The sequence below is a fragment of the Bemisia tabaci genome, chromosome 2, assembly GCF_918797505.1.
Source record: "Bemisia tabaci chromosome 2, PGI_BMITA_v3".
In the NCBI taxonomy this organism is placed as follows: Eukaryota; Metazoa; Arthropoda; class Insecta; order Hemiptera; family Aleyrodidae; genus Bemisia; species Bemisia tabaci.
Window position 1 is genome coordinate 74,107,446 of NC_092794.1, and position 106,485 is coordinate 74,213,930.

At 39.0% G+C, this 106,485-nt stretch overlaps 2 protein-coding genes across 3 annotated transcripts; both read left to right on the forward strand.

The window, feature by feature from the left end:
• The first annotated feature begins 1,379 nt into the window (after positions 1-1,379).
• On the forward strand, positions 1,380-81,721 carry LOC109039702 (Insulator su(Hw) mRNA adaptor). 2 transcript variants are annotated; one of them, XM_019055309.2, is made up of 21 exons: positions 1,380-2,475; positions 3,408-3,536; positions 3,853-4,014; positions 7,530-7,710; positions 9,426-9,505; positions 18,284-18,402; positions 25,205-25,373; positions 31,018-31,223; positions 33,954-34,228; positions 36,043-36,251; positions 40,150-40,321; positions 44,621-44,956; positions 46,129-46,260; positions 49,632-49,775; positions 52,165-52,261; positions 53,823-54,259; positions 56,732-56,951; positions 59,733-59,938; positions 66,912-67,268; positions 76,924-76,986; positions 77,377-81,721. In XM_019055309.2, exons 1-21 carry the CDS (start codon positions 2,446-2,448, stop codon positions 78,369-78,371), a joined length of 4,719 nt encoding a protein of 1,572 aa, XP_018910854.1. In that variant the 5' UTR covers positions 1,380-2,445; the 3' UTR covers positions 78,372-81,721. The 2 variants fall into 2 exon arrangements, with proteins under 2 accessions (XP_018910854.1, XP_018910855.1); XM_019055310.2 differs by having other exon boundaries at positions 31,042-31,223.
• Positions 81,722-81,874: 153 nt separating this feature from the next.
• On the forward strand, positions 81,875-102,291 carry LOC140223873 (uncharacterized). The gene has a single exon (XM_072296231.1). It carries the CDS (start codon positions 90,298-90,300, stop codon positions 99,949-99,951), a length of 9,654 nt encoding a protein of 3,217 aa, XP_072152332.1. The 5' UTR covers positions 81,875-90,297; the 3' UTR covers positions 99,952-102,291.
• Positions 102,292-106,485: the final 4,194 nt, after the last annotated feature.

Here is a 106,485-nt window from a genome sequence, read left to right on the forward strand (position 1 = left end):
TTCTGGGCATTTCTAAAGTTCCCTTTCACAGTTTACCACGTGCATACAAATGAACTTAAGGAGATTCATAAGTTTCAAGGGTTTAATCCTGAATTCTGCTTGTTAAATGAAATTTCTTTTTATAATCTTTCATGAAATTTCTTAACTCTGGCCCTCCATGAAGCGATCTGTCCATACTCTCACTATACAGGTACTCTAGTGGAGACAAGGCCTAGTGAAGATTACCAAACACGGCCGAAGGCACCCGAAGGCCTACTCGCCGCTCAAGATGCGCGTCTAACTCGCAGGTGTATATCGGCCCCTTGAAGTGAAGTTCTTCCTCTTTCCCCGACCACGGTCTCCGGCCATCTCCGGCATAGAGAAAATACAGAGGGTGGTGGCAAGGCAGCCATCTTGAAGATTGGCTATGGCTATGACGTACAGAGACGGAAAATTTCATGAAATTTATACGAGTGAAATTTCACGAAATTTCATGAAATTTATTGAAACTTTTGGGGATACACTCAGGAAGCTAAGGAACGCTAAAAACAGTGATTCTAAATTTTGAAATTTTTTACCGCAAGCCTAAAACATTCGCACGTTGCAAATGTTTTCGTTTAGTTTAGAGGTTAGGTTGGGGGTTTTGCTCTCTAAACTTCCCTTTTGGCCCCCTCTTTGTGTTTGGCACCTTCAGTATAGTAGCATAATACCGCGGCATCAACAGAAAGACCATCTGAAACGCTCTCAGACCTCCAAAGGTTTAATCAATAATTCTAAAAAAAGTTAATAACACTGGCGCACTGTATTAAAAAAAAAAAAAAAAAAAAAAAAAAAAAAAGGAGTACATTTCATCCTGCCTAAAGACCCACATCACCACTGAATGTAACATTGAAAGTCATATAATTGAACATTAGTTACCATGACCCTCCAATTCCTGTTTTTTTGACGTACAGAACGTACGTAATCTAATATGGTTATGCCTTCAAAACGGGACGAGTCGAGATAAAAGTTGTTAAGATATGAAATATACATTTTTAACTCACAAATTATTTTCAGTTATAGTCAAACGTTGATAGAAAAATATATTGAAACATAAAAAGTAATAGTAACGAGTTTTTAGAGCCAAAATAAGTGGAAACCTCACAACCTTTCCCGTTCCTTTTAAAATTTCAAAGAGGTCTCGGTTTTCCCGCGATACCATTAACCAATTAGAGGGGCGGCTTCATTTTTAGCTGTGACGTAGAAAAGTACATTTCTCCGCTTGCCACCACCGTCTGTATAATCTCCATCTCTTTGGGGTCTCCGGTATGCGTCGACCACAGCGCTGAGTAGAGAAATTTGACACTACAAATCATCTACACAATTGTTTTCCTTTTCCCTGTAAACTTGAAAATCTCAGGCCATAGAGTACAATAGAGTCGCAAAGTACTGGATCGCCGATGAAGTCACTTTTCGAGGCTGTTTTGTCCAGTTCTCCGGAGACTAGTGTGCGGCGACTAGCGATGACGCATACGCAGAGACTCGCGCTCAGCGCTCCCCACTCCCGACAGTCCCGACTCGGCTCCGTTCGTCGGCTAGACACACACTGAACCAGCTAAAATAAGTAGGCCGGTAATAAGTCTGAAATTGAGTCCATATATGAATATTATCTCGGAGTAACATACATTAATGGATTCATTATGGCTTTGAATATCTATTTCAAGCAAAATTTGCACAAATTAATACCGATGGAATTAAAAAAAGTCGAAAAAAACACAAGCAGTCGCTGATTTCTCCATAAGCCACCGTGTAAAAAAATGCCGGTTGGTTCACACTTGGTATAAGTCAGAAATTAAATTCCTATATGAATTTTATCCAGGAGTAATATACATCAATGGATTCATTATGACTTTGACTATCTAATTATAGCAAAATTTGCACAAATTAATATCGATGAAATTAAAAAATGTCGAAAAAACACGGACAGTCGTTGCTTTTCCCGTAAGCCGCCGTGATAAGAAATGCCGGTTGGTTCACACTTGGTATAAGTCAGAAATTAAATCCCAATATGAATATTATCCAGGAGTAATATACATCAATGGATTCATTATGGCTTTGACTACCTTTAAATAGCAAAATTTGCAAAAATTAATGCTGATTGAATTATGAAATACCTAAAAAACACAAGCAGTTCTTGATTTCTCCATAAGCCGCCGTGTTACAAAATGCCGTTGGGTTCGCAAATGGTTCACTATTTTCGGAGCACACGCGGCTCGGAAACGCCTGTTCATGGATTGGCTTCATCGCCGCTCCAGTACTTTGCGACTCTATTGTACTCTATGTCTCAGGCAGGCAATGCCGTGAATTAGTTCCAGACTATGTGTAATTTGTGGTAATTATAGGTTAATTTGAGTGTGTGCGCGTTCTGAAATGATAAGCTTCAAAGATTGGTGATTTGCGGAACTTAAACATCGCAACAGCCCTAAAATGGAAGCTGTCAAGCAGTTCAATTCGGAGGTACACAAGCTGTGAATAACCTATGGCCTGACTAGATACCCTATCAAACTCCATCGGTTTCCCTGATTTCGCTCTTTAAGTTGAATTTCCTAATTCCTGGTCTGAACACTCACAATCTTTAAGCCACCATTGGTTTCACCTTAGGGAAGGAGCTGCATCGTTGACCTGGAGGATGTGTTTCTCTTTTGACGATCAATGGTCGCTGAGTTACACACTTCTTCTTTACCTTTTTCCCGTTGCAGTTTTTCAAGTCTTTTACAACCGAAACTTGCATTTAAAGCTCTTCATAATTATTCTCGATTGATCCCCGATCTATTTACTTTGAAGCTTTGATGTAACTGATGCATCCCAAGTACCACGATAGTCCTAACCTAAAAATGGTTTCAAGTTGCCTACTTGTCTCATAAATCATTCCTAAACCATTCTTTCAGATTCATCTACTCTCTCAGTTCTCTTTCTATGATTTCACGAACTGCTAGAATAGTCAACTAGCTAGAGATGCAGGAATTTCTTTGTCTTCCCATCTCTCAAATTGGTCATCTTGTTGTTAAGACCCCTTTTTCCTCAGGAATTTCCTAGTGATGACTTATTTGGCTTTGAACAAACAAATTTCCATGATTTTACTTAAATTATCTGATTTCTTCCTTGCTTTTGCAGTAAAACATGTTTTTATGGCCTACCCCCTCCGACGGCCTTTCTATTTCTGCACAGGATCAAGTGTGACCTACCCGCTTGCGCTGTGAAGAAGTGCTTGCACCCTTGCAACTAGCCATTGTTTTGATTGTTACAATATATTATCATCAGTTAAAAGTTGTCACATACCTCCAAGATGAATAAATTGGAGACTTAGTTCCAAGAGTTCTTAGTGACTCGTTACTGAATGATTCAATTCTTTGGTATGACTATAATGATTGCTGCCCTTCTTGTTACAGCTACAATCTCTCTATGAGACGAAGCCTCCGATCTCTAAGGCGAAGATGACCTCAATCACAAAGACGGCCATTAAAGCAATAAAATTTTACAAACATGTGGTGCAGAGTGTTGAAAAATTTATCCAGAGGGTTTGTTCTTTGAATTTCTTACTTTGTATACTTGCCGATTACTCGTTCTTTCTTGATATTGCATGTGCCATCTGCTCTCCAACCATTATTTAACTTCATATTTGAATGAAGTTCATCCTCGACAAACGTTCAACCTTATCTGAAGAAAAAAGTCTAAGTAGTCCCTCTGTAAATTATCCTTGGTCTTGGGGGTATTTTATGTTGAGTTAATTTTCTTGCCAAAAGCTTCTTTACCTACAAATAATCTTTGAGTCACAAAGAAGCACCATCTAAATCATTGTACGCTGTAAAAGTGAAGCCTGTTTTATGTTTACAGTGCAAACCAGAGTACAAAGTTCCTGGACTTTATGTCATTGATTCAATTGTGAGGCAGTCAAGACATCAGTTTGGTTCGGAGAAGGATGTGTTTGCACCACGATTTGCCAGGAACATTGTGCAAACTTTCGTCCATTTATTCAACTGCCCTGTTGAAGATAAAGTAAGTGAAATTCTTGATGAAGGTGTCTGAAGGATAGAAGCTTCTTCAACTCAAATAGTAGAATTTTGGTACCTTTTAAAATTGTCAAAAAGTTCTGGTCAAGGGGACTCAAATAGTCCATAGCTCGTCTGAGTAGGCCTCTCAAGCAGATTTAGGAAGTTCCTTAAAGGTCCAGGAGTAAGTTTCCCAATGGAACTCTTGCATGTGTCAGGAATTTGCGATTTAAGTACTGATTCCAAAGTAAAATTTTGCAAGAAACTCAATGGTGCCACTGGTTTTCTCTGAAATCAACTTCAAAAGCCTAATAAAGCTCTCAAAATTGAGGCTGTAATGGAGGGGATATCTGACGCTATCCTGAGAGTCCACTTCTATGTCAAGACAAACTCTATGCGTAGATAAGCTTTGGTTCTGATGGCCACCGCCCTGCGATTTTTCCGTGCGGCAAATTCGCGAGTGATTCCTTTGCCACATTAAAAAAGTCTGTTTCGTCGCCTCCGTGGCTCAGTGAGAATTGTTTCTCAACAGATGAACCAGTACAAAAATAGTTGTTGAAGTGGAAACCAGGTAGGCGCTCAGCTCTATTTTGTAGTATGAATTTAGTGTTTTTTTCTTTTCACCAAAAATATAAGGGCGGATAACAAAAGTAGAAAATTGATCTTGTTACTTCAAAATTCCCCTAAATGGAAAAGACTGTTGTTGCTTCTCTCAGTAGAAAAATTTGGAAAAGGCGGGAAACCTTTCAAAGCACGGATGATCGAGGGTGCGTTTGAAATTCCTGTTAATCGTCGTCTAAATGCAGATGATGCCAGCTTTTAAGAGTAAAAGTACCCACGAGGTCTTGACAGGGACTGGGGCAAATCATAACTTTGCTTCAGCCATGCGGTTTCTTCGCGTGACTTCTATTTCCGGGCCGTGTTCCAACTCCACGAGCGCCATGTCGCCAAATGCTCCTAAAAAATCGGCTATGGCCCCTAAAAAATGAAGACCCTGCGCCAAACGTGGCCCCTAAAAAATTATCGCAGTCCTAAATTACGGTTTGATGATTTCAAGATTTTTGTCAGTCAGCCTGGACTGAACGTGCAAAGCAAGCAATTGCGCGCGGAGCTTCGTCGCGGCCGCGGCTCTGCAGATTGAGAATCGTCGTAGACTGTAGATAGCGTGGGGGGGGGGGGGGGGATAGTGCGCGTTCGCAGAAATCCATCTATTGCCGCAATCACACGCTGAATTTAGCAGCTGAATGAGGAAGTCAACAGTCATCGCCCAACGGCTGAAATCTAGCAAATTTGAGTTATTTTCATCCAGATGTGTATCAAATCTACTCGAATAGTTCAAACAAATTCAAAATTGGTTCGATGGTTGCTGAGGATCGTTGCTGAATTTTGCGCGTCACGCGCAAAATTCAGGCATCGGGCCGATGACTTCCACATTCAAGCCATATTCAGCTCCCACATTCAGCGTGTGATTGCGGCATCACTCCGCCGAGTCTCGGGAGTTCTGCCTTCGGCCGATCGCCGATATATATGTTAACTGTTAAGTTTCTTTTTGATTCATCATCAGCTTTTTAGCTTCTTCAATAAACGAATCATTTCGTTAAAAAATCCAATTTTTGTTTACTGTCTTTTCACTATTTTCTTTCGTAACACATGGGCACTGTTTACCTCTCTTAAAAATAAAATTAGGGACTCATAGTTTGACTCACATTTTTTTCTCTCAAGATAACACATTGATCATCTTTCATAATAACATCAGTTATAATATTCTTTTCTTTTATTTTAACTTTTCAGACTTCTCACTAAACAGGATAAGAGCAAATAAAATGTATTCAAAATTCAAAGCAAGAGCAAGAGGTGCCTTCAGCTCAAAGTTACATCTGTGAGGGTTATAAAAATAAATGAAAAAAAAAGAAGTGAAGTGTGTACTTTTGTAAAAGCACCTCTCATTTTATTTTCATCGAGCCAATAGTATTTTATTCACCCGTGAGATCCTTAGAACCAAAAAAAGTAGGCAAGTACAATCTTTGGAACAAAAGGGGGAGGTATTTCAACTTTAAAAAAAAGCTACTCAACTTGTGGAACGATAAACGTCATACGATTTTTTCATGTCTTAAGATCATATACAATTTTGAAGCTTGAACTCGTTTTCTCCAAATCAGAAAATGAATACTTAACTTATCTGATAACTCCTTTTGTTTTTAAGGACCTCAAATAAGGTACTTCTACATAGTTCTACTACTTTTCATAATAGGAAGTCAGAAAAAGTATTATTTAATTGAACAAACTTTAAGTAAACTAAAAGCTCCTTGTTTTAAATCGGAATATCATTCCTTTGACCTTTCCCTATCCCAAGTAATGGCTGCGAGCTGCGACTTGCAAGTCCTGTAATTGTACATCTTGCGTATAACTTTTCACTAAATGTGCCGTGATATATAGGCAAAAATTCAATTTGGCCGCTAAAAAATCTTCAATGGCCCCTAAAAATTGAACTTGACGGGCCAAACGGCTCCTAAAACTTGGAGGTGAAGTTGGAACACTGTTTCCGGGGTATTCAGGATCTCGTCACCTGGCGACCAGTGCCAGTCGCCAGACGATAGAATTCCGCACCCGAACCAAGCCTTGTTCGAAACGCTTATCAGCGGTCCCGCGACATTGCTGCGCAGCATCTTTGCACGCGAAAATGACGCTGCGCGACCGCCACCGGAATCGAAGCTATAGGGAGCAATTACATTAGCAGGGTTGCTACTTTATTTGGGGACTCAAAAACTGGAAGCTCGACAACTTCGTTAATGTATTTGCTCCTTATATTTACATGGAGAGTTGGACTGGACGTAGGGGTGGACTTTCAGGGTAGCGTGGGACATCCCCTCCATTACAGCCTCAACTTTGAGAGCTTTTTTGAGCTATAGGGATGTTTTCAGAGGAAACCAGTGGCACCATCATGTTTCTCGCAAACTTTTACGAAAGTGAAATTACTTAAATCGCAAATCCCTCATGCATGCATGAGCTTTATTCTAAATGACACCCTTGAAATCAAATTTAGAATAATCAATAACACTCCTCTTTTAGGTCTTTAGAAAGATAAATTGTGAGAATTGTAGGGAAGAGTGTGGATTCGATCACCAAATTTTTCCATTAAAATCAAAGTTGCAAAGTCCTCTGAAAAATGTTTTACAAAACCTGAAGTTAAAGTTAAAATTGTCAGGTTAAAGTTTCAGGCAAAGTTTATGTTAAGCATTCTGACATACACATAGGAAAGAAGCGACTAACGCCTTTTGTGGTGAGAAAATTAAACTAAAACTGTGCCTAGCTCGCTCTCAAGGCTTCAGGAGAGCGTTTCCTGTTGAGGACTCAAAATTGCCTATTTTCCCTAGATTCGACTCTCCTAGAAAATTTTGCTCGAGGAAGATGAAGTCCCTTCTCACAGATCCTGTCACAACTGAACAAACTTCATTTGAAGACAAGTCATCCATATCATTCACTTGAGCTAGGAATTGAATATGATTTTATCATCTCTTGTAGAGCAAAGTTATCCGAGTATTGAATTTGTGGCAAAAGAATGCTGTTTTCGGGCCAGATGTCATTCAGCCACTCTTTGATCTAGCTGACCCAAACCATCCGATGCACAAAGAACAAGCCGCAGCTGCTGCAAGCAATGGTGTAACTGCATCTTTAAAGACTCCACCCTCTGCATCCAAATCAGGTGATTCATACAAGCAGCTCTTCTCTTCAAGTCCCTCAGCAGGCTGATTGTTGAAATTGACAGACAAAGCGACAGACAAAGAAGTCACAGTGAGAATGGAGCTATCCTATTGGTTGAAATGGGTAGCTCCTATAGACTAAGGGAGAAAATGATGGACTAACTATCGGGTCTCTCGCGGGTTGCCATTAGTTAGTCTATTACCTATCACCTTTGTCCATTGCAACCACCCGCTTCCACCAATAGGATCCCTCCATATCTCTTTTATCTTCTTTGTCTATATCTTTGTCGATCAATTTCAATAATCGGCCTGCTGCAGGCTGATTATTGAAATTGATAGACGAAGCGGTAGACAAATAGAAATTGGAGTGATCCTATTGGTAGTTGCAATAGACAAAGGAGCTAAGCAATGGGCAACCACCCAGCAACCTAGGAGAGACCCTATAGTTAGTCCATCATTTCCTCCGTTTGTCAATAACAACCACCTGCTAAGTTCCCTCCATTGTCCCTTTATGTATCATTTGTCCATCAATTTCAGCCCCCCCTAAAATATGAATCAGCCCTCTGCCCAACTTCACACATTTCGTGCATTTTGTCTTGTTCGTTATTATTTCTTTGAGCTCCATTTTCTAGCTGAAAATATGGATTCTGTCAATGAGATTCGAGTAAGGTTATTGAAAAGGTGTTACTGTCATAGCAAAAAAGATGGACCACCACTGAAAGCTCATAATTAGTTTTTAAAAGCTTAAAATAGAATGTATTATAAATTTAAAAAGCAGAATCATGTCAGTTACAGAGCATTCAAAATCCTAAAGTCTCATGCATGAACCAAACTTTGAGCTTTGAATTGAGTTAAGTATTAACATTTCAATTAGATGCATACTCAATGTTGAAAATACATGTGTTTAATAATTGTCATTGTTTTCAGTGTCATCTTTTAATGACAGTTTTGTGTGAAATACTTATAATTAAATAGTCTTCCCGAAATCTGTTGAAAAAAGAAAAGAAGAAATTACAGAATAGATAGTACCTCTCAAAAAAGGATGTACCTGGAAAAAATTGTCTTCCTTTTATGGAAATTACTCAAAAGGGTGAACATGGAAATTATATTTTCCTCGTGTCTTTTAAATGTTTTTTAGTTTCCATTCCTTCTAACCAAAACTTGGAAATTTCTTCATTATCTGAACTCTTGATTTGAGACCTCTGAATGGAAATGATCAGGGAAAAGTGTTACAAGCGCTAAGTTCCACAACAGCAAGAAGCTTGTTGGCGGCTTCCTATGCTTTTTTTGGTTACTCTGCACTAAAGTGGTACAAATAATGACCCTCTTTATCTCAGCTTAAATTCATGAGAGAAGAAAGTAACTTTGTCATCCTTAGCCAAGGGCAATCATAAGTCAAGGCATTCAAAGAAGGGTGATAGCTCTAGTACATCTGTGTACCTTTTTGTTGTGTAAGGAATTATCAGTCAATGATCAAGAATTCTTAGAAAAACTCATGCCAAAGGAATCGAATATGTTAAGCTGAAGCATTCTAGGCAAGTAGCCCCTGATTAATAGGTTGTTCTCTTCAAAGCAAAGTGCCAACAGTTTAATGCCATACATTTCTCATAACTTCTGCTGTGTGTACTCATAAGATAATCTGACATATTGATACTCTGTAGCTGACTCACTATTTCATTGTATATTTTTCGTTAATGTTTTTGATTTTTCTTTCTAGGGAGTCAAAACAAACCATCACCTATAAAAAATGACACAAGTTTGTGGGTGCACGAAACGACTAATACACTTTCCAAACAGGTATGAATGGCTGTTATTCAGTTGAGACATAAGGTTGTTAGAAATGAAGGTCCCTCCGTGAAAAAGCAAATACTTAAGGCTCTCCATGTTGCAGACTCAATTTTTGTGTGCTTTTTACAGCTAACAAAGTGAAGTTCCTGCAAGAGTCAGGCATTGTCAATTTAACTAACTAATGGAAGGTAAAATTTGAAAGAAAACACAGCAGTGCTGCTGGTCATACCTCTAGTGGACTTCCATGTTCAAAAACAGTTCTTAGAATTAGCATCATAATGGGACCGGCCCTTGTTAGTAAGGGAGAGTTTATTTTACCAAAATTGATAACTGTCTAAATTTGGAGAGTGACATTTTGCCTGAAGTGTGGAAAGCCCTTGATCATTATTTTTTTCCCGTAAGATTCTGTGGAAAATTGAAATACTTCTGTAGTCAATTTTGCATGGTCCTCACCCTTTGGCACAAAGTGTCGTAGACTCTGCATATTCAAACAAGGACGACTCCAGCAGTATCCAGGTACATATGCAGACGTCAGTTTGGTTTAGTTGGTCGGCTCGACTTCAGTCCCCTGATCATCCCTTTGCCGACACTCCTGATCAAAGATTATTCTAAATAGAGCCAAACCAACATAAGACAGCTTAACTCTCTAAACGACCACTTAGGCGAAACCCATTCCATATTGGGATGGTTGCGTAAAACGAGTGAAAATCTAAACCCCCAGATTTTGGATTGTGCCAAAAATTTCAACCTATTGAAACACCGAGAAATCCGAAATCAAGAGAATCTTAAATGGTTAAATTTATGAGCTCAGGACCAACCCTGTTGCCCATCAGGAGGGGATACCGAACTGTCAATTATGAACTCCTTGGCATCCTTTACCCGTGAGAACATTTTTTTCCGAGCCTGTACCATGGATCAAGAGAATAAATAAGGACCCCCGACTTCCTATTTAAACCTGTGTTAAAAACTATTACTGTGCGACTGCAGCAAACCTGGCAGAGGGTGCGGTGAATTAACGCCACAGCGGTCCTAGATCATAATGTCTACAGTAGGTAGTGTTCCATACAATGTTCATTGTAAATTCTATGATCTATTTATTTAGATAATTTAATACGTTTTACTTTATCAAACTAATGAAATAGTATGGATACATACTTTCTGCAGTGGTCAATGAGGAAGACTTTGATTTGAGGTATCTTATGAAAACACAAGCAAATATGATGATTCAGTCAACTTTTGACGCAGAATCAAAGAGACTTGCTAATAATCAAATTAAAGGTAATGCTTGAAGTGAAGTTCATATCTTTGATTTTGTGACACTGAGTTGATTTTTATCAGTACAACACTATTTCTTTCTAAAAAGATTCAACTTTAACACAGATACGCCTTTGGCTAGAAGTACAATCCTGCTGCACAAGTGCACACTCCATACGCACTTCCTTCTGCTTTCTCAAAAGCAGTTGCTACTGAGTAAAAAGGATAGAAAAGACACTTCACATTATTACCAGTTTATGTACCCGAAGACTTATGAAGATCGAAATTAAAATGGAAAATTTTTCACATTAAACTCTTCAGAACTTCAGAATGACCATGAGGATCTAAATCTAAAAATTTCCATTAGCCCTGTGTGATAAGCCTGAATAGGTAGTGCATGGAAACATGAGACTGGAGAACCCAATGGTTGGTTTTGCTCACTATACCCTCTGCCAGGCACCGCTAGTGTTGCTGCCAACTGGAGTCGGGGGTCCTTATTTATTCTCTTGGTCCGTGCCTGTACTTCAATGAGCTTGTTCAGTATTTTGTAATTCATGCATTTTTAAACCTAGATAGTGCACATAGTTCACAGAAATTTTCCCCGATTTTTTTTAGCAATATTAACCTACGAAATACGAGTTCAAAATTCCGTATTTTGAGCTCCCATTTAAACGGCGCACCGCTCGGGCTATCCAAAATGGCGGCCCATTCTATCCGTCCGGAGATGGCCACACTTTTGACCTCGCGTGCCGGCCGTCCTCTGCTAAGGTACCTCTGCCATAGAATGCTGCACTGCAAAACATCGGGGTTGTAAACAAAAGAAGATTGATAACACAAAGGATCCTAACAACTAGAAATTTCTTGATTTTAATTAATTAAAATCCAATTTTGACTTTAACCAAGCATTTAAAAATAATATTCATCGTATTTTACAACCTGGAGCTACGGCTTATCGGCTCATTTTAAAGTGCATTCTGAAAATCAGTTTAACAAGTCCAATGTCTAAACCCTGGCATTCTTCTTTTTGACCATTCTCTTTTCATTTTCGCCTCAAATCAAATGTTTTGCAGTTTCTTTATCTTAAGTATGTGATCCTGAATTCATTCAATAGTTAGAAGTTTAATATTTATTTAGTATTACAGCCTTTTGACCTCTCAAACTGCAGCAATATGATCCCATGCAGTCCAAGGTTTCTTTGGCCCAAACCAAGTGATTACTCATCTGAGGTGTGTATCATGGCTCTTCAAATTCGCAGTTCAAAACTAAATTAGGGATTACAGTTACTTAATCCAGTTCTGCTCTCTTGCTCAATGTTTGTCATAAGTGTTTGTTCGTGTCTGTTCTTTGTAAGTGATCAACTGACCACTTTAGTGCATACACAGTTACGCTATCGGTACAGGTATTATTTCTTTTTTCTACAGTCAGAACTTTCTCTTAAGTGCAATAATTTACCAAAGAAATTCCCCTAGTTGCGTAAATAATTTGGTGTTACTAATTCAGTTACTATCTCCTTGCTGTGATGCAAAGATTCTGAGATCTGTCCTAAGTGGGTTTTGCATTTGGACGGTCACTCTTGTCTGATAAAATTACTGCTCTAGCAGGTTCTTTACAAAGGTAAGCATGCTTACATAAACTGTTCCACAAATGCGAATGTAACCTTGTGATACCTAAGTAACTTTAGATATCTTACCTGTTACACTACCAGCGGCCCTATTATTGAAACCATGTCAGCCCGACATGAAAAGACATAGCCCTATCTTAACCATGCAATATATCGGAATTTGTTGTCTTGTTGGGCTGCTTTAAACTTTCAATAATTTTGCAAAATATTTCAACTTCGTGACAGATGCTCATGTCTTGGTTGACACTTTCAAAAGTTGAGTTGTGATGTCGATTCAGCCGCAGCACACACCAGAAAATTCCTTCTTGGATCCGACCTTCGATGATTCATTTTTGAAATAGCTTTGAACTGATTACAGATAAATGACACCATAAGTGTCATTTATAGATGAATCAGAGACCGAAGTATAAATTTGAAGCTGCTAGAGCAGTAATTTTATCAGACAAGAGTGACCGTCCAAATGCAAAACCCACTTAGGACAGATCTCAGAATCTTTGCATCACAGCAAGGAGATAGTAACTGAATTAGTAACACCAAATTATTTACGCAACTAGGGGAATTTCTTTGGTAAATTATTGCACTTAAGAGAAAGTTCTGACTGTAGAAAAAAGAAATAATACCTGTACCGATAGCGTAAATGTGTATGCACTAAAGTGGTCAGTTGGTCACTTACAAAGAACAGACACGAACAAACACTTATGACAAACATTGAGCAAGAGAGCAGAACTGGATTAAGTAACTGTAATCCCTAATTTAGTTTTGAACTGCGAATTTGAAGAGCCATGATACACACCTCAGATGTGTAATCACTTGGTTCGGGGCAAAGAAACCTTGGACTGTATGGGATCACTAGGGGGCTACGCGGCCCAACCTCCTGAAGGCGCTCAGCGCCATCAAGGGGCCGCAAGCGGCGCGGCCCATTTTTGTACCTGCACCGTTAATGAAATTCATATTTTCATAATATTTGTTCAACACATCTCGGCAAAACTTAAATGACGGAAGTAGTAAAAACCCAATGGACCAATTCAAATGCAATGTCGCAAAATTTCATCTAGAAAAGCAATATAAAGCTTTATAAATTATATTACGCAATGACAGTCGCAAATTTTTTTAATGAAATTCGTTCTGATATTTTGTGTTGCTTTATTATTTATTTATTTACTATTATTTCATATTATTATTTCATTTATTTTCTTTTTAAATTTTTCGTTTCCGATTTTTATCGTTGCGTTTTTCTCTTTTAGCTTCTTAATAATGTTGGTTTTAATTCTCCCCTAAAAAATTACGACATGAGGTATATTTTACTTTTTAGAATGAAATGATTTTTCTTTTTGATAAATAAGAGGAAAAAAATGAGAAGGCAAAAGGATGCGATTCTCAATGATTTATTAATGCTCCATTGCAGTAAAACAACGGATTGAGATGAACAGGTATTTTCGAAATGATACCTCTGTGGGAATCGAACCCCCATTATGGCATCGGCCGGCTCATCTGCCGCCTTAGACAACTCGGCCACTGCCCAGTGCAAGAAGTGTGAGGTGAATCTTGTGTACATAAGGATAGAGCTGATGCGCAGGCTACACAGCCACTGCGCAACCTCTTCGACCACTGCGCATCCTCCCGCGCCTAGCGGTAGCAGTCCCGGAGCATTCTGTAAATCCACTCACTTTTATAACATGATTTTAAAAAAACCTGGGTCGCACTTCCAAAATCTGATTAGAGTGGGCTCATATAGGGCCCATCACCTGTCGATTTACGCAAAAATCATTAAAATCGGCCCGGTAGAACGCTCAAACGAACTATGACAAAAAGTATAAATTTACAATGTTTAAATGGGAGAATTCGCAACTTTACCACGTAGTATAAAAAAACCTGGGTCATATTTTGAAAAACTGAATAGAATGGGCTTATCTAGAGACAATTGCCCGTCAATAGCCGCAAAAATCATGATAATCGGCCGGGTAGAACGCTGGAACTAAGTGTTACCAGTTTCGCAAAATTAGGAGGTCTGGAGGTCTCGGAGCTTATAGTATACAGGGTGTCTCACGAAAAACGAGCCACCTTGAATATCTGGCGAACGGGTTGGAATTTCGAAAAACGGTAAAAGACATGTTCGTTTATATCGAGGGGGACACCTTCAGGCGTATTTGACATTTTCTCAAACCGCGGGGGGGGGGTGCCCCCCCTCCCCCCCCGTAAATCGAAATTTTCAAACGGCACCCCTACTTTTTTACTTCAGGAATCAATTCTACGCAAAAAAACAAGCCACCCTGTCCTAACCGGATGTAGATCGGGCAATTTTTCAGCGATTGGCAGAGGTTGAAACATTTTTTTCATGCTCTTTTCAAAAATGCCCTACGCTCAATGGAACTGCCGTATCAAACCAAACTCTCCGCCAAAAAAATTCTTAAACATTGCACTTTCAATAAAAAAAAAGAAAAGGAAAGGAAACCCCCCCCCCCAAAAAAAAAAAAAAAAAAAAAAAAAAAAATATCTGTACTCGAAAACTTGAGCACGCGGAGCCCTTTTTTGCAACATTGAAATGCGTTTGACCGAACATGGACGAAAATCGCATCACTGCGAACATCATTGAAACTCACCGAAAAAAGGTAATTCATTTGTGTTTCTACTTAGCTGTTTCTTCACGGACATGGTTTCTTATGCTTCAGAAACAAAAATAATAATTCGTGTCAAACACTTACCACTCCCTCCCGATGAGCGCTCCTCGGATATGTTCGGTCAAACGCATTTCAATATCGCCAAAAAGGGCTCCACGTGCTCAAGTTTTTGAGTACAGATTTTTTTTTTTGGGGTTGAACCCCCCCCCCCCCCCAAAAAAAAATCTGTACTCGAAAACTTGAGCATGTGGAGCCCTTTTTGGCGATATTGAAATGCGTTTGACCGAACATATCCGAGGAGCGCTCATCGGGAGGGAGTGGTAAGTGTTTGACACGAATTATTATTTTTGTTTCTGAAGCATAAGAAACCATGTCCGTGAAGAAACAGCTAAGTAGAAACACAAATGAATTACCTTTTTTCGGTGAGTTTCAATGATGTTCGCAGTGATGCGATTTTCGTCCATGTTCGGTCAAACGCATTTCAATGTTGCAAAAAAGGGCTCCGCGTGCTCAAGTTTTCGAGTACAGATATTTTTTTTTTTTTTTTTTTTTTTTTTTTTTGGGGGGGGGGTTTCCTTTCCTTTTCTTTTTTTTATTGAAAGTGCAATGTTTAAGAATTTTTTTGGCGGAGAGTTTGGTTTGATACGGCAGTTCCATTGAGCGTAGGGCATTTTTGAAAAGAGCATGAAAAAAATGTTTCAACCTCTGCCAATCGCTGAAAAATTGCCCGATCTACATCTGGTTAGGACAGGGTGGCTTGTTTTTTTGCGTAGAATTGATTCCTGAAGTAAAAAAGTAGGGGTGCCGTTTGAAAATTTCGAATTACGGGGGGGGAGGGGGGGCACACCCCCCCCCCCCCCCGCGGTTTGAGAAAATGTCAAATACGCCTGAAGGTGTCCCCCTCGATATAAACGAACATGTCTTTTACCGTTTTTCGAAATTCCAACCCGTTCGCCAGATATTCAAGGTGGCTCGTTTTTCGTGAGACACCCTGTAGGTATCGCTGAAGTTTGAGAGGTCAAAAGGCTGTAATACTAAATAAATATTGAACTTCTAACTATTGAATGAATTCAGGATCACATACTTAAGATAAAGAAACTGCAAAACATTTGATTTGAGGCGAAAATGAAAAGAGAATGGTCAAAAAGAAGAATGCCAGGGTTTGGACATTGGACTTGTTAAACTGATTTTCAGAATGCACTTTAAAATGAGCCAATAAGCTGTAGCTCTAGGTTGTAAAATACGATGAATATTATTTTCAAATGCTTGGTTAAAGTCAAAATTGGATTTTAATTAATTAAAATCAAGAAATTTCTAGTTGTTCGGATCCTTTGTGTTATCAATCTTCTTTTGTTTACAACCTCGATGTTTTGCAGTGCAGCATTCTATGGCAGAGGTACCTTGCCGGCACGCGAGGTCAAAAGTGTGGCCATCGCAGGACGGATAGAATGGGCCGCCATTTTGGGTAGCCCGAGCGGCGCGTCGTTTAATTGGGAGCTCAAAATACGGAATTTTGAACTCGTATTTCGTAGGTTAATATTGCTAAAAAAAACGGGGAAAATTTCTGTGAACTATGTGCACTCTCTAGGTTTAAAAATGCAAGAATTACAAAATACTGAACAAGCTCATTTAGTAAACTAGTATATTATTAATGAGGGCTCTGATCCCCACCTTTAGGGGTCGGCATTTCGTACTCAGCTGGGCCAACTTCGGATTTCTTGGTGGTCTGGTAGGTTAAAATTCCCTGCATGCCCTGGTTTTTGATGGAATGTTTTCAAAATTTTGATTTTAATCCTAACTTTTAAAGTGAGCACACCCCTCCTATCTACCAGGGAGACTCTTGGGTGATGAAATTTGGATTCCTTGAGGTTGATTTCCATCCATCTCTGCTGTCTCCGACTGTTTCACCTAAAACAACTGGGAAAAATGGTTGGGACGGCTGGTTTAGGATATCCTATATGCATCTATTTGTAGTTGCATAAATATGAGCATGCAAATGTGCTGCATTGCCATGATTATGGGTTTATTAGAATGAACCAGAGTTGGGCCGGGTATCCGGCGATTATCTGGATATCTGGCTCCAGCCGAAAACGATTTTCGTGGTTATCCGTATCCGGTTTTGGACCCACTGGATAGTGCTTTTACGGCCGTGAAAATTTCGATAAGTTTTTGGTGATACTTTGCAATTTTTCGGCGCACTTTGAATAGCCATTGTAATTGTTCAACTTTTCGAAACTTGTTATCATCGGAATTAAGGACATTTCCCGCACATTTACACGATTGCAACTTGATCCTCAATTCCGAAAGTCCACGTTTTTCAATTTCAAAGACGAAGATGCAGGTGGAAGATGAAGAAAAAACAATGCCACCAACATGTGCATAAGCTTAAGGGTAACGGTTTTAGTCCGAGTGTAACTCCGCAATTATTGTAATGTCACAGTACGCAGCTTGTTATTGCAGCATCAAAGCGCTGTTTTCCACTTTTGTTTTGTTTAGGCACACTTATAATAATATCTCTCTCCCTGCACATCAAATTCATCTAGCCCATTACACCATGAAGCCAATGAAAGCCATGCTGCTTATCTGCCTGGTCTTTGTTTTTAGTTTTCGTTTTAGCAGACCGACTCATAGCGTATCATTGGAAAATATGGAGGTTGCTGAAGTGAAGGCACATACATCGTGGATGACGGTCTTGATGGTGTAATGCTCAGTGTGCCTCTTGTCCCAAGCGCGAAATCGGGAGATCTTTCTCATGCGTAGCACTATCTATAAGCACTATCCGGATCCGGTATTATCCGGTTCCGGCCGGATTCCTTGGCAAATTATCCGGTATCCGACTCCGGCCGGATGGAGCCGGATACAAAAAATCGATATCTGGATCCGGTGACGCGGAAAATCCATTTCGGGCCAACTTCGGGGCCTGGAATGAACCTTCTGTAAGTCCCAAATATATGGATGCTACCAGGAATTTGAGTTATTGTGGCTCAAATGCAGATGTTAAGGCACTCCTCAAAACTTCTTTGAAAGAAGCTCATGAAGATTTTTCAAGAGAAACTCCCAAGAATGTCATAAGATATGTTCTTATTTACCTTAAAACAGGCTCAGAGCAAGTTTTTTATAAGAAAATGGTAAGTGAAGGTAATTTCAAGTAATGAAATCTGATTCTGGCTTCCTATTTATTAATTTTTTTTCTTTTTTTCTGAAACCCCTTGTTTGTATGAATATATGCTCTCCTCTCTGTACTTAATAATTTGCAGGGGACACTTAGATGGTTTTTGTCCTTGTTTTTTGCAGATTCAATTTGACAAAAAACTTTTAGATTTCGACTATGGAGAAGAAGAAGATGATGGAGGAAATACATCGAGTAATCAACAATCGGCAGCACCGGGGGCAGTCGTTGATTCATTGGGCAGGTTTGTAAAGTCTCCTGTATTTTCTTAGTTAAATAGTGGAGCCTGGAGGAATGAGAGACGCCTCCTGATCCACCTACCATTGGGCACGCTCTGTCGGGGTTAAGGGATCCTGTAAGGGTTACATGATTTCCTTCGACTTTATTCTGTCAGTGGGCCATCAACAAGGCACAAATCTGAGCATTTTGATGTATGAAGCTATTTACGTATGAACAGGGGATGTCGAGTTCTTAAGTTTTGAGAAAATTATATTCAAAGTTTTCAAAGTAGTGCATTTCGTTGTCAAGCAGCAAGGAGCAAGAGCAAGTAGGGTTTGGTCAAGAAAGAGCGACGCCAAAAACGACCGTTTTTTGGCACAATTTGGGCCAGAAGGGATTTTTCTGAAACCGGGCCCAAACGATACCTTATGATACCCTAAAACTCTGGTGAAAATTTTAGCTTGAGTATACGCACGGTTTTTGAGAAATGAGGGGGCAAAGTTGCCAAATCGCCATCATTCTGGACAGCATTTCTACAGCAAAAAGACGGGAAAAATGGACAAAAAAGTTACACCTTTGATGGGTTTCGGCTGTAAATGTTCTCATTGGGCCCCCAAGCATTTAACTTTGTTCAGTTTCAAAAATTTTGGTCGCACAATGGTCCAAAATGGGGGGAAATCGTCGAAAAATCAGGATTCTTCGTCAAATTTTTAGAAATGGAAGTAAAATTGTCGGTCTGCTGCAGTTTTCATGGCTAACAATGTTCGTATCGGTCATCAATGTATGAAATTGTGTTCAGCTTCACAAATTTACATCGCACAGTGGTCAAAAATGGGGGAATTAGTGGACAAATTAAGATCCTCTATCAAACTTTTTAAAAATGAAGTGAAACTGTTGGTCCCCGGTAGAGTTTAGATCCCGGAAAAATTCTTTAAATTATTTTTTTGACTATTTAAATCTTTTTTTAATTTTTTCTCTCCATTTTTCCTTCTTTTTTTTAAATTTCTGAAAGTTTGCATATTTTATTGAGATAATGCTACAAAGTCTATTCTATAACAATGTTCTATAAACAATACGGTCTGACATGTAGTAATAATTAAAAAAATTAAAAACATGAATTTTTCCGGGATCTAAACTCTACTGGGGACCAACAGTTTCACTTCATTTTTAAAAAGTTTGACAGAGGATCTTAATTTGTCCATTAATTCCCCCATTTTTGACCACTGTGCGATGTAAATTTGTGAAGCTGAACACAATTTCATGCATTGATGACCGATACGAACATTGTTAGCCATGAAAACTGCAGCAGACCGACAATTTTACATCCATTTCTAAAAATTTGACGAAGAATCCTGATTTTTCGACGATTTCCCCCCATTTTGGACCACTGTGCGACCAAAATTTTTGAAACTGAACAAAGTCAAATGCTTGGGGGCCCAATGAGAACATTTACAGCCGAAACCCATCAAAGGTGTAACTTTTTTGTCCATTTTTCCCGTCTTTTTGCTGTAGAAATGCTGTCCAGAATGATGGCGATTTGGCAACTTTGCCCCCTCATTTCTCAAAAACCGTGCGTATACTCAAGCTAAAATTTTCACCAGAGTTTTAGGGTATCATAAGGTATCGTTTGGGCCCGGTTTCAGAAAAATCCCTTCTGGCCCAAATTGTGCCATTCTTGGCATCGCTCTTTGTTATAAAGAAAATACTACTCTAAAATATGAGTTTTAGAAATTTAAATTTGAAGCAAATGTCAATTAAGGTAGGTACTTTATTTTTAATTGAAGATCACATTTGCTGGTTTTACCAAGAATTTTGCTTTCTTTCTTTTTCATAAAATGAATTACTTAGTTAGCATGAAGAAAACAGAGTGATTGATATGAAAGAAGTTATGATTACTGTTGAGTTTTTTAATGATACAATAGAACCTCGCTAAGTCAGAATGCATTGGGACAAACGAATCGTTCCAACTTAGCAGGATAGCAGGGTTTCCAAGTCAAAAGGACTATTTGTCCTGAACACGTCCTGTAGGGGTTACAGGATCCCCCAAGGGTTGCATGAACTCCTTTGAATTTATTCTGTTAGTCGGCCACTGTGCAAAGTACAAATCTGAGTATTCTTTCGTTCGGCAATTTTGAATTTCGCGCCATAATTGCTCCACGTCGTAACAACACGATGGGCGCCCACCGGAACCAAGGAATGAAAGGCTCTACGCGCTGAAAAGGGCAACTGAAGGTAGTATTTCAGTCATTCTTCTAGCCTTAAGGCCTCTTGAAACTGTAAGGAATACATTGGTTAAATGGGCTTAAATTGCGGGATAGCGCGTGGCAACCGGCAACCACCAATCCTAGGAAAACGCGACATGAATTCACACTTCGCAGCAGCGATCCTTATCTTGCGCGGTAGCCGATGGACGAAACGAGTGCGAGCGAAGCGAATGATTCATGACTTCTCAGGACAGAAGGTGCGTTGGCTAAGGTCGGAGGCAGTATCATACTCGGAGCGGCATCGCCGTGCGAGGCAGGTATCCGGCGCGGACTTTCATGCCACATCGAACAGCGCGCTAGAACAGCGCATCTGCCCGTGAGCCGACTTAGGTAGCGATGCCGACACCTGGCATAGCTAGATGATGCTGCCTCACTTGCAAAGCCGTCACCGAGCATCGTTAGGTATGCTGCCTCACTTTGTGATGCCCGCTCCTCGGCTCTCAGGGCGAGCGGCATCATTTAGAGAGGTCGGACGCCAGCGCCCGACGGCGCCCGGCACGGCGAGGCGTGGGCCGCCGCGCGGACGGGAACCGAAGACAAAGGGGTATTCCGCGAATTCATTGCCAAGTCTAAGGGTCGCACACCCCGGCAGTCTTCTGGGAGAGCCCCGTAGGTAAGGAGGTTCGGGCTTGGAGAGCGATGCCGCATCAGACCGACAACCGAGCTCCCAGCATCACAAGATGAATTGCTTCTTGGTCACTTTCGTAGCATCAAACCTCAGCATCAGGGCGAGATGCCTACCCGGGCGGCACTAGGGTGCGTCAAAAAAAATGAAAGTCTGAAATGTTCCGCTCCCCAGGCGGCAATCGATGACGTTTGGTAAAAAAACATGTTTGCCAAAATTTGGGCCAATTTCAACCATTTTAAATGGTGCCAAAGGTCAATTTTGTGATGAAATTATGATATTTTGGTTTAGACCTCGATTTCGTACAAAAAACTCGATTTTACGCTGAAATCGTGCGTTTACGAGAAAAATGCCAAAGAACTCGACTTATAGAGGATGAAATTTTACACTAGGGGAACGTCTTTGTAACCGATAAAAATCAAATTGAACTAGAAAAACTCAACTCGGTATTTATTTTTTTGGTCCTCAGAATTTCCGAGGTCTTACAAAGTAGAGGTTTAAAAGACTAATTTTTCACGAAAATGAGTCGAAAGAGGGTCTAAGTGAACTGTAGGCAAGTGTTGAGGATGCAAATGTCATCAGAACTTCCTCAGTTTCAAAAAAAGTTCCAACAATTTTGCACAATCCTCCAAAAAGTGTACGGCTCGAGAAGGAGGATCGTGCTATAATAGTAAGGGGAAAGTGCGGTTTGACCGGGAAAAATTGCGTAACAAACTTTCCCTATGTAATCGTCATCAATAGGTCCCCCTGAACAACTTCCTAAAAGTTAAAAATGGCCCGACCCCGGAACAGTCCTCAAAAAAGTTAAAATTGTAAATGGCGGCCGTAATAAGAGGGTCCGGGAAATCGGTATTTTAAAATGCTCATTCTGTCTCATCATGTTAGGTATCATTTCCTATGTAATTTTGGTCGTAAATTTCATTAAGGAATTCCACAAGGTCCTCCGGCCAAAGAAGGCGCTCCAAATCAAAGATGGCGGCCAAATGTGAAAGGCAGGAGGTTGCATTGTTTTAAATATTCACCGAAGGAACAAGGAATGTGAAGTGTCATTATTTTCATGTATTTATGGCCAAGAAACTTAAATTTGATGTTATAAACGTATTTAATAAAGGAAATTAAAGGAAACATACAACTACCGAGAGAGACGTAAGTTCAGAAGGGGCCTTGCGTAATTCATTTATGAAATCTACGACCAAAATTACATAGGAAATGATACCTAACATGATGAGACAGAATGAGCATTTTAAAATACCGATTTCCCGGACCCTCTTATTACGGCCGCCATTTTCAATTTTAACTTTTTTGAGGACTGTTCCGGGGTCGGGCCATTTTTAACTTTTAGGAAGTTGTTCAGGGGGACCTACTGATGACGATTACATAGGGAAAGTTTGTTACGCAATTTTTCCCGGTCAAACCGCACTTTCCCCTTACTATTATAGCACGATCCTCCTTCTCGAGCCGTACACTTTTTGAAGGATTGTGCAAAATTGTTGGAACTTTTTTTGAAACTGAGGAAGTTCTGATGACATTTGCATCCTCAACACTTGCCTACAGTTCACTTAGACCCTCTTTCGACTAATTTTCGTGAAAAATTAGTCTTTTAAACCTCTACTTTGTAAGACCTCGGAAATTCTGAGGACCAAAAAAATAAATACCGAGTTGAGTTTTTCTAGTTCAATTTGATTTTTATCGGTTACAAAGACGTCTTCCTAGTGTAGAATTTCATCCTCTACATGTCGAGTTCTTTGGCATTTTTCTCGTAAACGCACGATTTCAGCGTAAAATCGAGTTTTTTGTACGAAATCGAGGTCTAAACCAAAATATCATAATTTCATCACAAAATTGACCTTTGGCACCATTTAAAATGGTTGAAATTGGCCCAAATTTTGGCAAACATGTTTTTTTACCAAACGTCATCGATTGCCGCCTGGGGAGCGGAACATTTCAGACTTTCATTTTTTTTGACGCACCCTAGGGCGGCACGTCAGCATCAGGCATCGGCGCTCGAGGTCGGCGCCGGCGGGTTGCGCGCATCAGGCTCGAAGCCTTATGCCCGCAGGGCCGCTACCTGGGCATACAGCATCGCCGCTGATGCTGCGAGCCGAGGCGCCTCAAATCCCTAGCGCTGATGTCACGGAGTGGAGGGGGGACGCCAGAGGCATCCGGTTCATTTGAGTTTGACAGCAGCTAAGGCAGCACTGTGCTGCGGCGCGGCGCCGTCACTTAGCTCCCACTTTTAGCGCGGTGAAACGAATTTTCGGATGGGTATGAGAATAAAGAAGATGACAGACTGATGAGGAAAGTCCCGAGTTAACCGAACTTTTTATGGGATCTTTTCAAGTTTGGAACTAAAACATTTGACCGAGTTCGAGGATTTTCCATGTTAGCCGGACATTTTAGCATTGCGTAAATAGGCGAAAAAACGAGACGCAGCCATGATTACCGAGTTAGCGGGGTTTCTGGCTAAAGCGGGTTCCAAGTTAGCAAGGCTCTACTGTATTTCGAAAAAAATAAACATCCGGTAACTTCCAAACATAAAATAAGGAACAAATTATATGATTAGTCTTCTATGATAGAGAAAAAATTGAAAAAGATTCTTTTTTCCAAAGACCTACATGATTTAGATGTTTTTACCTTGTATTACTATTGTAATGTGTTCAATGTACACAATCTCTAAGTAGATTAATGAGTTTCAGCAAATTCTGTCATCAGCTGTTTTTAGATATAACACGGTTTTTTTTCTTCATATCTTAACGGAAAATTATGCCAGACGTCTGAAACTCGATACCAACACTGTAGAAGAATTGTGGATTCTGAAAATCCCTAAAATGCTCGATAACCGCTGTTCATATAGATATGGCTTCATATGTCCCCTTTCCAAATTGTCACATAAATCACAATTCGTGCAGTTGATATAACTTCAAGTAACTCTTAATCAAAATATCAACATTTTCATTTAGCATTGGTTACAAAACAATTGAATTTCCCGCTCTAAAGAAAAACAAGGCTACTTGAGTCAAATCCCACTTTACAACAGTTTTGGCAGGTCTCTCCATCAAGCAGTGTTTCCGCCCCAGCCCATGGTGCTCAAAGTGTAAACAAGTCAAACTGCAATAGTGGAGCCAAAGCGCTGAGATTGAAGCTATGATATTTTTTTACTGCAAATACTGCTACAGTAACGTTTAGTGTGCGATTTAACTCAAGTAAATAATCATATTTTCTATGAGTGGGAAGTTTGAGTCGCTGCATTAAAAAACGTCAATATCTCTGTCAATAATTTTCTTGTCACAAAAAGTGTTCTACGTGAAATTTTGATGAGAAAACACATGTTGTAAGTAATGCGTAACTTTGCACTTTGTCTAGTGGTCCATTATGAAAATCCCCTTATAGCAATTGTTGGTCTAGGGTAGCCATTTTTTTTAGAATTCGTTCTGAATGCATTTGTGTGTTCATTTAAGGTGATTCGATGGACGCCATATTTTGTGTCAGAACGGCATGAGATATATCGCATCAATTGGTTCCATTTTTTCAGCTACTCGTCATTTTTCTCCAATTTTGAGATCGCAATTCTGTTGTCAGGAGACTAAAGCACTCACCAATTTTAACGAAGAAATTCAACATAATAAAGGCGTGGTTTTTTTAGAGAGAAAATATCGCATTCGAGTGCAGTTTCGATATCAGTATCGAATGCGATGTTTTCTCTCTAAAAAAACCACGCCTTTATTACGTTGAATTTCTTTGTTAAAATTGGTAAGTGAGTGCTTTAGTCTGCTGACAACAGAATTGCGATCTCAAAATTGGAGAAAAATGACGAGTAGCTGAAAAAATGGAACCAATCGATGCGATACATCGCTTGCCATTCTGACACAAAAAATGGCGTCCATCGAATCACCTTAATGAATTTACCTCAACTGATTTGTTCTCCTTTGATTTTTCAGCATTTTATCAAATCCTGAAGTTCTACGTCAACTCCAAAATTTGCAAGCTCATCTCTCGCAAGCTCAGTTACAGAAAGATCAAGTTGATGTTGAAGAAAAAATGCGAAGGCTGCAAGAAATGAAACAACAAGAAGAAGAGTTTGACCGACACCTTGCTCAGACAGTGCCGGTAATGTATTAAATATCTTCATCATAGGCTGGATTTCACCAATGAGCTTGTTAACTTGTTCCTAATTCTTGCATATTCAGAAACTACGTTTTCTCCTGATCAAGCAGAATTTTTCAGATTTTTTCGAGCCGTTTTCCCCTCCAAATACGACTGTTGAAGTTTGAATTTTTAAACATCGTGTTTGCACGCGCTTTAGCGGCAGTCCAATATGGCATCAAAATTAGCCTCCCGATTTCTTGCCACACATTTGACCTTGCGTCGTCAGCAGTATTTCTACGCATTCGAATATCGAGGCTAAGCAAAACAAGCAACCGGCTGATATGACACATTTTGACACGGATTTCATTCGTTTTCGGCTTATTTTATAAAATGTTATTCGTTCAACTAAAATACATAACCCTGCTTTACAAATACCTCGACCTGCAATCTTCTTGGAACGTTGGGAAATCCAGGAATATCTTCCAAAAATGTGTTAGTTATATGTGTGAGGGTGTGTTAGTGTGTGTGTGTGCTTATCACTTATCTGGAGGTGTTAGTTTTTCAATTTATGTGTGAGGGTGTGTTAGTGTGTGTGTGCCTATCACTTATCTGAAGGTGTTTGTTTTTCAATTGAAATCGTCTCGTTTTCAGTGTTAGGGTTATCATTGCACATGATTTTTACAATGTTTGTGTTCATCAAAATATTATTATGTAAAGTGTTAGTTATATGTGTGAGGGTGTGTTAGTGTGTGTGTGTGCTTATCACTTATCTGGAGGTGTTAGTTTTTCAATTTATGTGTGAGGGTGTGTTAGTGTGTGTGTGCCTATCACTTATCTGAAGGTGTTTGTTTTTCAATTGAAATCGTCTCGTTTTCAGTGTTAGGGTTATCATTGCACATGATTTTTACAATGTTTGTGTTCATCAAAATATTATTATGTAAAATACTATTATTCAAAATATTATTAATTATTCTTCTAATGATACATTTTCTTTGGTCATACATAGAGTCTTGCACTTGCAACCATTCAGTATTTCAGCATTCTTGGCATTGGACGGGCATTTTGCTACTAGAAGAATATCTGTTACGGAGCACTGACTTTAAGATTTTTCCTCCCTTCTAGAGTGGTGAAGTCAATAATCTGCATATTTGCTTATTTACCTCTACTTAAATATCCACATATGCTGTGGCATGCTGTTGTGAATATCTCCTCATGACCAACTTCCTTTGAAGTCTGCTGGTGTAGTAAATCATGCTACAGTTTTCTTAGCATTTATTTACTAAAAATAAGTTCAAAGGTATTTTCTTTGACATGGATCTACATTCTACCCTGGAACTGTCTGTGCCAGCACCAACAGACCCATCGGGAAAATCCATTAAATTCTGATATTGAAAGGTACCTACCAATATTGTTCAAACTATCATGGTAGTTTGCTCCAACATGCACTAAACTTGTTTTGAATTCTTTGGAACATACGTGGTTTTCTCTCAAAAATGTTTGTAGTGTGCAACAAGTGTAACATCCAGTAATTGAAAATCACAAAAAATGTAGCAAATGCCAATTCGAAGGCACACTAATGTATTATCTTATCTCTGGATTGACATGAAAACCTGAGGTCTCCATCTCTCAGCAGAAATGTCCAGGTACTAATCAAAATTTAAGTCGAAGAAAATCTGTCTGGATTTTCCTTCAATGCACCCATGAAAACCCTTAAAATCAATTATGCAGGTGGATGCGCCAGACTCCATCCAACAAATTCATGTAATTTCAACATTTTGAAGTGGAGGCCTGGAGTTGGCAAATTTTCTCACCTCATTTCCTGTCACCATTATCTTTTCTAGTCTCAGTCATTATACTCACAATCAGTTGTTTCTCCATAGCGATTTTCCACTGATAAAAAGCCTTATGTATTTCATTTCAATGAATAGTTTGCAAGAAAGAGGGAAGAACAATTATTATTCGCCATTGGAAACGTTTTAATTGAAATCGAGAAGGAAACTGACAAAGTAGATAGCTTCTCACCTTTCATCTTCAGGATTTTAAACAACATTCATTTATTTAGAGTCAGAGCATGCATCTTCACAAAATTTGTGTATAGTTCCATGTCAATGAATGTCAATTTGAGCTGACCTCCTGGTAAAACGCTCAGCATACTGAGACATTATTTACCAAAAAAAATCAGGTTAAAAGTGAACCGAAGTCTTGGGGAGGATGTCATCAATTACATAGAAAATAAATGGATGGGAAATGGAGTCTAAATCACTGATGTTATAGCTTGCATTGAGACAAACTATCAAAGAATGGCGCACACTAGCAATTGACGGGATACCTGTCAATAATTATGGGACTTTGAATAGTTAAATAAGTTTATGGTTGCAGAATAGAAAATCGTGGAAGGACAGTTAAGCTTTGGTGGCTTCCCTAGAGTTAACTTGTGATACATGTTATATATTGAGGATATATCTTTAAAGAGAGGCATAAAGGGAAGGAGATTCAACTACTGATTCTATTTAGATCGCCGTAATGGAGAAGTTTTCTCCAAAATATTTACAAATTGAAATAAATCACAAGGCTTCATGAAGCTTTGGCATGGTAAGTATCAGTTTCAGAATTTAAGGTAAGATAAGATAAGATCAGATATTTATTCAAAATGTAAAACATTAAATAAAAAACAACATTAATCTGCCCGGCAAATTGGGATACCCAATTATCCTGCCAGATCAGACCTAAAATTAAATTCAACTGATAATAATACAAGAAAAAAAAGTAATAACTTAAATACATTGGCATGAATTAAAACTAGAAAAAGACGCAATCATAATAAACATTAATTCAGTACAAAAAATGAGAAAGAAAAAAAACAAACAAACAAACAAAAGTAAGAACAAATATAGAAATACATATAATGGAGAGAAATTTAAAAAAAGAAAATGAGAATAAATCAGTGAAGAAGGAAGGAAAAAAGGAAGCATAAACAAAAAAGAAATAATAACACTAATATAAAAAATAAGTATAAAAATAAAAAAACAAACAAAAAAAGATAGAGTAAATGATGGCAAAAAAAAATATATATAGAATCAAGAACTAAAATATTGAATAAAGTAGTTTTGATGATGATAAAAAAAAAAAAAAAAAAAAAAAAAAAAAAAAAAAAAAAAAAAATTGGAAAAACAAGTTTCAACAACAGCTCTCAATAAACAACTCGACAACTTGATAAGAAAATATAGGAAAAATAAGTTTCGACAAAACTTTGCATAAACAACTTGACAACTTTTACAGGCCAACATTTTATGACTTATACAAAAAACAAGTTTCAACAACAATTTTGAATTAATAACTTTACAACTTGATAGTAAAACATAGGAAAAACAAATTTCAACAACAACTTTGAATAAACAATTTGACAATTTTTACAACTTTCATTTTCATGTATGGTAGGGAAACATTTTAAGTGGGGCAAGAGGAAAGTTATCCAAAATTAAAGCACTGCCTACCATACTCATCCAACCACTCTGACTCCGCTAAAACTCTCTCTAGCTCCTTCTTAACCGTGACAGTGCTCATTTTTGGATACTCCCGAAAAGCAATTGGTAAACTTTTTAATAGCGATGGTATCTGTACCTGAATAGTTCTGTCACCGTAATTGTTGTTGGTTCTTTGCACCTTGAATAAAAGGGAGTTTGCACAGGACGTTGTCCTACTTCTAGGAACCAATTCTTCAAAATAAAATGACTATTCGTAATTTAAAATTACTAACTTATATGTAAGCAACAAATCCACAGGGTAGGCTTCCAACAATTTATATCCTTCCTCTCTTTGCATTGGATCTGTCATATCTTTCTCTGTTACCACACTCACTGCTCGATCTTGTACTTTTACCTAACACCCCTAACACCCTGCTAAAACCCTGCCAATTAGGCGCAAATTTAGGCCAATAGGCTAATTTCACCGCGCAATCTGAGGTAGTGAAAAGGTTTTAAGTCTTCCCCTAATATCGTATTCATACGATAATGTATGAGTAAAAAGGTATTTTACTAATGAAATTAGCTTTCTTGGAAAAAAATTCCCCAATTTTAGGATTTTGGACATGAAAGATTCTTCAAGTGGCAGCTGTGCATTTCACCTTTCACAAGATTGTTTCCAAAAGAAAATTGACTTTAAAAAAGAAAAATTACAAGTGTAATCAAAAATACCGCAAAAACAGATGCATTCTACATTTTCAAGAGGAATTAGTCACAAATTCACTTCTCTACCATGGAAATGGAGTATCTGAGTGGGCTGAAATGACTGAGTAAACTAGCTTGCACAAATTTGGGCGATATTCTCGGATTTCCCAACGTTCCAAGAAGATTGCAAGTCAAGGTATTTGTAAAGTAGGGTTATATATTTTAGTTGAACGAATAACATTTCAGAAAATAAAGCAAAAACGAGCGAAATCTGTGTCAAAAGGTGTCATAACAGCCACTTGCTTGTTTTGATTAGCCTCCATATTCGAACGTGTAGGAATACCGCTGATGGCGAACGGTCAAATGTGTGGAAAGAAATCGGAGGGGTAATTTTGACGCCATATTGGATTGTCGCTAGAGCAGGGGCAAACGTGATGTTTTAAAATTTCAAACTTCAACAGTCGTATTTGGAGGGGAAAACGGCTCGAAAAAATCTGAAAAATTCTGCTTGATCAGGAGAAAACGTAGTTTCTGAATATGCAAGAATTAGGAACAGGTCAACAAGCTCATTAACGTAATCTATACATTTTTTTAAAAGAAAAGCCAGTTTGTAGATAAATGTAGTCAATGATTTCAGCTACGTTTTCTTCACTTGCCATGGAAAAAATTAACTGTCATCAGTGCTATGCTAGACCATCTAGGTATTTGTCATTTTGCCTCGTTTAAATGGAACAGTTTGCACACCCAGCATTTTAAGCTATGCTATCTACCAGATATGGCATTAACAAATTTTCAACTTGGCAATGCTGTAAAGCGGGGAATAATTTTATCCTGACGTGTACTTTGTATTAGAACAACCTAAAAGTTTCCGAACAAGATCAAAAGGAAAAAGGGGGGGGGGGCGGCGTTTTCGAAGAACTCTCTTCAAAAAAATTGTCTGCTTCTGCCTGGTATCTACAATGATACTGTCCTCTTACTCCTCTGTTAATCGATTTTTATTTCATAGTGGATTATCGCACAAACCTCTCAGAAACCTAGAAGTTCCTCAATCTGATGAAAAGAGCTTATAGTAAAAATAGGTAGAAGTAATCACGGACGTAAACGTTTCATTTGATGCTGCCTTCAATAAAAACATTTTACGAATATTCATTATCTTTCAGGAGGAGGGAATGCTACAATAAAACGAAAATTAATATCTCAGCTGCAGCCATAGAACTCGTAAAAGTTTTTACTCAGTATTATTTAGGTGTGCTGTGTATATATTGTTCAAAAGTAGTCTGGTCCGAACTGTAACTTTCTCCCCTTACTTCCCATAAGCTATTCAAACTTTTTCTTTGGTAATCTATGACTAAAAATGCCTGTCGCCATTTCTTTGTCTCTTCGCACATACCCTTTGGTCTAATATTGTTAACCAGTTTTGCTTCTTAAATAAATAGTGTGATTTTTACTGGCTTACTAACCCCTTTTGACTATTATATGCCTCTGTTTCTTCTCTGTAGGGAAATTTTTCTGATTCTTTACAGAAATTGCCTTTCGCAGCCGAGTGTGATTTCAAACCAGGCGCTGGAGAAGCAGCAACAGCTGCCATGCAACAGCTGTTACTACAACAGCAGCAACAGCAAGCCGCTATGTCAGCTTTTCTGGATGGTCAGTCAAGTGCGACTGTTGCCAACGACCAGAACGATCGAGATGAAAGAAGAATATTGTAAGTACTCGGCCTCTCTGGTTTAGAAATTCTGGAATACACTTGATTAAAGTAAATTTTCCTCTTCTTCATTTTTGACCAAGGCCGTAGTCCTGTTTGTCCAGCCTCTACTGTCACGAGTCAGTGATCTTCTGGGGATGAAAGGCAGCTCTGTGCTCATTTTATAAGCGGTCTCCCAGGTTGCCTCTGGCCTTGAGGTTGTCTGATTGTACAAAGTTCAATCAGCCTTACTCCATCCACCTTCTCGAGATGCACAGACCGCATTTTATGAAGCATAGATTATTCAACAAAAATTAAACTTATCTTGTTGTCTTTACTCGCATTCATAATGGATTTTGTGAAAATAGCAATTTTTGTGAAAGGTTTCACTTTCATCACCCTTTTCAAGTGAGGGAAGGAGAAACTAAAATATATGATGTGATTATGTTTTATAGAGCTTTACGATGAGGAATTTTTTACTTCGATTAAAGTAAAATTACTTTAGTTAAATCAATTGCAGTATAGTCAAGATTTGATCAGAATTGGGAGAAAAATAAAATTAATTAGCAAATTTTTTTCATTTCAATTGTTTTGCGGTGTTTGCAACGAAAACATACATACATGGTTGGAATCTCTGGAAAGAAATTTCAAGAGACTTGAAAAATCGGTAATTTTATTCTGATCCCTCCATTCTTTTTGTTTTTAATTTATTTTTATTTTTTTTGAAGAGTTCATTTGATTTTGTTCAACAAGTTTTTTTTTCCCCCAAAATAAATTGAATTTTTCAAACTTCTTTGGTTAGAAAGAGAAGAGGAGACCTGTCAAGAAGGGATTAAAATAAAACCCAATTTGACTCAAGTACTTTAAAAACAAGAAAATCAGAACGTTGACGAAGCCGTCTTTAAGCGGCGCAACATTTTATGAGTGGCTTATGACTCGTACCTTGCGGATAAAGTCTCCTGAAAAATTTCTTTTTAAGGGTAGTCGTCGGTCTTCGGACTTGAAGTAAAGGAAATTCACATGAAGATATGAAAATATGTTGCTATCCTCACTACTATTCAAATTGGCACATGGCGTTTCTTCGAATGTAGCTAACCTGTGTGGGTAGAATATTCCTCCCAACGCATGACAAATTGCTCTGAATGTGATGGGTTACCTCCTGGAACATCATTATCAAAGACATTGAATCATGTAGACCGTGCATCCGACTCGGTTCAGTGCAGGCGAGGCATGACAAGTTGCTCAGAACTCCGTGATGGGCAGGCAGGGAAGGGGAGAGACCGTGTGTCCCAAGTACTCCAAGAGACTGCAGAGAAGCAATTCAGAGTAAATTGGTTTTTCGCGAATAATTCGTTTTGAGTTCATTTTGAGACAAAACTCCCAAGAATAATAGTTGTAGAACATATAATCTTACAACCGAATTGCAAAGTTTCACCTCTCCGAACTAATTACCAACCGAGAAAAAAGCCTCAGAATCCCACAAAAAATCACTTGGGGCTGGGACTGTGCATGCCTCGGGGACACACGAACTTACTAATGCATTATCGGCGCTCTGCTCTCATTGGTCGGTGCGCCATGCGAATTTTAAAAGTTGTCATGCCTTCTGTAACACAGGATGCACGGTCTACAGGGTTGCTACTGTCAGGGAATACTGAGAAATGTCAGAGAATTTTAAAAAGTCAGGGTGAACCTGGAAATATGAGGGAAAATGACGGAAATGTCCGGGAAAAATCATCGAATCACCCTCATTTGTTTTCTCGAGTGGGATTGACGTTGTGAAAAACAAATTTTGCCTGAAAACCATTTCTAACTTTGCCTCTTAAAAAATCTGGTATTTCTTCAATTGTCAAGGAATCTCACCAAGATACGTCAGGGAAATGTCAGAGGATTTAATTTTCCAAATTTTGTGGCAACCCTGGGTCTACATGATTCAATGTTTTTGATCAACATCTACAAAGGTTTAAAAGTGAGAAGTGAATGTGATGAACCAGTGAAAACCAATATGACTTTCAATGTGGATGATTAGACAAGAAGGTGATGCCATGGCCAATCATCATATACCATGATCCTTGGAGCCATTGTCAGATGTAAGTCTAGTTAGTACAAGAATGACTGATTGCTGGGAGATAAGCTTAGAAAAGAAAAGCTTAGAAAGATAAGCTTAAAAAGATGTAAAGTAAAAAAAATCGATTTATTCCTAATGACTGCTTGGAAATTGAGGTAGAAAAAGAAAACTGAGGTCACAAGGGGATTCAGCGCCCAAGACAATAATTTTGTTATCATTCGATGTGATGTTCTTTAAATCTCTGGAAGACAATTAGCTCAAAATTAAAATTTTCATCTGCCGTTATTGACAGTGAATTCATGGCCATTCTCACACGCATCTATTTATGGAAATGTGGGATTGTCACCATGTGTTAGTGAACAATCATTCAGAGGAATTCAAAGCTCTTAATCTGTCTCAAAACATTGGATAATCCCGATCACCAATTAGACGTTGCAACATTGTTACCAGATATATTATGTGTAAAAATGCTGAAAAATGTACTCCTCAAAATGTTTTTCTCTAAAGTAGCATTTGAAAAGTTCAATTTTTAATGCTTATCCAGCTCTGGAGGTCAGGAAAATCACCGTATCTAAAAGTAATGCAATTTCGACAATGCAGAATCTCATGGTTTTCTATGCAGGGCCCTCTGATCTATAGCATGCCTCCAATTGACATTCATGACTTGTTTACTTTCATTTTTTCAGCCAAAACCCTGTTGAAATAATTGACTTAGAAAAAAGTGAATCTCCTCATGAGTCTCACGATAGTCGATCGCGGCGACGAAGACGAAGCAGGAGCAGATCTCGGAACCGTAGCGGTGCCCGAAGTCGGTCCCGATCTCATTCTAGATCAAAACGGCGGCGGTCCAGGTCTCACGACAGAGACCGAGATTGGCGAGAAGATAAAGAATATGACAGGGAAAAGGAACGAGAAAGGAAGAAAAAAGGCCTTCCTTCAATCAGGAAAAATCATTTGTCAGGTAATTGATTGATACTGAAAATTTTGCAGTATCGCGGCTGCGTAAATCAGTTCAGTCTGTGTTTTGGAACCTTTATATTTCACCACTAGGCTTTTAGTTCTAGGTATCATTTTTCTAACGGAGAAATTGCATTAAAAATTGTATTTCTCCATCTGAGAGTGCTTAATGAGCTAAGTATGCAGTTTTTTTCATAATTTTTTTCTGATACTGAAAGTGTTACGCCCTTTGGCCCCTATGCAGCCCAACCCCCAAGAGCGCTTTGTGTCCTCTGAGATCCGTTTTGCGGACCTCTTCAAGGTTTATCTAAATAGAGCAGGCTCATTAGGGATTGCATCCTATCAATAGCTGCCAAAATGCCTGGTAGATCTTTATGAAAAATTTTAATACAAATTTACATTGTTTAAATGAGAGTATTCTTAACTTTATCACGTAACATATCAAAGCCTATGTTATATTTCCAAAATCTGAATAGATTGGGCTCATCTGGGGAATAGCAGCTAAAACCTTGAAAATCAGTCCAATTGAATGGTAAAACAAACTGTGACAGTAAATGAAAATTTAGGGGGTCAGAAAATTCATAGTACTGATAAAAAATAAATAATAGGACCAAATTGAGAAGGCCCTGGATCTATCCCGACCCGAAAGAAAATAAAAATAAATAAATGATAAGAATTGTTAAAATACTAAATTGATAATAATAAAGAGAGGAATAAAGAATAAGTGAAAAAATGCTGGATAGGAAGTAAACAGGGAAGAGCACTACGTAGTACGAAAGTCTGTTTCACAAAGACACAGAGGAAACTGGCTTGAAATGGTCTTTTGACTGTGAATGATCGGAAGAGGAAATGGCAAAAAGGCGGAAAGGAAAGTGAAGGTGGAGCAAGAGCTCGTATGAGAAGGGGTAGCGGATTGAGTAGGCGCAGAATGCGCATGGAGATGAGATGCAGTGGAAGGGGTAGCAAACATGCCCAGCATTAGATGTTACGCGTTACACTTATGATTTTATGAGTATAATTGGGCTGTGTGAAAGAAAAATATATTAAAGTGAGAAAGTTCACCGCCTTATGATGGCATCAAGCAGCATCTTTCATCTACACACATGGACTTTGTTCGACACCTAGTTTATAATTTTCCTGCCAAAAATGTTTGGACTTTGAAGAGCTTTTTTGGAGTGTGTGAGGGTGTGGGTGTGTGAGGGAGGGTGTGTGTGCGGGTGTGTGTGTGTGTGTGGGATTGTACGATCAATGGTTATGGGGTCCGTACACACGCTTCTGTCCCACCTTGTGGGGACTCCCTATCCTTGTGGGGTCATTTTCCGTGGCCCCATTACCAAAATTGTGACAGAAAATGGCATTTATCGGCTAAAAAAAAAGCCCGATAGGTCAGATTAGGTTAGGTTAGGTAAGGTTAGGTTAGGTTAGGTTAGGTTAGGTTAGGTTAAGTTAAATTAGGTTAAATTAGGTTAGAAGAAATTAGGCTGTTTCGGCCAAAATATCGTTAGGTTAGGTTAGGTTAAGTTAGGTTAAGTTAGGTTAGGTTAGTTTAGGTTAGGTTAGGTTAGGTTAGGTTAGTTTTACAACAACACACAAATCCAGTGGCCCCACAACTATTGTCGTACAAGACTGTGTGTGTGTGTGTGTGTTTGTCAGGGGGGGGGGGGTGTCAAAAATTTCCAGGGGAAAAACTGTGCTCAGAACGATGCATACAATTAATTTTCAAAAATGGTTACAACATACTCATTAAGTCAATTAATTCCATGTCAATATTATTTGCTACTGTTCTCTCTTATTGCTCCATTTATATTTATTTTACAGTATGCAGTACCACCCTATGGATAGGTCATCTTTCAAAATTGGTGCAGCAAGAAGACCTATCAGACACTTTCGGAGAGTTTGGTGACATCGTTTCAATCGACCTCATTCCTCCAAGAGGCTGTGCTTTTATTTGTATGAATCGACGGCAAGATGCAAACAAAGCTCTAATCGAGTTGAAGTATCATAAACTTCATGGAAAAACAATAACCGTAAGTATGAACTGTCAAAATCAGTCTCTTATCACGAAAGTGGAAAAATTCCAAGTTCTGAATAAATAATTTTGATAGTTTCAATTCGTATTACGATGTGTCAAGCTCCATTCTAGCCTCCCTATCAGTTTTAAGTGAAAACAGTCAATAATGTACAGTTGGAAGTTCATGAATTTTGAAATTTGCGGTCCATTTCTTGGGAATTGAAGTTTCCAGGTGAGCTCAACCTGCCCTCTCATACCGATTTCATTGCCTGCCTCCTACACCCAGTTTTACACATTGATTAGGCTAAAATCATGTAGGTTGTTTGATGACAGTCCGAAGACTCATTTAATGATGCTGAAAATTGAGCTACTGAGGATAGTAATACACTCTGCCAGGAAACAATATCCAAAAAAAGCTATTTAAGGAACAAATACCTGGCTTTAATTATTTATCTTTTATTATGACTTTACTTCTAATTTTCTCTTTGCACATTGCATTAGTGATGCCTGCAAAATGAGCGGCCCTTCATATCCATCAATAATGCCCCTTTAAAAAATTGTCAAATAATAATCATTACTTATGGGTGACAATTACAAAATTGGAACAAGTGACTTTGACTTGGAACAGTGTTTTGAAGTCTCAGCCATTCTAAGTCATTCTCAGTCATTAAAATGACATGAAGATTACCTAATGTCCAATCTTTGGCGTTGTACTTTTGCCTGACTTTCAAGAGCTTGATGCAAAAACGGCTTTTTTCGCCCCCCCCCCCCCCCCCCGGAATATCTTCAAACTTTGTCTATTGATTTCTGAGCGCTTCTTTTTCCATATTTTCAGACCCCTAAAAAATTTTGGGGGGCACTAGGGGGGTCGGAAGTCAAAACCTGTGAACCTCAATATCTCTCAAACAAACAGAAATATCGAGGTCCGGTTTGAACGAAAAATCGTCTAAAATTGCATACTTTAAGATTCTAAAGGTCAAAATTCCTAAATCACATTTTCAAGTTAACATATGTGCTTTTTTCAGTTTTTGGTTTGAGAAAATTTCATTTAAACAAAGAATTTACAAAAACTCAATTTTTTATTTGAACCAAAACCAGTTTTTTCCATATCCAACGTGTGGTCCATTAAGCTGGGGAACCGAAGGTTTCGAGAGTTGTAGACGATTAGAGTTTCCGCTCAACGCGCGCCGACCGATTTTCGCGCGCCAAAATATGGTTCTAAAGCCCATTTAGGTGTTAATAAATCAGTTTAAGTAAGTAAGTAAGGGCTGGGCTGACCAGTGAGGCGCTCTCAAGGGGCCCAGGCAAGTGGCAGGAACCCTGCCGTCGTGCACCCCAAAGTTGGACCGTGCTCCTTAGCTTCGCACAATTGACACATTGTGTATACTCTATGTTCCCGCAAGGCTCAGCGGCCGTCTAATAGCCAATGGTAGGTCTTATCAAAGACTGTGCCAGACGCTGCAAAGCACGGATTTTCGGAGCACGGCCATGCCTCCACCGAGTTGGACTGTGTTGTTGCAATCTCCACAGATAGGTAGCGCTGGCGCACACCACGAGTGATCACCGATTGTTTTACAACCCAGTCGAACAGTGCAGACAGATTACTTATTGGGTGACTATGTCCCTCCCACACCATGTTACCTCGAAGGGTCAGGGTATTTGAATGACATAGTCATCCACGGTCACTATGACTGATAATTGAGTGTCCTCAAATATCAGTCACCTCCGAGGATTGAACCCATAGGACGTCAGTGGAACTGCCTTAATAAATCAGATTAAATGTTCAAACCGTGCAAAATGCATTTTTAAGGATTCTTGAAGGTCGCTGAGTTCAAAAATTACAGATACCTCCTTCCAATAACTCACTTTTTTCCCCTACATTATTCATTCCCAGACCCACCGAGTACCGACCGACCGGCTGCTCAGTGGGGGATAAAGCTAATTTTTGGAAGTATCTGTGATTCCTGATCTCAGAGGCCCTGAAGAATCCCTAAAAATTTATTTTGCACGGTTTGAATATTCAATCTGATTTAATAACAGTCAAATCCGACTTTTTGGCGCGCAAAAATCGGTCGGCGCACGTTGAGCGGAAACTTCAATCGATCATAACTCTGGAACCGTTTGGTACCTCAGCTCAATGGACCACTTGTTGGATGCAGAAAAAGACCAACAATTTAAAAAACTGGTTTTGATTCAAATAAAAAATGAGTTTTTGTAAATTCTTTGTTTAAAAAAAATTTTCTCGACTCCAAAACTGAAAAAAGCACATTTGTGAACTTGAAAATGTGATTTAGGGATTTCGACCTTTAGAATCTGAAAGTATGCAATTCTAGACGATTTTTCATCCAAACCGGACTTCAATATTCTGTATGTTCGAGAGATATTGAGGTTCACAGGTTTTGACTTTCGACCCCCCCTACCCGAGTAGCAGTGATCGCGATAAATAGCGACTTTATCGGTTGAATATCGCGATTATATCGGTGGCAATTTATCGCAATATTATCGAATAAAAAATTGCGATTTATGGCGATTAAATCGCTATACATCGCAATTTTTTGTTCAATAAAATCGCGATCAATTTCCGTCGATAAAATCGAGATTAAACCGCCATATATCTCGATTTTTGTTGCGATGATATCGCGATAAATTGCCGGGCGATAAAATTGCGATTTTATTGCAACAAGATCGAGGATAATCGCTCAGATGTTGATGATCTTAGCGATTTTATCGCCGACAAAATCGCAACAAATCGCGATTTTTCCGTTGAAAAATGCTACTTGGGTAGTGCTCCCCCCCCCCCCCCCCCAAAAAAAAAAAATTTTTGTAGGTCTGAAAATTTGGAAAAAGAAGCGCTTGAGTATGAGTAATCAGACAAAGTTTGAAGAAATTCCGGGGGGGGGGGGGGCAAAAAATGCCGTTTTTGCATCAAGCTTCTTCAGGAAAGTTAAAATATGCCTGCAGATGAGAACAAACTTCACATCAATTCAATTTTTTTGTTTCCATGGTCTTTCTTTCCTAACACGGCTGTATGACTAATGACAGCTTGTTGCATTGAAAGACGACCACATTTTAAAAAAAAATTAACAAAACTAGTAAATAAATTTCCTACATGTCAGCAGGCGAAATGTAAAACAAATTCATTTCTTTGCTATAAGCAGTTCTCTTTGAAGAATAATCAAAGTCTCGACTATCTTATTAAAAAATTCTGTAATTAAAAAAATATTTAACTTTCAGCAAATCCACAGGTTCCCTTCATCAACCACTTTCAGATAGCTAAATGTTCTTAATGGTACTAGTTTTCTTTCTCTGTCAATTATTTTATCTCTCATGATATCGAATTGCACACCCACATTAATGAAAGAACTTTCTAATCTGCGTATGTGTGCCCCAACATTCTTATGATATCAAACTGCACCCTAATGTGGATAATTACCGGCTACCTCCATTAAACTGTGTCATGTTCCTGCTAATAAAGCTCCAGACGAAAAATACTGAAAAAACTTAACGTAGTTTCATAGATCTGCAAATAATTAATGTAATTCCAGACAATACAAACCATTGCTTTAGGCTCTTCCCACTGCAGCAGCTTTTATTATTTCCTTCTTTATTTGTATAACTTTTTAGAATCAAACTGCATTAGAAATTAGTGACAAAGCCTCTGTCAATCCAATTTATGGCCCAGCAAACTAGTAGATACTTGTATTGTTAAGCTTGTCCGTAATTTGGTAGGATTTCCTCAAAAAGGGCCCTGATGTTCGGTCTGTATGGAATCGGGGAACGCAAAGAATGTAAAGGTCTCCGTTTTCCATTAAAATTTTGTAACTGTTCAAAACATAATTTGTATCATTTGTGTGGTTTTTTATTTTAATTTTTCATGTAGATAACTTATTTTATGACTTCTCTTTGTTTAAAAGTTGGCTTGGGCTCCCGGAAAGGGAATGAAAGGCAAAGAGTGGAAGGATTTCTGGGAGGTAGAGCTAGGAGTGTCTTACATCCCGTGGAATAAGTTGTCAGCGGATACTGATTTCGAGCTGCTAGAAGAAGGAGGCATGTTTGATGAAGAGACCATGCCCCTGTGGATGAAAGGTAATCATTTTCTACCTGCTTATTTCATAATTTACAGTCTATGGTACATTATAGCAACTTGGAATGTTTATTTTTTCAATTTTTATTTTTCTTTGCTTTGTGATTTACTCACTTAGAGTTTTGTGAAAGATTGATGCAGCCCCCTAATGCACTGTATTTAGGTTGCTGTTAAATGAATTTTGGTCAAATCTTTTCTTATCAGTAAGTGCACTCTTAGAGAATACACTCTCTTGAAAATTTTTACATTTTACCTCTTAATTCTTCTAAGTTGTAAGAGGACAAAGAATTTTCAAAATTGTTTAGTTTGATAACGTTTTGAAAAAAAGTATATTCAAAATAAATCAAACAGCAACCCAAATACGGCACTTTTGAAGGCTGCATCAGTTGTCCAGGGCACCAGAACAGGTCCCCCGCGTTTTGCATCATAGTGCATCTCCTAAATTGCGCTCCATGAGTTTTTTCTGTACCTGACAAAAATGGTTGTGGTATCAAATAGATGGTCAGACAATTCTACGCCTCCCTCAAAGAAGGCAAAATAGCAATTTTCATGATGGCCTAAAAGATACTCAACCTCAAGATTTCCAAAAGTTTGAAAATTTTTAAATATATTTTTCAATTTCATAAAAACTATTGGTTAAACAAAAACATTCACGGGAAGCAAACTTATTCTTCTGGGACATACCTTTCATTGATAAAAAAGTGGATCAAAATCCGATTTATAGTAACTGAGGGATAGCACTTTAGAAAAACCTAAATGGTAGACTTTGTTGGCAGCCTTCCTGCTCCAGACCTGGATCTGAAAAGTGTTGGCCTTTCCAAAATTCTTCCTGAAGACACCACCAATGAGCCCTGGAAGCTACATATTCCAATCGACAAGTGCAGGATTTTTTCTTGTGCAGGCAGCTGAGACTGCTGTGTACTCTTATCTTCCATTGAAGCAATGAAACAAACAGGAAGAAAGAGCTTTCTCAAATAGTCTTAGCAGTAAATTTTACACAATTTTTTAAGCTTCGTTTTGTTCTTTGAAATATGGAGACTAGTGCAGTGAAACCTCAATAGCTCGGTTTCCATCGGGACCGAGGAAATTTACCGAGTTAAGCGGGTTACCGACTTACGCCAACTGCCACTTTTCCGCCGCGCTTTTTCAAATTTAGCGCCCGAAATTGGACAAACGCAAACGTGCGTGTAGAGTGACGTACAGGAGTGTTTTGGAGAGCCATTTGATCGAAGAAAATGGTACTAAATGGTAATATTTCATGAAATGCACTTGAAATTGCGTGTTGAAAGTGTCAGGGCATCATGAAGTCATCGGGTCAATCGTTTGTTGGGGTGCCATCGCGTATCACCCCCCGCGCATGCCGCGCGGTGATGCGCCGCGGCCGCTCGCTATGACGGGTCCTTGCACTGAAAATGCAACGTATCAATACTCGCTAAAATCCTCGAAAAACTCTGCAGAAGATTCCTGAGGGGAGCGGGGAAGGGCAATGCAAGATTGTAGGGGGAGAGGGGCTGGTGCCGACTGGACCTGTCAATTTATTGATGCGTGAAATTGCTTAATTATGCATGCGTGTTTTCACACGCGCGATAAGATAAACACGCGGTATCAGATATCCTATTCTCTACTGTTCTCATCTTTCGAGTTGTTATCGAGTGTTTTTGATTCCTTATCTCTCTATTTCCGATGTCGTATCTCGCACTGCGCTGCTTTCGCGGCGTAACTTGACCCGACGCGCGCGTAAACACTACCTACGCTTGATCTTGGGTGACGATCGAAGAAAAACTGGTCGAGATGGAAAAAGAGGTTGTTCAAAAAACGCCGATTTTGGCCCCCCCCCCCCCTGGATTTGGCCCAAACTTTGCTCAGATGTTGTACTAAGTGTCCCCGATGCTTTGGCAAAATTTAAGCCCTCTCGGATAATTAGGGGGGAGGGGGCAGGGGGGCAAAGTTGCAATTTTTTTAAAACTTTAAAAATCGATATCTCGCGAACAGTTTGAGCGTAAGTGTTGCGGTTTGCGCTAAAAAACGTTAAAAAATATTTTCTACAAGAATATTAATGCTGTTTGCAAGGTTGCGTAATTTATCGCGGTCATAAATCGATTTTTTCAATTTTGACGTTTCGCCTTTTTTTAGTTTTTCGTCTCTCCTCTCTTTGGATTCGTTGCTACGTGAATGAAAACCTGTCGAGGTGATTCTCCATAAAATTCTGCATCTACCACACTTTGTTTGACCTTGCGGAAACGATTCGTTCGTGAGTTACAGCGATTTTTCTGCGCGTTACCGGTTACGCGCGGGCGGCATATCGGCGCGGCGGCGCTCCATCCCGCGCGTGCAAGGCAGAGGTTGTTTCACCGCTAGGGCCTTATATTCATGCTGCAGGCTGTAATTATCGATATTTTCTCCTCCCCCACCCTTCCCCCCCAATAAATATTTTTTCAATACTTCGTTGCACAGGGTATGCCAGACCACCCGTAACAGGTCTATTTCTCGGTTGGTTTAGAAAGTACGAAGTGGGGGACCGCGGGGTTGAATAGGGAATGGACCCCAAGGAATCCGAATTTCAGGGCCCCGAAACCCCCCATGCCCCCATTGGGAGGTAAAGAGGGGGGTCACGATCCAAAAAGTCGGGAGACATTGTGCCTCCCCCTCTTAACCCCCCCCCCCCCTAGGGTGGCTAGGGGGGCCTTGGGACCATGAAAATCGGATTCCTTGGGGTCAATTACCCGGGAAATCAGCTTTTTCCGGAGAATCTACGTCAATTTGCGCCCAAAAGTTTTGTCTTCAAGACGGGGACATCGGCCCCCTCCATAATTTCCCTTTGGTCAAAAATTGACGTAGATTCTCCGGAAAAAGATGATTTCCCGGGTAATTGACCCCAAGGAATCCGATTTTCATGGTCCCAAGGCCCCCCTAGCCACCCTAGGGGGGGGGGGGGGTTAAGAGGGGGAGGCACAATGTCTCCCGACTTTTTGGATCGTGACCCCCCTCTTTACCTCCCAATGGGGGCATGGGGGGTTTCGGGGCCCTGAAATTCGGATTCCTTGGGGTCCATTCCCTATTCAACCCCGCGGTCCCCCACTTCGTACTTTCTAAACCAACCGAGAAATAGACCTGTTACGGGTGGTCTGGCATACCCTGTGCAACGAAGTATTGAAAAAATATTTATTGGGGGGGAAGGGTGGGGGAGGAGAAAATATCGATAATTACAGCCTGCAGCATGAATATAAGGCCCTAGCGGTGAAACAACCTCTGCCTTGCACGCGCGGGATGGAGCGCCGCCGCGCCGATATGCCGCCCGCGCGTAACCGGTAACGCGCAGAAAAATCGCTGTAACTCACGAACGAATCGTTTCCGTAAGGTCAAACAAAGTGTGGTAGATGCAGAATTTTATGGAGAATCACCTCGACAGGTTTTCATTCACGTAGCAACGAATCCAAAGAGAGGAGAGACGAAAAACTAAAAAAAGTCGAAACGTCAAAATTGAAAAAATCGATTTATGACCGCGATAAATTACGCAACCTTGCAAACAGCATTAATATTCTTGTAGAAAATATTTTTTAACGTTTTTTAGCGCAAACCGCAACACTTACACTCAAACTGTTCGCGAGATATCGATTTTTAAAGTTTTAAAAAAATTGCAACTTTGCCCCCCTGCCCCCTGCCCCCTCCCCCCTAATTATCCGAGAGGGCTTAAATTTTGCCAAAGCATCGGGGACACTTAGTACAACATCTGAGCAAAGTTTTGGCCAAATCCAGGGGGGGGGGCCAAAATCGGCGTTTTTTGAACAACCTCTTTTTCCATCTCGACCAGTTTTTCTTCGATCGTCACCCAAGATCAAGCGTAGGTAGTGTTTACGCGCGCGTCGGGTCAAGTTACGCCGCGAAAGCAGCGCAGTGCGAGATACGACATCGGAAATAGAGAGGGCTTAAATTTTGCCAAAGCATCGGGGACACCTAGTACAACATCTGAGCAAAGTTTGGGCCAAATCCAGGGGGGGGGGAGGGGGGGGCCAAAATCGGCGTTTTTGGAACAACCTCTTTCACCGAGTTAAGCGGTTTCAGAATCTGACCAAACCGAGCTATCCCGACTTATTTAGCATTGTGTTATATGGGTGATAAACGGGACCAGGCGATTCTACCGACTAAAGCGGGTTACCGGCTTATCCGGGAACCGAGTTATTGAGGTTTCACTGTAAATCACTAATGTTTGATGTTGATGTCGTCCTGTTAAACAAAATGTTCTCATCAGAGTTGATGCATAAATTTGCTATCTCTTATCTATTGGTATTTTCCTCTTCCAGATAAATTAGCTGAGCTGAACGAAGCCAAAAAGAAAGAAAAAAATCAAAACGGTCAGAAAGGTACAATTCTAGATCATCTTTCGCAAGAAGCGTCAATGGAAGACATGATGAATGTCACACCTTCAGAAATCCCGATTCCAGGTCCTACCCACCCAGGCTTCATCCCTTTACCGGAAGCGTTGCCTCCTACCTCAAACATTGGAGACATAAAACCACCCATGTCCGTTGGACTCCAGATGCCACCTGGTCCAGTTGTGTCACAGTCAGAAAGCGGCATTCAACAGATTCCCACGCACATGACTCCGATGGGTATCATGTCACCTTTTGGCATGCCTCGTAAGTCATTCACAAAATCTCAATGTGTCGTATTGTTTCATCTAAAAAATATGGAAATGAAAACTTCAGGCAATTCAAGTTATATCACGTGACAGGCTGTTTTTGTGTGTGAAACAGACAGCTGTATTATTTTTATTAATTGAACGCTGTGTGATTAGACTGTATCAGCAATTTACAGAATAATGGTTTATCTCCCTCTAATGTGTCTCTGACATGTAGGAGATACAGCTGTTTGAACAGACTGTGTAACGATAAAATGGAATGAATATCAGGAGGGTTTTATCCAACAAACCTGCAATCCACTCCTTCTCGTGCAATTTGTGTTGTTTGGAACACACTTTTTCAAATTTTATGTGCCTGAAAGGCATGATCGTTGACACCATGCAACGTTACCGAGCAAACGGGCAATTTTAGGCGACCTCAGTTCTTGTCATAAATGCTGAAAGTTGCCGTTTTGTTGTTGTTGTTGTTGTTCAAGTGTTTTGTTTACAAGCAGAACGGCATCTTTGATAGTGATCCATGCCTTGAGTTGTTACGTCTGTATTTATCGATCAGCAGGTTATGTTAATAAATATTGTGTTTAAAATTTTCAGTTTTTGTGAACCGCAAGTTACCAAAAATTCTTGCTGCTTGTTTTGAAACGCGGTGACTAGAAATTTCCTCCAGCTGTGAGGAAAAATGTGATCCAAACTACGCAAATTGTGCAGTGAAGAGTGGAATTCAGAATTTTTCAATGTGACTATTGTGATTTTCATGCCATTTTACCTTATGACAGTCTTTTCTCACAGCTGTATCTCTTGCCCTCAACAGACCCGTTCAGAGTGATGAAAATTGCACAGTCTCTCCCCCCCTGGAGTAGATCATGTAAATTTCACTTAATCAGTTTTTTAGATAATGGTCCCAAATAAGATGCTGTAATTCTTATTGATACATTGAATTTCAGGATCTATCAGGAATAAGTTTTTAAAAATACTGAGCAGAATTCTGTCGCCAACCACGTGTATAAGTATTGAAAAATAAGAACTTGAATGATTGAAAAATTCACATTTTAAGACACCCGCCTCAGCAGTTGTCAATGCTTATAATTTTAACCCCTGGTGTTATTCATTCATTATGTCCAATTTCTAAATTATGCAATGATAAATTTCTCAGAATAGTCCCTCGCTTAACAGGACTTCTAGGTATGATGGGACCCGGCATGCTGGGTAATGTTCCCTTGGGAGTTCCTCCTCCTGGTATCTTGGGGTCACCTATGATGCTCAATAGAATGCCACAACCTGTTGGTACTTCTTTCAACCCACAAAGTAAGTATTTTTAAGTTTTTATTAAATTCTGAATTGATGACTGTTGTCCGAATTAATCCGTATGACCCTAACTTTAGTAAAATTGATGCTAGTTTTATTTGTGATTTTCTCTCTCACATGTCATAGAGAGAAGGATATATAAAGGGTATTACAATAGACTGAATAAAATTGTACAAAAGCGCTTGAGCACCTTTCGGAATGGAAAATTTGAAAAGTTCATTTCAAGTCTGAGCCCACAAGAGAATGATGAGTATACTCAGTAGAAAGCTACTAAGTCATTTAAAAGACCAGAGCAAGTAAGTTTCCCTACAAAAAGAGGCAATGACACCTGGGCAACCACTAATGAAGAAAAGGCAGATATTGATGGCTTTTTATCTTGAAAAATTGTTTCAACCTCATCCCGTTAAGCATAGTAAAATTAACAAAAATGAGGATATTTATAACTTAAAATTTTTACGAGATACTAAGATCAGTCTTATCTCTTAGGATGAAATTTTCTAAGAGATTAAACATCAAATTAAGTTACGCAAAGCTCCTGGGCTTATCATATTTAAGCGGCTCCCTACCAAAGTCATGCAAAAACTTGTCAAAATTTTCAACGCTGTAATTATACTAAAACATGTTCTCTCACAGTGGAAAAAGGCAGAAATTTTATTAATCCTTAAGGCTGGTAAACTAGCATCAGATTCCTCTTCGTATCGACCCATATCTTTAGTACATACTGTAGGCAAGTTATTTGAAAAATTGAGACTTTAAATGACTATTGAAAATATTAGACAAGATTGAAGCATCTAATAATTAATGAGCAGTTTGAATTTCGGAGCAAACCTAGCCCATTGGAACAACTTCACCGTATCATAAACTTTATAGAAAAAGCACTGGAAAAAGTAGAATTTTGCAATGCTGTCTTTCTTGATGTGGCTCAAGCGTTCGACAGGGTCTGGCATGAAAAGTCAAAATTTAAGCTTTCCAAAATTCTCCCTGGAAATCAGGCCAAACTTCTCTTTTCATACAATGATAATATATTCTTCCGTGTTAGATTTAACGATGCGTGCTCATCTTTCAAACCAATTAAAGCCAGGGTTCCTCAAGGATCCCTGCTTTCGCCCCTCTATTTTAGTTTATTTACATCAGATATTCCCAAACCGACAGGAAATTCCAAAATGGGTGACTATGCATATGACACTACAGTGCTCTCAGCTGCCCCTACGTATAAAGAAACAGTAAACAACTTTCAGAATTTGCTAAAGGACATTGAAGACTGAACCAATGGAGATGGAAGTGTTCTGAATGCTTCAAAATTGGAGACCGTAGTTTTTATTAATGAAAAATCTGTGTTTGAACTTTTAATTTTAAGCAACACACCTATCCTCTTTGCCACACCAGCAAAATATCTTAGACCTACTCTTCACTCTCAATTAAGATTTAAGCAACATATTCTCAATGAAAGAAAACAAATTGAAATCAAGGTATGCAAAATGTTATGGCTATTCGGACGCCGCTCCAAATTAAAATGCAAAACAAAATTCTTCGCTACAAAACAATGATAAGACCAATATGGTCTTATGCATGCCAAATCTGGGCCTGTGCAGCCAACTCAAATATAAGACAAGTAGAAATTGTTCAAAATTTAACACTAAGGCAAATTTTAAATGCTCCATGCATCTCAGTAACGAAGCTTTCCATTTGGACCTGGGAATCGGGAAAGTCAAAGTCTGCATTAGTAGTAGACTTTACAACCGATACGAAGTGCGCCTATCCGCCCACCCCAATCCGGAAGCCTTTGCGCTCATTGATTGAGCGGGGATCTGCGCTGTTTAAAGAGAAGAAAACCTCAAGATTTTGTCACCCCGGACTTTCTTAAAATTAAATTACTCCCACGTGTGGTACCTACCTTTGTTGGCGGCAATATCGGCATGCATCTTAAAATCAAAGTTCCTATTAGCAGTAGGAGTCTTACATCATTATTAATAGTTAGCTTTTGCCACTATTGCACTCTTTTTCTTTTCTGGACTGTTAGTGTTTCGTCTTGTTTATTTCGTTTTGTTTTTAGTTTGCTTTTTATTTCTCCTTCTAACCATCTTTTTTTATCTGATCAAAGTGGTTCATTATTGTAATATTGTCTGTTACGTAGTAAGCAAAAAAATTTAAAGAGCCTTAAGGTCTAAAACTATGATGTAATAATATAATGATACTTCTATCACGATTAAATGTAATGGAATTTTTCTTCTATTATAAATAAATAAATTTAAAAAAAGAAAAAAAGAAGCTTCTGGGTGAAAATGTTGACACCTATTAAAAAAATCTTTGTTAAAATCTCTATGGCATTGCAAAATCCTAGAGGTGAAAGTGACTCTAGTCATATTAATAACAGTAGCAATAGTTCCAAAAATAATCCAAAAGAATTCTGCCCCGTTTGCGGTTATAGGTGAGGTATGGAATTGGATTCAAAACCTGTCCGCAACGGTCCCGCTTTGATAAGGGTTTCAGGGTCTGTAGTTGTGGGACAAATAAAAATCATGAATGGTTGTATTTGAGCTATAACTCCAGGAACTTTAAACTAAAGCTCCTAGAAACTCAGCAGACAGCCTTGAAACAAAAAAAAAAAAAAAAACCACTTCTCACAAAACGCATACTACACAGTGCGAGAGTTTTTAAATGTGTAATTCTTTGTTTTGTAATTTTTTCTAATTTGACTTGCATTAAGCTGTTTTATCATTCAGGTTAATGTACCAATTTCTAATAAGTAAAAAAAATAAATGAAAAAAGTTGCAGGTATGGAACCCACTTCGCTCATAAATCTGAACAAGCTACAGAGAGGTTATTTCTACAAAAAAAAATGATCTCTCTAGTAAAAAGTTGGCTAAGGAAGAATCAAACTCTAGAGAGAAACACATTCTCAGTACCTTGCCAAGTGAAAACTCTCATAATAAAACTAACTCATCTTAATTCTGCTTATAAAAAGACCATTGCGAACCACTACTGAGCAGCATAGTCATCAAACACCGGTTTTTGAATCATGAGAAAAATATATTTGAAAATTTTCGAATTTTGTGACTTAAATATCCTCATTATTCACCGCTTATCACAAGCCATTTCTTAGTCAATCAAAACTAATCCGCCGAGTGTATTCTCCAAATTTTATGATGATTAGTCATTTGCATCAGAGTTTATTAAATTGAACATTGTGTTATAAGTAGGTGTGTTGTTGGTCAATTTTTGTGTAGATTGTTCCCTTAAATTTTCAACATTGAACTCAATTATTTAACAAATAGAAGAGATCAAAATTTATTCCCCTGATCTCCTAATTGAATGTGAAATTTTACTGGTCAACTTGTTGACTCTTTTTTTTTTTCTTCTTTTTTTTTCAGCTGGTGTCTTGTCTCAAATACCATTACCATCCGCTGCAGATAAGCAGAAAGCATCCCTAGCTCCACCGGGTGGAACTGATGGATTTGGCGATGGACTGTTACAACTGCCTTTCGGATTGCCGCCACATTTACGAATGCAACAAGGTAAGGTATCTTCAAAAGTCAGCCTGCTGTCAATCTCCTGTCAAATCTGGAAAAAGTTGTTTTTTTACTATTTTTTCTCCACATTTTTTAAATTTTTTTTTATATAGAATATCTTATAGAAGAATAATCAAGTAAATCACACTTGGAATTTCTTGCTGGTTTATATGATTAGCAATGAATTCCACAAAAGAGTGATTTTTATCACTAGCTATCTCTTTATTTTTTATTTTGAACTCTGCTACCCTTTGCCAGTGATATACCATGTCTTTCACTGTTCTGCTCAATAAAAGATCTGCAGAGCTGCTGCAGTTAAGGAAGAACTGGACACATTAAGATATTCTGCTAGAAACACCTAAAAATTAGGTTAAAACTGATATATGAACTTTTTAATGCCTTGCTGAAAAAGTTACGTACCATATGACCTTTGTAGTGAAACTGTAGTAACTCAGTATCTGGACAAGTTTGGAACCCAGTAACCCACCTGAGTTTGTAGAATCGCTTGGTCCTGCTCATCATATTGCGTATAACGCAATGCCAGGACTGTCCCAATAACTGGGTATCACCAAACTTGGAACCCGCTTACCTTGGTACAATTTTCCCATCTCGACTCAAAAAAAAAAAAATCATTTATCTCCTTTGAATTTCATTTTTCTGAACCATTTTTTTATCGTCAACTGTGATGAAGAGTGGCGCATACCGTACTCTTCTAAATTTACTATGAGGCAAGAGTGAGAGGAGATGTCAGTTCCCTCTCTCCTCCATGACGAATAATATTCGCAGAAGCGGACAGCTGAAGAAGGAACGGCAGTCCTCATCTTTCCCTTTCATTCATATTGGCAATTGGATGTATTTCTGCCAAACAGAACTATGTGCATTATGACGTGAGCCCTATTATGCATATATTCTTAAGGGTCTCAGGGCTCATGTCTCAATGCACATTGTATTGTTTGGCAGAAATACGTCCAATTGTTCTTGGCAAAGTTCTTGCAGTGCGTCAAGTACAACTATTTTCCATTACTGAATATTATTTTAGAAAGGCTATCAGTATAAAAAAGTAAAAAGTAAATTAGGTATTAGTGATCTTAATTAATTTAATTAAATGAAAGGCTTTTTTGAGCAGAGGCAAACATTTCTCTTCCTCCAGGAATTTAAGAAAACTACTTCAAACTAATGCACTCATAAGCACTTCTAATAAAAGTAATTACTCATCATGATCAGGGAGCAAAACTTGAAAACGGCCATTGGAAAATCAGGCAACTTGTGTAAGTCTGTAACCTCCATAATTTGCTACATCTCCCCAGTCCTGATGCAAACCGAGTGATGGCTGTTCTACCTTAATAACGCTCACCCTTTTTATTTTCTCTCTTGCCCTATGGAAATGATCTGGAATTTTCTTAGAGTTGATCCAAAAAGAGAAATCCACATTCTGATTGCTGTTGTAACTTAGATCAAAATGAATCTACGGAAAGCACTGATCGAATTGGGATGTATAACTTTACACTTTTATTAGCCGTTCTGGGCGCGCAAGCGCGCCCGGCACGTCTGGCCGGGGGGCTATGCCCCCAGGACCCCCAGTCACTCGCACGCGAGTGACATTCAGTGCGCTTCGCGAGCCGATTTTGTAGTAGCTGCAAATGTTTTATCACTTTATTATGAAAATTTCATAGAAAACATTATAAGATAAGATATTAAAGAATATGAAAAGAAATATCAGAGCAGAAAGGAAAAGAAAAGACAGACAAACGCAGAAGAGATTCAAGAAAAACACAGTATAACAGAGAAGAAAATACAGAAAAATAACAAAGAAAACGACTCCACTTAAGTAATATAAACTTAGCTGCGTGTGCGCATGAGCAAGACAAAATACAAACACCAAGGAGATTTCAGAAAAACACAGCAGAGAACCAAGGAAAACACAGTAAAACAGAGAAAAAAATACTGTCGAATAAATAAAGAAAACTACTATCGAAGAAATTCTAATCATTTGGAAAGTAATTCGCTGGCGCAATCTATGCGTAGCTGCGTGGGAGTATGACTGCTTCGGCAGCATGAGCTTTGCATGAGCATCATCAACTGACTGCTGGCTAGATACCTGGGCGGGTGAGCAACAATACGCAAGAGCATGATTCAATTGATAGTGGAGTGGGGAATGGTCAGACGTAGGGGAAAGGTTCAGACTGAACCGTTCAGCGCAGCGTCAGTCACCGAGTGGGGAAGAGAGGCGAAGATGGGACACTTCCCCTGGAGTGAAATAGATTAAGGTGGAATCGCTGAAAGTCTGAATCCTTCGAAGTTTATATTAACGATGATGATGTCATTTAACTTATGATATTAAACTTTCATTTTTATTTTTTTGGAATTGTCTTCAAATCTCTACGTTTTTTTTTAGGCTCCATGGATTCCTCCCTGTTAGGGCCTCCAATTTCAGGGTCCATGGAGATTAAGGTTGATAAACCTGAAGAGAAGCCTAACTCCGAACAAAATAAGTAAGTTAATTTTATTTTCCTCGCAACATCAGAGCTTCCATTTATTTGACGTTAATGGAATGTGCTCCTTGAATTGATGAAAAAATTTTCTTTCCTGGGAAAAACCCTATCTTTTTAATGTTAATTAAATTTTGCTTTAAAATCATTCAATGCTAAAGGCATAGGTCTTGACTGGGCTGTTCTATCCTGTTCAAATCTGCAGCCAAGCAAAGAATAATATCACGGATCATTATGCAAAATTTCTATTACAGAGATCACGTTTCTTTGTTTAACATAGAAAATGATGCCATTCATCATGTTCGCTCATACCATGGCTCCTTACACCTGAACCTACTCATCGGTAACAACACATAGCCATGTCAATGTCGCTAAAATCGTGCATATTTCCAACTTGAATGTTGTGATAATTTAATATAATTAAATTTAAAAATTATAAATTAATTAAAGAAACTTTTGCACCATATATAAATAAAAAATGTATTACTTTAACACATAGGCGTTATGAATTTCATAAGTTCCTACACAAAAAAAACATCTCTAACTGTTTAGCTGCTAGAGAGCTACAGGTTTGCTCTGAAATTTGTCTCTTATTTTCTCTCTTTATTCTTAATATTTTAGCAGAAAAATGTACAATGTAAAAGATTTTGGATGCTTGTAAAAAAAGAGAGTTGCTCAATCTTAGTGATGTTGACCTAGGTTAATGCTATCTAGTCAGAAAGGTCCTCATTTGCATCACTGTCACAACCATAATCAATGAAACCGGACCGTTGGATGGATGACCATTTTAATGATGAACTACTTAATCTGGTGAAATTCTGCAAGAAAAGAAAAATTTTAAAACTCCCCCCCCCCCCCGCCCTGTTTCTGAGGGCCGGCGGCTCTATCATCTCTGATGGGACTGCTGGTTACATTTGACAACAGGATTAACACAAAAGTAGTGTTTTGTCACCTCTTGTTACCTCAAACTCCTGATAAAAATTAGGGTGACAGAGGGGAAAATTGGAAAATATTTAACATGTACCTTGACTACCTATCAAATATTTTAAGCAGACGTTTTTAAATCCTGGTCTCTGATAGGTTAAGGTTGCAGTCCACCGCAAAAGTTAGTCCATCAATTCCTTATTTTTCTCAAGATCCTGTCGAAAATTGTTTATGACGTATCGCATCATCTGGCGTAGTTGGTTTGCAACTGACTTTTGCATGGATAAAATTGAAGTTTTAGAAGTGATGCGTCCACAGTTGGCAAAATTTCGTCACTATGTTTTTCGAAACAATAGTAAAATCTTAACTAGAGAATCAATATAACTGAAAGGAGGTGATAGAACGGTTTTTTTTTTTTTTTTTTTTTTTGACAAGAGGACACAAGTTTATCCTCTGGTTACATAGCAAGCAGATTTGACCAGAGGTGATGGAACCTACCCTACATATTGCAACTTCATTTCCAACTATTAAAAAAAATATTCAACGAAAAGAAAAACATGATAAAACATAACAAGGATAACCTTGATATGCATCGATGGTTCTCAGTGTTGTGCTTATTAATTATGATTGATTTTTCTAGGCCACTCTTGCACAATTTCGATATCCCTCCTCCGAATATGGGAGGATTATTCTCAACGGACTTATCAGTGCCTCCTCCTCTGGTAAATAATCTAATGCCAAGTGGAGATAGTGACCAGAGGATTCCATCTGATGGTGGAGAGTTTGAAAACAAAGACAAAGATAACCGCAAGCAAGATAAAGAAAAGGATGACGGGAAAGACGGCGACCGACGGAAAGACAGAGACCACCGCAACTCGAGCCGTGACAAGGAAAACAAGGACAAGGACTACAGAGATAGGAGGGAAAGAGATTACCGCAGTAGAGATCGTGACTACCGGGAAAAAGATCGAGAGTACCGAGGCCGTGACAGAGATCGGGAGCATGATCGCGATCGAGATCGTGATTTCCGCTTCAGGGACGGCAGAAATGATCGTGGCATCGATCGAGATACAAGAGGTGAAAATATCCTTGTCTATTTCTTTTTTCAAGGTTTAATAATATTCCAGGAGAATTAATTGGGGCGAATGTCTGGAAAACTAATCAAATGAGACTGATAGATATAGCTAAATGATTAACATGGGTAAAATCCAAGTCGCGATATGCAGCACGGTGGAGTAGCTTCATGGGTTCAGAAGAACGGATAGCACATCACTGTACTTGTTGTTGTTCAAAAATTTCAAGTAAAATCTGAATATAAAGGTATATAGGTTGAGACTCCATAGATTCCCTGACTTTTCTAATGTTATCTATGATCCTATACAGGGTTGCAGTTTTTCATGAAAAATAAAATCTTGAAATTTTATGTTAAAAATTTCATGATTTAGACAAATATGAAAGATGTTGAAAAAGATTTTTTGAAATTAAATGCAAGATCAAATGAAAGGCAAATGGTTTTTACTTTTTGGTGTTTTCTAGTGAATGTTCCATATCCAGCCCTTAAAATATGTTTCATATTTTTCACAACTTTGAAAGGACCCTGCACACCTCTTATGGAAAAGTGCACCATGACTGTCCTTAATTTTTTTATTGCATTTGATATTCCTCAAAATGCTGATCAAAAGTTATTATTGAGCCAATTTTCTACGATGCACCATTTTCACAAAAAAACGAGGCCGAGAAGATTCAATTATTTGGCAACAATGAATCAAAAAGAACATAGCATTCGATTTAGAGACATGGAAAAGAGGTGAATAGAGCAGGAGAGAGAGAAACTGATTTGGATGGTCGAGCAAAACTGTGTGCGGAATTCGAAATAAGACTGCCGCTTGGTGCTGGAGTTCCCCTGATTTCCTTGTTGAAACACAGCCAACCATTCACTCGAGTGCTATAATGAGGAATCTTTTTGGCTCTTCATTGCCAAATAATTGAATCTTTTCGGTCGTTTTTTGCGAAAACGGTGCATCGTAGAAAGATGACGCAATAATAACTTTGATCAGCATCTTAAGGAGAATCGAGTGCAATAAGAAAATTAAGGATCCGTCATGGTGCTTTTTTCCATAAGAGATGTGCGGGGTCTTTTCATGAAATATTTCATAGAAATTTTCAATCTTCCATGTTTTCCAGTTCATTTGTACAACTCTGATCCCAAATTGTAGCATTCAAAACTTTCTGAAGTGAAAACTTTTGATGTAATGTTATTTTTTTCGTGCTTAAAAATCTCTCTAAAAAAGGTTAAAATACTAGCATAAAGAAGAAGAGACAAATAGACAATCAAGTCAAAATCAATTTAGTTGTATAACATTTAAAATCTGAGTAATGTCATCTTGTTTCAAAGGTTATTGTAATAAAAATGCTTATTATGTATATGTTAGCGTTAAAGTATGTAATTCAGTTAATGTATACATTAACTAGTGAAAGCATACATTAATTGAAGCAGCCACTTAAAGTGTGTAATTAGATTTTTATTACACACTTTAACTAGTTAATTCATAGATTAACTGGGACGTGTGAGTTAAAGTATAAAAAATATGTTTCTTTTCTAATTCTTTTTTTACCTTTATTTTGTTGAAAAAGTCGAACAATTTCTATGGCACACAATTAAAAAATTAATTCAAATAAAAGGAATTTGAACTCTCGTCTAGAAACTACCTGAAAGTCATGTCATTATCATTATTTATTTTTACAAGAGGAGGAGGAATGACACTTGGAGTTACATAGTAAGCCTTTTTTCAAACACGCGCATCGTTTCGTGGTACAATTTTTTTTGCATGAACATCGTACAAATCATTCGATTTGTAGGACGCCGTAGTGTTTTGATATCGAATAATCCTTTGGATCCCTCTTTCCGCCACTTTTCGCTTTTTTCACTGATTGAACGAGGTTTAGGTACTTTTCAGAAGTCAAAACAAAACAATTAGCTTTACTCGCGATTTGATCCGAATGCTCATAAATTTTCACGTGCCTCGGGTCGAGATTCTTTCACCAAATTTTGAGCGGAATTTTCACTTTCCATTCTCAGAAGAATAAAACCAATAGTCCATGAGTAATAGTACAAACAGTCCGAAAACACATCACCTCTTTCATGTCCTTGCGAGATACTGACAAGAAGTTGGGATGTGAGACGAGTCCCACCGGCGAATGTATATCAGAACAAGAGTTTTTTTTTTTTTTTTTGCATATCTGAACTTTGACCACCCAAACATTCCAATGTTGCGAAAGCCGACAACGTCGAGAGACATCATGAATAGCCGTTTGTTTTGTTTTGATAATTTGACTTGATTCAATTGTGACTTTCACACTTTACCTGCGAGCCGCCCGTTATTCTATAGAATAACTAGTTATAGTGTGCAACCCACGAAAATTCAACAATTTAACTTGCCATTTCAGTTAATGTACACTTTAACTAGTTAATGTATACATTAACGGATTACATACTTTAATGCTAACATATATACTGTAATTGATGTTAATTATTATTATTATTTTCAGACCGAGACAGCCGTGATAATCGAGATAGCCGAAACAGCCGTGATAGGTATAATAAACGAGATCGTGATGATGATAGACGTCCAAGAAGTAGAGACCGAAGAGACAAACCAAGCCGATGGTCCAAAGATGATGAAAGGCATAGCAACCGGCGAGAACCGGATCCAGGCAATGAGAATGATAGAAGCCTTGGGAATCCTGAAGTAATGCCCATCGGTGAAAGGTAAACTTAATTTTCTTTACCTCATGAATGAGCAAGGACAGGTCTAGTGTGTAATGCCAGTTTGAGACCAATGAAACCAAATAAATTGATCTTACACCTGTTAGATATTCTTAATGCACGCCAGCTTATTCTCCGCACTGTACGTGACAGAATATAGGGATGGAGTTTCCTGTTAGATGATTTTAGTCAAAACTGATTTCTAGTCAAATAATTATCAACTGCAAAAATCCTGAATCAATCTTGAGATGGCCACATCATAAATTATGTGAGACTTAAGATTATGAAAGAAATATGGGAGAGGCTGTAAATATCTTTGTAAAAAAAGAAATTCCCTGATTTTTGTATGAATCCTTGTATTGAAGAAAAGGAATCAATACCTAACTCTCATCTAAAATCTTAAAAAAGTTCCAACATGTATCTCTGCAGCAGGAAAATACAGAAATTATTTTAATAAATTCATCAACCTCATTAGAAAAGCATATGGGTTCATTTCTGTACTTAATCCAGTGTGTGTGATTCTTGAATGAGTGTCATGGTTGCCAAAGATGCAAAAGGAATTCTTTAATCTAGTGATAACAGTTTCTCAGATCCTCCGGGAATTTAGAGACAACATATTCTACAAAACGCTGTAACAGGGCATCTGTCCAGAAAAAGTGCAGAATTTCAATGACTGTTCCGAAAGTACGAAATAAGTCTGAAAATTTGACTACAGGTCCAGATAATTCAGAAGTCCTGCATTTTTCATTATTTCTCAACCCAGAATGCAACATTTGGATGCAACAATTGAAAGCATTTCAATGAATCTGTACAAAATAGTGCGCAGTTTTTAACATCAGATCCTTTGGAACCACCTTCTACAAAGTTGCTTCATAATTTAAGAAGTGACGAATTCATCTTTGTAAGTTACGTTTAACATGCACAATTCTTTTACTCCTAATCGCGAAAGTCTAGGAAAAGTTAGGAATTTTTTTTCTCAAAAGCCCGTAGACATACTGTAAGGCATAGTGTCACTCTGAGGATACCTGCCGAAGTAGTTATCAAATTGAATTCAAATCATAGGGTACAATAGAGCCTCTTTTTACTGGAATGTCGTTGAAGTCAATCCTTGAATGGTGCATTCCCAGCCCCCTGTTTGCCAAAATTGGGAACCATAGGGTATGTTTTATCACAGTCGGTGATTTCAGAATTGCAGGCTGCGATTGTTTCAGGATTTATTCATTTAAACCAATAATGAGTCTCAGGAATTTTGGCATATTATGCTGGTCTTTATAAGTGAAAGTTAAGAAATTGTGTTTTATTGCAAATTAAGTGTATATATATATATATATATATATATATATTTATACAGGGTGATCCAAAAGTCCCTTCCACCCCCTCTAACTTTTTACCTAATTGAGGTAAAGATTTGAAACTTGGGGGATATTCCTAGGTCAAAGGGAGCTACTTTTTGGCCCCCCTAAAATTTTCAGGGGGGCCCCCCTTAGGGGGGCAACGGCCCCCAACTTTTAATTTTCAAATGGGAAGACCCCCTTTGTGATAGCTCGTTCGAAAGAGCATAAAAAAAGAAAACTTTTTGCGCAAACCCGAAGTCAATATCTCAAACCGTTTCAAAATGGCGGCCGGTTAAAGTTCAAAATGGCCGAAAATTCACACCGGTTATTTGTTGATGGATTTGCGCGAAAATCGGTACGTAGGGGTATTTTGACACGAGAAAAACGAATTTGACGTTAGATTTTCAAAAAAACCAAAATTTCCAAAATTGCCGACGGTTAAAGTTTAAAATGGCCGAAAATTGTCACCTCGGTTTTTTCCGGATGGATTTGCCTAAGACTTGGAATTTGAGAGTATTTTGGCATAAGATAAACAAATTTGAACTTACATTTCTAAAAAAATCAATTTTTTGTCATTTTGAACTTTAACCGGCGGCCATTTTGGAAATTTTGGTTTTTTTGAAAATCTAACGTCAAATTCGTTTTTCTCGTGTCAAAATACCCCAACATACCGATTTTCGCGCAAATCCATCGACAAATAACCGGTGTGAATTTTCGGCCATTTTGAACTTTAACCGGCCGCCATTTTGAGACGGTTTGAGATATTGACTTCGGATTTGCGCGAAAAGTTTTCTTTTTTTATGCTCTTTCGAACGAGCTATCACAAAGGGGGTCTTCCCATTTGAAAATTAAAAGTTGGGGGCCGTTGCCCCCCTAAGGGGGGCCCCCTGAAAATTTTAGGGGGGCCAAAAAGTAGCTCCCTTTGACCTAGGAATATCCCACAAGTTTCAAATCTTTACCTCAATTAGGTAAAAAGTTAGAGGGGGTGGAAGGGACTTTTGGATCACCCTGTATGTCTGAATGATAACAAATCATGAAATATACTTTCGTTTGTCCTAGTTTTTATTATTTAATAACATTTATACCTGAAGGGAAGCCAGAAGCTGGGAAGCCAGAAGCTGGGAACCAGCGCATACAGTATTGCCAGTTGCCACACAAGTGTCTCAGGATTACTGGATAAAATAGCCTCAAAAAGTGACTTCATCAGCACTCCAGTTCAAAGCGACTCTATTGTACATTGATTCAAATATTATTCAACATAACCTCTCTTATTTGTTGCAGTAATGCATTGCTACTTATGGAAGAATAAGTACCTGTTTAAAAGTACTGTACTTAGGTGACGTAAGTGATATAGGATTTACATATATTTCATTTCTATGAATATGCATCTTAAATAAATTAAGCATTGTTTAAAAGTTTTTCCTTTCTTCAAATTACTTAAATTTTTCAGAGATAATAGTGCCAGACGTGACAAGAGTCCAAGCCATGAAGGTACAAACCTTATGACTCCTGGAGTGTCAGAGGACAGTGATGAGCGCGATCTTCGTGGTCACCCGCCAGGAGGACCACCTGGAAACATACCCATCAGCCATTCACTCGGAGGACCGCCCCCCAATGGTGGTCCACCTTCCAGGCATCCACTGCTTGGATTACCAAGTGAGTATCTGCCAAACGTTTAATCTCTAACGTAGTCATAATCATGCTTATAGCGTATTATTTTGGTTGCTACCCTTCTCATTGTTCAACTTTTGTCATCTATTTTCAATCCTAAAACTCAACTTCAAATCAACAAACAAAAATTCAAATTTCTTTGTGATCGATTAATCAATGAGATGATTATTTACAGAATAATCACATGGCTCTACAATTATGCGTCAGTCTCATGAAAACGCTTTGCCTTCACCAACTATTACAACTCTCATGATATGAACTCGCATACCCAGATAATTGAAGGAGTTTTGAATCACTTCTTTGTTTTCCAACATCCCAATAGTATTAATCATGTGCCAATGTGGATAGTTATCACATATCTTCATTTATCAAATTGCGTAAAGAACTAAAAACCCTCAAAAAAGGTAAAAATTCCGCCAAGCCTATGAGATCTTGTCACAAAATTAGTAAGTATGTATCTAAAAAAAATTTCAAAAAGGGGGGGGGGGTTAGTAATCTCTTGAAAATTACAAAAGGAGAAAAGAAAAGTTACTCAAACTCTGTTTTCCATTTCAAACCTCAAAATGTCTGATATCATTTGAGGTCAAGATTTTTTAAGTATAGGTACGCCCCAGAACTAGAACGAGCAAACGGGAAATTAATTCTGCTGAGAGTCCCCTTCAGTTAGTCTCGGGCGCAACCAGCTTACCTTTGAAGCTAGTTTAGTTGCTTTGGTCACTAATACAAGGAAAGATAATTGGATTTGTTTCCTACGAGAAGATGGCGAGGGATAAAATAAAGCAGTTCTTTTTTCAGTCTCAAACCTCAAAATATTTGACATCCTTTAAAGTCAAGATTTTTTACCATCTCCTCGTCTCACTTTCATTTTCGTTTTGCATTTTAGGAAACAAATTCCACTCTCATACATCATTGAAAATTTAATTTTTCGCTAATTAATCCCCTTCATTTCAGGCAGCCACAACTCTTCTTACCTACAATAGCTATGTAAGGAACCATTGTATAATACTTACGAGACCTTCCTCGTTTAGATCAAGAATAGAATAAATGTTTTCAATTCAGATTCTGGCACACTCTTTGAAAATTACAAAACGAAGTCAGGTAGATGAAGGTAGAATTTTTAAAAAGAGCAAAAAAAAAGTAGCTAAAAAATCAACAATTCTGGCGAGACAGTCCCGATACTCTTGTGGGTGTGGTATGGCTGAAAGGGTAGTTCCAATAATAAGGGTAATAGAGCGAGGTTCAAAATTGCCGAAAAATGGAAACGCATCTTTTTACCAGTTCGAGTTGATTTTTCTTTCTTCCTTTTCAGCACTCGCCATTTTCATGTCATCTAGGTCCTTCAAAATTCGGAACGGCTAATTAATATGAGCGCCAGGCGGAAAAATCATAAATTCGACAGTCAGCTCCTTCATTTTAAGTGAACTAATAAATTTCTAAATGAGTCCTCGGGATCTGCCACAAAACGAATTTCATAAGCTTAAAGTGCTAGCTGGAATTTAAGAGGAGTTTTTTCAAGCATTCATGTAATCCTTCCTTTGTTGTTTTACTTGCAATGCTTGTGGCTACACCTTGGTGTCTAAAAGAAGATGGGCTGCAGCTGACACTCAAATGATACGTAGTGAGACTGGCTCGCCAGAATTGTTGATTTTTTTAGCTGTTTTTTTGCTCTTTTTAAAAATTTTACCTTCATCTACCTGACTTCTTTTTTTAATTTTCAAAGATTGTGCCAGAACCTGAATTGAAAACATCTATTCTATTCTTGATCTAAACGAGGAGGGTCTCGTTAGTATTATACAATGGTTCCTTACATAGCTATTGTAGGTAAGAAGAGTTGTGGCTGCCTGAAATGAAGGGGATTAATTAGCGAAAACTTAAATTTTCAATGATGTATGAAAGTGGAATTTGTTTCCTAAAATGCAAAACGAATATGAAAGTGAGACGAGGAGATGGTAGAAAATCTTGACTTTAAAAGATGTCAAATATTTTGAGGTTTGAGACTGAAAAAAGAACTGCTTTATTTTATCCCTCGCCATCTTCTCGTAGGAAACAAATCCAATTATCTTTCCTTGTATTAGTGAAGAAGGCAACTAAACTAGCTTCAAAGGTAAGCTGGTTGCGCCCGAGACTAACTGAAGGGGACTCTCAGCAGAATTAATTTCCCGTTTGCTCGTTCTAGTTCTGGGGCGTACGTATACTTAAAAAATCTTGACCTCGAATGAATCGGCTCATGCGAAAACCTCGAGTGTGACCTCGAGAGAATGCGAAAATTAAATGAAATAAGACGAAAACCAGTAACAATGGTCATTTTTTTCTATCTCACTCAAGTTTATGACAATATATCTCACAATAGGGAATCAATTGCTAGATGAGGTTACTTTCGAGCCTCAATAACAAACCTCTGTTGCAAAAATAAGCACAAGATCGTTGAATTATAATAATCTGACATGATACTTATCCACCCCAATAAGCAAATCAATCAGTCTTATTAATTGATTCGGCTCCTGCGAAAATCGCTAATGTCCATTTTCTCTAATTTTGAGAGAACTGCAAAAAAGTGTAGGAGCCTTTAAAATGCGGAATTGAAAATGTTCAGAAGTTAATTATTACAGGAGAGGATTGTAGAAAAGGATCCCTAACAGTTTCCAGCTCCTCTTCTGTCTGGGACGGAATTATTAAAAAGAAAAGACTGTGGACATTAGCGGTTTTCGCATGATTCGTGAAAATCTCCGAGTTTTGGAACCGTTTGATACTTTCAAAATTCATTCAAAGGATATTAAAACGATAGATTATCATTCAAATAAAGTTGTAAAACTAAAATTCTTGACAATTGCGGCACGTAAAGCAAGTTTCATCACGAAACGACCAGCAATAAACTGGACATCAGCGGTTTTCGCATAATTCATGCATGGTCGGTTCTAAATCATCGAAAACGCATATTTTTCAGTATGCCTTTCGGGTGTAGAAAGTTACCCCTACGTATTTTGATGCGCTGAATCCGATTAGGACCTCAGTTTTTCCCCATTATCCTCAAATTTTCCGGAAAAGCCGATTTTACTAGGAAAAATGACCATTTTAGGGCATTTTCAGTGTTTTTCCGACTGCTATCCCCTGCATAATGTAGGTGAAATTTTTCGTAGCTACGAGATTCAATTGTACCGATGTCTTTTAAACTGATGAGTCCGGAAATAACCTTAATTTTTCCCGTTCACCTCTCAGTTTTCCGGGAAAGCAACTTTATCCCGGGAAAATGAGCAAATTCGACGCATATTTGTCGTGCATGCAATGTATTTTTATAAATTTTCCTAGACCCGTGGTAGCATGTTACTCATGTATTTTGAGCTGCTAAATCCGAATATGACCTCGGTTTCTTTCTATCACGCTTCAGATTTCCGGTGAAGCCGAGCTTTCCGAGCCTAAAATTGTGTATTGTAAAACCTTTGCCGGATCAAAGTATATTCAAAATTCATTGCATAAATGTCTCCGATATGTGAAACATTGGTTCCTTTGTATTTTGATGTGTTGAATTCAAGTATGATCTCAGATTTTTCCGATCACCCATCATTTTTCCGGAAAAGTCGCTTTTCCTAGGAAAACGCTCTTTTCAGATATTTTTGCGATGATTTTTGTGCTCGAAGGAGTTTCAGAAATTCTCTGGTAGGTTATAACGAATTTCTAAGGTCATATTCGGGGTTTTCAGCCCAAATTACATGAGTGTCGATGTATCACATATACGGAAAATGTTTTGAATTTCCCTAGAAGTGGGAACTGTCCGGAAAAGCTTTAGGCCCGGAAAAATCGGTCCTACTAGAAGACGGGGGGTTGTCAAAGATGAGTGAAGGTCAAATTCAAGTTCAGTGCCTCTTAATACAGCAAGAGAGACCTTAAGAGGATCTCGGAAAATTTCTGAAACTCCCCAGAGCAGAAAAATCATAGCAAAAATATCTGAAAAGAGCGTTTTCCTAGGAAAAGCGACTTTTCCAGAAAAATGATGGGTGATCGGAAAAATCTGAGATCATATTTGAATTCAACAGATCAAAATACAAAGGAACCGATGTATCACATGTCGGAGACATTCATCCAATAAATTTTGAATACACTTCGATCCGGCAAAGGTTTTCCAATACACAATTTTAGGCTCGGAAAACTCGGCTTTACCGGAAATCTGAAGTGTGATAGAAAGAAACCGAGGTCATAGTCGGATTTAGCAGCTCAAAATACATGAGTAACATGCTACCACGGGTCCAGGAAAATTTATAAAAATACATTGCATGCCAGACAAATATGCGTCGGATTTGCTCATTTTCCCAGGATATAGTTGCTCTCCCGGAAAACTGAGAGGTGAACGGGAAAAATTAAGGTCATTTCCGGACTCATCAGTTAAAAAGACATCGGTTTAATTGAATCTCGTAGCTACGAAAAATTTTACCTACATTAAGCAGGGGATAGCAGTCGGAAAAACACCGAAAATGCCCCAAAATGGTCATTTTTCCGAGTAAAATCGGCTTTTCCGGAAAATTGGAGGGTGATGGAAAAAAACGGAGGTCATATTCGGATTCAGCGCCTTAAAATGCATAAAGATCACCTAATTTTGTCCACGAGACATTTTTTTTATTTTGATTTGTTGTACAGTATAATGAGGCATATAACGAAAGATGGACATTAACGGTTTTCGCATGATTCGGACCACGGCCCCCCCCCCCCTGAAAAGGGCTTCAAACCTAAGGAACAAACATTTTCACCACATTAATGAGTGTGTTTGACCTCCGAGAGTATTTTAACCCAAAAATCTCAAAATTGAAAAAAGTGAACCTTAGTGGTTTTTGCACGAGCCGATTCAAATGATATCAGACATTTTAAGGTTTGAAATTGAAAAGATAGTTTGAGTAACTTTTCTTTTCTCCTTTTGTAATATTCAAGAGATTACTAACCCCCCCCCCCCCCCCTCATACATACTTACTAATTTTTTGACAAGATCTCATAGGCTTGGCGGAATTTTTACCCTTTTTGAGGGTTTTTTGTGGTTATATCAGTTATTTTTGACTTTACTGCACATGCTGAGCCCATTAGACGCTTATCAAAAGGAAGGAAAATCTTAAACCATGAATATTGGTGGATAAGGATTCATTAGAAACAAAGTTCCTTCTTGATGTTATTTTTCCCCTTGAGATGAAACATATTTCTATCCTTTTAAAGACAGGGAGAACAAAATTAAATACAGGCACTCACAAGAAAATTGTGGTAGTATTTACTGCTGCCTGCATTTATCTTCTTTAATCGGAGTTATGCGGTGATGCTGAAATTAAGGACATGACTTGAAAAACTATGTTAAGAAAAAAATAAAAGAAAAAAAATATTTGGTCAACTTCGGTCCGAATGATATTTATCTAATCAGAGTAGCCAAAAATTTCCAGTCGGTCACCTTTGCATAACCCCTGCTTGATTACCCACAGAAAAATTCCAGCAGGGATCAGTTAATATATTTTGAATGATGTGCTCCAATTTATTTTCAAATAAGAAAAGTTCCTTTTGAAATCGAACTGATTTTCTCAAAACATTTAGAGGAGGTAAATCTCTCAAATAAAATAAAATGAAATAAAATAGCCTTAGCAAATAATTTGCGAGAAATGTTTCTTCCTGCTCATTATAAGTGTTGGAATAGTTACCTAATTTTAATCGTACGTTGTTATGAATGTCAAAGGCTAGCAGTCATGTGAATTCTTGGATGTACATATTGACAAATGAAGTCATTGAAAGTCAATGATGTCCGTAAGCTTTGTAAAGCTAAAAAATACTTCAAAGATGAGCATAAGAAAATTCTAATGTCAGAGTCCTTGTTTATTCAAAGTGAAATAGTTTACTTAAAAAATGTACTTAAAATTTCTGAAAAGACCCATTGCTATGATGATCCTTATGACCTTAGACAACCTTAAGACTACCAAGTAGCGGCAATTAATTAGCGATTATTAATTAACTGCACAATGAATCAGCTCCAAATTCCGCCTGTATGCGAGGAATGAAGTTTGGCAGCCAGAGTGCAAAGGGTTTTGAGTTTTGTTAAGTTTTCGCGGAGATATTTCAAAATAACGCAAAAGTTGAACGGGTTCATGTAAGATACAGTAGCGGCTCCCATTCTCGGTTGCTTGAGATCTCTATAGGCTTGACGGGGTTGCTACCGCTACTAGTAATAGAAAAATTTAGTGTCAATCAAATGGATAACTGAGCAAACTGATAAATACTTATATTTTAGAGTTTCAACTTTGATAGGATTTCTTGAATAATGATCCTGTTGTTCAGTCTGTGTGAATTGAAACATGCAAAGCAAGTACGGATCGCAAGGAGTTAATAGAGGACTGCCTACAACACGAAAAAATCCGGCGCCAGCCAAATTTCAAGATTTTTTGATCTCATGTTCCTCACAATCCCTGGAGGAATATGAGCTTTTAAATTCGAACTTTTTGTATGACAGCCCCCAGAAAAGTGGGTCTGAGGAATGTGGCACTGTGGTTTTTGGCTGTTTTACGCTCTCTATACAGTGGCTAAATGTTGGTAGTTGAGGAGTGAGCTCCTTTTTACTCGCCTCGGCTCAGCCAGGAGATAAAACAGCGCGTCGAATCAGTAAAAAAAATTCTCTGCGTCTTCAACTCAGTGATGGTGCCATTTATTTGTGTAATCACAAATTTTTGCCAATTAATGCGTTTTTTTCCAGATTTTCTTAAGATCGGCACACAGAAAACTCAAGTTCAAAACCTCATCTTACTCAGAAGATCGTAAGGAACATCATATCAAGAAATTTAGCTGGTGCCAAATTTCTTAGTATTGTGTGCTCAGACCTTTAGAATACTAAAATAATTCAGTCTTATCTATCTCAAAGATCAAAAGGTATTCTAAAATCCATTTTTTAACTTATGTTTTTTGTCTTTTAAACTAAGGATGATGACTACCTACTTGTGTTCTTTAGGTGGTCCAGAAATATTCGGTCTTCACGGACCCGGACCTGAGGGCTTAAACTTCCGCCCACCTCACTCCAATGACAAATTCGATTGTCCACCTCTGGACGCTCTACCGCCAGATTTCTGCCCTCCTCTCAAAGACTTTGAGGAATTTGATCCACGGGACGCCGATTTCCCTATGAGAGATCGCCCTGGCTTCGACCCACAGAGGCATCCACCTGGCAGAGGTCCATTTGAAGGTCCTATTGATGATTTTGGTCAAGCAGGCATGTTCGAGCCCCGAACTCGGCCTGACTTCTTCCCGCCGCATGGTATGAGAGGTCCACGACCTCGTGGCATGCCACCCTTGTTAAGTGGTCCTCCAGGTAATTCATTTTTTTCTTTTCTTTTCTTTTTATTTATGCATAAGCATTAGGGTTGTAAATTGCATGCATTTTGCAAAATCAACTAGTTTGAACAAAATCGAGGTCTAAACCTAAAAATCAGAATTTCATCACAAAATTGACCACTAATTGGAATATGCATATAAGGGTGCGACAAAAAAATTAAAAGTCTGAAATGTTCCGCTCCCAGACGGCAATCGATGGCACTTGGCAATGAAGCATTTTTGCCAAAATTTGGGCTTATTTCAACTATTTTAAATGGTGTCAAAGGTCAATTTTGTGATGAAATTCTGATTTTTAGGTTTAGACCTCGATTTTGTTCAAAAAAGTTGATTTTACGCTGAAATTGTGCGTTTACAAGAAAAATGCCATAGAAATTAAGTTGTAGAGGATGAAATTTCGCTTTAGAAAAACATATTTGTAAATTATAAGAATCAAATTAGACTATAGAAACTCACCTTGGTATTTATATTTTTGGTCCTCCGAATTTCTGAGGTCTTACAAAGTATCAGTGTAAAAGACTCATTTTTCACGAAAATCATCATCATTAATATAAACTTCGAAGGATTCAGACTTTCAGCGATTCCACCTTTTTCCATTTCACTCGAGGGGAAGTGTCCCCTCCGTGCCTCTCTTCCCCGGTCACCCGGTGACTGACGCTGCGCTGTGCTGAACGGTTCAGCCTTAACCTTTCCCCTACGTTTGACCGTTCCCCACTCCTCTGTCAATCGAACCATGCCACCGCTTACGCATTGTCGCTGGCCCACCCAGGTACCAGGGCACCTAGCGGCCAGCGGTCAGTTGATGATAAATCTCGCTGATGCTCCCAAGCAGCTACGCATAGATTACGCCAGCGAATTATTTTCCGAATAATCAGAATTTCTTCAACAGTAATTTTCTTTATTTATTTGACTGTACTTTTTCTCTGATTTACTGTGTTTTCCTTGCTTCTCTGCTGTGTTTTTCTTAAATCTCCTCGGTGTTTTTATTTTATCTTGCTAATGCTCACACGCAGCTGAGCTCAGATTACCCTAGTGGAGTCGTTTTCTTTGTTATTTTTCTTTATTTTTTTCTTTGTTATACTGTGCTTTTCTTGAATCTCTTCTGCGTTTCTCTGTCTTTTCTTTTCCTTTCTGTTCTAACATTTCTTTTCCTATATTTTGTTCTCTGAGGATATTTTTGATAAATTAAGCATGAATCCAGCTTCAATTGATGACGTATTGCAGGACGCGTTGTCTGGCAACACAATTAATTTGTTTTTTGACATTGTGCGTCATATGACGAACTCCTGACCTGTCAATGTAAATTTTATGGGTTTGTGGGATTTCATAGGCCCAGCTCAATTGAATAATGGCAAATTTATTCAAATTTTGAGTAGCAGGCCCACCGGGAATACAAATGAAATTTACCACTGGGTAACTTTTTATTATTTTAACAACACTGTAAAAAGGGGAAATGTATATTAATACTTATCATTTAAGGAAGCGCAACTAAAATTTCAGTAATTTTTTCCGAAAAGTAAAAAAAAAAAAAGTGGCTAAAGATGGTTCCTCACTTTCTCGTGATGATGGCTGTTTCTGCTATGTGGGAACCGTCCATTTCAAGATACAGTCCATCTCTTGCCCCGTCATTATTATTCTACAAGTTAACTGTAGAGTGAAAATGTAATAATGTTTTCTATGAAATCTTCATAATGACGTGAGAAAAAATTCGCAACCACCACAAAATCGGCTCGCGTAGCGAGTGACCGGGGGTCCAGGCGGCGCAGCCCCCCGGCTAGACGTGCCGGGCGCCCGCGAGCGCCCAGAACGGCTAGTAAGTCCATATACATGAACTAGACAAGTGCTGAGGATACAAATGTCATCAGAACTTCCTCAGTTTCAACCAAAGGTCCCATTTTTTTTGCAAAATCCTCCAAAAAGTGTACGGCTCAAAAAGCAGGATTGTGCAATAAGGGAGAAAAATTGTGTGACAAACTTTCCCTATGTAGTCGTCATCAGTGGGTCTTCCTGAAGAACTTCCTAAAAGTTAAACATGGTCCGACCCAGGAACACCCCTCTAAAGTACCTAACATTCAAAATGGATGCTGTAATAAGGGGATCCGGAAAATCTATATTTGAAGATGTTCATTCTGTGTCATGTAAGGTATCATTTTCTCTGTAATTATGGTCGTAGATTTCATATATGAACTCAACAAGGGGCCCCAGTCTAAGGGGATGCCCCAAATCAAAGAAGTCCGCCAAATGTGGAAGGCAGGAGGTTGCATTTTTTTTCACATATTCACGAAAGAAACAAGGCAAGTGAGGTGTCTCTATTTCCATGCATTTATGGCCAACGAACCTAAATTTGATATTAATAATGTATTTAATTAAAGAGATTATAAGAAACAGGACTACGGAAATAAATGTAATCTGGGAGACGTGTGTTTGCATTTTTATGAGTTAATGTGTCAACATGTACTCTTTCCAAATTCTCGCGGGTCTTCCCTGTTCTTTAGCAATCCCTGCAAATGATTTGTCCTCAATCAATTTCCTATTACTGTACATCTCATAAACTTGTTCTTGGATTTGAGACTATCCTCTTCATTACGGGTGGGGGGGGGGGGGGTGTGCATTTATGCCTTCATGTATAAAATTTACGATTAAATTTACAAAGGAATGGAAGCACATCACTTGCCTTGTTTCTTATATGAATATGTAAAAAAAATGCAACCTCCTGCCTTCCACATTTGGCGGACTTCTTTGATTTGGGGCGTCCCCTTAGACTGGGGCCCCTTGTTGAGTTCATATATGAAATCTACGACCATAATTAAATAGGAAATGATACCTTACATGACACAGAATAAACATTTTCAAATATCGATTTCCCGGATCCCCTTATTACAGCTGCCATTTTGAATGTCAGGTACTTTTAGGGGTGTCCCGGGGTCAGACCATGTTTAACTTTTAGGAAGTTATTCAGGAAGACCCACTGATGACGACTACATAGGGAAAGTTCGTCACGCAATTTTTCTCCTCTATTGCACAATCCTGCTTTTTGAGCCGTACAAATTTTGGAGGATTGTGCAAAAAAATGGGACCTTTGGTTGAAACTGAGGAAGTTCTGATAACATTTGTATCCTCAGCACTTGTCTATAGTTCATGTATATGGACTTATTTTCGTGAAAAATGAGTCTTTTACACTGATAATTTGTAAGACCTCAGAAATTCGGAGGACCAAAAATATAAATACCAAGGTGAGTTTCTATAGTCTAATTTGATTCTTATAATCTACAAATATGTTTTTCGAAAGCGAAATTTCATCCTCTACAACTTAATTTCTATGGCATTTTTCTTGTAAACGCACAATTTCAGCGTAAAATCAACTTTTTTGAACAAAATCGAGGTCTAAACCTAAAAATCAGAATTTCATCACAAAATTGACCTTTGACACCATTTAAAATAGTTGAAATTAGCCCAAATTTTGGCAAAAATGCTTCATTGCCAAGTGCCATTGATTGCCGTCTGGGAGCGGAACATTTCAGACTTTTAATTTTTTTGTCACACCCTTTTATGCATATTCCAATTGAATCGGCTCGTGCAAAAACCACTAAGGTTCACTTTTTTCAATTTTGAGATTTTTGGGTTAAAATACTCTCGGAGGTCAAACACACTCATTAATGTGGTGAAAATGTTTGTTCCTTAGGTTTGAAGCCCTTTTCAGGGGGGGGGCCGTGGTCCGAATCATGCGAAAACCGTTAATGTCCATCTTTCGTTATATGCCTCATTATACTGTACAACAAATCAAAATAAAAAAAATGTCTCGTGGACAAAATTAGGTGATCTTTATGCATTTTAAGGCGCTGAATCCGAATATGACCTCCGTTTTTTTCCATCACCCTCCAATTTTCCGGAAAAGCCGATTTTACTCGGAAAAAATGACCATTTTGGGGCATTTTCGGTGTTTTTCCGACTGCTATCCCCTGCTTAATGTAGGTAAAATTTTTCGTAGCTACGAGATTCAATTAAACCGATGTCTTTTTAACTGATGAGTCCGGAAATGACCTTAATTTTTCCCGTTCACCTCTCAGTTTTCCGGGAGAGCAACTATATCCTGGGAAAATGAGCAAATCCGACGCATATTTGTCTGGCATGCAATGTATTTTTATAAATTTTCCTGGACCCGTGGTAGCATGTTACTCATGTATTTTGAGCTGCTAAATCCGACTATGACCTCGGTTTCTTTCTATCACACTTCAGATTTCCGGTAAAGCCGAGTTTTCCGAGCCTAAAATTGTGTATTGGAAAACCTTTGCCGGATCGAAGTGTATTCAAAATTTATTGGATGAATGTCTCCGACATGTGATACATCGGTTCCTTTGTATTTTGATCTGTTGAATTCAAATATGATCTCAGATTTTTCCGATCACCCATCATTTTTCTGGAAAAGTCGCTTTTCCTAGGAAAACGCTCTTTTCAGATATTTTTGCTATGATTTTTCTGCTCTGGGGAGTTTCAGAAATTTTCCGAGATCCTCTTAAGGTCTCTCTTGCTGTATTAAGAGGCACTGAACTTGAATTTGACCTTCACTCATCTTTGACAACCCCCCGTCTTCTAGTAGGACCGATTTTTCCGGGCCTAAAGCTTTTCCGGACAGTTCCCACTTCTAGGGAAATTCAAAACATTTTCCGTATATGTGATACATCGACACTCATGTAATTTGGGCTGAAAACCCCGAATATGACCTTAGAAATTCGTTATAACCTACCAGAGAATTTCTGAAACTCCTTCGAGCACAAAAATCATCGCAAAAATATCTGAAAAGAGCGTTTTCCTAGGAAAAGCGACTTTTCCGGAAAAATGATGGGTGATCGGAAAAATCTGAGATCATACTTGAATTCAACACATCAAAATACAAAGGAACCAATGTTTCACATATCGGAGACATTTATGCAATGAATTTTGAATATACTTTGATCCGGCAAAGGTTTTACAATACACAATTTTAGGCTCGGAAAGCTCGGCTTCACCGGAAATCTGAAGCGTGATAGAAAGAAACCGAGGTCATATTCGGATTTAGCAGCTCAAAATACATGAGTAACATGCTACCACGGGTCTAGGAAAATTTATAAAAATACATTGCATGCACGACAAATATGCGTCGAATTTGCTCATTTTCCCGGGATAAAGTTGCTTTCCCGGAAAACTGAGAGGTGAACGGGAAAAATTAAGGTTATTTCCGGACTCATCAGTTTAAAAGACATCGGTACAATTGAATCTCGTAGCTACGAAAAATTTCACCTACATTATGCAGGGGATAGCAGTCGGAAAAACACTGAAAATGCCCTAAAATGGTCATTTTTCCTAGTAAAATCGGCTTTTCCGGAAAATTTGAGGATAATGGGGAAAAACTGAGGTCCTAATCGGATTCAGCGCATCAAAATACGTAGGGGTAACTTTCTACACCCGAAAGGCATACTGAAAAATATGCGTTTTCGATGATTTAGAACCGACCATGCATGAATTATGCGAAAACCGCTGATGTCCAGTTTATTGCTGGTCGTTTCGTGATGAAACTTGCTTTACGTGCCGCAATTGTCAAGAATTTTAGTTTTACAACTTTATTTGAATGATAATCTATCGTTTTAATATCCTTTGAATGAATTTTGAAAGTATCAAACGGTTCCAAAACTCGGAGATTTTCACGAATCATGCGAAAACCGCTAATGTCCACAGTCTTTTCTTTTTAATAATTCCGTCCCAGACAGAAGAGGAGCTGGAAACTGTTAGGGATCCTTTTCTACAATCCTCTCCTGTAATAATTAACTTCTGAACATTTTCAATTCCGCATTTTAAAGGCTCCTACACTTTTTTGCAGTTCTCTCAAAATTAGAGAAAATGGACATGAGCGATTTTCGCAGGAGCCGAATCAATTAATAAGACTGATTGATTTGCTTATTGGGGTGGATAAGTATCATGTCAGATTATTATAATTCAACGATCTTGTGCTTATTTTTGCAACAGAGGTTTGTTATTGAGGCTCGAAAGTAACCTCATCTAGCAATTGATTCCCTATTGTGAGATATATTGTCATAAACTTGAGTGAGATAGAAAAAAATGACCATTGTTACTGGTTTTCGTCTTATTTCATTTAATACTGTTTTGTAATCAGAGCAAAAAATAGTCTCAACCTGAAATTTGGATAGTTTTTTTTTTTTTTTTTTTTTGTACTAAAGAGATGCAGAGATAATGATGAATCCTGGAATTGCCCCAGTATTCCCTTGAGAAATGGTGATAAAATAGTAGTTCTGCTTTCTCAGCGCTCTCTGGCGGTTTGCAACAACTAGCTGCCATGGTCCTCTATTGTCTCGTTACCCCTCTGAGAGTTGGCATGCCCTCACTTCTTCCATAATTCCCTGTTGCTTTCGTTTTACATACAACTTTATTAAACCCCTGAAAAATATTTGAAAAATTTTGACTTGTCTCTCACTGAAGAGGTTTGATGACCTATGAAAACCAATTATTTTTGTTAATGATAAAGCTTCTTTTGTCTAAAAAAACTGAAGTTACATATGTCGATGGTGTGATGTGGGTGATTTTCATCCTTAAGAGCACCTCACCTTTAGAGAGGGACCAATTTTTTTAAATGGACCAAACCAAAGTTTCTGTGATCTTGAACTCTTCTATGCAGTGAAAAGTCATTGTAAGTAGCCAAAAAGATTTTGAAAAATGAAAAAATTTAACCCATCCTGTCACTATCTTTGAGCTTTTTAAGGAACCTTTTGAGCATCTTCAAATGGTAGTTAAAATATAACTATTTTTGGAAAGTAAGTCAATTCGGAAGTGCAAAGTTTAATTAAACTTTTAAATATTTTATTTCTTGCCATCCAATGCCCGCAGACACACAAAAATGGTTAAAAGAATGCACACAAATGATTAAAAAAAAAAAAAAAAAAAAAAAAAAAAAAAAAAAAAAAAAAAAAATTACCTCCATTTTGACCCATTTTCTGTTCTAGAAAAAATATCAATTACCCTGTGATGACAGTAGACGTCTAAAAAATTTTGATTAGCAAGTTCATACCAAGTTTATGGAAGAAAAATTTCTACTTGGTTCTTATGTCCATTCTTCTCCCTCGTATGATACCAACGCTTGCATTGACAACATCAAAAACACTTCAGTTTGGCTGTTCTTTTGTCCTTGAAAATGTATGAAAATTTGTGGCAAACTAGATGATAGTGTCAGTACAAAAGTAAGAATTTTACTTGATTTCTGGGTTTTTCTTCGTTCACTAAGTGATTCCCGCACCCGCAAGTATATTAATATTATCTAGGAACCCGAATTTGCTGTTCTTTGTATCCGGAAAATTTTCAGCAACTTGCAATGTCAGTGGAGGTCTAAAAATTGTGAAATTCATGTTAATTGCATATTTTTGGCGGGGTAACCCTAGAAACTAGATTTTATCTCTATGGCGTATGATGCCTGAAAATTTATGATTAATGTAAAGTTATCGCAGTGTTTCTTTCTGTCCCCTCTAAATATGAATGACTCTAAATGTGTCCCTACGTCTTGCAACTTCCTTACCAAGATTTACCTTGATGCAAGAGGTTAGGCTTACATTTCGTCGCCCCCACAACGAAGGGGCGTATCAAGATTTTGACTACTTTTCAGGAGAGCAAAAATAAGATTTTGAAGAACGTAATTCCTTCGCCGCTGGGTCCCTAATTAACGTATCTGATTTTTCTTTTCGCACTCAGCACCAGAAAAAGATCAGGATTTTAAATATCATATTGAATTCTTAAAACTATGCCTAGCAGCCCTGATATCATTGAAATATTAGAAAAGGGTCCTGATACGCCCATTGGCGGAACACTGAATTGGGCACCTCCGCTGCTCCGCCGCGTCCTCTCGGCGGGCGTATCACCTTGTTGCGCTATATCTTCCCTCATTTCATTCCTTACTTGTTAGTTCTTTCACTTAATTTATTTTCTTTGAGTTTGATTTTTCTTCCGAATTTTTTCTAGGTGGGCAGTTTTGTGTATTTATTATGGTTTAAGGTAACAACATCCTTTTTGAGATGTCTAAAAGGTTACGAAAATGAGAAAATCAAGAAAGCGTATATGTAATCAGAATTTTCAAAAGCAGTGTCTCGTTAATAAGACTTTAAAGGAATCTATGCTGAAGTTATAAACATAAGAGGATATATTTTATGTCTTCCTTGATAGTTTTACATACTTCAATTTAGGGCTGTTTATGTATAAACAATGCCTTGATAATAATATTTAAGAAAAAGAGGAGGTTTAAATTCAAAGAGATGTGTCGATATTTCAATTTTAGGGCACACTATGACATTTCATTTTAAAAGATAAAGTAAAACCACTTTTTTCATTCGCCAAAGATGAAAAAATGTTAACTGTTAAGATTAACTGCATTAGGATGCTTAATTTTATTTCTGACACGACAAGTCAAATTTGGTTAACTGCATTTACTTTTGATCAATAAGAGGTCGCAACTTGAAGTGTTTAAAAATAATGTTTTCATTGCCACTCCAAATGTATTTTTGCCATCCTTAATTGCTGGAAATTAATAATCTTACTAAAAGATTTGTTACGTTAAAATATATTGGAAATCTCATATCCATATTGGAATCTCATTATCTGAACAAAACGGCGGAAAGATTTTGGCTTTTATTCAATTTAAAATACTTCATTTTGCTTTCTCTTAATGACCAGGTAGTAAAAGCTGTGTATGGACAGTTAGAACAATAAAGTTAAATATGAATGATGAATGTTCAATTAAATGATGAAGCAAGAGTATGCCTGAAAAATCAAAGAATCAACCATCGATACTAGTCAATTTACACTTATTATAATTACAGGTGAAAGACAAATGAAAACGAACATGATTACATTTGATACGTCGTCAAAAGAGAACCATTAGAGCTAACGAAGTGTTTATTGGCATGTAAACAGAAACTTGAAAAATCGTGACCATTGAGAATCTTTTGACATTTGCCGTCTATACATCCCCGGACAATTTAGATCTTTTCCCAGAAAATCCTGTCAAACCAAAATTAAGAGGCGAAAAGCCATCAACATCAATGAATCCCGACTGACAATACGAATCACCCGGCAAATTAGATTTCCTGAGTCCTGACGATTAACAAAAAAGGGCTCTTTAGGCTGTTGCATTAAAACACGCCGACAAATAATAAAAAAATACCGCCAGATTGATCTAAAATCTGTAGCAGGAATAACAAAATGCAGAAACAATAACTGAGAAACACACCCGATCAATGAGTGACGGGCATATTGTGTCGCGCACACGGAAAGGGTCTGATTTTCGAGGACTTATCATTGAGAAGAAGTCAGGTAGCGGACACCGCGAAGCGGCGTATCATCGAAACCCTCGCGTTTGCTGTATGATGCGCCCGTTTGCCGAATTCAGAAAAGGTCTTTCTTATGATACGCCTTTTTGTTTTTCCTTAATAACTCAGTTAATATTGGGAGTTGAGCTCTCAAAGTAGGCTCGATGGAAGAAGGAGCTTGAGGTACAGAAGAATCCATTCATAACTCAAAACGGCCAATTTTGATGATACGCCCCTTTGTCGTCAGGGCGACGAATTATGCCATAATTGTAATATACCTTTCATACTTTCTAGGTTTAATGGGTCTAATGTTTCCTCCCCGAGGCCCCATGGGAATGCGAGGAGCTCCAAGACCTGGTCAGTATTTTACTTTTATTTCAGTGATTTTTTAATCGAACAACCCGTTTTTTTGCATCTGATAATGTGGCCTCATAAGACTGCTCGATCTCTTTTGACCATGGTTTTATCGCTCATTATTGGAGTGATTTTTCTTGCAAGTAAGAGAATTTATTAAATAAAAAATGGGCATCCAAGTTTGGAACAGGCAACAGTCTGGATGACTCATGAACCAAAAGAAAAAGGAATTACATGTAGTCAAAGTACAAGTATTAAAAAAAATTGTGGTAATTATATCAGAAAGTGTGATATCATACTACCCAATGTAATGAAACAAAACATTGTGTTTGTGTGTGTAGACATATACCTGGCAACGGCAGTACAGTAGTGATCTCTTTATTTTTTGCACAGGTATCTGGCTTGATCCGATTGGAGGTCTGAATGGTCCGCCACCGAGAGGTCCAAACCCTGAAGATTTGTTCCGAGGACCAGCCTTTGAAGACTCTCCATTTGGTAGTCATGCCCGAGGGAACCAGTGGCGACCTCGTGATGACGATCGTCGGAGAGGCCGTGATGAAGAACGTTTTGGTGACGGCCGCAGAGAGAATAAAGACACAGGTAGGCAAGGAAGAACAGAGGAGGAAAACACCCTCAACCAACTTCGAGGGAGATCAAGCGAACCGGTGAGTGAACCCTCCGCAAAGGAGGATCTGCCCAAAGTTGAACGGCAGTTAGAGACGGTTATGTCAGCAAGTGAGCAACAGCCAGTGAGTGAGTCAGAACAAATGAGTGAGTCCCAGTTAGTAAATGAGGTACAGCCCCCAAGTGAATCACAGTCAGTCAGTGAGTCACAGCAAACAAGTGAGTCCGCAGCCTCTGCAGAATGTCAAGAGTTGGCTGGGGAGTCTACCTTGGTAAATGAGCCAATCAAATCAAATGAACCAATTCAGTTGACAGAGCAAAATCAATCACCAAATCAGTCAACTGAACAAGAACTGCCTATTTTTGAACCGCCCGTTAGTATAGCAAATATATCTGCAGAACTTAGTAAAACGCCTTGTATGATTACTAACACTGTCAATCTAAGGGAAGCAAATACTAGTGCACCTGAAGTAGCTAGTGAGATTAGTAGTAATGTTGAAAATAATAATCAAGAGATTGAGTCTTTCAACAGTTTAGAAATTAATCAGGCTAATAATGAAGAAATGAATAAACCGTGTGTGACAAGTGAAATACCTACAGAATTTGAGCTTGATTCGATGCCTGTTAAAGAAATGTCTGTAAAGAACGTTATTGAAAAGGATAGCAGTGAATATATAGACCTTCCTCAAGCAACAGGACTAGTGACACAAGTGTCAGAAAACAGTGTGGAAGGAACTGAAAATGAAAATTCTGAAACAACCTAGTCTGTTTTTTGTTGCAACTTACTTTGCTTCTAATAGAGTAACTTGGCTGCTCTAAAGCCAGTTAATCCTGAAGGTGGTAATGATTTTCATCACCATCATTTTAATAATTATTTATTTATTTTTTTTCAATTGACCTCAATTTTAGTTTTGAAATTTGGTATAATAGTCTACGGACTGAAGTACAGTGTATATATGACTGTAATCAAATTTGTTTTGCCGAAATTCTTGAGGAGAATATGGTTTCTTAGAAATCGATTGTTACATGGATAAGTATTTTTTCGGTTATTATAAGGGTCACCCAGACAGTAAGGTCTCCCTTTAAAGTTTGTTAATGCCAGGAAAATCCAATCACACCATTGGATTCAGGCTCAATTAAAGTTCTCATTTTTGTAATTGAACCATGGGAAAGAGTGCAGTTTTTCTGCGCTGCTGTTTAAAATAGAAGAAATTATGAAGGGAAACGATGTTGACTAAAGTCCATGATTAAGAGAGACCCTCGGTGGATTTTGGAAGAACATTGATGAAAAGGTGACAAACTTGGTGAAGAATTGATTTATAACCAACCTGCTGAGTTCTTTGATGAAGTGATTCACCAGCTTGTGCCAAGGTTTCAAAATGCATGGATCTCAGCGACGTTGGTTACGTTGAAAAGTAAATTTAAAAGGTAATATTAACAAAGTTTCTTATTTTCCTTGCAATAAACGATTACATATGTGCAATACTTTTTCAAAGCAGTTTTGAGGGGTCCAAATCCGGCGGTGAGAGTGATGACAGTGGAAGAGGAGGGGGCGGACAAACTGCTCTCCTTGACATTCCTATGGTTCAATTTTAATAAATGAGAACTTAAATTAAAGCGGGGAGTATACTAAATTCAATGGCGTATTCGGTTTTCTCTAGCACAAACAGTTTGCAAAAAAATCTACAGATCTTACTCCCTGGATGATCCTTGTAGTTGTCTAGCCCTATTTTTTTTTCTTTTTATCTTTCTCCTGGGTTTTCCTCTCTTAAGGTGATTCTATGTTATCTAGGGACTAGATTAGCCACTATGCTGCGCTGCTATGCGGTTTGTGTCTTTGAGAAGCAATAATTATTTTTACGTACAAGATAAAGCAAGAAACTGATCCATAACGTGTAGCAGCATCAATACTGAGTAGCATGACATCAAATTTGTTAAGATTCATTGTAAATTTGTATTTGAAACTCCGATAACGGACGTCGCCCAATTGACTCAATGTGTAAGAGAGAAATAGCGCTATAATGACTCCCTCTTACACGTTGAGTCAATGGGCAACATCTGTTATCGTAGTTTCAAATATAAATTTTCAATTAATCTTCACAAATTTGAGGTCATTCTACTCAGTATTCATGCTGCTATATGCTATGGATCAGTTTCCTGCATTATCTTGTACATTACAATAATTATTGCTTCTCAAAAACTTAAACCGTGAGGCAGTGCAGCATGGTGGTGAATCTCTGCCATAGATCACCTAGAATCGCCTTACAGATTTACAATGTCTATCTCTGTTTAATGAGAACACCATTTAACCACGAATTACTTCAAAATTAGGTATGTTTTATTACCTTTAGCAAATGAAAAAAGTGAAACAAAGTTCGAAGATTTTTACTGTTCATAAAAATGCACGCAATAAACTTAATTTCACATCTGTTTGAGCTAATGGGTGCAACCTTTGATAGAACAATCTAACATTTTAATGTCATTAAACCTTTCTTAATATTCTTTTATTTTTGTAATCACAGAAATTTTATCCTGTCTTTATCTCAATAGAAATTAAGCCTTCATCAAAGTCATTGTGAGTTTTGAAGCGATTAGAACTTCAAAACTAAATTAACGCATTGCTATGCTAGTATTAATCTCTTTACTCATAGTCTCGTGCGTGATCTTAGAATGCCAATAATCAGTTTTTAAGCAAAGATACCTCGTTTTTCGGACACGGCAATCTTACGGTGGTTTTTGCTGTTGTGAGGAAAATCATTGTTGTCAAGGTATTTTGACTCCCAGTTGATAGACAAGTACATGAGTGCATACATTTGCTTTCACAGCGCTCTCTGGCGCTCTAACACTTGGCTGCCAAAGTCGTCCATCATCCCAAAAACAAGTGCATGAGTGAAAGTCTAATTCTGAGGATCCAGGAAGTAAAGTCGCCTTGGTTTTCAGAACACGAAAAATTGGTCTAACTATTAGGTTAGCCTGTTGTTACAGTGCTAACCATGATAGAATTTTAATCCTCAATTTACAAAATTCCCAAAAATTTTTCAAGGATGTTTTTCAAGGAAGTGATAAACCTTCTGGTAGGCTTGTTGACCTTCTCTTTCATACTGGTAGGCTTTTCTCTGATTGTGGGTTTCAGGAGAATGTAACTGGAAATCATTCAACAGTGCTTCCCAGCGAATTGAATTTGGGAACCCATTTTATCCTTAATATTCTTTCATATTGCTTAATGCTTTGTACATTAAAATAACCAAAGTTGACCGAAGATTCTAGTAGGTAGTCCTCCCATCACTGTCGTCAAAAATTATTGGAGTCAGTCCTTCTAAGCGTACATTTTATTTAAATGAATTTCTATAAATTAACCCATATCCAGTAGTTTACTTAAATGATAGATTTGCAATGTCTTTTTTTGTCACATGGATTGATTCTCTCTATTTATGAGCAAACTGATTGACAGCTGGGTTAGCTTTTCTTCCATTTTAAATTATTATTGCAGTAGCAAATAATGTGAATTGAACCTGATTCTCTTTATGTTTCCTCATTCTTTCTTTCTTTTTTCCCCGCCTCTGTATTTGTTATTAAGACCTTGTTCTAAGTACCCCAAATTAAACGTGATACTTTCTGCCCATTTTTTTTTCTTCTTTTTTTTTGTGGAACAAATGAGATGAATGGCTGGCTCTCTCACATTATTTTTTAACCAGCTTGTGTTTCATTGTTTCTACTTATGAATATATTATGGTCCAGTTTCCAGCTTAATTATTTGTTGTGAGGATTATATGTGTTTAAAATCTTTCATCCTATGATTTGAAAAATTAGTCGGAATTCTTGTGAACAATTAAGCAGAGATAGACAAAGGAACATGAGAAGTAGTTAGGAAAATTGTGCTAACTGCATTCTAAGGTATTTTTCCTGTAACTTGCTTAACATGAGAGCCAAGTCACAAAGTACCTGTGGTATTAGCATAGTCCTAGATCTAAGACATCATTTTTTGTCCCTGAACTTTGTAATGTTTCCTCTCTCTATCATTGGTTTTATCTACTCAGAATCAAATTGTTAATCACGTGTAATTTATTTGTTGGAATTTTATACAATTTTAAAATGGAAATTTTTACGAAACTTTCATGAGTCTATTTTTATGACCCCAAGAAATATTTTAAAATAATAATAATAATAATAATAATAATAATAATAATAATAATAATAATAATAATAATAATAATAATAATAAGAATAATAATCATCATCATAATAATAATCATCATCATAATAATAATAATGATAATAATAATAATAAAACTCAGCCGGTTCTACTTAATTGAACTTAGATCAGGAAAGTATGGTTTTGGTATTATCTCATTGTATCCATTACAAGGGCCATTTTTTTAATGAAACGCTGATTCAAGAAATATGTCAAAGGAAAATTTTCAATGCTTTTGGTATGATTTTACTCCTCGATAAGCTCTGTGAGCGTTTTCTTTAAAATTTAGAAGCCAATACTCACTAATAGTTTTTTCTTTTTTGCTCTTTTTCTAGATCATTTAAATCTAGCGTATGTTCTTAAAATAGTCTCTGCATGTGCAGTCAAAAATCATATGGCCCTCTATAAATGGTGCATACTTTAAAAAGCAAATCAATTTCATTGATTATATTTAATCACCCCCGGAAAATAAATTCTTTGTTTGAAATTTTTGTCCATCAGAATTTAAATTTGATTGCTTTGATTTGATTCATTTATCAATAATTTGTCCAGCTTTATTTAGTTTTCTGTGAAAAAGTAAAAAAAAAATAAAAATAAGAAAGTCCTGTTAAGTTATATCTATTTTCAACTTCATTGAGGGGAGGGGTCAATTCAACTGACAAACACTTTAAGTTGAACATTTTTTTCGAAAAATCTTTGATGAAAGAGGTTTTCAGATCTTAAAATTATTTATTCTGATGGATATTGGAATCTGCTCAAAAATTCCTCTGTCAATGACCGAATGTTGAACTATCACAGACCATGGATTTACTTTTCCAACGGATCTGTTAAATTTTGAAACTACTGGTCTTTTTATGATCGATTGTGTATAATTTGTGGTGTTTCAATCAGAGGTCATAGTTTTTTTTTATTCCAAAACAGTTATTTAATTCGAGAAGTTATTTCTTTTTTCGCAACACCCATAAATTTATTTGCCTCTATAGAAGAGTTTTCTATAGTGAGTGAGTGAACTAATACCCCGGCCACTAGTTACATCCCTTCAGATCTGTCCTCAGAAAAACCTCTTTTCCCTATCATAAAGGAAAATTGTTGCCAGTTTTTTATCCCTTAAGCCTGAAAGTAATCATTTTATTCAAATTCTTATCCTCTCTATGAAAAGTAATTTCAGTTCCCTACTGAAAAGTTGTTCAGTCTAATTGCAACGTAAATGACATGTCCCTCTCGGTAATCAGAAACATTTTTTCCCCCTAAATCTCTTTTAATTCTTATCATTATTGCTTAGTCATGCTCCTCAAAACTAGTGAGCGTCATGAACAGACAAATTGACGAAAGGTGTCATTGATATTATTTTTTCACTCCTTAGTTCACACCATGAAATACGATGAATACAGATCTTGTGACATATGCACAAATATTGTGTGTGTGGTTTTTGTTTTTATCATCAGTGTTGGGTGTTTTTTTCTTTTTCAATCAAGAACCGTGCTGTACGGCACTTTAAGTATTCTTAACTCAAATCATCGCTTTCCAAGGCTCGATGAAAGGACTGGCTCTTGGTTTGAAAAGGACTGGCCAGTGCTTGCGCTCAAATTGAGTGACAAGTGCAAGGTATTGTGACTTCTCTCTTGTGCTCATGCTTTTTATCATGACTGTAACTTAGGTTTAGAAGAACAACCTCAAAATCCAAAATATTTTGTGCATCGATTCACAGAATTAAGCAGTCATTGACTGCAGCATCAACTGTCAATGTTTACCTTCCACTGAGTTTTTATGGTTGTCCATAGGACAACTATTTTTTTTTCTTTCTAAAAAATACTTCTCACAATTCTTGAAGATTATTATTTTGCTTGGTTGTCCTTCTGTGCCTTTGTTGCAGTTTTTTATACTCTATGCAAAGTGTAACAAGCAATGTTTTCTTCCACCTTGTCCACTGTCTATCCACAAATTCTGTCTGTAATTTTATCTCTGCTCGGTTTTAATTAACTGCCCCACCTGAGAGTTTTTATCCAGTGAAACGGATATTGTCGTTTTTGTTTATTTTGTGTAAAAGCAACCTAAATTTGCACATTTTGATCTTGTAAATCTATTCTTATTTTTCATTTGGTTAAGGTACATAAACATAATTTTTTTTTCTTTTTTGATTTTGAGCGACTGAAATAGCCTTCATGGTTAAAATTAACACATGTCCTGAGATTGTTTCTACACCTGTGACTATCATGGACATCCCTCAGGCGCAAAATGATTTAAATAACTCAAGGATAACGCCTTTCCATTTTTTTCATGTCTTTAAGTTCCACAAGAAGTGCTATGATGGAATCGCGCCTTTTTTTTTAAATAAGAAGAAACTCTTTAGAATAGTTAGGTTGATGTATGTACACGGAACAACACACATGAAAACATTGCTTGTCCCAACATGTTTTTTGTAAATTATTTACCTGTATAAATTTGTATTATTCATCAACCATATTCAGTACGTCTATAAAATTCTATCTTACAATATGCCCTTCCTTTATTTTCTCTCATTTATTTACTCTTCATTTTTTTTTTCATTTTAATAGTTGTAATATATAATTTGATTCATTAATTTCACTGGAAAAATCATTATTGCTTTCCAATCATTTGTGCAAATGAAAAACTTTCAAATACCATAAATCTAGCAGCTAACAACTCAGTTTTACAGGTTCCCAAGACTATTTTCAATATTTTTTGAGACAATCCTCTCTATATTTTAAAACATGTAAGTGTCCAGCTAACACCTGCTTGCTCAGATTATCTTAATCGGAGCTTCATTTGAAGGAGGGAGAATCAAGAACGTTCTGTCATCAAGCTAAATACAGATCTTTCAAATCCTGTAATTAATCATACCAGCCCAACATTATTTTGTTAACATCGTTGACAATGCTTCCTGATACCTACTGTCAGAGAAACAAGGAGATCTTCTACTCACCTTGACTGTGGAGTTTTTCCACATTTATTACTCCTTCTAAATGTAAAATGAAGGAATATTTTTAAGGATAATTTTTAGAATAATCGAAACCGCCAGTAGGTGAATGGGGAAGGTGAGTAAGTATTAGTCTTTGGTGATTTGAGAAATTTAAATTTAAATGTTTTCCTCCATCGATTCTCTTGGCTCTCAGAAAGGTTTGACTAAAACTGCTTGGCTGAAAATGAGCTATTGAGGTAAATTTTTCCTGCATAGTTCACTCAAAATAAGTTATTTTATTATTATTTTTTTAAGAAAGAAAATTTGTAATGTATCATTTCGATTGCATTTTGTAAAAAGGAACCAAGAGCATTCCAATGTTGCTAGGATTTTGCAACTTAGCATTTTTTGCTATAAAGTCAATGAAATCATGAACCAATAAAATTTACAAAAGTAACTTTCATCTTGAATTTATCGTTTATTTGGAGTCAAATAAAACTTGTTTAGATGATCATTTTACGTTTGGAAGGTAAACAAAATTTGCACCATCTTAGTGACACAGGAATGCTCTTGGTTCCTTTTTGCAAAATGCAATCCAATTTTCCAAAGAATTTACTTACCTACCTTCTTCCTGTAAAATTAAAATGGTTTCCTTTTAACCATGCAAAATAATGAAATGGGACAGAAATTTTACTATGTCCCAAATTGAGATGCCTACCTAAATTTTGTCTAGCCTCTTCATTTGACATATCAAGAGTGGCGGTAGCCACCCCCGGTCGAGGAAAATGACGTCCTACTAAAGTCCCGATAACAAACGGGTGGCCGACACTCTTAGTCACAGGCAACTCCCTTAATCTGAAAATTGATTCGATTTAGAATGGAATTCAGAGCAAACGGCGGCACGGATTCCAACGATCTTGGTGTCTATGGACGCAGCTAAGTTAGCCGGATGGCGTTTAAGGGTTTCATTAAGATCCATCGAGTTTTCAAAAAGTTATAAGCACTTAATGACCCAAAACAAGGAAAATTTTACTTTTTACTTTGCCGGGAAATTTGAATTTCAAGAATCCAGGGTCCTGAGAAAGTCACTCAAACTCCGCGATAACGGTAAACCTTAGACCCATAAAAGTGGGTACCTAAAGAATCGTCATGTTACCGTGTCCATGGGTTTTTACAGTTTTCTAACATTCCTAGTGAACCAAAAGAGAAATTACGGAAAATACGACTAAACTGCCCGTCATGACCATCTTTAACAACAGATTTCTCGCTTACCCGGCCGCAGATTGTAATGGAGCCTATGTAAAGGGCACTCCGTGAAGATGTGAGGATTTCATTTTGCCACATAAAAAAGCGCTTTATCTCACGGATAATCCAGCATCCGCTTACATCCTTCAAAATTTTAGCTATAATTTTTGAATTTAGAAAAAAACCAGTAATATAATGGTTCAACGCCATTGGTTCATTCTGTTCAGGTTCGTCCGAGTTTCGGGAACGAAATTCCTGTCGTCGTTATCAACCTCCATCTACTGTATTTATTTGTGAATAATGAACAGATTTAATTTAAAAGTTCAATTCATTTTAGATCCTAACTAATATTACACACTTATATTATTACGCCCACTTTTATCCCGATACACTACTTCATTGGTTTCTTAAAAATCTCAAGTGATTTCTGGTCGGTCGTTACCAACCTCTTTACTTTAACTAGTTGTGAATAGATTTACCTAATTTGGATAAGAGTTTAATTCTTTGTAGATGCTAACTACTATATTTACATACTCATATTATTACGTCTCACGTGTTCTACTGGAGCCCGATATTCTATTACCTTAGTTTCTCTTAAAATGTTCAAGTGGTATCTTTATTTTATTGAACGAAAATGTGACAAATTTTTAAGTGAGGTTATGTCGTCTTGTTGATGTCAGTACCTGACCTAAGCGATAGATGTAATTCAGGTAAATTATGTTAACGAAATTACACCGAAATTGTGCCAAACTCTCCAAAGGAAGCAGCATTTACATCACAGAATGTATTCTCACTACTAAAGTCTAAAAATTACTGGAATATGAGCCTCGGCCTTCACATGCGACTGTCACTGAACGTCGACCAAAATTTATTCGCTCTATATCTTGCCATCAACCTATGTGCACTGGAGTGATTATGCTTCTCTGAAGTGTATGTTATTTACATTAAGAACATGTTTCCTTCATGATTTATCTTGGAATCCTCCTATCTCTTCTACCGTTCTTGTTACGCGTGGCTTGCGAACCTGAGTATGTGAGGCACAATTCCATCCCTTTTCGGAACAGTTCAATCATAGGTCAACTTAATGTCACATAATCAAAGGTCTTTGACTGTGAGCATTTGCTCAAATTGGTTTCTTCTGAGTCTCTTTGATTTTGCGTCAGGAGTTGTTAGAAACTTCATTTTGCCCAACAATGTATAACAAGGTCTTTAATGAAAGGTATGTACCCGTTTTATTCTCATAATTTCATAAGTTGATGATAAAAATACAATGAAGGCTTCATTTTCTTGCATCGATTACTGTGTGAAATGGGTGCGTCCATTCTTCCTCTGTTCAAAAGCGTAACGGAATAAATTGCTTATCTGTTACGAGGACTACAGTAGTAAGATTCGTAGGTACGTGTTCCTGCCTAGTTCCATTGGAATAAGTGCGATCGTGTTAATCAAGGCTAAATACAATTAGACCCCATGGTATCAATGTAATCATAAATGCCTCTCCACTCTTACCAACTAGGTGCGGCATATCCTCCGATCAAGAGATGGAGATTGCCGTCTCAGTAGGTACGAGGGTGAGCCTACGAACCCAGGTATGGTGACCGTAAGTACCGCTTTGGCCTCTCACATTCAGATGAGCCTTTTTTTCTAATGAACTCATGCCAATACTTAGATCTCCAGACTTATTCACTGCATTAAGAACACATAAGATAATAAATTAAATAGGTCAAGTCAGTTGTCAATCTTTATACCAAGTGCAGGTACCAACATAATTTTTTGTTATTGGGTGGACAAAAGACACTAGCTGCAACGCAGCGATTCATAGATTTAATTGTTCCCAACCGATCCGTGATCTGGCGTCAATCCTTTGGATAAAAAGATCACGATAGTTCCATTATTAATAATTAGAAACATCATTTAATTTGACAACAGTTCTGTGTGCGTTTCCCACTGTCTGAAGTTCAGTAAAAATAAGGACTCAAAATTCCACGATCATCACATTCAGAGTCCGCCAAAACGAAAATGACGTAGACAGCTCACGACTTGGTACCAACATAACTTTTTCCAACCAACGGAACACACTATCCGCGACACATAGGTTCAAGGGGCTCCTTTCCCCCTGATCTTTAATCTGGCGTCTTTTTTTTAAATAAAAATTACGATGATTACATTATTATTCATTATTTACATTATGTAGATCAACAGCAGTTCTGTAAACGTTTGATCAATTATTACACATCTTTCAGTGAAAAATCGATTGTGGTTGCCACCTTGTTAATGACGTAGTTTCTCGTCAACCAATGAACACTCGAGTCGTCCTAACTAGAGTAGCGTCTTTCGAAATCAATTTCTGATTGGCTCCTTTTTTTACGTTTCCTCTGTTGAACCCATTGTTGAACCGCGGAACGAACAAGACAGCAAATAGAAACCAACAACAGGAACAAAACATAACCTGATCACTCAGATCACTGATTTTAAGATTATATCCATTTTCATTTTCACACAAAGAAAAATCATTTTAACCAATTTTGATTTAAATAAAGAAAAATCTACTCTTGTTGGTGCATTTCAAACGGTGTTCGTACTTTTTTTATTATCGTTTTGTCATATAAGATAAAACGACACGTTGATTTCATCATATTTTCCTCATTCCATCTCCTTCTAGTGAAGTTTGAGTGAACACTGTGTCACTGTGCCATTTCTTTCTAGTCTATTAATTCTATTAGTGATCTATTAATTATTTGTGCCTTCGTTAATTAGGTAAAATATCTAAGCTTTATTACATTCCATATTTTGCTTGAGAGAGGAAGTACACTCAACTTTCCAAGTCCCTTTTCTAACACTTGGATAACGTGTCTCCTCGTTTCTCTGGAAAAGAAACCTATTTTTCCTACTTTATATGAGTTAAGACTCTCTTCTTTGTGCCAATCCATTTGTGGGCAAGATCCCACAAGTTGAGTTTTACTCTTTATACACATATTTTGCTATGGTATAAGTTGAGACCTTTCTCTCTATACTGCGCTTTTTATCTTGTCCCATAAGAAGAGTTTCACTCTTTATGCAAAATACCTGCGCTTGTGTAATTTGAGTTTCTTGCTCCTTACACTCACCAGTTCTTATCGCATAAGTTGAGTTCGCTCTTTATGCAAATATTTTGAAATCGTATAAGTTGAGTATTGCACTCTTTATACGTAGAATCTCTTGTCGCATAAGAAGAGTTTCACTCCTTATGCAAAATACCTGCACTTGTGTAATTTGAGTTTCTTGCTCCTTACACTCACCAGTTCTTATCGCATAAGTTGAGTTCGCTCTTTATGCAAATATTTTGAAATCGTATAAGTTGAGTATTGCACTCTTTATACGTAGAATCTCTTGTCGCATAAGAAGAGTTTCACTCTTTATGCAAAATACCTGCACTTGTGTAATTTGAGTTTCTTGCTCCTTACACTCACCAGTTCTTATCGCATAAGTTGAGTTCGCTCTTTATGCAAATATTTTGAAATCGTATAAGTTGAGTATTGCACTCTTTATACGTAGAATCTCTTGTCGCATAAGAAGAGTTTCACTCTTTATGCAAAATACCTGCACTTGTGTAATTTGAGTTTCTTGCTCCTTACACTCACCAGTTCTTATCGCATAAGTTGAGTTCGCTCTTTATGCAAATATTTTGAAATCGTATAAGTTGAGTATTGCACTCTTTATACGTAGAATCTCTTGTCGCATAAGAAGAGTTTCACTCTTTATGCAAAATACCTGCACTTGTGTAATTTGAGTTTCTTGCTCCTTACACTCACCAGTTCTTATCGCATAAGTTGAGTTCGCTCTTTATGCAAATATTTTGAAATCGTATAAGCTGAGTATTGCACTCTTTATACGCAGAATCTCCTGTCGCATAATTTGAGTTTCACTCTTTATGCAAAATATCTGCACTTGTGTAATTTGAGTTTCTTGCTCCTTACACTCACCAGTTCTTATCGCATAAGTTGAGTTCGCTCTTCATGCAAATATTTTGAAATCGTATAAGCTGAGTATTGCACTCTTTATACGTAGAATCTCCTGTCGCATAATTTGAGTTTCACTCTTTATGCAAAATATCTGCACTTGTGTAATTTGAGTTTCTTGCTCCTTACACTCACCAGTTCTTATTGCATAAGTTGAGTTCGCTCTTTATGCAAATAATTTCTAATCGTATAAGTTGAGTTCGCTCTTCATACGCATTATCTCTCATCGCATAAGTTGAGTTTCACTCTTTATGCAGATTATCCGTACTTGTGTAATTTGAGTTTCCTGCTCTTTACACCCACTACCTCTTATATTTTGGTAGTTAACACTTATTGCAATGCCAAGCAAAGCTCGACGATTGAAAGCCAAGCGGAAGGCACAGCATGCTGCTAAGCGATCTGATGTTGTGTTTCCTACAGGTACTAACGATCAGGATTGCAATACTCTTTCAACCTCTTTGTTAATTCAGGGAATTGATGAAAAGACTATTGAAAAATCCTTTAGAAAAAGAGCCTACGATAAAGTACGAAAGGCTCTTTCAAAATGTGATCCTACCGAAGGCGAAAATCAGCCTGAACGGGAAGATGATTCACCATCCTGCGATTTGGAAGGAGCCTCTGGTGCTAAATTTGGATATGTCAGCCTTCCAGAAATTGCAGATGACAACATATCAGATAATGGTTTGTGTCCTCACGAAATACCACTCCATTTTGGACATGAAACTAACGTTAATAATGACCGTACTTGTCATGATTCAATTTTGAGTGAGAAGGCCACGCCTCATCTCCTAAAGTTGACTCGTAGTCACTCTCTTGCTGGGGAGCCGAGAGATTCTCCTCCAATGATCTGTCCAGAAACTCAGGTCAGTCAAAACCTCAACTACAACTGTTCTCCTGATTTGGCGTCTGTTTGCCTCCAGGATCAGTTGAGCAGCCACCCAATTTCTGGGTCTTATGTTCAACCCCAGGCTCCTCGTGCTTCCACCATGTGTGACATTGTCAATGTACCCCATGCACCTCCTCATACGGAGAGTGGTCAAGAGCATCTTAGTTTAGAGCCTCTTACTCCTATCTGTCGATTCATGAAGAAAATAAGAACGCGGATAGGAGGAGAATATCGGGGTATTCGAGTCCGAGCCGTTCCCTCAGCAGACTCTCTCTCTGTGCCTGCCGATGGTAACGAAGAAGGCTCGGTTGTATCATCTCCTCCGGCAAAGAGACCTAGGTTAACAAATACCGATTGGTACGATGAACTAAGTCAGCAAGAAAATGATTTTCTTGTCGAACTTTCCAGCCCAGAAATATCTATGCATTCTGAAGATGAGGCTGTTACTTCCAGCCATGAACTCTTTGATTGCGTCACCGTAGCATCTCCCCGGAAGAAAAAACCTAGGTTGTCCAATTCCGAAAGCTGTGACCTACTAAATCAGCATGAAAATGATTTAGTAGTCCAACTTTCCGGTACGGACTTATCTATGGATTCTGGGGTTGAGGCTGTCGCTCTCAGCCAAGACCTCAGCGCACAAGAGTTCATCGAGTCATATGCTGCAGAACATTCACTTTCCACTTCAGAAAGTGAATCTGAAACTGTAGCTCGAAATGAATCTCTCTCTATTGGAGTTGATTCTCCGGTGCCAACAAAAAGAAAGCGAAAACTGCATTTCTGGGGAGCCAGAAAAAGTCGGTGGTACAAAAAGCAGTACGCTCTGATTCGCAAGGAAGTTGCCAAAAATGTGTCGGAAGCATTTTCCAGTGCAGGGCTTCTCAGACGCTACAACGATGATAAGAATAAAAAAAAGCGTAGCTCCAAGCAGAAATCATCTTCTCTTGGTAGAAAGAAAAAAGGAAGAATTTCATCTAAAGGTAACGGTGCATCCATGCGTAAAAATGCTGCTCCACCGCCTGAAGATGATCTTCCGAATCAAAATAACTTTCCACCGATAAGAGTAGGAAATACCACCGCTCAAGAGGAGGTGGAAAAGAATATCGAGAATCCTGACTCCTCTGCACCTCGACCAGGGCCTGTCCAGACTTGTTCGATTGACAGGATCGGTGAGCAGCCACTTTCGGTTTCAAAGAGGAATCATCCTTCAAGGCTAGCAGCCCGACTTTCGAGGCCCTCTACGTTCCGGAGGAATGTACCGAAAGCCAGGATTAACCGACCGATTTTCAATAAAACTTTCAAAAGTTTCAAAGTTTACTCCAGAGGTAAATTAAGAAGGAATGTCTTCATACTCCAATCTCCCGAGGGTATGATAGAAAAAAATATCTCTTCTCGTTTAAAGGGCTCTCAAGTAAGCGCAGCGATGGAAGCCGAGACCTTGGTTAAATGGTGTATGATCCATCGTAAAAGGTTACTCGCTCAGTTCAAAAGTGTTCATAAAGAGTTGGTGTCTGAATGCGATACTCGACTCACCATCGCTAGAAATCTCTCGAAAGAAGACGATTGTTGTGCCGCCATTTTGGGCCCCAAACAACATACCTCGTTCACTGAGAGTTATTTTAATGAGCTCTCTTACAAGGCCATCCCTTCAGCTCGTGGTCCCCTCATTTTCGATAACGAAGGCGTTGTTCAAAATGTCTTTCGATACTGGGAAAATGCGCGGAAATCTCATAAGTGGCCTTGCGAAAGTGATGTCTGTAAAGTGAACGAGGCAGATGCGACAAATAAAGTGAAGAAAATACTTTCCGAACTATCTCAGTCTGTCGTTTTAAAGGCAATAGTCCTTTTTATCGTGAGTATGAATGATTGCTCCAATAGAGTGTGCGTTGAGAGCCCTATTAAATCAGGCCATACGCTATCCTGCAGACTCGATGACGGTAAAGGAGCTCCGTTCGTCGTGTTGCAGAACCTGGGGCCTCATTACCCTCGTGTAAGATCATTACTTCGTCAGTTGCAAACCCTAAAACGACTCTTGCATAAGATTGACGACCTTGATTTTGCATTATATAACGGAAACGTATCCGAGTTGGCCGCTGTGGCAGAAGCAGCGAAGTTAAAAGGCGGAGAGTTCGAAGTGGGCGGACAAAAATTCGTTTCCGAAGATGAAATCCAAGTTAAGTTCCAAAAAAGCTTTAAAGCCCATAAGAAATTAATGGAGGACCTCCCGCGAAACTACTGCTTGTGCTGCGAGAGGCTCATGCATCTGCGAAGTTTAAAGTCCGTCGAGAAGATGAAGCCGATCGAGAATCAGACGTGGCTGGAGATTTTCGCATACGCGGTACTAACAGATGCGTGTTGCGATTGGATCTGTGACTACTGTCACTCGAAAATACAAAACAACACCATACCTCCGATCGCATCCATCAATCAAATGGAAGTTCCTCCGATTCCACCAGAAATTGGATGTTTGAACAGCTTCGAGAAAATGTTCATTCAACTCGTTAAAGCCTTCCAAGTTGTGGTCAAAGCGGGGACGGTAATGAACCGGAAAATACCGTCGGCCCACTTAACCTCCAAGGTTGTGGGGAGGACTTTCCATTTGCCGCTGCCCTTAGAACTTACCCTTAAAAGAGTTTTAGAGTCAGGGCAAACAACTTTGCCCAACCAAGAATTGTTCATTCTAGTGAGAGGTCTTCCCACCAAAAACAGGAAAGTCTGGGAGTCCGTGGTGAACGTCACTAACGTCTTGAGGGCTTTACAGTGGCTGAAGAAGAATAATCCGTTGTACGAGAAAGTCGAAATACCGAAATCGGCTGAGGAGCTATTGCGTTACCTCCCAGACACAGAAACGGCTCCGAAAAGCACTGCGGGAAGAGATCGCTCAACCGCAGAATCTGATCCGGACGAGCCTGATGCCGAATGTGATCCGGACGAGCCTGATCCAGACTCTGGTTCGGACGAACCTGATGCAGATTCTGATCCGGATGAGCCCGATTCGGAATCCGATGAGGCACAACCTGCACCGTCGGAAGCTAGTCTGGACACAGAGATCTCTGATGACGAGCCGCAAAACATTCAGCATGGCGCAAGGAATCTATCAGAAAAGTCCGTCAATCAAAGAGCTGTTCACGACTCAACAGGAATCAACGCGGCAGATGTCCTTGCTGCGGATTTGAATGTTGAAGAGGATTTAATAAATAATTCCACCGATGCACCGCAACATCATGATTCTCCGCAGAGGAGCGACTCTCTGAATCACGAACTTGCCAGAGAAGAACCTCTCTTGCAGGCAGACACTTCTTGTCCGGACGCGGATGCCGATCAAGAAGTCAATAATGAGCCTGCTTGTTTTCTTGAAGAATCGAACGTCTCCCTTGACGCTGGGCAAGGCCAAATCGATGGTGACGAGATTGTCGGAGCCGAAGCCGAGGAAACAGGTCCAGAAAGACCTCTCCGACCTGGTCACCGCCTGAATGATTCGCTGCCACCGTTGCAGAACATAGCTGCCATGCTTACCCAGCGGGACAAAGAGGATGAGTTTTATGCTCCTTACACTATTTTTCCCATTTACGGTAAGAGAGAAAATCATCGCGCCAAAGATTTGTACCAAATGTTAAAAATTCAGGAGCCCAGCGTTAACTCGAGAAGTGCCAAGCTGGATGCGATGTGTTTTCCTGATTTGTTCCCCGATGGGAAAAACTATTTCCAAGTGGACAGAGAGGTCCAAGTCGACTTTACGAATTTCGTTCATGCGAAATTGTTCCATCGGCAACCTCAGTTCAGGAAAAACACGCAATACCTCTTCTACCTGTTAAATCAAGCCACCATGCGAGAGTTGGCGGCTGGCATTTATCAGGTTCTGAATGTGGTTCACGGTAATATGACCGCCTCGGAGTTTCTGAAGAAAATGGAGGCAGGAGAATTCAGTAAGGACCTGACGAGTGTTTTCAGTAGAGTACGGAACACGGAAGAATACTGGAAAAAGCCCCACAGTGAAATTTTATCAATGATCGAGACGTATGGGCCGCCCACTTTCTTCCTCACTTTGGCACCGGCAGACTACGATGACAAAGATCTCGAGGCGTACTTGAAAGAACTCGACGGAGATGAAAAAAACACCAAACAGGCAGCAGGTCTCATCGCAGGTGATGTAGGTCCTGTCTGTAGGTATTATCATCAGAAGTTATCGGCTATGCTAGCTTTCTTGGCAGAGCCCGGTGGAGGACCTCTGGGCGTCATTGAACACTTTGTTTGGCGCAGGGAATATCAAACCAGAGGAGCTCCACATTGGCATACCCTCCTTTGGGTGAAAGATGCACCGGTGCTGGGCAAGTCCTCCAGCGAAGAGGTAGCCAAGTTCATCCAGGATCACATTACTTGTGAAATTCCGGACAAAAAGACTTTCCCAACGTTACATGCCAAGGTCACTAAATACCAGCAACACCATTGTAACAATTACTGCAAGCGGAAAAAGACTTATAAAAACGGTGTTAAAACAGTATGCCGCTTTGATTTCCCTCGCGCCGCTCGGTCTACTTTCGAACTGCGCGATGCACCTACCGCTATAGCTGGTAGGAGAAATCTGGTCAAGAATTCGAGACTGTACGATTTGCCTCGTGCGAACGGAGCCGAACGTATCAATGATTATAACCCTGCCACTATGCTCGTTTGGGTGGGCAATATGGACTTACAGTACGTCGGTGACAAAGCCGCCATAATTGGCAAGTACATCTCCAAGTACCAGACCAAAGCTGAGACTAGTCACATGACGGACGTTTTCGACTCCATTGCCAGCGTCGAAGATGTGAACCGAAGTCTGTGGAATTACGGGCTCAGATCTCTGGCGAACCGCGAGTGCGGGGCCTTCGAGGCTGCTGATACTTTAATGAGTATACCGCTTTACAGAACAGACCCCGATACAACTTTCAAATGGGTCGATACCAGTATCCTTCGCAGCAGGAGGGTGAAGCCGAAAAAAGAGATAGAAAAGATGGATCCTAACGATGTTGACGTGTTCTGTCCTAGTATAATCGACACCCACTATCCGAACAGACCGTGCGAAATGAACGACGTCTGTTTGTACGATTATGCGAAATATTGGGACATCGTTAAGAGTCGACCGATCAGAGAACCACTCCCTACCTTCTATCCTTACGGGCAGAAATATGTGCGCAAAAGGAAGCGACCGCACATCATCCAGCACTACAGATGCGACCCGAAACAAAAGCCAGAACAGTATTTTTACAGTTTACTGTTGCTATTCAAACCGTGGCGAAGAATCGGTGCGTTGAAAGGTCAGTACGACACCTATACGGAGGCGTTCGACGCTGAAAAACACACCCTTCAGGAGGCAATGAAATACCATGAAAAGGTCTCCGAAATCATCGCTGCCCATGATGCAGTAACCGAACTCATAGAGGCCAAATGTAGAGAGTTCGGAGAAGAGAATCCAGAACTGCCGGACGACAACTTGCTAGGTCCTGAGGCACTGGAATTCAGACGCGTGGAAGCGCAACGGGCAATGCAAGACTTCCATGATGCTGCAAATTTACAGCCCGAGCACGATTTGGCATGGCTGGAATCGCAGCTGAACCCTGATCAGCGTAGAGTCTACGAGAATATAAAAGGAAGATTGTCTCGATACGTCACGAGTCACGAGAAAAATCCTGACGACTACGAGGCGAAGGACCCGATGAGGAAATTCGTCTCCGGTGTTGGAGGGACTGGAAAGTCCTATTTGATAAAAGCTCTCACCCAGTGGGTCAAGCAGGAATTGAAGAGAAAAATTGCGTTGACGGCACCTACTGGTGCAGCTGCATCCGAAATCAAAGGAGTCACAGTCCACAGGCTGCTTCAACTGCCTGTAGAGCACGGCGACAGCTTGAAATACACTCGCCTCTCCGATCATGTTCTGGAGATATTGAGAGCAGAACTGGAGGGCGTAGTTCTCATAGTCATCGATGAAATCTCCATGGTCTCGAGTATGAATTTCATGATGATACACCTGAGACTGTCCGAGATTTACGACTGTCACGAAAAAGCTCCCTTCGGCGGCATAAATATACTAGCCGTAGGAGACTTGCTTCAGCTGAGCCCGGTGAAGGGGCGGTTCATTTTCCAGAAAATGACCGATCGAGAGTTTAAGAAGCACTTCTCCGGTGGCGTCAACATCAACTTGTGGACGGAATATTTCAAAGACTACGACGAGCTCCTGATCAACATGCGGCAACAAAGTAACCCAGAATTCTGCCAACTGTTGGACAACGCACGTCTCGGTATTTGTACCGCTGAAAATCAAGAGACTCTTCGCAGTCGCTTGTTTTCCTTCAAGAGTTCCGATCCCGATGAGAGAGCGGATGAACTGGCATCTTTTGTTCTCAGTAAAGAAAAAGAGGGACTATGTCTCATGCCCGAAAAAGCAATGTGCAACGTTTTAAACCGAAAAGCACTCTCGAAGTTACCGGGAGAAGAGATACATTTCGTCGCTGAAGACTCGATCGAGTGCAAACTGACGGACAAGAACAGAGCGCTCGCCAAGCTTCAAAAGTTGGAGGAAGATGCCACCCGAACAGCTGGTTTAGAAAAACTGATTGTCATCAAAGAGAACGCCAAAGTCATGCTGACAAAAAACATGGATGTTCCCACAGGCTTCGTGAATGGTACAACGGGAGCCGCACAGAATATAGTTGTCGATTCGAACAAGCGCCCCAGAGCTGTAACCTTGCGGACGGAACAAGATTCCCTGGAAATGCGGGAGCCCGAAGTGGGGAAGTTTGAACTACAGCCAGGCATATTCGTTCATAGAAAACAATTTCCTCTAAGACTCTCTTACGCAGGAACGATCCATAAAAGCCAGGCGATGTCCATGGATACGGTCATCGCAGATATTGGAAATCGTATCTTCTGCGCCGGACAATCTTACGTTGCCCTGTCCAGGGTCAGAACCCTGGAAGGCTTACATTTGATCAACTTCGATCCAGAGAAAATCAAAGCCCACAAGGCGGCTATCGCTGAGTACAATAGACTCCGACAGATGACTCCTCACTTAAAACATCTGGTCATGCAGTACTCTACGCACAGAAATAAACACCTCCCGGATAATCAATGGGCACCCAAAAATGCGAAGGCCCCAAACATTTACGGTAACTCTCCCACTCCCAAAAAGGGAGCGTCCGCCACTCATTGGCCAGCCTTCGTAAACAGCGATGGTGTTTCGAGCTTTGCAAACGCTAATCTACAATGCTTACTCAGCTACGAGCCTGTGCGAAATTCATTGCGGAGCTCAAGTGGAATGACTTCTTTGCGAGCTGTCGCCAAGCAATTTCAATTTAAACAAAAAGTTTCGCTTTCCTCCGAAGGTATCCGCCAAGAATTGGGGCATCGGTTTGTCGAGAAACAGGAGCAAAATCCTTCCCTCTTCTTGCACGCCTTGGTCGAGAGGAGTGAAACCTTGCAAGGGATGTGCAAATTCGCTTTGATAATCCAGAAAAAATGCAAGACCTGCGACACCAAGAGCGTCGACATTTTGGACGAGTACATTCTGCGATTACCACCTACGGGACAGAACAAGAACAAGGTCACGGAATTATTAGAAAATATTCTCTCTTGGTCCCCCATTTCGAACTCAACATGCTCTACTTGCAAGAGAAACAGCGAGGTTCAGTGCTCGGAGTTGCAGAAACTGCAAGATGTACTCTTCGTAGAGATGCCACTGTGGGAAAAGAAACCTGACGGAAGGCTTGTGAAAAACACCAAATTTCGATCACCGGCGCTTCAGACGACCACTATCACAGTCGGTGGTCATCGCTACAGGTTGCATGGAGCATTATTCCATCACGGCCCGAATTTCGAAACAGGCCACTGCGATGCTCTTGTCGTGTCTGGCAGGAAATTCATATCAGCCGACGATTGTAACGTCGCTGTAGGAAGATGGCCAAAAGGGTCTGTCGATGCTCAGCTCCTCTTTTACCGCAGAGTGGACCCATCCAATATTGGTCCGAGGCAGAAAAAACCTGCTCCGGTGAAGGATGCTACGGACAAGACTGTTCCCCCAGCGCCCTCTGCTGTCGCCAAACGAGGTGGGGAAATTCCACCGCAGACAAGATCTGACAAAACAGCTCGAAAGCGACTGAAGTTGGACGCTACAATCGCCTCAACAGAGTCCAGGAGTAAAAATGTCGCTCCGAATGCAACCACTGCCGGTCCCCTTTCGGACGCACCGAAGAGGTCCCATGCTCCTCCTCTCCTCGCCCAGAAATCGGACTTGTCTACTTTCCCAAGATTTCAAAACATGCCAGAAAATGGGAGTAAAGTGTCCTGTTACGCTAATGCAACATTACAAGCTCTGTTAAGTTTAGAACCTCTGAGGTCTGCTCTGATAAACTATCCCAGCCGCAGTGCGTTGAGAGACCTTGCAAATCTTTATCATACCTATCGAAGAGGATTGCTTTCTGCTTATACCGTTCGTATCGAAACGGATGAAAAGTTCATGCTCGCTCAGCAGCAATGTGCGAGGGAATTCATGGATTACTTGATTCTCCATAACGCTGCGTTGATGGATAGTACTAAGTTCACAGAGGTATTAGAGCTGAAATGTGCAGATTGCAGCACTGTCAGACCTATCGAGTCCACCCAATACATCCTTTCCATGCCAATACGAGGATTGCAAAGTAATATTCAGGGACTCTACTCCGCCCTAAGCGCTTGGTCTCCGAACGATGACATCCGCTGTGAGAATATATCAGCGGATGGCCAAAGATGCTCGGGCAAATGTTTTAGCCGCACAGTCGTACGAAACCCAGGCAATGTGTTGGCCATTCAAATTCTCCGCACAACTGAAATTCAGGAAGGTATTTTCGTGAAAAATGATAGATTCCAAGTGACAGAGCTTCCGACAAAAAATCTTACCCTCGGGGCAGATCGGTACGAATTACACGCAAATGTCCGTCACCATGGTTCGAGTATCGAGTCTGGACACTACACAAGTGTAATTCAGACCGCTGGACAGTACGTTGAAGCGGACGATGAGAGCATAAGATCCTACGATTGGTGTAGCAATCAAGGCTGCTCTTCCGCGTATCTCTTAATTTACACCAAGCTCCAACCGTGAGGGAGAAGTATGAGAAAGAAAAGTTTGTAGCATCGGAGTAATTGAATGTTGGGAAAAAACCGAAAGATTGCATCCCTATAGTCTTATCAACCCAATTACATACTAATCCGTTTAACACAGACTTCCTCTCAATTACCATGGAATAAAGTCGCAGTTACGGAGAAAGGACTGGCAAAAGAAAAAAGAAACCAATTCTGGAAAGCAGCCGCAAACAGACCGAAAGCTGCTTTCATTTGCCTTTTTTCTAAGAAAGTTCAAGAAAACTTTCACTGTTAGTTCTTAAAATGGACAAAAAGAATTATCCATAAACTGCCTTGTCCAATGGTAGTCGGTGAGGATAGGAGCAACTATAAGGGGAGATGAGGAGGTTGCTTTATATTTTTTTTATGACACTGAAACTTACACGCATCAAAGTAGTGACTGAGTAAAAAAGTCTGGAAAGTAGCTGCAAGACGAGAACTTGTTACTTTTGCCAGACATCTTTCAATGATGCTTCTTTTTTACAAGGTCTCATAGCAAAGGTTACAAGAAAAAAAATTGTACCACTAATAAAAAACGGACAAAGGAAATCATCTGAATAAATCTTGTGTCTAAAATTGATTGGCGAGGATAGGAGCGACTATAAGGGGAGATGAGGAGGTCGCTTTAAGAAATCCACCCAAAAACGACCTGATATAAACTACAAAAACCCTCAAAAACATTTTTCGGGCAAAAAATCCGGTCGAGGAAATTGACGTGTCACTTCCTTTTAATTAAGTATAAGATAGGCAAAAACCTTTGATGAATTCCCAAAGTCCACTAAGAATAATCTATCAAAAATGTCCAAAAACTTACTCGAAAGGAAAAAATTAAAATGAAAAATACAAAAACAAACACAAAAAAACCTTGCCAAAAGCAAACAAAAAACCGATTTTGAGATAAATCCCTCGAATGAACTTGAAATCACAAAATCGGTCGAGGATGTCAACTGAAATTTTCCCCCCTTCAATTATGAGCTCTGCAACAAGCGTGACTCGCTTGAACCTTTTCATACACGAGCCGCACGAATTCAGCTCTTCTTCTCTCCTCTCCTTCCGTCCATGGACAGAGGTCCAAAATTGTTCGGATTTACTGACGCGACCGGCTGCGGCTTGATGCGTAAACATGGGTGGATTACTAAGATGACACAAAAGGTAGAGGGAAACACGTACAACCTGTCGACTTAAGTGGGATTCATTCCGTGAGGGGACTCAACTTCTCTCCACTATAACTATTCCTCTAATAATTTGGCGATTCAGAAATCCCCTCACTTCTCCGGACCCAACGTGTCCGTTGAAATGTCATCCATGATGTATCCTATACTTAACTGATAGAGTATAAGAACAATTATTACTTTCAACCTACCTACCGTCCAAAGCAAATTGTAAGCTCCCTTAAAAAAAAATCCATGTTTCAGGTGAATCATGTTTCGAAAAAGTCTAACATGTGGTTATGGAAAAATGGGTCGACTGCATGCAACCGACTTGAAGCCGACTTCAGGGATAAGAAGGCACCGATTCACTGAGAGCATCGAGCCGCAGCCGGTCGCGTCAGTAAATCCGAACAATTTTGGACCTCTGTCCATGGACGGAAGGAGAGGAGAGAAGAAGAGCTGAATTCGTGCGGCTCGTGTATGAAAAGGTTCAAGCGAGTCACGCTTGTTGCAGAGCTCATAATTGAAGGGGGGAAAATTTCAGTTGACATCCTCGACCGATTTTGTGATTTCAAGTTCATTCGAGGGATTTATCTCAAAATCGGTTTTTTGTTTGCTTTTGGCAAGGTTTTTTTGTGTTTGTTTTTGTATTTTTCATTTTAATTTTTTCCTTTCGAGTAAGTTTTTGGACATTTTTGATAGATTATTCTTAGTGGACTTTGGGAATTCATCAAAGGTTTTTGCCTATCTTATACTTAATTAAAAGGAAGTGACACGTCAATTTCCTCGACCGGATTTTTTGCCCGAAAAATGTTTTTGAGGGTTTTTGTAGTTTTTGGACTTTACAAAGACTGTTGGCACAATGCCACAAGCTCCATTCAAAAAGCACACGTGTCAAGAGGTTAAGCGTGGCTTTTACAGTGATACCACTATTCGACCTTGTAGGGGCTCGTGTTGCCTACACTAAAAATTGAAGGCGAACTGTCAATGTATTAGAATCACCTCTCCACGTTTGCTGTGGGTAATGTCTCATAGACACCACAGGTCTAATTTTTTTTTCTTCTACCTAATGGTGTACGGATTTCAGATTTAGGGGGTCACAGGGTTCTTGGTAATGATGAATTGAAATTACTTTTACTGAAAATACGTTATTTTAACCATCACACAGGGCCGGTCTAAACGGGGGAAGGGAAGAACACGGACTGCGGCCCATAGCGACAATTTTTCGGGGGGGGGGGGGCGACAAATTTTGTAACTCTTTACATGCGTGTACAAGAAAGTTTAAGATTTATAAACAAAATCCAAGAATATTCCTTTTCCTTCGAAGGAACAGGAAGCAAGTTTAGATTCGTACTGATCTCTATTTCGACCATTTTCATTAGGGCAGTAGCCTTTGGCTGAACGCAAATCCGGTTGTACCTTGCTCCTGTCCGTCCGTCCGTCCTCCTGTCCGTTAAGCTATACGACCACTGGGTCATGGGCAAAGGGACAGCTACATGGTTATTGGAGAGAGGGGGAGGAGGAAAAAGGCGCTCGGGAAAAGCTCTGACGAGCGCACGCCTCAACGAATCTTCGTAATCCGTAAAAACTGGGGTTGATGTAAATTGTTGAGTAGGTCAAGGTAAAGAGGTCATCGGCGCGTCCCCCAAACCCTTGTCTGTTCAGCTAGCGGCGTCGTTCGGAGTGCGCAGTTCTTCGTTCGGGGTAGCGGGGGTGGCGCGGCGCGGTGGGAAATTGGGTCAGCAAGAGGGAACATTCGTTGGCGCGCACAATCGGTAGCCACTATGAGAGGCGTCGCCAATCCGTCGCCATAACGCATTTCCCTCCGTGAATTGGGGCGGAAATGACGCTGAGTCTGGCAAGGTAGGGTCGGCTGTAGGTCGGGCAGCCGCGTCGCAAATGGGTATCGATTGGTCAGGATACCTCGCTCTGCTCCCATCGTCGAGCTGGTTGTCAGCTGCAGCTATCCAAGATTTCGTCAGATCCTGTGTTCCTAGGCGTGCGGATAAAGCCGTGCCGTGCAGACGTTCCCTAAGCCTACCCGCACGGACTGAAAAGCCCGTATCATACGATCAAAGAGGAGCTCTCAAAATGGCATCTTTGAGAGCTCCACTTTAATCGTCTGATACCGGCTAAAGGATGGGGAAAAACGCTTTCCCTATCTTAGGAAATCTCTACGCGTGACGTTACAGAGAGCCGCAGCTGCACGGGCTTGCACGAGCCTAGCCGGAGAGCGTTCGGATTTCGTATAGGCATGGGGAGCACCCGGGAATACACTGGTCGGATCCTTGGTCTCGGCTTCAAATCTCGTTCGTTGGACTGGAGGAGCAAGGATAACTTGAAACGTTTCTGGGTATACTCGCGCGGCCGAAAACCATCACAGACCCCCTAGGGTGCTGCTTATTTCCGTCATGTAGGAAAATCGACGAGTGTCAGGTGGCAATCGGTTCTATCTATGAAAATAAGAGGCTGTATAAAATTTGAGCCAATTTGAAGCATTTTTAAATGATGCTCAAAGAAATCACAACTATACGGGCAAAATTACATTGATTTGAATGAGCGGAACAACGCCTGATATGCGAAAATACGTTCTTTGGATCTAAAATGCGCTTAAATGAAGAAACCAGTGACCAGCTCTTAGAGAAGCATCTAGGAAACGAGAAATTCACACCTTTGACCTATGGGTGAGAGTAGGGGGGATCACTCGAGTGCAAGATAAAGTATGTACACCAATTTCGTTCCAAGCTCGAGAAATAGCATGGGAGACAACATTGTAAAGGTCCAAGTATGGTTCTCAAGGGCTAAAACAACAATTATACATTATTTCTCATCAAGTTGTGAGATAAATTTGCCTCTTCGACTTCGGAACACCTATTTTGAGTTCGACCAGAGAGTCTCAAAAGCGATCACTTAGCTGCGAGCGCGGCGCCTCAAAACCGGCTACGCCGGTGACTCTCCTGTCTCCACTTAGGGGTCAAAAGTGTGATTTTCTCGTCTCGAGCGGGGCTCTAGATGCCTTTCATAGAGCTGGACAGGTTTCCTTCATTTAAGCATATTTTAGATCCAAAAAACGCATTTTCGCAGATCAGGCGGTTTTCCGCCCATTCAAACCAATGTAATTTTGCCCGTAGTTTTGATCCATTTGAGCATCATCTGAAAAAGCTTTAAATTGGCTCAAATTTTATACAGCCTATTATTTTCATAGATATAGAACCGATTGCCACCCGAACCTCGTCGATTTTCATAGGTACATGACAGAAATAAGCCGCACCCTACAGACCGCGGACCATTCAGAAAAAAGTGTCTCCGCTTAAATAAGCGAAGCATTTTTCCGTCCAAATGGGGGGAGGGAGGGGGGGGGGGCAGAGGGGCTTAATTGCATTGTAATTTTGCCGACTTTATCAACATAAGAGCTATCACAGCGCTGGCGCTCTCCTGCCGCTCTGCGACACCCAGCCGCTACAGTACCTCATATCCCTACAGTCTCTCTGGGAGTTAACGCCCCTTCATTTCTTGTAAAACTCCCTGTACCGCTATCTTTTTACATCTTTTAGAGGAAACTCCATCTCCTTTGCCAACCTTTCTTTCGTTATTCTGTTAACATGTGTACCAGACTAGCTGTTCGACTTAGGTATCGTACACTCCTTCCATTTGCCCAAACATATCATTGAAGAGTAGGGTATTTAATTCACACGTCCTGAACCTCCCGGTGAGTAGGAGGTTAAGGAAAAATCCCCCCCCCCCCTTCGATCGAAATGTCTGGGTCCGCCTTTGCTATTTGGTCGTGACGTCGAATACGATGCCATCATTTTCGACTTCAATGATCTGAAGCATTCCATAGGTACCTACGACGGATTATATTTCGTGATATGCCATTCGACTATAGTTATGCCTTTGCGCATCAACAAGCGGAGGCAAATGTCGAGGATTTTCAAATAAAACGCTATGAAGTAATTTGCAGCCGCCCCTGAGTAAACAAAAATATTATTGGGCAAAACTCTAGGGTAGGTGGGGGTAGAAGGCCGCATTTTTCCGTTTCGGCCGTCGGTAGGCCGCCGTATCGCGTGAAAATTTCTGGAATGTGGTAAAATATGTGCTAAAGACCCTTAGGCACAAAATGGCACACTTTCCAGAATTTTAAAAGCATTTTCGAATTTTTTATGAATTATTTTCAAAAATTTCTTAAGTGCGGCCTTTTGCCCCAAAAATGGGGAAAGAGGCCGCACTTCCGAAAAAGTTCGTAAAAATTTCGGAAATGCACTCAAAATTCTGGAAAGTGTGCCATTTCATGAAAAAGGGTCTATAGTTGATATTTTACCACATTTCCAGAATTTCCATGCGATACGGCGGCTGACAGACGGCCGCAACGGAAAAGTGTGACCTTTTGCCTCCACCTACCCTACATTTTAGGATCTTTGGTAATTACCTATTGATAATATTTAGTAAAATATGTAGTAAAAGATTTAGTATTGGTAGTATTAGTTGATAGATTAAGTATTAGTGCTATTTTAGTGAAGGCCGCATGCGGCCTTTTGCCCCCTCGGACCTGCGGCTTTTTGCCCCATTTGATGACGTAGGTAACTATTACCTCAAAATTCAAAGACAAGGCCATTAGCCGAAAAGTGACGGCGGGATATTCAAACCATCCTCATCATTGTTCGAACTGCAGCTCGTCCGAATTTTTCTATCAATTATAAAACTTGAAATTGACCAAAGTAAAACTGGAAAAATCGATTTTTTTTTCACGAAAAATTAACTCTCCTCATATTTTTGAGGGAACGCGTCCGTTCGGTCCGAAACTTCGTCAACACAACAGCACCACCACTACTAACATAACTGACAGGGTCCCGGTGCCAACCTAAAAAAATTTCGAGAAAAAAGTGGGGTGCGGCCTTTTTCCCCGTGCGGCCTTTTACCCCCACCTACCCTACGACAGTGCAGTGCAGTCAAGTCCTCTTGGCAGTTGGCTCAGACCCCTTCAATTATTTTGCAGGCATGTGACCGACTGAGAGAATAGGGACCTTAAAGCTAAAAAAACAGAAGATTTAGATGGGAAATTTGGCTGGGGGTGGGTGCATTATACTTGGTTTCCCTCCGGCGAAATCATAATTTTGTCGTCATATCTCGTGGCTTAACAATGTTCGACGCAATATACTCATTGACATCACCAAAAGTTCGAAACATCCAAACATGGGACAGCCCTTCATCCGCAGGTCCGCTTTATGTTGGTTCTGAAGAATGTCGGGAGTTGCTTTCACCAGGGATGATTGATGTTACCAGAGATGCGAAATTTCATGAAACTTCATGTAATGAATTTTCATAAAATGCCTGTTCCTAACGGATTCAGTTCTTCACTCATTTAA

Bases quoted from the DNA above. Each gene is read 5' to 3' on its own strand.
- LOC109039702 (XM_019055309.2), top strand. From the start codon at position 2,446: ATGGAAGCTGTCAAGCAGTTCAATTCGGAG. The intron at 9,506-18,283 runs GTATGAATGGCT...TGTTTTTTGCAG, and splicing joins CTAATACACTTTCCAAACAG to ATTCAATTTGACAAAAAACT. The intron at 49,776-52,164 runs GTAAGGTATCTT...GTTTTTTTTTAG, and splicing joins ACATTTACGAATGCAACAAG to GCTCCATGGATTCCTCCCTG.
- LOC140223873 (XM_072296231.1), top strand. From the start codon at position 90,298: ATGCCAAGCAAAGCTCGACGATTGAAAGCCAAGCGGAAGGCACAGCAT.